The sequence below is a fragment of the Dasypus novemcinctus genome, chromosome 18 (assembly GCF_030445035.2).
Source record: "Dasypus novemcinctus isolate mDasNov1 chromosome 18, mDasNov1.1.hap2, whole genome shotgun sequence".
In the NCBI taxonomy this organism is placed as follows: domain Eukaryota; kingdom Metazoa; phylum Chordata; class Mammalia; order Cingulata; family Dasypodidae; genus Dasypus; species Dasypus novemcinctus.
In genome coordinates, this window is record NC_080690.1 from 61488576 (window position 1) to 61629417 (window position 140842).

The window sequence follows — 140842 nt, forward strand, 5'->3', positions numbered from 1 at the left end:
GCAAGGAGTGCCCTGCCACGCAGGGGTGTCCCCCGCGTAGGGGAGCCCCACGCGCAAGGAGTGCACCCCATAAGGAGAGCTGCCCAGCGCAAAAGAAAGTGCAGCCTGCCCAGGAATGGCGGCACACACAAAAGCTGACACAAAAAGATGACGCAACGAAAAGAAACACAGATTCCCAGTGCCACTGATAAAGATAGAAGCAGTCACAGAGGAACACTCAGCAAATGGACACAGAGAACAGACAACTGGGGGGGGTGGAGGGAAGAGAAATTTAAAAAATCTTAAAAAAAAAAAGCAAATAAAAACAGGCAATATAATATTACAGGGAGTGACGAGGGCATATGGGCCACCAGGAAGGGCCTCTCTGAAGAGGTGACCTTTAAGTGGATGTGTATGACAAGAAGGAAACAGCCTTCCAATACCTGGGGGAAGACAGTTCCAGGCAGAGGCAAGTGCAAAGGACCTGGGGTGGTGCAGAAGAGAGGTAATAGGCCTGGTCAGACAGGTGGACAGGGGACCAGCCGTCCAAGTCCTTGTAGGCTTTTATCCCACTCACAGTGGGAAGCAGGGGAGTCTCCTGACCCGATTTACATTTTATAGAGATCGCTTGCTGCCAGGTGGAGATAGAATGAATGGGGGTGGAAGCAGGTGACAGCGAGGAACTACTGCAATAGTCCGAGTGACAGGACCGGGGCAGTGGAGGTGGTTAGAAGTGCTCAGATTCTGGATCTGCTTTGAAGGTTGAGCCAGTAGCTCATGAAACTAAAAGGCTAGTGGTAGCTCTTATGGGGAGGAGGGAACTGGGTAAGCAGCAGGTTTGGGAGGGTGGGTGTGGTGGCTGAATAATGTTCCCCTCCCCCAAGATATCCACATCCTAAGCCCCCAGAACCTGCGAATCTGTTGCCTTATTTGATAAAAGATTGGCAGATGTGACTGCATTAAGGCTTTCTCTCCTTTTTTTTTAGATTTTATTTCTTTATTTCTATTCACCCCCTCATTGTTTGCACTTGCTGTGTCTGTTGTCTTCCTTGTTTCTTTTAGGAGGCACCGGGAACTGAACCTGGGACCTCCGATGTGGGAAGGAGGTGCCTAATCTCTTGAGCCACCTCCATTTCCTGCTTTGTTGCATCTCTCATTATGTTTTTTCTTCTTGCCTCTCTTCTTGCATCAGCTTGCCGCGCCTGCCCATCGTGCCAGCTCGCTGTCTTGCTCAGTTTCTTTAGGAGGCACTGGGAATCTCTGCTCCCTGCTTTGTTGTAGCTCATTATGTTTTTCTTCTTGTGTCTCTTGTTGTGTCATCTTGTGTCAGCTAACCCCACCCACCTGTCACACCAACTCACTGTCTTCTTTAAGAGGCACCAGGAACAAAACCACAGACCTCCCACGTGGTAGGCAGGAGCTCAGTCACCTGAGCCACACCCACTTTCCAATTAAGGCTCTTGAGATGGGGGATTATCAAGGATTATCCAGATGGGCCCAGTGAAATCACAACATCCTTATAAGAGAGAAGCAAAGAAGCCAACACAGGAGGAGAAGATGGAATGACAGAAGCAGAAGTTGGAGCAGTGCACTTTGAAGATGGAAGAAGAAGCCTGAGCTGAGGCATGCAGGCAGTTTCAAGGAGCTGGAAAAGGCCAGGAAATGGATTCAGCCCAGAAGCCTCCAGAAGGAGCAAGTCCTGCAGTCATTTTTTTTTTTTAAGATTTATTTTTTATTCATTTCTCTCCCCTTCCCTGCCCCCCCCCAGTTGTTTGCTCTGTGTCCATTAGCTGTGTGTTCTTCTGTGTCTGCTTGTATTCTTGTCAGTGGCACCCGCTTTGTCTCTTTTTGTTGGGTCATCTTGCTGTGTCATCTCTCCATGTGTGCAGCACCATTCCTGGACAGGCTGCACTTTTTTCACATGGAGTGGCTCTCCTTATGGGGCGCACTCCTTGAGCGTGGGGCTCCCCTTTGCGGGGGACACCTCTGCATGGCACAGCACTCCTTGTGCACATCAGCACTGCTCATGGGCCAGCTCATCACACGGGTCAGAAGGCCCTGGGTTGGACCTCCATGTGGTAGGCAGATGCCCTATCCATTGGGCCAAATCCACTTTCCCCTGCAGTCATTTCACACTTCTGACCTCCATAACTGTAAGATAATAATAGGTTTCTGTTGCTTGAAGCTGCTAAGTGTGTAGTACTTTGTTACAGCAGCAAGAGGAAACTCCTACAGTGGGCTAGGTCCCAGATGAGCTTTCAGTTTTGACATATTCACTTTGAGATGCTGTTATGGGTTGAATCATGTCCCCCCCAAAAATATGTTGACATCCTAACCCCTGGTACCTTTCAGTGTGATCTTATTTGGAAAGAGGGTCTTGGTAGATGTAGTCACGGTGAGAATGAGGGTGGGCCCTAATCCAGTGCGGCTGTTGTCCTAACCAGACAGGGAGGACAGACAGACACAGAGAGAAGAAGGCCATGTGTAGGCGGAGGCAGAGTTTGGAGTGATGCTTTCACAAGCCAGGGGACACCTAGGATTGCCAGCAGGAAGAAGTAAGGGAGGATTTTCCCCTAGAGCCTCCAGAGGGAGCACGGGCCTGCTGACACCTGAGTTTGGACGTCTGGCCTCTGGAACTGTGAGATGACCAGTTTCTGCTGTCTTAAGTCGCCTAGTTTGTGGTTCTTTGTAACAGCGGCCCAAGGATACTAAGACGGCTGCCTGTTAGGTGTGCAGGTACCGAGGCTGAGCCGGGGTCAGGGGCTCTGGAGGGAGGTCAGGGTTGGAGTCAGAGACTTGGGAGCCATTGACATATAGACGGAATCTCAAAACCCTGGGCCTAAAGAGAGAGTCTCCCAGAGGGAGGCCCTCGGCGCCTCCCAACCTTTTCCACAGCAGTGACCGTTGTCTGCGGGGCCGGCTGGGGTCAGCAGAAGAGGCTGCCCAGCACCCGGGCCTCCGCTGCAGGACTCTTCTCTTCGCTTCTCAGGCACGTGAGTTGGGAGCTCTGGGACGGCCAGAGCAGAGCAGATGGGCGAGGACGAGCGTGGATGAAGCAGAAGTGGTTAGGGATTGAGTCCTGTCTCCCACAAAGCCATTTCAAGTTCTAAGCCCTGGTCCTGTAGGACGGGAACTCATGTGGAACAGGATCTTTGTAGATCCTAGTAAGGTGAGGCCAAGCTGAATCAGGGTGGGCCTTAAGCCAGTATAGCTGGAGTCTTTTTTTTTTTTTAAGATTTATTTATTAATTTCTCCCCGTCCCTTTGTTGTGTTTCACTTGCTATGTCTGTTTGTCTTTCTTGTTTCTTTAGGAGGCACCCAGGACCCCTGATGGAGGGAGGTGTCCAATCACTTGAGCCAACTCCACTCCCTGCTTTGTTGTGTCCCTCATGCTTTTTGCTACCCTGCATCTTTTGTTGTGTCAGCTCGCTGCACCTGCCCGTTGCACCAGCTCGCTGTCTTCTTTGGAGGCCCTGGGATCCAAACCAGTGACCTCCCATGTGGTAGGCGGGTGCCCAGTCATCTGAGTCACTTCCGCTTCCCAAACTGAAGTCTTCAGAAGTGAGGAAATTTGGAGAGGAGGAGACAGACGGGGACAGGCGGCCTTGTGACAGAGGCAGAGAGGGACCTGTGGCCACCCAGCACCAGCACGTCCCGGGCCTTAGGGAGAGCATGATCCTGCTGACAGCTTGGGCTTGGATGTCTGGTCTCCAAAACTCAGACAATAAATTCCTCGTTTAAGCCGACCAGTCTCGGTCTTTGTGTGAGCAGCCCTGGCAGACGAAGACAGAGGTCAAGTGGTGAAAATGACAGCCAGCGAGGTCGAGGAGGAGAAGCTGGAGAGGGGAGAGGGGCCCAGGAGAGGGTGTGGCGAGGCCAGGCCAGGCGTCCACAGACGCGAGCCTGGCAGGACTGGGTGGGTGCTGAGAAGAGGCAGGGAGGGGTGAAGTTTGACCTTGGTGCCGCGAGCTGTGGTTGGAAGATCCGAGCTTCGGAAGGAGAAAAGCCCACGAGAATGGACTTTGGGATGCCTGCCTCTGCCAGGCCCCCTGGGCCCCGCCCAACTGCCCTTTACCCCCCACCCCCACCCCCCAGCTCCCCGGGGGCCTGGGTCACCCCGGACCTTGCTACTTCCTGCACCTGGTGGCGCTGCTCAGACGCTATGGAGCTCTGGAGGCAGCTGGGGGAGGCCGGGCTGGGGCTGGGGCTGGGCCCACCCCCCTGGGCCCTGAGGGGTGATCCCCCAGCTGGGAGGCCTGGCCAGACCCACGTGTCCCCAGGGGCAGACCCCAGGGGTGCAAGGGAGAATCTGCTGTGGATCTGGGAGGAGCTGGTGAGTGAGGGGCTTGGAGGAGTGGAAGATGGAGAGGAGAAGGGAGAGAGCGAGGGCCAGCGGCAGAGAGGGCAAGACAGAAAGAGAAAGACTCAGAAGGAAACAGAGGCAAAGAGAGACCCAAAGAGCGAGAAAAAGGAGTAGAGAAAGGCAGAGAACGGGAGCAGGAACAGAGGCTCAGAGACACTGCATCAGAAAGAAAGTGAAAGACGAGACAGCCAAGGGCTGGGGCAGAGAAAATGCACCAAGAGAGACAGACGGGGACAGCGGCGGTCACGTGGAGATGGAGAGCCAGAGCCATGAAACAAGAGAGGAAGACGCAAGGTGGAGACTCCCGAGCAGTGACGTGGGGGGCTAAGACAGAGGCGCCGCGGAAGGCGGGCTGGCAGGTCAGGGTCCCAGATCCAGAGCCCCGGCGGACCCGTCCCGGGAGCGGCCCCCTCACCCCGGGGCAGCCGCCGGCGCCCTGGGCTCTGGCGCGCTGCCCGTGACCCCACTTCGCACCGCAGGGCCATCTCCGCCGTCTGGATGACCAGCTGCTGAGCCAGCTGTGCAGCCTGGGGCTGGCGCTCAGGGCGCTGCGGGAGGACCTGGCCGCCTTCCAGGAGGAGGAGGAGGAGGAGGAGGAGAGCAGCGAGGAGGCGGAGGAGGAAGCGCCCCCGGGGAACCAGGAGCGCGGAGCCTCCCGGGCCTCCTGCCCCGCCCCACCCTCGCGGCCCCCCGACTTTGAGATGACCATCTGAGCGAGAGGCGAATTTATGCCAACGAGAGGGGAGATGCGCGGGCCAGCTCAGGTTTGGAATAAACACGTGTTCCTGGAGCCGGGGCTTTCTCTGAAGGTGTCTGGGAGGGGACTCAGGTGCTGGCCTGTTTGGCAGGTGACATGGGGTGGGGGGAGCCGGCAACCCCCACGGCCCTTGGCTTGGAGCTGCGCCACTTCGGTCTCTGCCTCTTTCGTTGCATGGCCTCCCGGGGTCTCTGTGTCCAAATCGCCCTCTCCTTTCCTTTATAAAGGCACCGGCCGTTGGACTGAGAGCACGCGGGACGGGTCATTCTGGAAAACACCAACTGTCCTGGCATCACCCGGAAGCTGGTGTCACATGCTGACTCGCAGGTCCCTCTCCAGACCCAAGGAATGAGAATTTGCCTTTAATAAGATTCCCAGGTCCTTCCTCTGCATTTAATGTTTGAGACACTGTCTCCTAAATGGCACATGCACACACACATATATATGACTTCGCTTTGAATTGCGGGGGGCTGGCACCAGCGCCTTTAGAAAGCTGCCATGGTGAATTAGAGGGGTCACGAGCGGTGGGGGGGGGGGGGCTGGACCAGGGCAGGGCTGGGGGGGTCCCGGTGTGGGGCTCAGGAGGCGAGTGCTGTGGGCAGTGATGGGGTGGACAGGGAGATGTCGGCTTGGGGCCTGGAGGATGGGAACCAGACGGGGTGTGGGTTCGGGGTCAGCTGACGGTCCTGATGCGGGAGGGGGGTGGGGGCGGGCCTCCTGGATGCGCATGCGTGGGCATGTGGGTGGGGGCAGCTGATGCTCGGGATGCGGGAGCGGGGTGGGGGCGGGCCTCCTGGAGGCGCATGCGTGGGCATGTCCGGGGGAACAGCGTCTGTGAGGGGATGGGGTGGGGTGAGCCGGGCCTGTCTGCTGCAGCCACTGCTGGTCCTCCAAGCCCGGTACCCCAAGTCCCTGGTCCCTTAACTCTCCCAGCGCCTCAGCCTGAGAACTTATGGACGCCCCTGGCCAGACTGTGTCAGATGTTTGAGGTTATTTAGGCTCATGGCCAGGGTTTGAGGGCCTGGGTCCCCGTGGATCTGAGGTTGGAGGGCTGAGCACCTGGGTGCCCATGGGTCAGAGGCCGGGGGCTGGACACCTTGATGCCCACAGGTCAGAGGTCAGGGGCTGGGCACCTGATCTAGGTGATTAGCTCTTGGCACAGGGCCTGGCACAGAGACAGAGCTTAAAAATGACGGCCAGGAGGTAAGGTGGGCTGGGAGGCTGGGGCCTGAGCCGGGGCCCCTGCCCAGGGCTACGCTTCTCATTTATGCCCTTCCCAGGCGCATGTCCTGACCCAGCTCTGCACGGCCAGCCCCGCCCTGACACCAGCCCCTGCTTCCCCTACTGCCCCTCCCGGGCTCCACTCAATCTGAGCCCCCCGCAGCCTCCCCTCTCCTGGTCCCTCCATCTCCTCTAGAGCTGCAGTGCCCCATACTGTAGCCACCGCCACATGTGGCTTTCGAGCCCTTGAAATGTGGCTGCCCTGAACTGAGATGTGTTGTAAGTGTAGAATACACACCAACTTCAAGGACTTCGGATGAAAAAAATTCAAATTATTTTTGGGGATTACACGTTGAAATGATATTTTGGCTACATTGGATTCAATTAAATACATTACTGAAATTGTTTTCACCCATCTCTGTTGACCTTTTTTTCAATGTGGCTACTAGAAAATTTGAAAGTTACGCTTGTGGTGCTGATTCATTACTGGACACACACCTGCTGTGGAGCCGTGTGTCCACCAGGTGGCGCCAACACCGCCTGCTGCAGCCCCACCACCGTGAGAGGGGACCCAGTGGGGGTGGGACCGAGTTTGAGGCCCTTGGAGGAAGCAGGACCTTACAGAGGACACTGGGACTTGCTGTTCCCACACAGGGGGCTACCATGGGGGAGAGACTCCAAATTCGGATGAGCAAGTTTTGGAGCTCGGTCTGAAAAATGGCCCCCAAAATTGTCTTGGTCCCCAAACCTCACCTTATATGACAAAAGGCCATATATGTTACTTTATATGGTGATGGGTGAAAGGTAGGAGAGAAGGTCAGGTTGGTAAGAGTATTCAACTTTATTCAAAGTTGGACATAAATTAAAAAAAAAATTCACTGCTCTTTTACTCATTCCAATCAAGTGTTTTCACGCCTAGTCTGGAGACACGAGGATGTGTACCCCTAAAGCCCCCTCTCACCCTTCCCTTCCTGCACCCTTCGGTTCTAAAGGCTTTGGGGGAAGGGGTGAAAGCCCAATGGAAGGCCAGAGCCCCAGCGGGTGAAGACGGGGACTATGTGGTGGGGGGACTGCACATGGCCCTGAACGTACAATGGACAATGTCCAGGAAAGCCTGGCCCACCACGTGCCACCCTCGGCCCAGGACGCTGGCCATCTGTCCACAGCAAACATCCAGGCAGTCAAACTGCCATCTCAACCCCTGAATGGCCAGGACTTGATCCCTAACTGGCACCTGCCCTAATTTCAGCCCTCACTTCTGAATTAGGACCGATGGTAGATGACCAAATGTGCTCCCCTAACCTGTCACCGAGGACGTCACTCCGCTGGTCAACCTGCCTCCAGCCTCCTGTGCCAACAGCCTCCCATCAGGGCGCGTCCGGAGTCTTCCCCTTTTCCGCTATAAAACTTCCTCATTCCTCTGCCTGCCTTTGAGGCTTTGCCAGGCACAAGCTCCGAAATCTTAGCCCTGGTTCCCATTTGGCTGGTGACAGCCAAAGAACACCGGGGCTGCTGGTAACCGCCAGGTGCTGGAAGAGGCCGGGAGCATGTTCTCCTAGGCCCTTCTGAGGTCGCATGGCCCTCTGCTGAGGACTTGTTTCTGTTTTGTTGTTGTAGTGGTTTGATATAAATTCTGTTTTATTATTTTATTTTATATTTTATTTTTATTTTTTTAAAAGATTTATTTTTTTATTTGTTTCTCTCCCCTTCCCCTCCTCCCCCCCCCCACCCTAGTTGTCTGTTCTCTGTGTCTATTTGCTGAGTCTTCTTTGTCCGCTTCTGTTGTCAGCGGCACGGGAATCTGTGTCTCTTTTTGTTGCGTCATCTTGTGTCAGCTCTCCATGTGTGCGGTGCCATTCCTGGGCAGGCTGCACTTTATTTTGCTCTGGACAGCTCTCCTTACAGGGCGCGCTCCTTGTGCGTGGGGCTCCCCTACGCGGGGGACACCCCTGCGTGGCATGGCACTCCTTGCGCGCATCAGCACTGCTCATGGGCCAGCTCCACACGGGTCAAGGAGGCCTGGGGTTTGAACCGCTGAACTTCCATGTGGTAGGTGGATGCCCTAACCACTGGGCCAAGTCCGGTTCCCTTATATTTTATTTTTGAGGTACCGGGGCTGGAGATTGAACCCAAGACTTCATGTGTAGGAAGCCGGTGCTCAACCACTGAGCCACATCGAGCCCCGGCAACTTGGTTTGGGACTCCTGGCCTCTAGGACTGTGAGGGAATGCATTTCTGTTGCTTTCAGAAACTCCATTTGTGGTGCTCTGTTGGTTCGGCCCTGAGAAAGCCTCCCATTGGCTGTGTCTCCCTTCTGCATCATCCTGAGACCCCTTGGGATCCCGGCCTTTCCCTGCGTGTAAGGCCCATCCTGGAGTTCCTCTGGGGTACAGCTGTTCTCCTTCCTTTAGCAGACCCAGCAGCTTCATCTTCCAGATATGCTGAGATCTGACCCTACCTGTGGGTCTGGGGGCCAGGAGGCAGGCGGAGATGGGCAAGCAGGGCCTGCAGGCATTTCTGCTTCGTCTTTCAGCAAGAGGGCTGCATCAGTTTCCTCTTGCTGCTGGAATGAAGTACCACACACTGAGTGGCTTACACTAACCCAGATTTTCCCTACAGTTCTGCGGTCAGATGTCTGAAAAGAGGCTTATGGGCCTAAAATCAAGGTGTCGGCAGGGCTGTGCTCCATCTGGAGACTCTAGGGAACACTCCGTTTCCTCACCCTTTCCAGCCCAGAAGCCATCTGCGTTCTTTGGCCCATCATAGCCCCTTTCTTCCTCTTCAAAGCCAGCAGTGAAACAACTTTGGATCTTTCTCTCTCTGACTCGGCTTCCATTGTCCAGTCTCCTCCTCCGGCACTGCTGCTCCTGCCTCCCTCTTCTAAGGACACTTGGGGTTACCTTCAGGGCCCACCTGGGTCACCTGAGATAATCTCCCATCTCAAGGTCTTTGACTTGATCACATCTGCAAAGTCCCTTTTGCCAGGTGAAGGGGCATACCCACAGGTTCCGGATGAGGACAAGGGAATCTTCTGGGCACCATGACTGCCTGCCTCGGGGGCCTCCGCCTCCAACAAGGGGGCTGGGCCACTTCTGCAAGCCCAGAGGATGCAGGGGACTCTGCTTCCAGGTTCTCATGAGCTTCTAGTCAGGACGAGGCCCCCATGGCCAGGCCCAGGGCCCCTCCTTCCTCGATGCAGGCGGCGAGGCCGGCGAGGCCGAGAAGGTCTCCTTCCAGTTAAGTCCTGTGCCTGCTTTTCAGCTCTGCCTGCCCTTCGCCCGGAGGACACGAGGAGCCTTCGGACCGTGCTTTGCTTAGAGGCCTGAGGAGCAGACCGCAGCCTGCCAGTTCCTCCCTTCCCTGCACCCTTGTTCGGGATCATCCAGTTCCACGGTCCTGGTGTCGCCATTTCCCCACGTTTGTCAAACACCAGGGCAAGGTCCCAGCCGAGCACACCGTGTCCCTCCCAGTCTCCCACAGGGGAAATACAGCGATCTCCACGGGTGGTGAGGAGCTCCCTGCCATCCCGGGGGGAGGCCCCAAACCCCGGGTTCTGCCGGCTTCTCGGGCCCACTCCTGAGGTACCAAGTGTCTCAGCTCAGGCTCCAGGAGGCAGGCTGCGACGGGGACTCCAAGGCCTCCTCGAGTGGGGGCTCGCGGGAACTGGGGCAGGGAGCACCGAGCAAGGCGGCCACGTGGCCTTGGTGGGACCCGCTTAAGCCTGACCCCCAGGGCTCCGGAGCACACCCCACAGCTGGGGAGGGGACTCCGGCTCAGCCGAGGGCAACGCAAGAGGCATCGAGGCATGAACGAGCAGCTCGGGGTGGGGACGGGAGCGGGACACCAGAGCACCCACACAACGGAAGCCTCATGTGGAGAAAAACTATTATTTTAGTAGTTTTTAGAAACTTTCAAATGTACATATCCTACGTCATAGTGACATCTTCATTTGGTCATATTTTCCATCCAGCTAGCTAGCTCCATTTTCACTAGGGTTTCCTTCTGGAACATTTCAAAGTAAATTACAGATATCATAACCCTCTTCCCTAAATTCTTCAGTCTGCCTCCCTTCAGAAGATGTGCAGTTCTCTGCACAACCACAGTTCCATCAGCACGGACCTGACAGAATTAACTGTAGAGCTAGGAGAAGTCCAAAATTGAGAACTGAGCACGGTGAGGATTTCTCCCAGAAGTCTGTGGTGTTCTGGGGCTGTCTGCAGGAGGTCCTTGGTCACGTGGTGATGGACTTTGCGGCGTCTTCTCCTCTCTCTTCCATGTTCCGTTGACTTTCAGTTTTGATAGCTGGAAAACGTGCTTACTAAAAATGTCTTCAGAGAGGCATCTCTGAAAATTCTAATATGCTAATTGAACTGGTTTCTTATTAATCTAATTTTAGAAGTTACTCTTTGTAGTTAGTTTTCTGCAGGATAGTAACCAGACCTTCTCAGTTTTGCTTACAGCAATAAGATAGTGTCTTTGGAAGCAGATGTGGCTCCAGCAATTGAGCTCCCACCTACAAACATGGGAGGACCCGGGTTCGGTTCCTGGTGCCTCCTAAAGAAGACAAGCAAGACAGTGAGCTAATGTGACAGGAAGGCATGACAAGCTGGCACAACAAAATAAAGCAACAAGAGACATAAGGAGGAAAACATAATGAGAGATACAACAAAGCAGGGAATGGAGGTGGCTTGATTGATTAGGTGCCCCTCCTCCCACATGGGAGGTCCTGGGTTTGGTTCCTGGTGCCTCCTAAAAAGAAGACCAGCACAGAACAAACAGACACAGCAAATGCAAACAACAAGGGGGTGGGGAGAAATAAATCAATAAAATAAATCTTAAAAAATATGTATAATGTCTCAAAGCAAAACCAGATAGAATTGTATAAATCTAATTTTTCTCAGAGACAAAATCTTGATATCCTTGAGTGGTCACCTGAGAAAGGAGTCATGAAGACTTTGCTAAGCTGTGGGTAATTACCTTCTGAAACACAGGACAAATATGATGTGCTTGAGACAACACAGGACTGAGAAATTGCACATATTTTCTCATAAGATCCCTCAAGATCTAGCATTATCTCGTTTTGTCACTTGTTTTTCTTTCCCCCTACCCCTCTCTTTTGCCTTTAAAAACCCCATTCTCACTTTGCACTGGTTTCAGAAAGTTTCCCCCAGTTCCTTGCTTGTGCGCTCACAATAAATCACTTTCTTCCTGAGAGATGTGTTTCTCCTTTGTGGTGCCTGATCAAGCAGGCCCTGCTAGTGGAAACAGCTTTGCTCATGATGACAATTGCTGCCAGCTCCCTGTGGCTTCTCTCTCCAACTTTCATTCTTTTTATAAAGATCTCCAGTAACCCAGATTAAGGCTTATCTTGCATCTGTCGGGCCACACCTTAAGCAAAGTAACATCCTGAAGAGATCTTGTTTCCATGAATCCATACACATCGGAATGTGGACCCAGGTCTGCTGTGTCTCTTATTGCCTCTCCTCTGTGTCTCTTTTTGTTGCATCATCTTCCTGTGCCAGCACTCAGCATGGGCCAGCAGTCCACATGGGCCAGCTTGCCATGTGCATCAGCTTGCCTTCACCAGGAGGCCCCGGGAATCAAACCCTGGACCTCCTCTATGGCAGACAGGAGCCCAATTGCTTGAGACACATCCACTTCCTTGCTTGTTGTTTTGCTTTTTTTTTAATTTTAGGAGGCACCGGGCATTGAACCAGGGATGTCCCATGTGGGAAGCAGGGGCCCACTGCTTGAGCCACATCCTCTCCCCTCATTTACTTTTTATTGGTTACTAACTAGATTGCACTCTTCACAAAATTGATGATTCAACAAAAATGACTCACTACCATCTGTTGACTTGTCATTAATGGTCAGTTCTCATACATGCTCCCTGTGTCACTACAGAGAATATCTATCATACAATACTTTTTGGTTGCTGTGTTTTGTTATTGTCTACCAGTTGTAGCCTGTTGATTGTATGGTTCCGATCTTTACCCTTATGGAGGTTTGTCTATTTGCTAGGGTACTGAAAAGGTTTTAAAGATTTATGTTGTTGTGGACACATGGGCATCCAAATGGACCCATGGGTAACTATTAGCCATCTTCAACAACAACAAAACATATTCGGACATGTTCTAAATGAATAAAAAATTAAATATAGGGAAGCAGATGTGGCTCAACTGATAGAGCTTTCTACTACCATATGGGAGGACCTGGGTTCAATCCCTGGGGCTCTCCTTATGGGGCCCACTCCTTGTGTGTGGGGCTCCCCTATGCGGGGGACACCCCTGCGTGGCACAGCACTCCTTGTGCGCATCAGCACTGCGCATGAGCAAGCTGCACGCGGGTCAAGGAGGCCTGGGGTTTGAACCGCGGACCTCCCATGTGGTAGACGGACGCCCTAACCACTGGGCCAAGTCTGCTGCCCCTGCAGTGACCTTTTAATGAAATATTGAGAGAAACCTAAAAACATCATCAGTACAATACCACTTGAACAGGTTAATATGATATCTATACAAGGAACTATGATGCTTGTATGAAAAACTGAGGAATTCCTTAATCTATCTGTATGGAAACAAGCCCATGTTATGTTAAATTTTATTCTGGAAACAACATAGACATGGACTGTGCTTTTGTATCACTCATCTTTTTTGTACTTTAGAGTTGAGTTTATGGATATTTTCTTAGATTATTGGTATGTTGGATTCAAACCTTCTGTGTTATATTGTCATTTCTATGTTTTTTCTCCATTTCTCCAGATTTTTTCTTAGTTCTTTTTCTTGTCCAATTTTTTCTTAATGTGATTTTCTTCTCTCTTTTTCTAAATACTATTCACTCCATCTAGTCTTATGCAGATTTCTGTAGGCTTCTATAATTACCTTTTCCCCCCTCTTCCTCTCCGCTTGTCCCCCTGCTATTTTTGCTGTCTGTGTCCATTCACTGTGAGATCTTCTGTATCTATTTCTCTCCCTTTTTGTCTTCTCTTCTCATTTTTTTCCCTTGTATGATTCACTGGGATTTGATCCTGGGGACCTCTGATGGGGAGAGAGTTTCCCTGTCAGCTGCACCACCTCAGTTCCTGGTCTCTCCTTCACCTTGACTCTCCTCTTTGTCTCTCCTTTGTTGTGTTATCATCTTGCTGCATGACTCACTTGCACGGTGTACTAGTCAGCCAAAGGGTGCTGATGCAAATTATCAGAAATTGGTTGGTTTGTATAAAGGGTGTTTATTTGAGGTAGGAGCCTACAGATACCAGGCCATAAAGCATAAGTTACTTCCCTCACCAAAGCTCATTTTCACGTGTTGGAGCAAAAAGGCTGTCGACGGCTGTGAGGGTTCAGGCTTCCTGGGTTCCTCCCTTCCAGGGTCTTCTTCTCTCTGGGTTCAAGTTTCCTTTCTTCCTGGGCCTGGCTTTCCTTACTCTGTGAGCTTTCTTCCCAGGGCTCTAGCTTAAGACTTCAGCATCAAACTCCAACATCAGAAACCCTTAACTCTGTTCTTTGCAATGCCTTTTAATCATAACTCAATCATGCCCAGGGACAGATCAGATTACAAACGTAATCCAGTATCTATTTTTGGAATTCATAACCATATCACACTGCTGCATGCAGGCACTGGTTTGCCGCACAGGCTCTTAGCTCACCATGTGGGCACTGGCTGGCAGCACAGGCACGCTTTTCCTTCTTCTTTTTCACCAGGAGGCCCCAGGGATTGAACCCTGGTCCTCCCATATGGTAGGTGGAAGCCCTATCACTTGAGCCACATCCATTTCCCTATAACTACTTTATTTATTTATTTTATTTATTTCACCGCCCCCCCCCCCAATCCATTCCCCCTTTTGTCTGCTCCATTTGCTGTGTGTTCTTCTGTATTTGCTTGTATTCTCATCAGGCATCTTCGGGAACCGATCCTGGGACCTTCTGGAGTGGGAGAGAGGCCATTACTGTCTTGTGTCACCTCAGCTCCCTGTTCTGCTACGTCTTCTTATTTTCTCTCCTCTGTGTCTCTTGTTGGGTCATCTTGCTGCACCAGCTCTCCACATCAGCCGGCACTCATGTGCGGGGCAGCCTTCCCATGTGGGCCGGCACTCCATGGGGGCCAGCTTGCCCTCACCAGGAGGCCCTGGGCATGGAACCCTGGACCTCCAAAATGGCAGACGGGAGCCCAATTGATTGAGCCACATCCGTTTCCCCTATAAGTACTTTTCAACACTTACTTGTGACACTTATCCAGGGGCACCCCTTCCTCCCTTAGAGTCACCTGTGTCCTCAGTAACCCCTGGAATATTTTCAAAATTTTATTGCTTTGAGACCCCGGACCAAGCTTTGATCCCGAGTTCCCCGCATCCCCCCCTCCTCCCCCCGCCCTCCCGCCCCGGCTCCTCCTCTCTTGCGGCCCCCGAAGCCCTCGCCACAGCCTGCAGTCCCCAAGGGCTCCTGGCCCTTCAGTCAGGAGCGCCCGAGGCCCAGCCCCGCCTCTGGACTGGAGCTGCCTCTGCCCCGGGCCCGCCCCGGCCTCGGCACCGGGTCCTCTGGCGCCCCCTCTGCCCGCCTGCGTCCCTGCAGCTTTCCCCCGGGCGCCCCTGCACCTCCCTCCACACAGGCGCGCGGCCCCCAGGCTCTGGAGGAGTCCTCTTTGTCCTAAGAACACCCCACGCCAACGGGGTCCCAACATCCATGATCTCCCCCGTTTCAAAGCTGCCAGGACCTCCCCTGCTCCTCCAGCCCTCCTCCCTGCCTGGCGCGCCACCCCCGGTATCCTCCCCACATCTTACTCCCAGATATTCTGAAAAGTGTTAAGTTCTGCTGAGGGAACCCTATGGAAATACTGGAACTGACAGGAAACCTGCTTGCTTCTTTGATGCGGGGGACACTGCAAGATCCAAGCAGTCAACCTAGGAGGTAACGTGACACAGGAGACGGATTTTTAAGTCATCCCAATCAGCCCCCAGGTCTGTTTCTGCGGCGCCTTCCTTCTCGGGTAGGGCTGAGGCTCTGCTTCTCCCCCTGGGCAGGGGAGGGGGCGGCAGAGACCCTCTGAGCTGCGGGGGGATCTCCGGGGAGGGTCGATGCGAGGGAGGTTAGTCTGGAGGGTGTTTAGGGCAGGCTGCTTTCAAACGCTGGAATCGTGGGCTGGGGCCTGGGGGCTTGGAGAGCCTCCTGCCTGCGTAGCAGAAACTGCCCGGGAGAGAAGTACACACTCCGGATTCTTGGGGCGCCCCTCCTGAGTAGAGAGGTGTGCCCAGGGAACCAGGTGCAGCTGGCAGCCCCCAGGACTGAGGAGGGCATGAATGCCTTGGGCTCCGGGGAAGGTGGAAAGGGGACAGAAACCTTCCCCAGGGTCACAGGAGGGCGGGGGCGGGGCGATGAATAAACATTTGGGGTGGGGCGAGAGGGGAGGAGCCCCTGGAAGGGAAGAGAGCGGCCTGGGGCTCGGCCCCCGGGGGCACCTCTGCAGGCGGGTCAGCACTGACAGGAGAGCGCTGAAGTAGAGACCTCCAGGGCGAAGGGAAGGAAACTGAGTGAGTCGGGATAGAGTCCAGAGAGCAGCGCGGCTCGAGCACCTTTTGCTCCCTGCGGGCTGAGCTGCAGGCACGGGCGGGGTCTAGTTCAGATCCTGCAGCCCCTTGTCAGAGGGGTGCGGGGGCAGTGGGCAGGGCCCAGGCTCGGACACGCATCTCGCTCTTCCAGAACCTCTCATTCTCCACCCTCCTGCCTGCTTCTCCCCGCTCGCCACCTCGGCCCCCACAGGAAGATTCTAGAGTAGATAGCTGCAGGTTGAGGAGGCTGGGCCCATCCCTCAGGGCGGATGTGAGGGGGGTGGACGGGCTGAGGGAGCCACTCCTGGCTTGGAATTGGAGCCTGAATTCCCCAAAGGCAGAGGAGGAGAGGACCTGGGGAGGGACCACGACTTTGAATAGCAAAGTCGACCAGCTGGTTTCCACGTCTAAGTCCAGCTAAAGTTTGAACCTGTTCGAGGTAGAAAGGAACTGGCCGTCTCCACTTTAACTCAGCTCCCCATAGGAGCACGAGCGGGCGAAGGAAAACCAGCGCCTTCCTGGAGGGCAGGGCGGGGCTTCCTGCCCCTAGATCAGAGGGGCCCAGCCTGCGCCAGCCCTCCCCCCCACCCCCGCCAGGGGTGGAAGCTGAGCAGAGGCTCTTGGCTTCCACTTCAGCTGTACTAGGAATTGTCCTGTCATGTAGGAGGCTTGGCACCGTCCCTGGCTCCCCCTACCAGGTGCTAGCAGCACTTCCCACCCTGCAGTGGTGAAACCCACTGGGTTATACTGCAAAGTAGCACGTGAGAAATGCTGTAGACATTGGAAAGAACACAGCACCTGCTAACAACCGCACCCCAGGGCGTTAGGCTGAAGGTTTTGATGGTGTTACCAGCTGTTTTAGTTCCCTAACTGTCAAATCAAACACCAAACAAGGGCTTGGCTTAAATGAAAGGAACTTATTGGCTCACGAATTAGAAGCCAGGAAAAGTCCAAAATTGAGGGATCATCAAGGCGGCACTTCTTACCAGAAGACTGCGGTGTTCTTGGGCTGGGAGTGGGTGATCCTTGGTCCTCGGCTTCTCTGTCATGGGGCAATGCCCATGGTGGCCTCTCCTGGCTTCTCCCTTGTCTTTGGATTCTGGTGATGCTCAGCTTCTGGCTGCTCTCTGGCTTTCTCTGTGTGTCTGAATTTCCTTCTGCTTATAAGGGACTTCAGTAAAAGGATTAAAATCCATGCTCATTCCCTCGGCCTCACCTTAACTGAAGTCACGTCATCAAAAGGTCCTACTTACAATGGGATCACTCCCACAGGAATGAATTAACTTTAAGAACATTTTGGGAAGCGGATGTGCCTCAAGTGATAGGGCTTCCACTTACCATATGGGAGGACCCGGGTTTGATCCCTGGGGCCTCCTGGTGAAAAAGAGGAAGAGAAAGCATGCCCGTGCTGTGAGTCAGTGCCCGCGTGGTAAGCCAGCCCCTACACAGCAAGCTGAGTGCCTGCGGGTGAGCCAGTGCCTGCGCAAGTGAGTCACGCAGTGAGATGATGACACATACAACACAGACAGCGAAAACCGCAGGGTGGAAGGAAGGGAAGGGGGGAAATAAATAAATAAATAAATCTTAAGGGAAAAAAAAAACATGTTCTTCTGGGGTATAGAAGTCCAAGCCACAATACCATCCTAACAGTTGTCTTAGGTTTCAATGAAAAACCATTCATATCATTTCTGTCATTATTGTCCTATTAAAAAGAAAATTATAGCACAGGAGTATCTCTTTATTCCCACAATCACACACCTTGGGATCGTCCTTAAATAAGAATTTGCCCTAAAAATGGAAGTCGTCAGTTACTGGGGGTGCTGGGAACTTGTTCTCAGCAGGTGGGCTGAAGTGGCCCTGCCTCCCCAACACACTGTCCTTTCCTGAACCTCAGGTGCCTTGGATGCTTCTTCATTCAACAGTGATGGGACATCTTTTTTTTTTTTAACTGCTTGTTTTGAAACACTGTCAAATGTGCAGGGCAGTTACAAAATAATACAAACCCTGGGGGGTGGGGAGTACATGGGAACCTCTTATATTTTTTGAATGTAATATTAAAAAAAAATAAAGAGATTGTAGGAAAAACAAATAATACAAACCCCATAGAGAGAACTCCAAGAAACCCTTATCCACCCCCCAGATATCAAGACCCACCGATTTAACATTGGGCACATTTTCCATATCATTCTATCTATTCATCTTCCTATCAATCAAACCATTTATCTACGTACCTATCAATGCATATTCTGAACCCTTGAGTGTAGGCTGCATACGTCATGCTCCTTGAACACTTCTTCCCTGTACATTTCCTAAGAACAGGGACGTTCACTTATGTAACCACCTTAAGTGCATAAGGAATACACCTCACATTTACTGGTAAAACTGACTAGTTCTTTGTCTTTAAAAAGGTATTAATGAAAATAAATAAAAAATATACTAAAAAAAGGACATCGAGAGAAGGGATGTGGCTCAGGTGACTCGGCTTCTGCCTACCACATGGGAGGTCTTCTGGTTTGGATCCTGATGCCTCCTAAAGAAACAAGACGAACACACACAGCAAGTGAAAAACACCAAGGGGGGTGGTATAAATAAAACAAATCTTAAAAAAAAAAAGGCATTAAAGTGCCTTTTGTTCCCTTATCTATTTGTTTGTTTATTCCTCTCTCCTTCCCCCCGGCTGTCCATTCGCTGTGTGTTCTGTGTCGCTTGATCTGTCTTATTTTTTGCGGCGCCATCTCGCTGCGCAGCTCTCGGGTGCGGGGCTGTGGGAGCTCCCCCCACTGGGAAGTCCCTGGGAAGGTGGCGCCTGGAGCTACCAAAATGGCGCCTGGGGCAGCCAAAGGGCGGGAAAGTAACAAAAGAGCGCCTGGGGCAATGACTCAGCAGATACTGGAACCAGCCGGTTTCCAGGAAAAGGAAACTGAAACCGAGTGAGCACAGACCCAAGAAGGGCGCGGCCAGCAGCACTAGAGCTCTGAGTGCGTCTCACCTCACTCGCTATCATCCAACCAACCTTTCACACGATCCTTCAGAAAAGGGTATAAAATAGCCTCCCCCTTTACAATAAAGGGACTTGCTTCCTCCCATCAAGCTGTCTCCAGAGTCTCATTCTGTGCGCACGTGTGTCTGTGACTGCTTGCGAGTGTCTGTGTGACTGTTTGTGTCTGTGACTTAACCTCTGCCTGCCTTACCCCCAGCCTCCGTCCTGAGGCGCGGGCATCCTCCCTCAGACAGGCCGAGGCACCCCTCTACGCCGCCGAGGCACCTTTGCGGGACGAAGGGCTCCGGCACCAAAGAAAGGACGACAGCACGGTGCCACTTTTGGGCAGGCTGCACTTCTTTTTTTCGCTGGGCGGCTCTCCTTACGGGGCGCACTCCTTGTGCGTGGGGCTCCCCTACGCGGGGACACCCCTGCGTGGCAGGCACTCCGTGCGCATCAGCACTGCGCGTGGCCAGCTCTGCGTGTGGGTCAAGGAGGCCCGGGATTTGAACCCTGGACCTCCCATGTGGTAGGCGGATGCCCTCCCTATCAATTGGGCCAAATCCGCTTCCCTTGTTCCGTTTTGACAATGAAAAAGAATGGCTTGCTGCCCATAGGCTGCCTACAATTTTCATGACAGGGTAGAAATTATTGGCCTTTCTTCCTCTAAATCTCAAGAACAAAACCAGAGGCAGGTCTGGGACCCCTCCCCAGCCCCAAAGTCACCAGAAGCGGGAAGACCAGAGGCCTCCCTGGTCCTAGAGGTGTGTGTGTGTGTGTGTGTGTGTGTGTGTGTGTGGTGATGAATAGGGTGCTCCTGTGTGTGTCTGTGGTGATGAATAGGGTGCTCCTGTGCATGCGCCCCTTGGTCGTGCCGGTGTCCTTGGGAGCGGGCCTGGCTATCGATCCCGCGGCTAGAGGGTCCCCGGTGGCGTTTTCCTGGCGCTGGACCTTGGCGGTCACCTGAACCGCGCTGGAGCCGCCTCCACCTCGCGCACAGAATTGGGAACTTCTGGAAGCTGATGTCCGCCCTGAGGGCAGCCACCCCGCCCGCCCCGCCTCAAAGGCCGCTCCCTGTGCGCACAGGAGCCCACCTGCCCTTCCAGACCCAAGGACCCGGGCTCTGCGCAGCCTCAGGCATCTGCCCCTCCTGACCCCCCTGCTTCTGCTGCCCCTCCCTCTTCCACTCAGCCCCTCCCCCACCCCCACCTGCACCCCTGCCCCCCGCTGGGGCGGATCCTCGACCCGAGGTCGCTCTCGGTGTAAAGTCTTAGGGTGGAAATCACACTGATCTAAATTCCTACGCATCTGCGTCCTGGAAGAAAACTGCTCTTGCCACTCGCCAAAAACAGGGCAAGCGGTTGTGATGAGAGAGTAGAAAGCAGAAGCTGTTGTAGGCCTCACTGGCAAGGAAGACATGACATATGGTGGTTGAGTGGCTCATCTGTGCTGCCCTGGGCTGTTTCATGGTGGAAATCCCTTTAGTAAGATGCCCATTTTGCTTGCTGACTTGAAGTACCAGAAAAAAATCAGTAGAGTGTGAATATTATTGATGTCTGTTAAATATTGATTTTTTAAAAATTCTTATTTTATTCATTGCAAGTCCAGAGAGAGAGAGAGAGAGAGAGAACAAGAACAGGAATGCAATCCAGCCCTCCTACATGATTAACACTAGGGCACTGGCTGAGGGCATGGGGTGGGGGAGAGGAAAGATTTTGTTATTTGTTTTTGTTTTGTTTCTTAAACTTTGTTTTTGAAATTATTTATTTATTTATTTTTTAAAGATGTATTTATTTATTTAATTTCCCCCCACCCCCGGTTGTCTGTTCTCTGTGTCTATTTGCTGCGGCTTGATTCTTTGTCCACTTCTGTTGTCATCAGCAGCACCGGAAGGGTGGGCGGCGCCATTCCTGGGCAGGCTGCATTTTCTTTTCACGCTGGGCGGCTCTCCTTATGGGTGCACTCCTTGCGCGTGGGGCTCCCCTACGCGGGGGACACCCTTGCGTGGCACAGCACTCCTTGCGCGCATCAGCACTGCGCATGGGCCAGCTCCACACGGGTCAAGGAGGCCCGGGGTTTGAACTGCGGACCTCCCATGTGGTAGATGGACGCCCTAACCACTGGGCCAAGTCCGTTTTCCCTTGAAATACTTTAAAACTGATGGGACAGGTACAAATATAATAAAACCCTATACAAAGAACTCTATCAATTTTATCATTTTGCCACAATTGCTGTATCTTTCTAGTTATTTATCCATCAAACTATCAATCCATCTATTCATGTGTCTATTTACCAGCCCATTTCCTGAACACTTTGAGTGGAAGCTGTATACATCATGCTCCTCAAATTCTTAAAACTGACGTGTATTTCCTAAGAAGGAGGATATTCACTTTTCTGATCACCTTAAGTGTAGTTATCAAGTTCAGGGTACTTAACATGGATATAAACCTTTCACTCTATGTTCCAAATTATTCAAATATCCCCACAATGTCCTTTTGAGCCTTCTTTCCTCCCTTATTATTGTATGCCATTCGGCATCATGCCTTGCCTTTAACTGTCTTTGACTCTTTAATTGCTTTACCTGTCTTTTTTAACAAATCAATTTTATTGACACATATTAAAGCATACAGTTCATCCAAAGTGTACAATCTATTTGGTATAATCACATAATTGTTATTATATCTCAATAAAATTTCTTAATAAACAAATAAGTAATTGTGCAGGAATAGCCAGAAATAAGCAGCTATGTACAACAGGGGAAGCATAGAGATGGAGGGATGAATAACTTCCTTGGTAGTTTGTTTGTTTTCTGTTTATTATTATTATGAAAATACTCTAATGGTGACTGAGGTGGTAAGCTATTGATTATTCGTCTCTGATAATGACTGTAGGTTTGTAACTCACCCTGGTTTGGTGCCCACTCCACCTTGTTCAGCCCCTTCATGTTTATTAGTGAAGGAAGGCGCGTCCAGCTCCACCCCAAGTATTCACCAGCACCCCTTGAATATTTGTATAAAATATTAGAATTTCCGCAGGCGGCACAGGCAGGTTCAGAGGCGCGATTCTGTGCCAGCCCCTCGTTGCCCTGTGCCGCGGTTCCCCAGCGTAGCCAAAAGGGCTGCCGCTACTTGGGGAGGCTCATGGGGGCTGACGGGTAGGGCTGCCGAGCCTCAGTTTCCCCCTCTGCATGGCTGCCATGCGGGGGAGCGGCGCTGGCCTCTCGGTGTGACTGGGCTGGGGCTGGGGTGGGGGGCTCAGTGCTGTGCTGAGTGCCTGCGGCAGAGATGCGCCCTGGGGAGATACCACAGCGCCCAAGGGCCACGGCCGCCCTCCAGCCTCCCTTCCCTCCACGGATAGGGGGGAACAGTGGTGTCCCCTGGCTGAGCTGGGCCCGAGGCCATCGGGTGAGGTTCAGGCCTGGAAGGAGGCGCTGGGCGGTAGCAGGTCGTATTAAGTCAAGTCCTTCAGGAGGGGGCTCTCCCCAGCCCACACGTGGCCGATGCCTTCCCCTTTGTCCCTGGGTGAGGGAGGCTGTTACAAGTTCAAGCCCCTCCGGTGGCAGCAGGGGACACAGAGGCAGCTGCAGGTCATCAGGCGCCGCGGCAGAGGGCCAGGGCTTGTGGCGAGGACTGGGTTCTCATCCTGGCTCCGCCTGCGTGGGCCGTGCACTCCTTGTGGTCACTGCTCGTCTCTGGGTCTCTGCATGGAAGGACGAAGGGGCCCAGTGTTCAGTGTCCCCAGCAAGGCAGCAAAGGGTCTGGCAGGGTGTGCAGGACTGGGCCCCAGGAGAGGGAAGAGCAGGGCGCAGGGCTGAGCTCTCTGCACAAGTTGCCTCTTGTTGGAGTTGGTGACCCGAGGGTATTGGGAATGAAAGACAAAGAAAGATTGGGTTCAGGGGATCTGAGAGCATTGATTTCTCAAGCTCATCAGACAACTTTATTGAGTCGAGGGCCTAGTATATATACCCCTAACATACGTGACATTCAGCATAAAATCAAATTACCTATTACCCTTACCTCATTCTATATTAACTAGTGATTGATGAACACCAACAAACTCTACTGGAACTATTATTATAAAAAAATCAGTAACTAAACTCATAAATCTTGTTACTCAGGTCGTTCTGTTCTATACGTTATTGTTCCGCCTGTAGGTGTACTTTCCCAGCCATGACTGCGATCCGCACCGATAATCATAAGGGACAGCTTGACTCAGCGGTCAAGGAAGTAACTTGCTTCCATGGAAACAATATGCCTTTGTTTCCCACATTTCCCCCTTTTTGTTTTAGTCAGGGTGACTGTGCCTGTCTTAGGTTGCCCCCCAGGGGGTCTTACCCGTCATTGACTACCAGCCAAGCTCGCTGACTATGGGGTACTATTGTAGTGTTTTAGCAAGTACTAAGTTATTAGCTTGTCCCATTGTGTCCACACGGTGCAATCTCTGGCAAACACCTTTACCCAGGCAAACGACAACCACGAGCAACAGGATTAATACACATATCCCTATTCCTAAGGTAGATAAGTAATACTGAGACTTCCACCAATCAACAGGATTAAACTTACTTAAATGTGAAATCAATTCATTAAAGATGCCCTTATCATTATCTACGTATATCTGATTATGAGACATTTCTAAAATCTTTTTCTGCAATTCCTTAATTTCTAATGACATATTTACTTTGTGTCCTAACAAATGATTTCTGATCTTATCCCATTGAAACATAGAAATGTTATAATCCAAAGGAGTAATACAAAAATTACTTTCATTCCAATCACATTTCAATCCTCTTAACAAATTCAAATTATAAACTTGATCTCCTAAGTGTAAAACAGCAGATTCCAAATCACTAACTCTGTTATTAAGTCCTTCATCAATGTGCTCCTGACTATGCCATAAGTCACTTGCATTCTTGTGCCAATCATGTACGTATTGCTGTGTTTGCACCGTCTCATGTAATGCAACAGCAGCAGTGGCAGCAGCAGTGATGACACCAATGAGGCCAAGAATGCCAGCTATGAGAAGTCCCAAAAATCTCTTAGATTGTTTCAACAGTCTGTGAGCCAGATGGAAAAGAAGATGACTCTCAGGAGATGACTGCCACATCCAATTAATTTTCACTGGGATCCACACTCCTCGTCTTTGGCGAGCCATGGTGGTAATATCGTCATTCTGTAAAATATTCTCAGATAAGCAAGTATACAAAGCGCCATCCTTATAGAACAAAGCATTTTCAGTTATGGTAGCCTTCCCTACCGCAAACACATATGGATCTCTGACACATGATTGAAAACGATGAACTTGATCCAAATGTAAATATTGTCCATCCATACTTTTATTACCTTTCCATTCACAAGTAGATGCTACTCCTAAGAAGACTTTCCATATTTGTTTTTGATCATGGACTCCAGTGCTATTGCACCATGGAAAAGGAACCCATTTCCCTATATTTTTCCAATTACTATTATTTTTAGTAAAAATTATTTTTTCATCAAGAAACAAAGATTCATGGAAAGGATATTGTACATTACTAACTTGTTGTCCTTTGCTATTTAAACCATACTAAATAAATCTGCCCTTATATTTGTTGGGATTCCCCATAGGGGCACTTTCCCAAACTATTCCATAGGAATCATTAAAAATGACAGATCCTCTTCCCATATGGCATTCATACCATCTTTGCATATCACCAACATTCTTCTGAGGACAACTATAACTTGGATACTTATATCCTTGGTATTGATAGGATGGGAATAAAGTTGCCAAAGATTTAGTATTATTATGGCTAAAATTGATCATAGTTCTATTTTTCACAGCCATACATGGTGGGCGATTGCAAATGCAAAGAGTCAGAAATCAAATGGAAGAAGGAGGTTATAAATCCTTTGTCCTTCTTCTTGTGACTTAAGTGGTAGTCTATCATCCACGGGTCCAGGAAATATATAAGTTTTATTCAAATAAACAGGAAAAGAAGGATCTTTCCAGGTTAACACTCAAAGTAATGGGGGATTAGGGATATAAGGCCAATATGTGTAATTACCATTGCCGGTTTCACTCACTATCAGTAGGATCCATATGTGTAGAAGACTCCACTTCTTCAGTCCTAGGTTTAATCCTTTTTGCCAGAAGCCAGATTTCTTCTCCATTTTCTGAAATGATAAGAGCATAACCTCATCCCCATACTTTAACCCTGCCTTTTTTCCATTCATTACTTAAAACATCTTTCCAAAATACTGGTTGATTCTCAGATTCTGCAATTTCTGTGGATGTTTGAGAATGTCCAAAATGACATTCAGCCGGTGTCATAGAATCATAAACGTTAAGAAAATTGAAGGTAAATAAAGCTTTAGCCAATTGATCTTTAGGTGATATCATACAATCATCTCCCCCTTTTTGTTTTAAAAGCATAGTCTTGAGAGTATGATGGCATCTTTCAACAATAGCTTGACCTGTAGGATTATGGGGAATGCCGGTTACATGTTCAATAGCATATTTCCTACAAAAGGAAGCAAACGATTTACTAACGTAAGTGGGTCCATTATCAGTTTTAATTTTCGGAGGGCATCCCATTACAGCAAAAGCAGACCAGAGATGTGAGCGAACATGATGAAACCATTCCCCACTTTGAGCAGTAGCCCACATGAAATGAGAATAAATGTCAATACAACATGAACATATTGTAGTTTACCAAAAGATGGAATGTGAGTAACATCCATCTGCCATAATTGATTAGGAGTCAGGCCTCTGGGATTAGTTCCAGCCTGAAAAGGCACTGCTGTTAGTGGTCCACAGGTAGGACAAGTACAAATAATTTCCTGCGCTTGTAGTCTTGTTAACTTTTGATATTTATTTCACAGGCCTTTAGCATTAATGTGAGTTAAAGCATGGTAATCACGAGCACTTTGTAAACACCCCACTAATAAATCAGCTCGAGCATTACTTGCTGTCATAGGACCAGGCAAAGATGTATGAGAATGTATAGTGTAATGTAAATAGGATGCTGTCTTAATCTAATGAGATGTTGCAAATCAGCAAAAAGTCAAGATAATTTCATAGGAACAAAGATATGAGCCGTTTCAATATGCTTAACAGTAAGGCATACATATTCAGAATCAGAGACAATATTCAAAGGTTCCTTAAATATTGTTAACACCTTAATGATGGTAGCAAGTTCAGTACACTGAGCAGACGTGAATGGAGTCTGCCAAGCCTGTTCTTTTCGAGAAGTAACGTATGCTGCTTTTTTATTACTATTACTATCAGTAAATACTGTACAAGGTAGTTTTGCTATGCAAATAGCCCTGAAAAGCACTGCAGAAGTTTATTGTTGGGTTTTTTACAGATAGAGGAATGCAGCTGGCTTGATTTGTCTAAGAAGACACTAAAGAAAGTCTTAGCAAGTTTTAAAACAAAGTGATAGCAACACAGCTGGACATTAACTTTTTGCAACAAACTAGCAGTGTTTGAGATTGCTGCATACTACAGTGATGTTACTTTAATCTATGATAAGAGGTTGTTTCTGTGACACACATTCTTTTATAATAATTAAAACCATAATTAACCACATTGTACTTTTATTTTTAATATGCTGAAATATTGGTAATTTTATACACTTTTAAGCATTCATAGAAACCTTTTACTCATACAACTTTAATTAACAGAGCGTTAAAGGAAAGAAAAAATTTGTTAATTTTATAACACTTTAAAACACCTTTTATTCAACTTATAATTTTTCTTTCAAGGTAAAAGAACAAATCTTTTATAATTAGTTTGGAATAAAAGGCTACTTTTCAGGATTTGATTTTGAGAAAGCAGTTTTCAACATTATGTTCCTTTAAAAGAGATAAAAACTTTTCCTTCTTGGAACACCGAGGAAATGATGAGGTTAAAGCACAAGAAGCTATTTTGATAAAACAGACTTTCTTTGTATACTGATTATTGAGGATAAAAACTTTTACCAAAACAGATTAATGATTTGAGAGGCTTTGAGAAAGAATAAAATTTTAACTTTGCATTAGTATACTACTTGATATTAAAGCTTTTACAATTTTATAGATAGGCCCATCAAATTTTATTTAACTTTAATTATAAAAATTTCTTTCCTATGAACCTTCTGCACTTTTAGTATTCACTCAGGTTTTGTTCCATATTTTACTCTTTCTTAATAACCAATCATTTTATCTTAGGACAAAATCATTTCCTGTTTACATAATAATAAAAACACATTTCATATAGCTCATATACGAAGTTATCAAGCAAACTTCTTATAATACCATCAACACTTAACAAGCTTGTTAAAATAACAATAAACTTTTCTTTACTTTAAATACTTAGTAGCATGCAATATCAGAAACAGTTTCCTAGAAGCAAGTTGTCAAAGGAGGCTGGCTGCAGCCAAGTTTTTCTGTTATAAAATTACCTTTTATTATTATTATTATTATTAATTCAGGTTTGTTTAATAATGACATTTTGGAATTAGCCACTTAAACACTTTAACTTAAACAATGCTTCATAAGACTTTTTATAATTATTTATAACCATATAGACTATAATTATATTATTTAAGACAAATTTTACTTTCACAGAACACATTTTTTTTACTTAAAGTTGCCACAATACTTTCTATAACTTGCCACATGCATTTAAGTTCCAAGAATTTATGAAAATTAGCCTTCCTACTTTAGGGCAAAACACACTTTTTTGCAAAAACTTATTAAATTTCAGTTAGTGTTCTCACAAACTTTTAACCTTTTTAATATTCATTTAAGTTTTACATCCTTCATATTATCCTGTGAAGAAAAATAAGCTATTCATTTCAATCTAGGCAAGAACTACTTTTTATAAAAACACTTATAGTAATTTTGTTAATCAAGACTCACAATTTTTATCATTGTAGAGATCTTATTAACATTTAAACTTATGTATTAATATAAGCGCTTATTTAATTTTTGGCCATTTGAATAGAGCTCTTCTATAAATTTTTATTAATTTATATTACCATCTGGAGGTATCAAAATATACACTGACATTGAACAAACAAACACAGAACAATCACAACACAGTAACAGAAACATACAGTTTACAATTAACTCATAATTCTTACTTTCTTGGTATAGCTGCTTTTAAGCTCTCCATTATATCACATTTTAAATATCCCTTCTTAAGATTTCTTCTGGAATCCATGTTGCCTGTAACATGCAAGCTTGTGCTTGGAAACATTTTTATTAGTTATCAGCAATCAGTTAAGATAACTTGAGCAGCATAAATGTAGTTAAAACTCTAATTTAGCAGTTTAGACAGACCGTTAACACACATTTTTGGATGATTACTCTGTAAGACTATACTGAGACTTGAAGTTCAGGAGTAAACTATTGATTTAAAACTGAAAATTCCTTTTTAAGCCTTGATAGAAATTTTGTACTAATTTTATTATCTTGGTTAAATAAGCCCAATTAGAACTAGCATGGAAACAAAACAGAACACCAATGTTGCCATGTTTTTCTCTTTTTCCAGTGGCTTAACTCTATTAACCCCCACTAGGCCACAGCTACATTGTCCTGTAGACAGCAGGGGGGTTGCAGAGTTGCTGCCAGAATAGTTTCCTTATCTTAGTTAACGCTTTAACAGAGTTTTCTTACAAGCCTGATTTCACTAACAAGGACATTATTCAGTATCTTTGCCTGTTTTAAATCTTTCAATAGTTTAAAAGTTTGTGGCTCAGGATGACACTTGACACCCCCTTGCAGATTCTTTGTATCTGAGGGGAAAGCAGATAATAATTGTTTAACGTAAGGCAAAGCATCAGCAACATCTGAAAACATTTCTAATTTAAGTTTAGTAACAGAAGGCAATCAGTAGGTGCAGAGGGTTGTACTGGATACACAGAAGATATTTCATTAGGACACTTCACTGAGCTTTTATTGATGAAAGGGTTAATATCAGGATGAGGGGATAAACAACGTGATGGTTCCCCATTTGCCTCAACCTCCTGTTCTTGTTCCAATTTACTTTCTTTCATTTCAAATTTACTTATGGGCTTAGAAAATATACTAATTTCATCTTTCTCTCCTTCTTCAGACAGTAAAGGATCTAAGGCGGCAGCAATTTGCTGGCACAAAGCCCACACAGATAAAGGAATGGATTCCCCTCTTTGGTATACTCTTCGTAAAGCTTTGATTATACATTTCCACTGTTTCAAATTTAAAACATTACACCCCTGAGGCTGAAACCAGTAACAACATTTCTGAATTAAGGCAAAAAGCTCAAGTAAATCTGCTGTTTTTATTGTGATGCCAATTGTATGTAAAAGCATTTTTAAAACTTGTGAATATTCTTCCAAGCGTCCTGGCTGATTACCCATACCCTGATGCTAGCGGAAAGCAAAACTTAGTAATATGAAGCAGCAATCTACCCGGGTTAACTAATTTCGATGCTACTTACCTTAAAAAAGGCTTTTCAGCTTTCCACATTCCTGATCCAGAGGTGGAAGATTCTACGCTGCCATGTCTTGATGAATCCTCTGCCTCGGGCCCCACGTTTGGGCGCCACCTGTCAGAGTCGGTGACCTGAGGGTATCGGGAATGAAAGACAAAGAAAGATTGGGTTCAGGGGATCTGAGAGCATTGATTTCTCAAGCTCATCAGACAACTTTATTGAGTCGAGGGGCTAGTATATATACCCCTAACATACGTGACATTCAGCATAAAATCAAATTACCTATTACCCTTACCTCATTCTGTATTAAGTAGTGATTGATGAACACCAACAAACTCTACTGGAACTATTATTATAAAAATCAGTAACTATACTCATAAATCTTGTTACTCAGGTTGTTCTGTTCTATACGTTATTGTTCCACCTGTAGGTGTACTTTCCCAGCCATGACTGTGATCTGCACCGATAATCATAAGGGACAGCTTGACTCAGTGTTCAAGGACATAACTTGCTTCCATGGAAACAATATGCCTTTGTTTCCCACAGTCGCTGAGCCCACCAAGGACAGGTGGCACTTCCCCTACCTGCTCACGTGGGGCTGGGGGTAGGGGTGCTGCAACAGGGGCTCCCAAACCCCTGAATCTGGGCCTCACAGGCCTGGGGGGTAGCAGTGGAGTGTCTGCAGCTGTCACCGAGGGCTCGGCCCCCGCCCCCTTCTTCCTGCTGGCTGTGAGAGTCCAAGGTGTCGGGTGCTACCTGCACACCCCGAGGGCCGGATGCCATTGCGGATCTCAGCTCCCAACTTTGTTGCCAAGTGCAGCTATCGGTCTCTCCCCATCTCGGCCAAGGAAGATGCAAAACTCTTCCCAGGAATTTATGTCCTGTGGGCAGGTGTTGAGAGGTCACTGCTGTGGGTGAAGAGCTTTGGCATCTGGTTGGGCTTAGATGCCCACAGTGTGACCCACATGTACTGGGAGGACCCAGTGTTACACCGACATCACTGTAAAGGTGTTTTTTTTGTTTAGTTTAGTTTTTAAATCTCCTCCCCCCTGGGAAGCATATGTGGCTCAACTGATAGATCATCCACCAACCATATAGGAGGTCCGGGGTTCAAACCCAGAGCCTCCTGACCTGTATGGTGAGTTGGCCCATGTGCAGTGCTGCTGTACGCAAGGAGTGCCATGCCATTCAGTGGTGTCCCCCGCATAGAGGAGCCCCTTGAACAAGGAGCGTGCCTTGGAAGGAGAGCCGCCCCACGGAAAAAAAGCGCAGCCTGCCCAGGAGTGGCACCACACACACGGAAAGCTGCAGCAAGATGATGCAACAAAAAGAGACACAGATTCCTGGTGCCACAGAGAATGCAAGCAGACACGGGGAATGGACACAAGAGAGCACACAACGAGGGGGGCAGAAGAGGAGAGAAATATTTTTAACAATTTCTCCTTCCCCTGTTGTCTGCTTTCTGGGTCCATTCCCTGTGTGTTCTTCTGTGTCTGCTTGTATTCTCATCAGGTGGCTCCCGGGACCTTTTGGAGTGGGAGACAGGTGATCATTCTCTTGTACCACCTCAGCTCCCTGATCTGCTTGTCACTTATTATCTCTCTTCTGTGTCCCTTTTTGTTGCGTCATCTTGCTGCGCCAGCTCTCCCCGTGGGCCAGCACTCCTGCACAGGGCAGCACTCCTCTGCGGGGCAGTACTCTGCACAGGCCAGCACTAGGTGTGGGCCAGCTTGTCACATGGGCCAGTTTGCCTTCACCAGGAGGCTCTGAGCAATGAACCCTGGACCCCCTATAGAGTAGAGCCCAGTTGCTTGAGCCACATCAGCTTCCCTGGAAAGGCATTTTTTATGTCACCAGTTTATTCACCATGCTCTGATAATTATATATCAGTTTACATAATTGTGTCCAGTCACACAATAAATTCCTCTTTCCTTTCCCTTATCTGCACCCATCAAGTTCCTGTTTTCCACTTGAAATTTTTGCTTATTTATTTATTTAGATACGGGACCTGAGATTGAACTTTGAACCACAGACCTCGTATGGGGGAAGCTGGTGCTCAGCCACTGTGCTACATAGACTCTCCTTAGTTTTTTCATTTGCTTGTCTTTTGGATTTAGCAGGTGGCGTTGATGGAACCTGGGACCTCGCATGTGGGAAGCAGGCACTCAACCTCTTGAGAGGTCCATTCCCCCATATATTAACTTTTAAAAGTAACTAGAGATAAATATCTGGAACTTATTTTCTTTGATTCTAAATGCTATGTTTTATTTTATTTTTTTGAGCGAATCAATTTTATTGATACATATTATTAAAGCATACAATTCATCCAAATTGTACAATCAATGGCATTTTGTATAATCACGTAGTTGTGCATTCATCACTTCAATCATTATTAGAGAAATTTCTTTATTTCAATAATAATATTAATAAACAAACAGACAAAATTCTTCACTTCTCAATCTCTCTATGCTTCCGCTGCTGTACATAGCTGCTATTTCTGGCTATCCTTGCACATTTATTAATGTTTTAAGCAGTTTTTGATTGAGATATACTCACATAATATATGATCTATCCAAAGTGTATAATCAATGGCTTTGCCTTAGGCTTCTTGACCATGGACATCTTTTCAAAGGTGTCTATTTGTAGTGGCACAATTGACAGGGAACCTCTGTCCACATCAGAGGTCCCCAGGATTGAATCCCGGTGAATCCTAGAGGAGAAAGATGAGAAGACAAAAAGGGAACTACAGAAGGTCTACACAGCAAAAATAGCAGGGTAGAAGGAGGGGGAGGGGAATAAATAAATAAATAATTAAAAAAGAGTTTCAAGTTTAGTAACTTTAAAAATGAATAATTACATGAAGCAGATTTGCCTCAATGGATAGGGTGTCTGCCTACCACATGGGAGCTCCAAGGTTCAAACCCAGGGCCTCCTGACTGGTGTGATGAGTTGGCCCACACACAGTGCTTACACTCTCAAGGAGTGCCGTGCCACTCAGGGGTGTCCCCCGTGTAGTGGAGCCCCACGCGCAAGGAGTGCGCTCCGTAAGGCCAGCGGCCTAGCATGAAAAAAGTGCAGCCTGCCCAGCAGTGGCACTGCACACACGGAGAGCTGACACAGCAAGATGATGCAACAAAAGGAGACACAGATTGGGGAGCGAGGCGCTGACAAGAATACAAGCAGAAACAAAAGAACACACAGTGAATGGATACAGAGAACAGACAACTAGGGCGGGGAAGGGGCAAGAAATTAAATAAATAAATAAATAAATAAATAATCTTTAAAAAAAAATGAATAATTAAAAAAAAAAAGGATAAAAGTTTTTCTTAGGCTCCTTAACCTACCCAGCCCCTCTCCCCAGGGCTTTCTCATCGAGAGCTATGGCAGAAGGGTTAAGTGAAATATAATAGGGAAATATAAGTTTACCTTAGAACTGTCTACTAGGCCGGGAAATTAAGAATGATAGGGACAAGGCAGCGAACGTGCCACAATGATGAAAGAGGCTGTTGATGTGGGAGAAGTAGGGGTAGGGTGGGGTATGTGGTAAATGGTAACCTCTTATATTTTTAATGTAACTTTTTTGTGATCTAAGTATCTTTAAAAAAAAGAATAATAATGGTATTGTTTTATAAAAAATAAATTAGACTGGAAGAGTTAAAATGAAGAATGATAGGGACAGAGGAAACATTTACAGAATAAACCTTATTTTGAACAGTTTGTGCTGTAATTCACTGACTTACATTTTTATCAGCCTATGGATAAGAATAATTCTAATCTAATGGCCAAATTTCAGTAAGTAAAAGGGAAAAAAAACAGGTCTTTAAAAGCTATAGAAAGCTTTGTCTAAGTTACGATTAAAACAAATTAACGAATGATATTCTATTCCAGAGTCTGGTAGGCAGTGTGCTTTTGAGATTGCTCACAATTTTAAGAATATCATAGTGTATTAATTAGAAATCTCTTGGGAAACAGAATCAACAAGGGATATCTGTCAAAAGTAAGAGATTTATCAGAGTCTCTCACGCAGTCATGGGGATGCACAGGTCCAGGTTCCACAGGCAGGCTGCAACCAGGAGCTCCGATGCAAGTCCAAACAAAGGTTCTTGAGGAGTTCTGGGAGACGTTGGCTGTCCGAAGATGAGCTGGGAAATTCTCAATGCTGGAATCACTTCCCCTTTGAAGGCACTCAACTGATGGGTTAAGCGTCCCTCATTGCTGATGGCAACCTCCCTGACTGATACGATTATACCCAGCTATGATTTACCACTGCAAGAAAGTCAGTGGTGTACAGTCCATAAATGCCCTTGTTAGCCCAGTGCTTCCTTGACCCAACAACAGGGCACAATTCCCTGGCCAAGGTGACACAATAGCCTAACCATTACACATGGTAAGAGAGGTCTTAGTCTTCTGAGGAGTAAAAGAAAAAGTATTTTTAGCATAAAGTATAATTGTTTCACTTTTATTTGATTTAAGTGTCTCTGAGGTGGGAGTTGAGGCAGGTTCTATAAGGAACTAGCAAAGGCAGCAGGTGAGAAAAAAACCTTAAGAGCAGGGAACAAAGACAGGCGACCCGGCCCTGGAAACCCCCCGGGGAAAGGCGCTGCTGGAGAACAGCTCTAACCATTAGTGCCAAAAAGCCCACCAAAGGGCCTGGTCGTGGCCTGAGTCCATCTGAAAATTCCAGGCTTAAAGAAGCCCAGGAAACTCCAAATAGAAAGGCCTCCCCATTGGTTCCCTGGAGCTGACAGGTGAAGGTAGAAAGGCAAGGAGTCAGGACAGCGGAAAGCTGAGGTCCCGCCTAAATGTGGCGAATGGGAGAGGAAAGGCCTGCAAGAGGCCTCCCCGGGGCCCAGGGCCATCTGACCCGGAGGCACGTCAGCGCCCCTGTCTTGGGTGTGCGATGCCTCTTTTCTTACTTCATAGTAAACTCTCCTCCCTAGCCTACCCTATGGAGTGTCTTTAAATTCCTTTAGGAGACAGAGCAGTAACCTAGACCCAGAGCATTCCCCTAACAAGAGTCTGTTTTTTGAAAATATCTTGAAAATGTAACATATGGGAAGGGATGTGAGGGGGGTGGGGCGCCAGGCAGGCGGGAGGGCTGAGGGGCCCGTGGGGTTCCGGCAGGGTCAGAGCAGAGCCCTGAACGGGGAGAGGAGGCCATGGGTGGGGGGACCCCGTTGGCTTGGGGTGTTCTTAGTTCAAAGAGGACTCCTCCAGAGCCTGGGGGCCGCGGCCCTGTGTGGAGGGAGGTGCAGGGGCGCCCGGGGGAAAGCTGCAGGGGCGCCCGGGGGAAAGCTGCAGGGACGCAGGCGGGCAGAGGGGGCGCCAGAGGACCCGGTGCCGAGGCCGGGGCGGGCCCGGGGCAGAGGCAGCTGCAGGCCAGAGGCGGGGCTGCGCCTCTGCCGCTCCTGACTGAAGGGCCGGGAGCCCGTGGGGGCTGAAGGCTGTGGTGAGGGCTTCCGGGCCGCAAGAGAGGAGGGGCCGGGGCTGGAGGGCGGGGGGAGGGATTGCAGACTCCGTCACGGAGGGCGAGCGGTTCCCGCAGCTCCCGTCGGGGCCACGCTGTGTGCAGCTCCCACTGGGTGGGTGGGGGGCTGCAGTGTCCGGGGAACTCACGATCCCGTGTTGGTCAGGGGCCTCCCAGGTTGAGCGCCACCTGGGAGCTGCGTCCTGATCCCCCAAGCCCTCCTTCAGCTGAGCGGGCAGGATCACAGGAGGCGCAGGGAGACCTCCCTCAGCTAAAGGCCCAGAGGCGCCCGGTGGGGGCCAATTGGAACCCGGGGGCAAGGGAGGGGCGGGGCGGATCGAGCGCGCAAACAGACTAGATGTGCCAAGGCTGAGTTCGAGACTGGGGGAGCTCGGGAGGCGGTGGGGTGGGGAAGGGCTAGCAGCACGCTGGTGGAGGTCGGGGAACATCGCCCAGCTGGGGTGGGGGATGGGGTGGGGGGTCACTCTCCTGGCCTGGGAGCCATTTGATTCCCTCACTGCTAGAGGCCTGCCCTCCAAGGAGCTCCCTGGTGAAAGTGGACAGCAAGCCGGGCCTACTGCCTTTTCCTTCCTCGGACAGTTGGTTGAATATTCAACCAAGTAGGATCAAAACTGACCTATGCATTCAAGGCCCGTGCACACTTGGTCCACACCGAAGACCTTGAAAGCACTGGGATCCTGGAGCACAGAGCTGAGGCACCCCCATGACGAGGCGCTGGGGAGATGGGATCCAGCAGGGAGCCCAGGGAGAAGCCCTTCGATTTTTCTCAGATGCACCAGGCTTCCCTGGATTCTCCCTGGAGATGGAACTTTCCGTGATGGAGGTGCTATAGGTACCACTTAAGCCGAGAATTCCCCAAGCCCCTCCCCTCCCGTCCAGGCGGGGCTCCCCTCTCCCCTTGCCCGCAGCCGTTCTTCAGCGCCCCTCCACCCAGCCACGCTGCGTCTCCCTGGGAAGGATCCCGCCGCCTTTCCTTCTGGTCCCCTTTGAAATACCTCCCTCCAGTAAGGTCCTGCTTCCCCAAGAACCCGCCCTTTGTACTTCTCTCCTGGGGGGTTTCCCCTACCGAGGCAGGAGGCTCTCCAAGCCCCCCAGGCCCCAGCCCACGATTCCAGAGTTTGAAAGCAGCCTGCCCTAAACACCATCCAGACTAACCTCCCTTGCATCAACCCTCCCCGGAGATCTCCTTCCCAGCTCAGAGGGTCTCTGCCGCCCCCTCCCCTGCCCAGGGGGAGAAGCAGAGCCTCAGCCCAACCCGAGAGGGAAGGCGACGCAGAAACAGACCAGGAGGCCCGGTCGGGAGAGGAATCCCTTTATTTGGTGACTTGAAAGCCTGACTCCTGGGCCTGGCAGGGTGGGGGACACCAGATCTGGTAAGAGAAACGTCCATCTCAGCGAGTGCATCTTTCCGTATATTAAATGTTTGATGATAGATTCAAACTGTGCTGGATTTATCACCACTTGGACTACAATCTCATCATTCTGTATAGAAAATGTTTGGTAATAAGACTGCTGGATTCGTTACTACTTAGACTATATTCTCAATATCTGCTGTCTGGTTAGTCTTCTTTTTAAAAATATGTTTCAAATTCTTTAAATGTTTAAGCACAAAATCTGTAGTGGGCACTTTGGCCATCCGATCCAGCACAAAAAGGCAAGTTTTCCTGATCATGAATGTGCACACGCGTTTAATAAACGTCATCGCCCATGTATCGGAATGGGGTAGATATTTCTTACATAAAATATCTATGATCATATCGGTGAGAAGCATAGCGATAATTCTTACAAATTCCATCGATTTCTCTTTGGCAAGAGAAATAATAAAAACCATAGAAAACATACCGAATGTGGCTGTTTCTTTCAATCTGGACTGCTTAGTTGCGAAACCTAGAAAAAGGCTTTTTTTGGGGGGAGGGAGGGTAATATCCTGCGACAATTTTAAATAGTTTTAAGTTGTATTTTAAAGAACTTCAAACAAATCAGGTGTAGTTCAATGGTTGTACTGCCTGCTCCGCCTGGGTTCAATCTCGCAAATCTCCAAAACAATCAAATAAAAGTTTCAAGTTATAGTAAGGTCGTTCTTTTTTAGATCGTTTCACGTTTTCAGTTTAAAGTTAACAATTGTTTCGAGTTATATATATATGTAAGATAGCTTTTTTACAGTTTCAAGTTTAACGTCTTCAATAAGTTGTATGTATGCATATATATATATATATATATAAAAAACAGGATTTCAATGTAAATGAGTATATTCTCAGTCTCACCGTCTCGTGGAGAAGCGTCACAGGAACTGGAACTGCGCAGGAGAGACCGGAGCAGGGGTTTTTAAGGGGCCCCTGCCACGCGTCAGCATATGATTGGGCGGGGGCGCGCATGTCTTTTTTGGTTTCCCTACGTGTTTTCCGGTGGTGGAAACCCCCTCTTTTTTTTTTTTTTTTGAAGGGAATGTTATATTTGCTACAGCTGATTGACAGATATTGAAACATAGCTACCAAACATGGTTCCATTAGGACTTACATTATGGTTTCTATTTTAGACTGTACAGTTTTCTAAATTTTTGATTCCATTATGGTTTACATTATAGTTTACAGTTTAGACTATACACATCCGTTTTGGGAAATCCCCTAAGGCAGAGGAAATGGTGTCAAACTCAACCTCGCGGGGTGCAGGGAGCAAACAAATTCTGAAGCGGCTGCCAGGGGTACACAGTGTGCTGCCCTCTTGGGTGGGAGGAGGAACCCGTGATCCAAGCTTGGTCTGGTGCTAGAGGTTCCCTCTTACAAGGCTCACAATATATGAGTAACAGGCTGGGACATAAAGAAAAGCAGACTACGTGGGAATATCCACCAGGTATCTCCTCACAAACAAAGGAACCACATGGCGATGGAGCAGAACGAGGTAAGGACCTCCACTCCCTCCTGACCAGGGTTTCCTCAGCCCCTCTTGCATGCCAAGACTGCCCTACCTCCTAGGCCCCCAGTCACAAGCCATACAAGGGAGGAATTTGCTTTTACAGCCCCTTATTGGCCCCTAGGCTCTACTCAGACTCTAACAACCCCCCTCCGCCCCTGCCCTGGCCCCCCAGGAACTAAGGATTCTCTGCCTATGGATGTGCTGTATAAATTCACTTCTGCCCTTTCCATGGTGGGGCTGAAGTCAGTTCTTGAGACCCCCTCCATTGGAGAGCTTCGCAGTAAACTTCCTGCCTGCAATCGTCAGTCTCCACATCCCAGTGAGTGCCTTATCTCTCACATCTGGGGTCTTCCAGTTTGAGCCCCTCTTGCATGTGCTGGGGAATGAAGTAGTCTCTGGCTGGATCTCCCAACCCCCCTTCAGGGGCCCTTGTAGGTTAACAAGTGCCCCAGGGAGACCTTTCAGCTCAAGACCAGAGGGGCTGGGTAGGGTGGATTGGAGCCTGGGGGCTGGAAGGGGGATAGGGGAAGGGGATGGAATGGGGCCCCTGGGGCTGGATGTCTGCCCTGGGTACAGAGCCTGAGGGTAAGGAGGGGGAAGGATTAGCTGCACCCAGAGCTTTTGGGGGACCAATTTACAGGTGAGGTGTCACTCCCCAGGTTTCAGAGCACTGTGCACATGAAGGTTGTGAATTTATTTGAGGAATTTCACTCATAGAGTGTCCACATTCGAGTAAAAAGGAGGTTTTCAGGGAGTTACTTTTAGGCTTTACTTATAAATATGCATAACCTCAGGATAAATTTTCCCTCTGAGATGAAGGTCTGGAGCACTAGTTGAATGCTGGGTAGTAGCTACAGCCATTTTCTAGAGATCAGACAATGAATAGAAGATACCGACACTTATAATTAGAAAAAAGATTAGCAATGTTTGAAAGATGACAGTCAATTTAGTCACCCTAAGATGTAAGATATGCAACATTATTTTTCCAAAAATTGTATTGTTTTATTTTTTCTTTTTGGAACAATAGATTCTGAGTTAGTGATTTCATGAGCCACTTCTCATTAGGTTTTTGGAAATCTTGAGTTACTCCCATGGTACTGAAGCAGTCTAGTAAGATAGGGAATAGATGGATCTGGAACCTGACATAGTCCATGTGGACATCAGATACCCCCAACATGGCTTTTGGGGGCACCTCACCCCTGGGATTCTGCTACCCAGAACAAAGAGCCCTTCCTGAGAACATGGAAAGCCTGGGTGTACCCTAGAAACTTGATCATGGGTCCTCACTAAGGAATTGACGTGTGGGGTAATCAATTAAAACAGCAAATGCCTGGAACCCCCTCCCCTTCCATTAGCAAAGGGGTGGAATGATCAACAGTTTAAAAGCCAGGCATAAGCCGGAGCCCAGGCTTTCACCTGCTCTCTCATCTCTGGACCTGTCCTGCCCGTGGTGCCACGCTGTCACCATTTTTCCTCCACCACGTGGTCACACAAGTAAACCTGGGGACTTATAATCTGTAACGGGGAACTGCAGCTTGTAAATGAGCCCTCTTCATCCCTTTCACCCCTTTTCTCTCTCCCTGGGACCTCTGTTCTGTTATTTTCTGTTATTTTCTCCCATTTCTCTTCCCTCCCTACCTGAATAAATCACTGGCCTAACTCGCCCGGTGTGCTTTTGAAATTCATTTCTGCAGCATAGCCAAGAACCTAGATGGAATCTGGTAACAGTGTTGTCTCAGGTATTTAAAGCAAAGTCTTTAGGAGCTCATACCCCACAGTACCAGGTGCCATCCTTTATGCAGGTTTCTGAGACAGAATTTTTGTTGTAGTGGTTGAAGGTGAAGCACTTTGGCCTGTCACTGATTGCATGTGTTTTGAAGAAAAGATTAGTAGTTTCCAAGGTGCGGGGGAGGGAAGAATAGAATAGATGGAACATAGGCTGTTTTTTAGGCCATTAGAATGGCTCTGCAGGATCCTGCAGTAATGGATACAGGCCATTTTAAATTTTGTCAAAACCTGTAAGTGTACCATCCGAATGTAAACCATAAAGTAAACTGTAGACTATGCTTAGTAGCAATGCTTCAGTATTTGTACAATTGTAATAAATGTACCATTGATTACTTGTTAATGGGGAGAGCGGGAAAGGAGGAGGGTGTGACCTATATGGGAATCCCCTATATTTTCTCTGTGACTTTTCTGTTACCTAAAGCTCCTTTGAAGATAAAAGGGAAAAATAAGATCATGGGAGAAAAGCGGAAGAAAATGTCATTATACATACAAGACATCAGATATGACAGCGATGAAAGACAATGTGTCTAAACAATTTTTCTGTTATCGCAGTTTTCTAAAAGTTTTGTCTTTTATTTGTTATCATAAAACTATTATAACTTCATTTGCTTGTGAATTTTATTTGGTTAGTTTTTGGCTTCATCTTTGGAGAGGTTTTGGATCACAAAAGGGTCACAGGGCAGGGCAGGATGACGGGCCGGGTGTTGGTGATGGGGATGTGCGGGGAGGGGTGCACGGGGCGTGCTCTAAGGCTTTGAATGTGTTCCAGTGTTCATGGGGCTTTGTCTCGGTGGATGGAGATCCACACGATAACCCCAGGAATACTGAATTCCTGTCCTGGGGAGTCCTGCTACATTCTCTAACGGAATTGGAAGAATGCCCCAAGGACACAGGCAGTACCTATTTTGGTCAGGGACTCGTATCAGAAAAATCATTTTTCAAAGTATCATGGAAAAAGTGAGGTTGCGGTAAGAGGCAGGAAGCAGGGCTGGAGGAGAAGATGAGGTTTTAAAACTGCCACTTACACACTTTTCAAAGCAGTCCCTCCCCTCAGGTAGTGGAAGTTTCTATTTCCCTTTGTCTCCAAATGCCCATGTCTTTATGTTTGTTCAAGACAGTTGCTGTCTTGCAGGAAAACCTACTATTTCTGAAGCAGACTCTCCTGGGGCGTTTTCATGCCCAGGCTAGGCCTCCATTTCAGGACCAAGCGTAGGTGCAACAGAGCATGCTCTGCTTAATTCCGCCTTTCTCAAAATGGGTGGGCCCACATGGTCTCACCAGTCGTTTAACCATGCCCCTCACCCACCTTTCCAAACCCGATTGCCCACAGCACTCACCCCATCCTTGTCGCTGCCTTAAGCCCACCTTGCCTGCATGGTGGGCAACCCCAGCGCCTGGTTGTTCCGGGAGACTGACTCCAGGCTTGTCTCTAGTCTCCTGGCTGGCCAACCAAGCAATAGAAGCTTTCTTTTTTCGAAATCCTGGTGGCTCAGTATTGGCTTCTGTGCCCATGAGGCAAACAAGCCCTTGATGGTATCATTCTGAAGAGTCCAATGAAAGCTGTGAAATTGAGAAGAAACACTCATCTCAGGGACCTTACCTGGAGTTGGGTGTCACTAAGATAAAGAGGAATTCTTCAGAGACCTGTCCGGGCAGGGGCCTTGTCTGATGGGGCTTAGAGGGGTGTCCAGATTCAGATCTCGAGGGAGGTAAGGCTAGATAGAGTGGGTGTCAGATGAACAGAGCCCAGGGCAGGCCAAGGGCAGAGGCAGTTTGGAGTCCAGAGGTGGGGTGGGCTGGGGTCTCAGGTGCTAAGACTGAATGAAGCGCCTCAGGATATCTTGGATAAGGAAGGCTACTGTTGAGGGCTTTAGGGGCTCAAGGGAGGATGTGGGGTGAGGTGTGGGGGCGCGGAATGCTGGAGCAAGGGGTGTCAGACTCAAACATGGTGTGGGAGCTCACCGGGGGCAGATAGCAACATGTGGGCAGCAACTGCCAGGGCTACTCAGGGTGCAGCTCCCACTCGGATGGGGGTGGGGGAACGCACCATCCAAGCTTGGTCTGGGGTCTGCCAGTCTGAGCCCCTCTTGCATGTGCTGGTGTAAAGGAAGCTCTGGCTGGATCTCCCAAACCCTCCTTCAGGGGAGTGCTCAGGATAACAAGGGCCCCAGGGGAGCCTTCCTTGCAGCTAAGGGCCCAGAGGGGCTGGGTAGGGGTGGATTGGAGCCTGGGGGCAGGACGGTGGGTAGGGGAAGGGGATGGAATGTGGCCCCTGAGGCTGGATGCCTGTCCTGGGTGCAGAGCCTGAGGGCGGGGTGAGGGGGAAGGATTAGCTGCACCCAGAGCTTCTGGGGACTAACTCCCAGCTGAGGCATCACGCTCCAGGCTTCAGAGCACTTTGTGATAAAGGTTGTGACTTTATTTGAGGAGTTTGGGTGAGAGAGGGCACATTTGAGTAAAAAGGAAGTTTTCAGAGTTATTTTCAGGCATTTTTATAATTAAGCATAGCTCCAGGATAAATTATCTAAGTAACATTCATGTCTGGCTAAAGCATGACTGGTGGTAGAAGCTACTGTCATTATTCAGACAATGCATAAGAGACTCTGTGATGTTTATGAAAAGAAAAAAGATTAGCAATGTTTGAATAATGCTAACAATTCAGTTGCCCTAAGATTGTTGATTTAGCCAGAATTATGGAATAAAAATCTTGGTTTTTTGTTTTTAATGGAAGAAAAGAATTCGACTAGCAATTTCATGAACCCATTCTCATTAGGTTTTTGGAAAACTTCAATCTCTCCCAGGTATTGTTTTAAATGTTTTAAAGCAATGTTTTAGGAGCTGGTGACCCAGAGTACCTGGCACCATCCTTTTTACAGTTTTCTAGGAGAGAATTTTTGTTGTGGTTGAAGGCGAGGGACTTTTTCCTGTCATTGGTTGCATGTTTTCAAGAAAACATTAAAAAGCTCCCAGGGTATGGGGAGGCAAGAATAAAATAGATGGAACATAGGGAATTTTTAGGGCATTGAAATTGTTCTGCATGATCTTGTAATAAGTGATACAGACTATTTTAAATTTTGTGAAACCTTATAGAAGTATACATTCAAAACGTAAAGCACAATGACCATGGTTAGCAGCAATGCTTCAATATTTGTCCATCAATTGTAACAAATGTACCAACCACCCACATATAAAACGTTATTAAAAGGGGAGCGTGGAAAATGGGGAGGGCTTGGTGTAGTATCCAAAGGGGTGTTTATATAAAGTACCAGAAATCTTTCAGGCCTTATAAAGGGCATTTATTTGAACCCCAAGTGTCATGGAGTAGAAGGTTGCATTCACAAGGACTAAAGAGTTCAACTTAAGGTTACTTATTTATTTTTTTTAAGATTTATTTTTTATTTATTTCTCCCTCTTCCCCCCATTTTCGGTGCATGTTCTTCTTTGTCCGCTTCTGTTGTTGTAAACAGCACGGGAATCTGTGTTTCTTTTTGTTGCGTCATCTTGTTGTGTCAGCTCTCTGTGTGTGGCACCATTCCTGGGCAGGTTGCACTTTCTTTCGCACTGGGTGGCTCTCCTTACGGGGTGCACTCCTTGCACGTGGGGCTCCCCTACGCGGGGGGCACCTCCACGTGGCACAACACTTCTTGCGCGCATCAGCACTGCTTGTGGGCCAGCTCCACAGGGGTCAAGGAGGCCTGGGGTTTGAACTGTGGACCTCCCATGTGGTAGACGGACACCCTAACCAGTGGGCCAAGTCTGCTTCCCCTTTTGTAATTTTAAAAAGGATTATAATTGCATTTTCTTATAAATTTTATTTCATCAATTTTTTGGATTCTTTGAGGAGAGGTTTTAGATCACAGGAGGGTCACAGCTGTAGCAAGGGAGGATTCCTATATGGGGTGTTGGTGATGGGGGATGTGTGGGGAGAGGTTCACGGGGGCATGCTGCTAGGTGTATGAATATGTTCAAGTGTTCATGGAGACGCACACAATAACTAAAGGAATATTAAATTCCCGTGTCTGAAAATACTGCTACATTCTCTAATAGCATGGTAAGAATACCCCAGGGACACAGGCAGTGCCTAATGAAGGAAAAGAGAGCATTACACCAGGACTTTGAATTTGATGATTGTAGTTATGAACCTTTTCTTATGAAATTGAAACTCAGCTTAGTATTGTATATTGCTTAAGAGTTACCTCCTAAAAGCTTCCTAGTTTTCAAATGGGGCCTCTCTCTAAGCCAAACTCAGCATAGGAACACAATACCTCCCTCACTCCCTGCCCCAGCATGGGAAATGACTCCCGGGGAGGAGCCTCTCTGGCACTGAGGGATTATTACCACACTCCAACTAGCAATGCATTTGCATTTCCAAAAGGGTTAATATTAAATACAAGTGAGTTTTTATGGCTAAGAGACTTCAAACATGAGGTGGGAGGTTATTCCAGAGGTTCCGCTTATGCACATCTCAGCAGGATCTCATTACTGCCACAGTAAACATTGTCTCAAACAGCAGGGCACCTGAGGGCTCTAGAGACATCCAGACATTGTGAGGAGGCAGACAAGCTCAGGATTCAGCACCCCAAAAGGGACCTTACTCTGGAATTTATGCTCCCAAGTGTAATGGAGTTAGACTCATTTATCGTTTCCCTACACATGGCTTTTCTGGCCCTTTATTTGAACCAATAATTACCACTATACTTGTTAAATATATGTGCCAGAGACTTAACTCTTTGGTCCGTCCATGTGCCAGTTGAGCCCAGACTCTCAGCTGATTTACAACACCTACTCTCCAGTTCACTGGACTCACTCAGGACAACTAACAAGGAACAGAATGTGTCTGTAACTGCAGGCAAGATAGTTCCATCCATCTGCATAAAGGACCTAAGGCCCTCTCAATTAGAAACCGAGTGGACATCACCAACCCAAAATTGTTCAAATTGGGTAATAAGCAAGAGACTACAGTAGACTTATTAACATTTGTTATAGACTTTTTATTATTCTAACAATGGAAGAACTTTTATCATTGATATAAAGGCAGTGGCCACCAGAGGTTCTGAGAGGATGGAGTGGAAGAATAGGTGTAACTTGGGGGCATTTTTGGGACATTGGAATTATCCTGCATGGCATTGCAAAACAGATACAGGCCATTACGCATTTTGTCATAACCTACAAAATTGTGTGGGATAGAGTGTAAAGTGTCATCCAAACTATAGACCATCATTAGCAGCAATGCTTCAATATGTGTTCATCAGTTGTAACAAATGCACAACACTAACAAAGGGCAATTGCTAATGTGGGAAAGTGTGGGAAAGGGACAGTGTGAAGTATATGGGAATCCCTCACATTTTCTGGGTAACATTTGGTAACAAAGCTTCTTTAAAAATTAAAATAAAAAAATAGATATATTAAAGTAATCTAAAAATTTTGTGTGAATTATAAAAAACTGAAAACAAAAGACATAATGGCTATGATTAACTTATTTCTGTTTTATAAAAATGAAATATTTAATGAGAGATTATTAAACTCAATGTAGGCTTGTGGTATATAATGTATATTTAAGAATAACTGAAATTATGTCTGGTACCATAATGCTGATTACTAGGAGGCACATTAGTACTAACATATCTTCTGGATATTGACAAGTCTTTAGGAACTTACCTAATTTTTGGAATGCATATTGAGAAATTGGAATGATAAAGGATTTTGTTACCATCTTGATTTGCTTGAGCTTCCATTTTATGCAGGAAAATAGAAAGAAGAAACAGAGGTTACTGAAGCAGCCTGACATACCAATAATCCTTTGCAGTGCTGGTGAAAGCCCCTACCCCAGCCTGGAAGGAAGAACTGTGACCAAGATTTCAAGCTGTCACCAGCAAGGTCTGCTGAACTTCACCAATTGGCCACAATCTTCCATCAACATTATCCTTGCTAATTAAAGACGTGAGCCTCCAGGACACCCTGCCCAAACAGCTCCCCTAGCTCCTGTAGTAACCAGGTAATATGTCCCCATTTTCTCTCCCCATCCCCCCACACCTTGCCCTTGTTTCAAGCAGGCATATCAGCTGTTTCCCCAGCTCATCCCTTTGAGCAGAAACTTCTTTTGGTGCTGCTCCTGCATTATGCCATCTTAGCTCAATAGACTTGCTCTGCACTCCTTTTTAAAAGTCTGATTATTTTATTTTCAGCACAACTTCCTAAGGTTGAGTTTTTAGATCTTGCAGTGTTTGGCCTGTTAAAGAGGCTACCAGATTTCTTTGTCAGCTGCAGTATTTTGGTCAGGGACTCTCATCAGAACAAGCATTCTTCAAAATATCATGAAAAAAGTAATGTGTGGCTGGGGGACAAGGCAGGAAGGAGGGCTGGAGGAGAAGATGAGGTTCTTCAACTGCCCAGTCTTCAAAGAAGCCCCTCCCTTACTGTTTTATACAAGTTTCTAGAAGTTTCCACATCCCTTTTTCTCCAAATGCCCATCTGTTTTTGCTTATTCATAGGAGACTTGCTGCATTGCAGGAGCAATTCCTCTTCCTGAACCAGGCTGCAGTGCAGGGCTTCTTACCAGGAGGTCTGTGAGCTTGAACTGAAATTCAGAAAAAACATTATTCTAGTGTGGATGTGTTGGTGCAGGGGTGATATATTTATGAAATAGTGTACAATACAGTGTGGAGTTAGTAAGGGGTCCGTGGTTTTCACCTGCCTGGCAATAAAGGTTAAGAACCCCTGCTCTGAAGAGGGTTTTGTGCTGCCATTGAAGTGGGATCACTTCATAAGTCAGACACTTAACCCCGGAGGTATAAATTTAGAGAACCTTTATTTACGGCCGGGCATCCTCCACCATAAGTAGGTGAGGGGGCCCCAAACTCAGGGGAAGTTGGGTTTTATAGGGGTCTATACAGAGGGGAGGGGTAGTTTTCATGCTCTTAGAAGGAATTTTATTGGTTAATTTTTGCTTTCTAATGCTGAAGGAGCAAGCAAGTCAAGCAAGATACAGAAATGAAACACTAGCAGTTAGCCGAGCTATAGGGACTTAGGGTGTTTACAATCAAGCAAGTTACAAACGCAGTCAAGTTACAAAAGTGGAACATTGGCAGTTAGCGGAGCTATAGGGGGTTAGGGTGTTTACCCCAAGGTGGGGGGTGGGGCGGGGGTCCGTATGTGTGTCCCACTTTCAGATTGCAAGAATAGGCCTAGTTTTCTGTATACTCTACTTTTTCTGCTTCACCATTTAGGTTATTTATTCGTGGGTTAGCTTGATCCTTTCAAGCTTTTTAGTGTGTTTTTGGTTTGTTTATTTTGAGCTTGTGTCTGGTCCAGCCTTATACTAGGTCTACAGCAGCTCTGTTCCTGAGGTGTGCAGCACCCGAGTTGACCAGTGGTGTTGACTACACTGGCTGGCTGGGTTACATGGTCTCTCAGCTTGGACCAGGGCCTGACTCCCCCTCCCCTTAGAGCCCAACCCCCAGCAATCTCTTCCTCTTCTTGCCCTTGTTAGTGCTGCATTTGGCAAATGACTGGCAGAGATCACACCTCAATTGAATAAAACTGAAACAATTACAGGTTATGCAAGAAATATTTTCTATTCTTCCATTGAAGAGAAAAACTTTGTTTTTTGTTCCATAATATTCTTAAAATTGAGAACACCCTCAAAAGCATGCTGACTACCAGTCTCTGGAATAGATTATAATTGTTTAATTTGTTTTAATCATAATTTGAAGAAATCTTCCTATAGTTTTTAAGGAACTTTTTTATGTACTGAAATTTGGCAATTGGATTATGAATTACTTTCATCCCATGGTTGTTAAAAATTTAAATCAGTGAATTGCCAATCAACTATGCAAATTAGGTTTGTTCTGCAAATATTTCATCTGTCCCTATCATCCTTAATTTCCAGACCTAGTAGTCAGAGTTCTAAGCTGATCTCATGGCACCCAGCCCTTCCCCCACTGCACTCTCAAAGGGAAAGTCCTGGGGACATAGGGAGGTGAAGCAGCCCAGAAAAAAAAATTTTTTTTTTAAGTATCCAGTTTAAAATAACTGAATGTGGGAAGCGGACTTGGCCCAGTGGTTAGGGCATCTGTCTACCACATGGGAGGTCCGCGGTTCAAACCTCGGGCCTCCTTGACCCATGTGGAGCTGGCCCACAAGCAGTGCTGATGTGTGCAAGGAGTGCCCTGCCACGCAGGAGTGTCCCAGCGTAGGGGAGCCCCATGCACAAGGAGTGCGTGGGTAAGGAGAGCTGCCCAGGGCGAAATAAAGTGCAGCCTGCCCAGGAACGGCACCACATGCATGGAGAGCTGACCCAGCAAGATAATGCAACAAAAAGAGATGTATTTACCTGGTGCTGCCTCACAATGCAAGCAGATACAGAGGAACACACAGCAAATGGACAAGGAGCACACAACAGGGAGAAAGGGAGAGAAAAAAATCTAAAAAAAAAAAAAAAGAGTACCAGAAGCTCAGCCCCTCCAATTTCTGGGACTCTAGGAGTATTAGTTTATCTTTAGGCAATTTGAATAGAGCTCTCTTGAGAATTTTTGTACTTTTAGTATCACCATCCAGAGGTAGGAAAATATACATTAAACAAACTGACAGACACAAACCACAGAAAGACAGTACAGATTAGAAAACTTGCCATTTCCCACGACTAGAGAAACAGTAAAGAAACAAACAGAAGAGAATTTTCTTACCTGATGGCTGAAAACGGAGGCTGTGCCAGAGGGCCCACCCAGACCTGAGCTCAAGAAAGAGCTTTTGACCTCAACCGCCACATGGAAGGAGTTCAAAGATCCCAGAGGGGAGATGACCCCCAGAGAGAACCCTCGAGTGGATGGACCACACGGGATTCCCGAGGCCCATGGCTCCTCTCGGATGTGGGGAAGGCGTCTTCCCGGCATCCACCTTGGGGTCCCACTTCTAGTCACCCAGTAGTGTGGTGCTGTAAATAAAATAAACTGACTTAAAAAGAGGGTGTGAGAGGAAAAAAGGGGTTACGGGTCAAGTCTATAGAGCTGAAGTGGCATTAATGCAGGAGCAGCACCAAAAGAGGTTTCTGCTCAAAGAGATGAGCAGGGGAACAGCTTCCATGCCTGCTTGAAACAAAGGGAAGGTGTGGGGAGTGGGGAGGGATAAAGTGGACAGAATTCATGGTTACTACTGGCCTAGGGGCTGTCTGGGCAGGGTGTGCTGAGGCCCAGATCCTTACTTAGCAAGCATAACTGTGACGTAAGATTGTGGCCACTGGGTGAAGATGAGCCGGCCTTGCTGGTGTCACGTTGAACTCTTGGTTACAGTTCTTGCTCCCAGGCTGGGGTAGGGGCTTTTGTCAGCACCACGAAGGATTGTTGATATGTCAGGTTGCTTCAGTTAGCCTCCATTTCCTCTCTATATTTCCCTGGATAAAATGGAAGCTCTAGTTATTCAAGACGGTTAGTAAAATCATTATCATTCCAGTGTCACCATCGCGATTTAATTCCACCCCACCTTGGTTTCTGCGAATATCAGGTTCTCGACTCTCGCAGGGTATCCTCCATAAACTAATGTTAGAATAGTTTAGTCACTTAGCTGATCATCAAAATTGCCCAGTTTGAAGTGAAAATGAAGTTTGAATCTAACTGAACATTAAGAATTGACGAATAATTGTGATTACCGAAACAGTACATGAATGCTTTCTCTTACTTTTCCAGTATATTAAGAATAGCCAAAAGTTAATACCTGAAATTACTAAAACTCCCTAACCTGCCCTTACCTTTGCTTATGGTTATTTCAGAACTAGGCTCACCCTCGTGTACCCTCCCCTTGTGATGGTGGCCCCACCGCCCTCCCTGTTTGATTCCCTGTAAAATCTGTCCTCCTGTTTCAGTGAAGGCGGATTTGAAACTGAAACCCCACTGTCTCTAGTCCTTCCACCCGCATTTACAGACCTGCCTTCTCTCAGGACCATCGAGGTGTGGACTCCAGTTCATCTGCTCCAGGCAAGACCCAGAGGGACCCCAGCGGGATTACCCCATTTCATCCAATCACGTGTTTTGCATAGATCACAATCAAGTTAGTAAGCAATAAAAAGTCATCAAGGAAACAAAGGGTTGGGTATTTAAAATATAAAGGCCAAACGAAACACCATGGTGAATATTTGTAAAGATCTAATACGAAATTAAAAATAAATACACACACACACACATATGGCTTAAACAGGAATTTATGTTCTCATACTTTTGGAGCCTGTAAGTCCAATCATGATTTGGGGTTGGCCACTTTTAAAATTTCAATTAATTTTGTTGACACATATTAATAAAGCATACAAACCATCCAGAGTATACAATCAATGGTAATTGGTATAATTACATGTTGTGCATTCACCACTTCAGCCATTATTAGAGCATTTTCACTATTCCAATAAAAATAACAAATAAAAACCAGCCAAACAAAAAATGTTCTACCTCTTAATAATGACCTCTGAATTTCTCTATGCTTCCCCTGCCGTATATGGCTGCTCTCATTTCTGTCTTTTTAAATTATTTGTATTTATATGTTAAAATAAATAAATAAATACACTTATACAAAAACTGTGGCATGAAGCTAAAGTAGTACTTCCTGGGAATTCGTAACTCTAAATGCTTATATCATTGAAGATCGATTAAATGGGCTCATAGTGCTGTGGGAAAAATCGTTTAGATTGTAGCTGAACTTTGCCGATGCTGCAGTTCCCTATTGTAGATGTTGCAGTTCCCTATTATTGTAGATGATGTTGCAGTTCTGAGAGCCAACACCTGCTCGGTAGTTTCCAATAAGTACAATGTGGAAACTAGGGTGGAGCCTCTCAGTTTCAGAAGCTGTGAGTCCCCTGGTCCTGTCTTTATCTCCTCTCTTGTGTCTCTCTTTCTGTGCTTTATTTTGTAGAGTTCTGAGTTGCCTTCCTTCCCTTGGAGTGCACCTATCACAGAGCTGATCTCAGCACTTGGCGCCCAATGTGGGGCCCGAAGGGAGGCTCATCATTGTGCAACTTCAGAAAATGGAGGAAAAAAGAACAGAATAAACATAAACAGAGTAGAAGACAGTAGGTAATACTCTTAAAGCAGAAAAATAATAAACTGGAAGGTAAATATAGAATCCAGAAGATCAACAAAGCCTGAGGCCTGATCCTGGGGCGATGGGAGGTGCTGAGTCCCCTGCTCCTGCAGACCCTGTGCACAAACCTGTGCCCTGGTGACTGCCAATCAAGAGTATTTGAGGGTTGTGGGTTGTGGCAGTAAAGCGCCCTCAAGCATTTGTCCAGGACACTGAAGAGCCAAAAGGAGCTCAAGAGGGGCACGAGTGCCCCCTAGTGGCTGCTTCCTGTTAAAAGAGGGGCGAAATGGGGCCAAGATTTTTGAGATCATTGAGTCTGACCTTGGACGGAGGGCGAGTTCAGAGGGACTGAAACTCAGGCATGGAAGGGGAGGAAGACTGGGGATACAGAGAGTGATCTGGGAAGATAGGAAAGAGCAGGGATGGGGGCACTCTGGTGGAAGCTGGAGCAGGGCCAACAGCAGGCTTCTTGACCTCACATGATGCGCTGGGCTGGTATTTCTTACTTACCTGGAGAAGCCTGTTTTAGTTTGCTAAAGGCAGCCGAGGCAATACACCAGGAACAGTTCTGCCTTTTTTATTTTATTTTATTTTTTAATGGTTCTTTTCAGTTTATTGCAAGAAGGAGTTACACTAGTCCGAGTTAAAAGGGGTCCCCAAATGGTTACATGATATAAGCTGTGAGGTTTTTAAACTTGTGACAAGGGACAGAAGGGAAATTTTCTTCTCATTGCAAGGAAATCCTCTCTTCAGCTTCAGGGAGCCACAAGCACTTAAAACGCATGAACCTTCAGCTGGTGCCCTTAGCCAGTCCAGTCTCCACAAGGGACTGGCATATGTTCTTGCACTGGTCACCCTGCAGCTGAATCACTTCTCCATATTCTGGATGCTCAATTACAGCACCACTGCAGGCAAACGTCTTCTTAAACGCCTTCACTAGTTTCTTTTTGTGGTCATCACCAGCGATCCCTTGGATGGTGTAAGGGTCTCCCTGCCGTTTCTCTGTTGAATTCTTACAGGGATATGATCCTCAGTGCCTGCAGGAGGCAGGTCATCGCCCTTATGTGCATCAGCAAAGGGGTCGAAAGATTTTACTAACCATCTTGAATAACTAGAGCTTGCATTTTAGCCAGGGATAGCGGACATACCACACAATTCCTTTTCCTCGGTGGGAACGGCCTGTGGAAGGCGGCAGAGGGAGAAGGCGGGCAGGGGGCTCGGAGCATCAGGAGGTGAGGGGGCTCAAGGGGGAGGCTGCTGGTCCTCGGTGACGGCTCAGTGACTGGGCCTGCTTTTTTAAAAAAGAAGCTTTATTGAGATATATTCACATACCATATGCATTAGCCAGCCACAGGGTGCTGATGCAAAATACCAGAAATCGGTTGGATTTATAAAGGGTATTTCTTTAGGGTAGGAGCTTACAGATACCAGGCCATAAAGCATGAGTTACTTCCCTCACCAAAGTCTATTTCCATGTGGTGGAGCGAGATGGCTGGCAACACCTGCCTGTGTTCAGGCTTCCTGGTTTCCTCTCTTCCTGGGCTTGCTTCTCTTTCCTCTGTGTGCTTCCTTCCCGGGGCTCCAGGTTAAGACTTCAGCATCAAACTCCAACATCAAAACTCCAATATCAGAAACCCTTAACTCTGTCCTTTGCCAAGCCTTTTATTTGTGAGTCCCCACCCACTAAATGTTGGGGACTCAATGCCCTACTGGCGAAGAGTATGAATCCAATATGATCTTTTTTAAAAATTAAAAAAAATTTTTTTAAGATTTTATTTTTTATTTATGTCTCTCCTCCCCCCCATTGTCTATTCTCTGTGTCCATTCTCTGTGTGTTCATCTCTGTCCCCTTGTGTTCTTGTCATGTGACACTGGGAAACTGGATCACTTTTCTTGTTGCGTCATCTTGCTGTGTCAGCTCTCCATGTGTGTGGTGCCACTCCTGGGTGGGCTGTGCTTTTTTTTTTTTTCATGTGTGGTGGCTCTCCTTGTAGGGCACACTCCTTGTGCATTGGGCACCCCCATATATGGTGGACCCTCCTGTGTGGCACAGTTCTCCTTGCATGCGGCAGCACTGCAGATGGGCGAGCTCATCACACAGGTCAGGAGGCCCTGGGTATCAAACCCTGGACCCTCCATATGGTAGGTGGATGCTCTACCACTTGAGCCACAACCACTTCCCTCAATGTAATCTAATATGCCCAGAAGAAAAGACCAGTTTACAAACATAACCCAGTATTTCTTTTTGGAATTCATCAATAATATCAAACTCCTATACCATACAATCCATCCTAAGTGTACAATCAATGGCTTGCAGTATAATCACAGCATTGTGTATTTATCACACACACACACAATTTATAACAATTTCAGTACTCCAAGGAGAAAACTTCCACACACCTTAGCAGTCACTGCTCAATCCTTTTATCCTGTCCCAACTCTAAATAACCACTAATCTAATTACACCATGATACGGTGATTTATATTTACATTTTATATAAAAGGAAGCATACAGTATGTAGTACCTTGTGACTAGTCTCTTTCACTTAACATATTGATTTCTTTTGCCTGATATTAACATCTTGCAATATTAACACATAACATTTGTTCAGTTTCATAAAAAACAGTCTTAAATATACAATACTACTCATTCACATTTCACTTGAGGTTTCACTATACTATACAACTCCATGTTACATTTCTTTAACTTTCCTTTTAGAAAAAAAAAATACATGACTTTAGTCTTTCCTTTTCAACCACTGACATACCCATAAAATAGCCCTGCTAGTTACAAACTGGTATGCTGAGCTTTCACCTTTTCTATTCATTTCCAAAGATTAATAAACAACATTTTTTACCAGTTCTGTACAAGTTAACCCTCAGTTTTCCATTCTCTAACCTCATTTTATTTTCTGATGATCCATAATCTAGTTATTGACTCCATGAGTTTACACATTATGTTCTGTTCATTAAGCACAATCATACAGTATTTGTCCTTATGTGTCTGGCTTGTTTCACTCAACATAATTACTCCAGGCTCATCCATATTGTCATGTGCTTCATGACTTCATTTCTTCTTACAGCTGCATGATATTCCATAGTATGTACACACCACAGCTTGTTTACTGATTCATCGGTCGTTGGACACCTGGGTTGTTCCATCTTTTGGCAATCATGAATAATGCTGCTATGAACATCAGTGTGCAGATGTCTGTTCATGTCAGTGCTCTTGCTTCTTCTGGTTATATGCCCAGTAGTGGTATTGCCAGGTCACATGACAAATCTATGTTCCGCTTTTAGGAAGTGCCAAACAGTCCTCCACAGTAGTGATACTATACTTCATTCCCACAACAGTGAATAGGTGTTCTTATCTTTCCACATCCTCTCTAACACTTATAGTTTTCTGACTTTTTAATAGTGGCCATTTTAATAGGTGTGAACTGATATCTCATGGTAGTTTTGATTTGCTTTTCCCTAATTGCTAATGATGTTGAACATTTTTTCATGAGTTTTTTTTTACCACTTGTATTTCTTCTTTGGACAAATGTCTATTCATGTTTTTTGTCCATTTTAAAATCAGGTCATTTGTCTTTTATTGTTGAGTTGTTGTATGTCTTTATATATCATAGATGTTAAACCCTTATCAGATATGTATTTTCCAAATATTTTCTCCCAGTAAGTCAGTTGCCTTTTCACATTTTTGACAGAGTCCTTTGAGGTGCAAAAGTGTTTAATTTTGAGAAGGTCCCAATTATTTGTTTTTTCTTTTGTTGCTTGTGCTCTGTGCATAAAACCACCACCTACCACAAGATCTTGAAGATGTTTCTCTACATTTTCTTCTAATAGTTTTATGGTCCTGGTTTTTATATTTAAGTCTTTTACCCATTTTGAGTTGATTCTTGTCTAGAGAATGAGATAGGGTTCCTCTTTTACTCTTTCAGTTACAGATATCCTGTTCTCCAAGCACCATTTCTTGAAAAGACTGTTTTGGCCTGTTAACATGGACTCAGTAGGTTTGTCCAAAACCAGTTGGCCACAGAGGTCAGGGTTTATTTCTCGACTCTCAATTCTATTCCACTGTTTGATGTGCTTATCTTTATGCTAGTGCCATGCTGTTTTGAAAACTGTAGCTTTGTAATATGTTTCAAGTTCAGGCAGTGAAAGCCTTCCCACATCACTGTTCTTTTTTAGAATTCTTTTCACTATATGTGTGCACTTTCCCTTCAGAATAAATTTGGTAATTGCCTTTTCTATTTCTGTAAAGTAGGCTGTTGGAATTTTGATTGGTATTGCATTGAATCTGTAAATCAGTTTGGGTAGGATTGATATCATCACAATATTTTATCTTCCAAACCATGAACATGGAATGTCTTTCTTTTTGTTTAGGCCTTCTTTGATTTCTTTCAGCATTGTTTTGTAGTTTTCTGCATATATGTCCTGTATTTCTTTGGTTAAATTGATTCCTAGGTATTTGAATATTTTGTTATTATAAATGTAATCCCCCCCACAACTTTATCCTCAGATTGTTCAATAGTACCATACAGAAACTTACTGATTTTTGATATTTATCTTGTATCCTGCCACTTTGCTGAACTTGATTATTAGCTCAAGTAGTTTTGTCATAGACATTTCAGAAATTTGAAAAGATAGGATCATGTTATCTGTGAAGTAAGAATTTAACTTTCTCTTTTCTCATTTGGATGCCTTTTTTTCCTTGTCTAATTGCTGTAGCTAGATCTTCTAGCACAATATTGAATAACAGTGGTGACAGTGGGCATTCTCGTCTTGTTCCTGATCTTAGAGGGAAAGCTTTCAACCTTTCCCCACTGTGTATGCGGAAGGACCCAGAGCACAGGAGAGGAACCGACAGCCAGAGTGACCTGAGTGAAGGTTGGGCCTCAGGGAGCCCGTAGTGCCTGGTGCAGGACACCAGGGACCTCAGTGTGTCCTGGACCCTCAGGGACTGTGGCGCCCCTGCGGCTGCAGACCCTCCCTCAGCCAGGGCAGTGGAAATGCGCCAACAGGCCCATCCCTGCATCTCCATACCCCATGACGAGAGGTGCGAGGACAGCCCAGGACACAGCTCCCATGGCCAGGACCCCTGTCTGCACCGTCCGGGCCTGGAGCTGCACATCAGGGGTGTGACCTTGGCCATTGATCTCAGATCCTGAGGCTTCAGCAGACCTAAGGTGCCAGGACTCTGGGTCCTCCACGAATACCTCCCGCCCTCCCCACTCCCCTGTTCCCTCTTCTCAACCGTCTCCCCTGTGACCTCCTTCCCCAGGAGCTCTCTTCCCTCTGAGCCCTGATGGGGAGTGAGACCCACAGCCTGGGAGCTCAGGGCTGAGGAGGAAGGAGCTGGGGAAGAGTGGGCGGCCTCCAGGGGGCCAGGGCTCAGGAGGGGGTGGGCAGGGCCCCTCACACAGAGGGGCTACCTTCGCCACTCCACACAGCGTTGCCACCCCAGGAGATTCAGGCCCTGGGAAGCCCACCTTACCCTGCAGAGTCCCTGCGCAGCAGGAACCAGCCCAGGACTTCAGTCAGCGCCAGCCCAGCCAGGACCCCCGTCACGATGCCTGCGACGGCCCCAGCAGAAGCACTATCTGCAGGGACAGAGGGGGAGACTGAGGCCTGACTTCCTCCCTGGGGGCTTGGACCCCCCTCTCAGGACTCAGCCTGGACCTGCCCTCCCGCAGCAGGAGCCCCTGGGAGCATCTCCCTAAAGGGGGTGGGGTCCAGCCTTGTGGGCAGCAGTCCCTTCCTGGTCAATGCCAGCCTTGGGTGGGTCTAGCCCAGGGGTCCTCTCCCTGCAGGAATCCCTGAGGCCCTGATTCCCAAACAGCCCTGCACAGGAAAACCGAGGTGCGCTGAGTGCGTGGTGTCTGTGTTAGGGACGGGAACCCCATTCTAGGTCGTCCCTGACCTTCAGCGGATCTTCCTCATCCAGGATCTAGGCTTGAACTTCGTCTCTCCAAACTTGACAACAGCCCTCTTGGGGCAGGAGCCCGGGGAGGGGCACAAATGAGCAGCTGTGCCTCCTTCACCACACCGTGTCCTCCTGTCTAATCTGGAGTCACTGTCCCCTACACCCACCCACTGAGATCTGTGGTTCCCGGGGGTGGATCGTGCTCCAGGTGCAGAGCACAGTGCTCCCACTTCCTGCACAGGACACAGCCACCCTTGGGGGAAGAAGATGTTGGTTCCATGGCAGAGATAATTCTGCTGGGACCCACGGGGTGGGATCTGGAGCTGAAGGCGGCTGTGGCCCTACAGTAATGACAATAACAGTGAAGGTTTTTAGCACCTGTGGACTCAACACAAGACTTCCCAGGCCTTCCCACATGAAATCCATTGGCCATTCACAAGCAAACTACAAAGCCAGTGCATCATAACAACTGTTGTAGATAAGACAAGTACGATTTCAAGATTAATAATAGCTCAGGGGATGGGAGGAGAGGACTCTCACTGTCCTCCCTCAGCCTGAGGGGGCGACTCTCAGTGGCAGCTGCACCCTGACAATCACCGAACCCTCGGTCCTCACCCGGTCTATGCAGAGGGTGCCGCGAGGGCTTCACCCTCTCTGTGAGCTGCATGCTCTGCCCATTGATGAGCCTCGGGGTAGAGACTGTGAGGGAGGCCAGGGCCGCAGAGCCCCTGCCTTCTGTGACAGTCTTGCTGGTTGATGAAAGTCCTTGCCCTGGAGGCTGAGACTGACTGAGGGAAAGGGCCTGGGGGCTCTCTCCTCCTCAGAGCCCTCGGCCAGCTTCCAGGTCCCCAGTGAGCTCTTGAGGTGACCAGAGCACAGCTCTGGCCTGCAGATGGTCATGTGTCTCTGTTCACCTGACCTGGGTAAGCGAGGGCTGCCCCCCAAGACAAGGAAGAGAGGCTGCTCCTCTGACAGGTCACGCGGCATCTCTGGGGAATCAGCCCTGGGAACTTCTTCTCAGCCATGGGGGCACCAATCCCTTCTGCAGGTAGAATAAGCCTCCCATGGAGTTGGATCTTCCTGGAGTTGTGTGATTTATAAAGAGCAGGAGCCTGTACTTGCCTATGCTTCTGTGCACATTGATGTAGGCATCTCTCCAGCCCTGCCCAGCTCTGGGGCCAGGAGCACTTTACACGTGCAGGGAAGGCACTTTCTAATGTGCCAAGAGTCATTAGGGAATGAGGATGGCCCAGACCAGCCTTCAGGTCTCTAGAGGTTCCACCTAAAGTTTCTCTCCATGTAAAGAAGACAATCTGACTGTGGATTGAACAACACGTTGAAGGAAACCTCTAGAGAGAAGTGGTTTTCATGTTAATGAAAGGCTGGTCCTCGTACCAGTGTCTGTGCACTATGTCATTGGGGTGCTGCCCTTTCCCCCCAAGAGGTCTGTCATGGGTGCATCCACCTATGTGTATGTACATCCTGATCATTGTTCTCTTCTGAACCATATGTGGCCAGTGTCCACAGCGTTACACAGCTGTGACATTGTGCAGATGGTTCTGCCCTGGAGCTCACTTCTTCCTATTTCTCCACTGCTTGACCCAAGGGAGGCTCCGGTGTCCACTGACTGCACTCGTGAGAGACTGCAGGACAAAGGCACATGTGTCCTTCCCCCGCCTTCCAGTCCAAGCATAGATTGTGTCAGACAGTCAGGGCATGGAGGGCTGGGGGCAGAGCAGCGAGGCAGAGTTCTGTCCTGCTCATCTCCTCAGTGAGCTTGGTCAAGCCCTCACCTGGGGAACAAGATTGTGAGCTTGTTTCAAAGGCTTGAGTGTTACTGTGGGACATGAAGTTAAGAAAAATCAGAGACAAAAGAAAGGGACGTGGTAGTGGCATTAGGAAGCAAACTGACCTTGAGGGAGCTTTCCCTTCCCGTCTATGGAGCCTCTTCCACTACATGGGGGTCTCTGGGTCAATAAAACCCCCTCCCCACATTCCAGATGGAACCAGGATCTACCTTGAGAAACAAGAGAAGCCAGGGTAGGGAGAGTTTGGTATTTGCAGGTTTCTATTGAACACAGGCTGGGAAAGAACGTTGTCCAGGATTTTCTGGAAAACCAGGCTCAGGGCTGCTGGTCCAGGGGCCACTTACCAGAGACCGTGATATTCCTGACTGTGGTCCTATTGAGGCCAGTGACGCTGTTGTGGACATGGCAGGTGTAGGATCCGCTGTCATGCACAGACACGTTGAGGATAAGCAGCTCTTGTGTGTATTGCTGGGGCCTCCCCTTGATAAGCCAAGAATACTGTGCGGGTGGGTTAGAGGCCGCGAGGCAGGAGAGGCTGAGGTTTGCCCCTGGAGGGTAACTGGAGCCAGGGGTGGAGATGGAGGGGGTGTCGGGGCCATCTGGAGCAAAGAGAATAAGTCCACAGAGTGACGTCATCAGGTGAAGGGGAAGCTCCTGATCTGTGTCAGGGCCTCAGTGTCCTTCCGACCATGTCCCACACCACCCTCATCCTTAAAAGGTCCACACACCACAAGCCCCTGTGCTCACTGAGTCTGCTCTGAGATCATTGCCCTGGTTCTGCCAGCACAGGGGCTGACCCCAAGGGTCTCTAGACAGGAGAAATCCCCCTCCTCATCTTGGCTGCAAGGCTGTGTCTGCCTGCGAAGGAAGTCATGGGCAGCCTGGGTGTCCAGGGCTTGAGGGTCTATGCACTTGGGCCTGAGAGGACCAGTGTGGCCTGGCCCCTGGCAGCATGGATTTGGGCAGTGGCCTGTGCCACTGAGGAACAGAAGTTACTCACAGAAAACCTTCAGGGTGAAGGGGTCACTGCGACAGGCACTCACTGGGTTCTGGGTCTCACACTCATAAGGTCCTGTGTCCTTCCTTGTGACACTGTGTACAGTGAGAGTCCTGTTGTCCTGGGACAGCTGCAGCCTGGCACTGTCTGGAAGGCTCTGATTGTTCATCGACCACCGGTAGATTGTGTTCTGAGTCTCAGGTTCACAAGTTATGGCCATGGAGCCCTGGCCCTCCACGAGGTCAGAGGTGTTGCTCCTGATGAAGGGTGTGGGTAACGCCGCTGTGGACAGCAGAGAGAAGGTGACCCTCTTCAGTACATGGATCCTCCAAAGGCATCTTCCTATCAGTGTTGGCGTCTCTGGCCTCTCAGCCAACACTGAGTCTCTAAAAGATTAAAGCAGGACTTTGTATTACTAGACAAATGCTTATCAGCCTGGGTGCTCAGAGAACATGAGGACCCCCTGCTCTCTGTCCAGGAGGGCACAGACCCTCTCCAGTGCTAAACAAGGGGCAGCGTTGGGTCAGGGAAGGTGCAGGATGGGATCAGGGTCCCTGGAACCTCTCCTGGGCTCTGCAGTGACCAGATGGTGCCAGCCCCACCTTGGCCTCTTCACCTTAACATACGCTTGCTGAGGTCCCCCCCAGCTGCACAATGTACAGTCCTGCCTACTGTGTCCTGGAGGCCTCATTCTTCAAAAGTGTCTGTGAGATGGGCAGTGTGGGTCCTCTCATTGTCCAAAAGCCATGGACACTGGGCAGCCTGGTCAGGAGTTGGGTGTTGGAAACAGAAATAACCCACAGGAGACCCAGAACAAGCCTGGTGGGTAGTTTTGTGGTCAGGCTGAGAGGCCGCATGGGAGGCAGTTCTTCCCAGGCAGTTGATGGTGACTAACAAGAGGCCGTAACCCTGTACAAGGCACAGCAGAGTGTGAGGAATGAGCCATAATAGAATGTGGGAACAGGCAGGAGCTGGCTGCCTTTGACAGCAGAATCCTGCTCTCTGCCCTTGGTCTTTAAATTCCATTCTTCGCCTGATGAGGTCCAGTAGGGCTCATGTTTATCTTTCCTGAAATCATAGGTTTTCAAGTACAGAAAGGGTGACTGGTGGAGAGAGAGGGGAGCATAAACTTACTGAGATCTGACTCTCACAGACCATTTGCATTGGGCAGATCTGTGGTATAAATTTTGGGAGAATTAAATTTCTTTCAGTGAAGCAGTTGTGGCTCAACTGATACAGTGTCCACCTACCATATGGTGGGTCCAGGTTTCAATACCCAGGGCCTCCTGACCTGTGTGGTGAGCTGGCCCATGTGCAGTGATGCATGCACAAGGAGTGCCCTAACACACAGGGGTGTCCTCAGAATAGAGGTGCCCCCCACACAAGGAGTGTGCCCCTGCAAGGAGGACCACCCCATGTGAAAAAAAAAACACAGGCCACCCAGGAGTGGTGCCACACACATGGAGAGCTTACACAGCAACATGATGCAAAAAGAACAAGAAAAAGTGATGCAGTTTCCTGGTGCTGCATGACAAGAATGCAAGCAAACAGAGAAGGACATACAATGAATGGACACAGAGAGCAGATATTTGGGGGGAAAGAGAGAGAAATAAAATAAATCTTAAAAGAAAATTTCTATCATATGTGAAAATGGTTCAAAGTTCTAAGACCACTTACTGGAAGGAATACTTCTCTAGAGAGTGCTCTGAGGCCTTAGGCCAAGCTCTGAGTCCAGCAAGGTACCTGTTATGACCAAAGGGAAGACGCTGAAACCTGTTCTTCAATTACCCCTGGGAAGAGACAGAATTGATCAGAGGGCAGTTCTGAGGAGTCTCAATTATATAAAAGGAGGAAAGAAGCCAAACTAGTTGAAACATTTTGTATCATGGTAGTAAATTAGCAAATGTGTCCATGTATTAATTCCTAAGGAGAAGCAGGAAAAGGGGAGGAGACTGGCAGGGGCACAAGGAATGGTTTCTTTCACTTCTTCTGACCTCAAGAATGACATGGATGGGTCTAAGCTGAGCAGTGATCATGTGAGATGCCAGTGGCTCAGGCAGCTCCCCTCTGAGAAGACCCACCTCACGACGATGGTGTTATGTTGTGGAAATAAGTGTGTGAAGTGGACAGTGAGACATCAGACAGCACCTGGCCTGACCTGCTTCTCAAGGGGAAGGGTCTTGGGAGCCCTGGGGAGAGTTGTGAGCCTCACTCCAGTGCAGGATGTGAGTTACAAGAAAAATGGGTGAGCTGGGCCCCTGTGCTTTGGGGGTGGCAGACCTCTCCCCTCTGCCACTGAGTCTCTGGTGAGTCAGATAAGGAGTCACATGACCACAGCACATGGCCTGTTCCACATTCTGGCATCACTAAGGAGAAGGGACCTGGAAGGGACACAGGAAGCACCTTCTGCTGACTTGAGGCAATTGGCTCATGATGGAGCTTCACGGGGAGGGTGGGCCTGGCTACAGGTGGTGGTGGGGAGGGAACAGGACGGTCAGCCATCAGCAGGACTACGTGGGAAAGCGTAAGGGAAGGAGGAAGCGGCGCAGAGCTGGGCAGTTCCCAGCTGGAATGAAAGGGGAGGAAGATGAGGAACAGGGAAGGAGCATAGAGAGCCAGAAACGCCCATGGCATGAGCAGGTGGGTTACAAGTGACTCAAATACCCCAAAGACCAAGAGCCCCACGTGGCCCCAGAAACAGGACAGCTGAGCCCTGAACACCCCACCTGGCCAAGCAGCCCAGGTCATCCTGGCATCAGCCCCAGGGAGTCAGAGGTGTGGGACAGAGGTCTCAGCCCTGAGGGACAGGGCTCCTGTGTGGCCAGAACCTCCTGGGAATCTGCATCAAGGCTCCAGCTCTGAAGAAAGGGTGGCTCATTCATTCAGTCACTATTCCTTCCTTCCTTCCTTCATCTAAGAGCAATGGAGAGCTTGTTTCTTGTTGGGCCCTGAGCTGGCTGAAGGGCGTGCAGTGGGGAGAGAGAAAGCAAAGTCCTTTTATCCAGTGGGGGTGACACCAACACATCAGCAAACAAACCCATGATTTCCTGTCTATGTAGTGAGCACGTGGAGAGGCCACTGGGGAGGGGCCTGGACATTCTAGGCATGGACTCTGTTGACGCAGTAACTAGTTAGTCTACCGCTGACTAGTTCTCCACTTGCTCTCACTTCCCAGATGGAAATCTCTCCCTCCACATTAGGAATGTTCATGAGGAAAGGATCTGGAGTAAAGGCTGCTCTCTGGACCTGCAGGTGCCTAATGAGGCCATGTGGGGAAGAAAGGTCAAGGCTGTGGCTGCAGACAGACCAAGATTTTCATCTGCCCATCATGGCCTGTGGGACCCAATTCAGTGACTATGGCATCCCCCAGTGCCTCGGTTTCCCCTCTATAAAACACGAAATATGACAACTCTTACGTGGCTTGCCACATTGTCTGTGATCTAACTTTAAAATCCTCACAATCACCTTATCCAAAGCTTGGTTGGAGGAGCTGCCCCAAAAAGCAGCAATTGTTATAATTTTCCTCCGTGGAGGGCTCCCTGGGCTGAGCCCTGGTGGACAAGGAGCATCTTCTCTCCCTGCTCCTCCTCTGGGGACGCTGACCTACGTGGGGCCTCTCCCACCCTCCCCAGGACAGTCAGCTCACAGCTTGTGACCGTGTGTGCCTGGGCTCTCCCTGCTGGGTCTCAGGGAAGGCCTCAGCTCTGCCAGGCCCTGCTGGAGCCCTTGGGGCTGAGCCCTGGTGCTGACCAGCTCAGGGGCCACGGGGCTCGGGCAGCTGGGAAATCCTTGCTCCAGTCAGCCCTGCCCTTGGCCACACCCAGGCCTGGCCACAGGCTCCCCAGGTCACCTGGAGTCAGAAGCCCTGCACAGGGGTCTGGGAAGGGGCTTCCTGGGGCTGAGCTCCTCCGTGGGATTCCAGGGGCCCCTCAGGCCAGCGCCCAGCTGAGTCCCACAGGGTCTCTCAGGCTAAGTTCATGGGGAGGGACTCGGGGTGGCCCTGAGACCAACTCCATCTGCTAAGTGACTCCCAAATAGGGTCATTTTCTCTGCGGCAAAATCTTTGAGTTTAGCTCTTTTTTCTTTTTTTCTTATAATACAGGCGTTTGGGCAATAAATTGCTCTCTCAAGGCTGCTTTTGCTGTATCCCATAAGTATTTATAAGTTGTGTTCTTGTTTTCATTTGTCTCAATAATTTTATTGACTTCACTTGCAATTTCTTCTTTCACGCCCTGATTATTTACAAGTGTGTTGTTCAGCCTCCACAGATTTGCGAATTTACTTTTTTTTTGCCTATCATTGGTTTCCAGTTTCATTTCATTATGATCTGAGAAGGTGCTTGGTATAATTTCAATCTTTTTATATTTATTGAGAGCTGCATTGTGCTCTACCATGTGGTCTATCCTGGAGAAAGATCCATGGGCACTTAAGAAGACTGTATAACCCACTGAGTTTGAATGCAGCATTCTGTGTATGTCTGTTAGGTCTAACTCGTTTGTCATATGTTCAAGTTCTCTGTTTCCTTGTTGATCTTCCATCTAGTTGTTCTATCTAATGATGTGGGTGGGGTGTTGAAGTCTCCGATGATTATTGTAGAGATGTGTATTTCTCCTTTCAGTTTTTCCCGAGTTTGTCTCATGTATTTTGGGGCACCCTGGTTAGGTGAAAATATAGTTATAACTGTTATTTCTTCCTGGTGGATTGTCCCTTTTTTTTTTTTTTTAAAGATTTACTTTTTATTTATTTTTCTCCCCTTCCTCCCCTCCCCCCATTGTCTGCTCTCTGTGTCCATTTGCTCTGTGTTCTTCTGTGTCCACTTGCATTCTTGTTAGTGGCATGGGAATCTGTGTCTCTTTTTGGTGCATCATCTTGCTGCATTAGCTCTCTGTGTGTATGGTGCCACTTCTGGTCAAGCTGTGCTTTTTTCATGCAGGGTGGCTCTCCTTATGGGGTGCACTCCTTGTGCATGGGGCTCCCCTACACGGGGGACACCCCTGTGTGGCACGGCACTCCTTGTGCACATCAGTACTGTGCATGGGCCAGCTCACCACATGGGTCAGGAGGCCTGGGGTTTGAACCCTGGACCTCCCATGTGGTAGGTGGATGCTCTATTAGTTGAGCCAAATCCACTTCCCAGATTGTCCCTTTTATTAATATATAATGGCCTTCTATATATCTTAAAACTTTTTTGCATTTGAAGTCTGTTTTGTCTGATATTAGTATAGCTACCCTGGTTCTTTTTTGGTTATTATTTGCATGGAGAATCTTTTTCCAACCTCTCACTTCCAGCCGTTTTGTATCCCTGTGTCTAAGGTGAGTTTCTCTAAACAGCTTATGGATGGCTCATGTTGTTTTTATCCATTCTGTCAGCCTGTGTCATTTGATTGGGGCATCATTCAATGATATTACTGTAAATGCATTAGTTACTTTCCACCATTTTATTCTTTGGTTTTCTTATGTCAAATCATATTTTTGTCTTTTTACTCTTTTTTTATCCTTACTCTATTCTTTCTTCTATACGCTCCTCCAGACCTCTCTCTCCTGTCTTTTTATTTCAGATTCTAAGGCTTCCTTTACTGTTTCCTGCAAAGTTGGATTCTACTTTGCAAACTCTCAGTTTCTGTTTGTTTGTGAATATTTTATACTCACTTTCATATTTGAAGGACAGTTTTGCTGGATAAAGAATTCTTGGCTGGTGGTTTTTCTCTTTCAGTGTCCTAATTGTATCATACCACTGTCTTCTTGCCTTCATGGTTTCTTAAGAGAAATCTGTGCTAAGTCTTACTGGACATCCCTTGTACATGATGGGTTTCTTCTCCCTAGCTGTTCTGAGAATTTTTTCTTTATCTTTGACATTTGACATTCTGTGTAGTATGTGTCTTGAAGTATGTCTCTTTGGATTTATTCTGATTGGGGTACTGTGTGCTTCTTGGACATGTAAATTGATTTCTTTCATGAGAGTTGGGAAATTTTCAGCTACTATTTCCTCAAGTACTGTATCTGCCTCTTTTCCCTTCTCTTCTCCTTCTGGAACTCCCATGACATGGGTGTTGTTGCATGGGTGTTGTCATTAAACTCTGTTGCCCTACTCAAATTTTCCCATTCTTTTCTCTCTTCAATTTTAGTTCTTCTGTCTTTGGTATCAGCTATTCTTTCTTCTCTCATTTTGAGCCTGCCTTTGTATGCCTCTAATGTGTCTCTCCTTTTTTTTTTTTTAAAGATTTATTTATTTATTTATCTCCCCTTCCCCCCACCCCCCAGTTGTCTGTTCTCTATGTCCATTTGCTGTGTGTTCTTCCGTGACTGCTCCCATCCTTATCAGCAGCACCGGGAATTTGTTTTTCTTTTTGTTGCTTTAATGTGTCTTTCATTCTCATAAGCTCTGTTACTTTTCTGTTCAAGGTTTCAAATTCTTCTTTTCTCTTGCTCAATGTCTTCTTGATGTCATTTATCTTTTTAGTTATATTGTCTTTCAACTCATTAATTTGATTTTGGAAATAAGTGTGCATCTTGTTAATTAATTCTCTCAAATCCTATATCTCTTCTGGGTCTTTGATATATTCCTTTTCTTGGGCCATGTCTTCTATTTTCTTAGCATGGCTTAGAATTTTTTACTGATGTCTAGGCATCTGATTAGGATGTAGTTTCCTCAGATGCTCAATTTCTTTCTTTTTTTGTAGGGATTTAGTGGTGGGAGGCTGTGTGTTAACACCGCTTTTGATTCTTGTCTTGGCCTTGGTTGTTAGGATTGCCCCTGCTAGTTGCTCAAAACTGGGCTCCAGACCCAGTAATTGGTTCCAGACCAGCTTCCCAGGGCCTTGGGGGGAGGCGGTGGGGGGAGTTATAAAGCTGGAAAAAAGCTCTCCTACTTATTTTTAATTTTCTCATTGCGTTTCACTGGTCTGCCAGTAGATGGCGCTCTTTGGCAGCTCTCGTTTCAGTGCCTGGTCAGAGTGTGTGTGTTGCAACACAGAAGGGATCAATGTGACAGAGCTTCCTGTCTGGAGGTGAGAGCTTAGTAATTAATCTTTCTCTGAGATAGTTCTCCAGCCTTCTCTGGCAGCCCCCTCCCTTTTCTTGGCTAGGAAATATTTCCACTCTCCTCTGAGTCCTCAACAGTCAGTCCCTGTTAGTAGAGGAGGAGGTTGGGAGGGTCATGTATCTTTAGCACTTGCTGGCTCCAAGGCAAGCAATGGTGCAGCCCACCCAGCCTGGAAGGGCTCCTGGGACACAGCAAACCAAATATGTGAGTCAAAAGCTCAGTGGACCTTAGGCTGTGTCCCTCTCTCCCCTTTCCTGGGGTGGTAGATCCCAGGAACCCCCTTTGTCTGTAGCCCCAGGCCCAGAAGCCTGAGAATTCAAGTATCTTTAGTGTGGGGAGGGTGCTGGCAGTGGCAGCCATGAGTTTCAACTAACTGTTTGGTCTTCACGATTCCCCTGCTTTGTCCCTTTCTCCCCTGGGCAGTGTCCAGCCTTTGCCTGGTGTTCTAAACCCTAGAAGATCTTTTCCAGGCTGTTCCAGCCTGTCCTCTAGCTCTTTTTCTGAAGGAGACAGGAGTCCCATATCTTTCTAGTCTGCCATCTTCTGGGAACTCGCTGCTTTCACTTTGTGACTTGTTTCTTTCACTTAGCTTAATTTTTCAAGGTTCATCTGTGTTGTGGCATATATCTATACTTCATTTCTCTTTATGCCAAATAATAGTGCAGTATATGGATAATAATATTCATTCATCAGCTGGTGAACATTTGGTTGTTTCCAGTTTTTGGCTATTATGAATAACGCTGCTATGAACAAGTTTTTGAGTTGACATATGTTGGAGAAAAACAGCGCTCACTGGGACACGGAGACTGATTGACCACAGGCAGAAAAAGAATTTATTGAGAAGCTCTCCCAATGGAGGGGGTCTGAAGAACAGACTTCAGCCCACTCCTGGAAGGGGGGATTTGAATTTATACAAAACTTTCCTAGGCAGGGAAATGATAGTTAGTGGGAGGGGATTGAGGGTCTGAGTGAGGTGCAGGGGCCAATAGGAAGTTCTAGAGGTGGAAATTTTCCCTGATAATGGGTCAGGGAGTTTATGGTTTCTTGGAATGCCACAGGAGCAAATGTTTCTTTTGACTTGTAGGGTTTTAAAGGGCTTCTTTTTTTCTTTCTGATATGTAAACAGTGACGGTTTCTGTCTCCCTCTGACATGCAGGTAGAGGTAGTAAAGAGCTCCATCTCCCTCTGATGTGCAGATGGTGAAGATCTCTATCTCCTTTTACTCCTGTCTCTATGAGGTTTCTTTATTTAACCCATGAGGAAGTGCAGAGCCCTCAGATACATGGGAGGGGGTTTGCCTTTTCCCCAGTGCATATCAGGGGAAACAGAGCTACAGCTTGTTAATTATTGGGAACCTTAATGTTTCTAACTCTTTGCTGATACATATATAGGGGTCCTGGGTATTGGGGTATATGGTACTGGGCAAGATGGGAGGGTGAGGGGATTTGGGGTGTTGGCTCGATTCTGGCTACTTTCTGTTGTCAAGGGGTGGCGAAAAGAACTTCCCTTCCAGCCTGTGTCGTGGGCTGTGGTTTCAGGTCCCACTAGGGTTGGTATCATTGTTCACGCAGCAGAAAGATGCCGTTCATATATTTCTGGGTTGTTGACTGTACGATTCTGTGTATGAATCAGACAAGAAGCTATAAGAGATGAGGGCTGAAAAGAAGAAGCAATACTGTTAATAATGGTGTTATAATGGGTAGAAGGATTGCTTTTAAGGGTGAAGAAAAATAAGAAAGGAATGAGGAGAGCCATGATTGATTTTTATAGTTATTATCTTGGGCTCTCTGAATGATTTCTATGTTTTTTTTCAGGACTTTAAGAATTTTTTTTTTACCTGACCAGTTCTGTTAATGTAAAAACAAGTTTCATTTGTGATTGCACAGGTGCCTAGTACATCCTGTTGGATTAGGGACATGGGTGGGGTTTGGGGTTATCTGTTATTGGAGCAGAGGACAACTAAAATTTTCAACTCTCTTTGATATGGTTTGGGTGGAGAGGAGAGCAGGAAGGCATTGTGGGATTCAGACGTTGAGATATTTTGGCTTCTGGCTTGGTGGCAGGCCCTGTATTTTTGCAGCAGGAGAAGATCATGTAGTGGATTATGGGTGACATCTTGGGTGGCTGTCTGGATAAACTGAGCTATTGCATGGACGATGTGTGGACCTGCTGATAGGAAGAGAATGAGAATTATGATCGTGGTAAAGATAGGAATTAGTCAGGAAATTGAGGGTGGACTATGAGGTTAGCACTTTCAGGAGTGTGTGGAAAAGGAACAATAAGATTATACATTCATCATTAAACAATGGCATTAATGGTTGACAGTGAAATTATATGATTTGATGGGCTTATACATATAGAGTTTTAGCTGGAATAGGAGACTTTAGATTATTAACTGTGGTTTTATAACAGTGTTTTTGAGTGTTTTTTTTTTATGGATTTACGATTCCCAACCAGCAGATCTGCTTAGATCAGTAGTGATCAAAATGACCACATTTTTCTCAGTTTATATTGTTTGAAGCATAGGCATCAACAAATTATTATTACTTCCCTTTTGGGGCTTGGAGCATCTGGTAATTTATATTAACTTGTGATTTAGACTTAGTCCATTGTTGTAAAGATTCAGTTACAAGGTTACAAGAGTCCCACTGCAGTGTCTGCAGCACTGAAAGCACACCTCGCCCCTTCAGAGAGAGGGAGGGGACCGATGTAATCCACTTGCCATGGTGCTGCTGGAGTCTGTGCTCGGCCACTTTGTCTCTTCCAGTGAGGTAATTGTCACAGTCATTGGAGTGAGCATGATGGACACTCATGGGTGATGTTCATGAGCTGCTGGTGACTGAGAGGCAATTGGAACTGCTGGACTAGACAGCACAAGAGCTGGTATCCATCATGCTGGCTTTTTTGGTGGAGCCACTAGGCTGCTTTTTGGGTTTCAATGGTATGGCTCTGGATCTTCGTGAGGGCATCTGCCTTAACAGTCTCAAGACAGGTGTTAGAGGAGGGGGCAGGGACACGATAGACAATTACCTGTCACTGCTGGCAGGCATTCCAGATGTTTTTCCACAGGTCTCTCTTCTCCACAGAGGGCAGCTTACAACAGTTCATTGTTCTTGTTTTGCACTTTGTTTTTTTCTTGCAATTTTCATCACTCATACCTATTTATTAATATAAGCACTTGCTTAATTTTTGGTCATTTGAATAGAGCCTTTTAGGAATTAATATTACCATCTGGAGGTATTAAACTATATATACTGCCAGTGAACAAACAGACAAACACAGAAAGAGTTGCAGCACACAGGCAGAAACAGAAAGTTCATTAATTTGACTCATAATTCTCACTCCTTTGGTATGGCAATTTTACTGCTTTCAAGATTTCTTGGAATCAGTGTTGCTTGTAATATGCAACTTTGTTTTTGGAAACATGTTTACTAGTACTCAGCAACAGTTAGGAATATTCGAGCATGATAAATGCAGTTAAACTTTAACAGTTTAGATAGACAGATATTTAGCACATATATTTTGGATTATTGCCTTTTAGGAATATACTTAGACTTAGGAATCAGCTGAAAGCTTACTTGTACGAGGCAGGCAATTGTAGGTTAAGGAAGGTTAGAAGGGACAGCTGGGTATTGGTAATTTGAGAGGGATCAGAGGAATAGGATCTGAGAAGGTGTTTGATCTGGGAGAGATCAGATTGAGAAGGGTAGGGATTTTTGCCTCAGCCACTTCCTGGAGAATGGAGGACAGGAGCTGGGGAAGGAGCCTGGAGAGTGGGGAGTTGGGCTTGAGAATGGATGGCGGGTGGGAAGAGGGAGCACAGGGAGATGTGAGGGAACAGGAGGAGGATGCAATAAGTCAGGGGTGCTGATGAGGCATACAGCAGTGGAGGAGGGGCGTGACTGGAGAGATACGAGTTGGAAGAAGGGTTTTCTGTGTATGGAAGGTAAGGAAGGTGGGGAGGGGAGGCAAGCTCCAGCTCTGGGGTCTTATGAGGCAGGGAGAAAGTTGGGGTGGAAGGCGGTGAGGACAAGAGGGGGAAGAAGGGGGTTTAGAGAATGAGGAGGATGGGGGCTTGATGTGATGTCTTCGGAATATATGGAGGAAGTGCAGGTGGAGTCTGACCAGCTGGATCAAAGTTGAGTTTCTGGGGGATTTGGGGGACAGAAGGAGGAAGAAGAAAGCTTTTGAAGCATTTTTTTTGTGTAAAAGAACAGGATTGATGGGGGAGGGGCAGATAGAAAGATGAGAGAAGACCTGAGCATAAGGAATCTTGCATGACTGCCACTGGTCTGGATAAAATTCTTTAAGTTTTGGAGAACTAGGGAATTAAGTGTGTTGATTTTCATTGTCCAACTGGTATTGCAGCCACACAGAGGTCAAATAGAAAATGAGTTATTTGAGTCTTTTGTCTCCTTTTGGGCACAGTGTTTAAGGTTCTGAAGGAGATAGCCCAGAGGCATGGTTTTGGGGGGAGGGGGGCATAATTGCATTCCCCATTTTAGGTGGCTGGGGTGAGACTAAGGATCTCTAGAACAGGGTAGATTCTGAGTGAGGCAGGTGTCCCCAGATCAGATATCTCTAAGGAAACGGGAAACCACTCTTGGAGCCAGATGTCTCCAGAGCCAAGGGGGTTTCTTCCCACAGGGATGCAGGCATACCACTGCCATGGCCCTTGGGGAATGATGAGGATCCTGACCTAGTGCTAGGTTCTCCCAGTGGGTTGTCCTGGACAACAGAAAAGGAAAGAGAGAGAGACAGCAGGATCCTCTGGAGGAGAAAATCTTAACTCACCCCACCGAGATTCGATGTCGGTGTTGGATGGGCCTTCAGCCATGGCAGAGGGAAGATTCCTCACTAGTCAGTCTCAACATGACCCCAGTCCCGGGTTTTGGCACCATGATGTTGGAGAAAAATGGCACTTACTGGGACAGGGAGACTGACTGACCACAGGCAGAGAAAGAATTTATTGAGAAGCTCTCCCAACAGAGGGGGTCTAAAGAACAGACTTCAGCCCACTCCTGGAAGGGGGGATTTGAATTTATACAGAACTTTCCAAGGTGGGGAAATGATAGTTGGTGGGAGGGGGTCAAGGGTGGGAGTGAGGTGCAGGGGCCAATAGGAAGCCCTGGAGGTGAAAATTTTCCCTGATAATGGGTCAGGGAGTTTATGGTTTCTTGGAATGCCACAGGAGCATATGTTTCTTTTGATTTGTAGGTTTTAAAGGGTTTCTTTATTTCCCTCTGATATGTAAATAGTGAAGGTTTGGGTCTCCCTCTGCTATGCAGGTAGAGGTAGTAAAGAGTTCCCTCTCCCTCTGGTGTGCAGATGGTGAAGATCTCTATCTTCCTTTATTCCTGTCTCTGTGAGGTTTCTTTGTTTAACCTGTGGGAAAGTGCCCAGCCCTCAGACATGGAGAGGGGCTTTGCCTTTTTCCCAGTGCGTATCAGGGGAAACTGAGCTACAGCTTGTTAATTATTGCAAACCTTTAACAACATGTATTTTCATTTCTCCTGGGTATGTACTGAGGAATGGAATTACTGTGTCATATGGTAACTATATGTTTAACCACTTGAGGGATGGCCAGGCTGTTTCCACAATGGCTGCACCTTTGTACATTCCCACCAGCAGTGAAAGAGAGTTTCAATTCTTCCATATTCTCAACAGCACATGTTTTACCCATCATTTCAATTAGAGCCCTCTAATGTATTTATGTGAATTGGCATCTCATGGCTTTGATTTGCATTTCCCTGATGACTAATAATGTGCATTTCTTCAAGGACTTCAATAGTTTTTGGATATCTTCTTTGGAGAACTGTCAGTTCAGGTCATTTCCTCATTTTAAAAAAATCAATTTTATTGAAACGTATTCACAAACCATGCAGTCCATCTAAAGTGTACGATCAGTGGGTTTTGGAATAATCACAGAATTGTGCATTCATCACTGCAATCAATATTATGGCATTTTCATCACTCAAAAGGAAACCCTTTACCCCATAGCAGTCACCTCTGAATCCCTCCATCCACCCCAGCAGCAGCAGTTTTCAGCCTGGTCTCCCGGGAGGATGTCATCTGTTGGCCCCCTTGACTCTGCAGGGCCAGGGTCTTCCAGGCCCCTCTGTAGTCTCAAGCACCAGGTGCTCACATCCTGCTGAGCCCAGGTGCTCACATCCTGCTGAGCCAGGGTTCTCCCCAACAATGTCACTGACCCCATGGGCCATCTACCTCTGTTCCAGATGACAGGTCTACCCAGACCCCAGGCTCCCCGCCTTTCCCTCCACCCTGTTCTTCCTCTGTGGAGTCCCCAAGCAAAGGATATTGTTTGGAATGCTGAGTCCTCCACTCCCCACCTTCCTGCTCCCACACCCCCTAAGGACTCTCCTCTCCTCATATTGAGTTCCTGCTAATAGGGAGGTGGCAGGCCCTTTGGAGGCCACTGAGCACCTCCAGGGCACACACTGGATGTGCTGACACTGAGCAGACCCCAGGCTGGGCTCGAACATGGAGTGGGGGCCCCTGGGCAATAGGGTGGTGGGAGGGCTGTGGCATGGACAGGGAGCTAGAAGCATATGGGGAGTGGAGTTGTGGGGTCGGTGCCCTCAGTAGGACACTGACCTCCAGAAATTTCTGATGTGTGGGGGCACTGCCTGAAGGTAAGTGCTCAGGATTCAGTGATCATTGTGATCCAGCACAAGGAAAACACACCAGAGACCTTCCAGCCGTGGGCCCTCTACCCACGGGTCTTCCACCCACCAAGCTGGCACCTGCAGACGTGGAACATTCCTGAGCACAGCAGCAGCTCCAGGTCCCCAGCGCACACCTGTACAACACCCCCCCCACACACACACCTTGAGGTCAGGGATTCTTACGCTTCAGTGTTTTCACTGCTGGATGCGTACATTTGGCTCAGAGAGCAGGGCCTAGGAGCTGCCGCTACATTTGTCCTTGGGATTAAAGAAAGTAGAATAATTTCTACCAAGGCATGATGATTTTAGGTACAATTGACCAAAGACTGCTTTTTTTCCCTACTGTAATAATAAATGTAATACATTCAAACACGCTTCTAAGGAAAAAAAGCAAATAACTACCTTTATCAGTAAATGTGGTGCATATTTTCTTCTTCTAGAATTGTTGTTAAAGTCATCTTTTCAGTTTAGTTCTAAAGAAAATGGTGAAATCCATCCATGGTTTATGTTTAAACAAGAGCCAATTTTTATTTTATGTGAAACTTACAGTAGTATTAAGCTTTCACACATTCATATATTGGCAGTCTTTTTTCTGAACACTAAGGCAGTTTCTCTTTTTCCACATCTGCTAATCCCTGTAAATAAAGAAAAGTCATATTTTCCACCCATAGTTGAAGAGCATCTCATTCCAAAAATTTTTTTACACCACACAACTGTCCAAAGGCTGCTGAATAACTGATCAGTGGCGCAAATGTGGAAGTCTGGTCAACGTAATGGGGAAAACCTGTTCTAGAGAACTTTGCCCTCAAAATCAAGTGCTTGTGGAAACTCTGGGACCTGTCACAGGTTTGGATGGGTCAAGGACAGAAACACCCATTCATGGATGGTGAACAGAACCTGCCAGAGTGAAGGAAGGGTGGATGGGAAGGGCCCTGAGAAGGAGGCCCCAGAACTGCTTCAGGTAATGTGGAAGCTTCAAGGATTCTGCCATTCAGAGAGGTGCCACGTGTCGGGGAGCAGGGCTGCCACCAGCCACCGCTGCTGCGAATGAGATCCCGCCACTGTCCAGTCACTGATGAATCCCGTTTTTTAGGGTAGATTTTTAGTTAAGGAATGAACTTGAGGTGTATGATTTTGAGAATAAAAAGAAATTCCTGTGCTATAGTTTTCTTCTTAATAAGACATTTGTTCCTTGTGTTAGAAACGACTGTTCATTCATAACTAAAATACCTCTTAAGATGGTAAGAGCAGCAGAGTGCACCATCTAATTGCATGAGGTATGATTTTCTTATATAACCTTTCCCAATGTCTTCAGAATTTCTCATGTCCAGTGGGTGACATCCTGGATTCTAGAGAGACTGTTTGAAAAACCACTCATATCCTGATAATTAACTAGAAGTGGCCAAAAGCCAATCACCTCTAAATATGACTTCTAGGGTTAAATCAGATTGTTAGTTTAAAGCTACTTTATAGATATTGAAGATGTCTGTTTTTTCTCCTATTCCCATGGCAGTTATATCCTGCCATGGGATATATATAAAGGAAATAAAGGATTTCCTTTAGTTTGCTAAGATTAGAATTTAGTGTAGATTACTGGTACTATCTGGTCACATTTTTGGTTGTCACAGTTGGTAAGGGCAGAGTTCATGCTACCGGCATCTAGTCAAGGCCAGAGACGGTGCTAATCATCTTACGTGACAGAGGACAGCTCCGCATGACCAAGAATCACCAGCCCAAAGTGTGACTGTGAGGAGAAACCTACTGTCCACCCTCCAGCTTCTCCCAGAGCTCCCCAGTCCCTGCTTTCCTCCATATCCGCGAGCACTTTCCCAATCCCCAGTCCTCCTCCCCTTGCATTCCTCAGTTCCAGTCCATCTGAACCTGCTCTTTGTCCAAGGTCAGACTTAATCTTTCAATAATCCTGGCCCCCTTTTGTTTTTCCTTTAGCAGGAAAGAGCCACTAGGGGGCACTCGTGCTCCCACTTGAGCTCCTGTTGGTTCTTCATCTCCTGATGCAAATGCTTGAGGGTGCTTTACTGCCACAACCCACAGCCCTCAAACACTCTTGACAGGCACAGGGTGAAGCTCCTGGGACAGACATCAGGGGCCCCAGAGAACCTCACCTGGGAGGACTGTGGTGCTGTGGACTGGTGACCAGAGCCAACCCCGGGGACCGAGGCATTTGGGGAGGAGGGTGAGTTGATTTAGGTAACAGTGGGCAGCACGGACTGGACACTCAGGGCCCAGCTGCCCTGCCCACGGGTGGACACTGGGGAAGGGGCTGAGACCTGAGGCCCTGAAGAGCCTGCCTTAGGATGTGTGCAGGGAGCCTGGGCAGGGCTGTCCTGGAACATTCCTGACTGGGCCTTCCCCAGTGGGAGACATGGCCTCCTGGGTCCTTCAAGTAGCTTCCTCCTCTGGAAGAATCAGAGAGACCTGTCAGTACCAGGGCACAGGCTTGTGTGCAGGGTCTACAGAAGAAGAGGGTGAAGTTTTCTAGTAGCCAAAAAAAGGAAAAATTGATAATTGAATTTTTAAGAAAAGATTTACTTATCTCTCCCCACCCGCTCATTGTCTGCACTTGTTGTGTCTGTTCATCTTCTTTTGTTTCTTTTTTAGGAGGCACCAAGAACCAAACCTGGGAACCTGTGATGTGGGAGATAGGTGCCTAATTGCTTAAGCCACTCCATTCCCTGCTTTGTTGTGTCTCTCGTTATGTTTTTCCCTTCTGTCTCTTGTTGCATCATCTTGTTTCATCAGCTCACTGAACCTGCCCATTGCTCCAGTTTGCTGTCCCACTTGTCATCTTTAGGAGGCACCGTGAATCTCTGCTCCTTGCTTTATGGTATCTCTTATGTTTTTCTTCTTGTGTCTCTTGTTACACTTCTTGCACCATCTCGTTGTGTCAACTTGCCACACCTGTCCATTGTGCCAACTTGCTGTCTTCTTTAGGAGGAACCATGAACCAAACCATGGACCTCCCATGTGGTACGCAGGAGCCTAATCACTTGAGCCACATCTGCTTCCCAGATAATTGAATACTGTAAAAATCGCCATGGAACAAAGCCTCTATAAGTAAAGCTAATTATATCTGAAATTGCCTGCAGCTACCATAAACAAAAGCTAAATTGCTCATGTCTAAAAAGCACATAAAATTAATAAGACCAACAATCTGGTAGAAAAGTGGGCAACTGTTCACAGCAAAAAAAAAAAAAAATCTAAAAATGACTCTTAGGCATACAAAAGTCAACCATGAGCATATGGGAGAAAAGTGCATTTATGTCATCCTGAGATAGTGAGTGTATCACACTATTTGGTGGCTCCAAATGAGCAAAAATCCCCGTGTTTGATAACACAGTGTGTGTGTGCACTGTGGTGATGAGGACCCAGTGTAACCAGGAGGGTCCTCACGAGGTAAGAGGGAGAGTCAGAGAAGGAGACGTGACAGAGAAATTTGCAGATGCTGTGCTGAGGATTTTGAAGAAGAACATAGGGGCTGATTGCCAAGGAGTGCAGGAGGCCTTCATACAGTGGAAAAGACAAACGGATTTTCCTCCTGAGTCTGCAGAGACAATGCAGCCCTGATCATGCCATGAGTTGTGTTTCATTCCACTAAATTTCTGGTCTTTTGTTACAGCAGCAACAAGAAACTAATACAAGGTACATCACCTCCTCGATTCCAACTTCCAGTGCCTGTCAGACAATGACTCAGTCAGGGCCAAATCAAAGAAATCTTTGCTGCTCTCTCTTCTCCTGAAACTCTTGGTAAAGCCTGAACAGTCCCATGATCTGGGAGCTTGTGCACTTTAGGAAGGAGCAGCCTTGTGTGTGGGAATGTGGGCACATGCCTGGAGTGAACCCCACCTGAGAACATCACCTCCCACAGAGCCCTAAGGGAGGGACTGAGTCCCGCGGTCCTGGGACTTGGATGGGGCTGGAGGTGAAGGGGTAAGAGGAGAGCTAGCTGCCAGGTCAGGAGGGGACTTTTGCCCTAAGGTCAGAGGGAGCCATGGTGAGTTCTGGATAGGGAGAGCCCTGGAGCCTCTGAGCTGGAAGTTTACGTGTTGAAAGGAGGCTTGTCCCAGTGAAATCTACCTTGGAAGGTTACTGGATGTGCGAGACTGGAGTTCACCTGGCTGAGTCCTGAATGCTGGTCCTTCCTCAAGTGGGCCACTCGGAAAGCCCCTCGCTGAACCCCCCACCCACCCAGGGTTGAAGATGGCCCCAGGGCTGGCCTTTGGAATGAGGAGAAACCCCATGGTGGGGCTGGACAGCCTGGATCCAGGACCTGAAGACAGGCAAGTCCATTTGAGAAGGTCAGCATGACAGGCGGGCCACCAGGGTCTGGGTGGAACAGTGCTGGGGGCTCAGGATGTTTGGGCAGAGAAGGGGCCACACCCATGATGTGCCCAATGCCCGTGGCTGCTCCTTCAGTGTCCATCTCTGCGTGGACATCAGTCGGCCCCATTTTCCTTTTTCCTGAGCCCTGAGCTGTGAGCTTAGAGGGGCAAGTGCTGCAAGCTGTGCAGGGTCCCCTGGTTCTGTGGCAGCTGAGCATTCTCCTGGGTGGTCCAGGCTCTGGGAACATGTTAACACGGCCCCACCCCTTTGCCTTCCCAACTCCTTCCTGCCAGGGTGTAGGGGTGGGGGTGGGCCAAACTAGAGATAACACTTCACAGTGTGAGCTAGAGGAAAACTGAGAGTTTCAGGTGAATTAATTTCATTCCCATGAGTAGAAATGAACCAAACATAGTGTCCTCTTTATTCAGATCCTTTCCAAGTAATCCATGCTGGGCCACAGGCTCCTTCACTTTCCTGCACGCCCCCCACACCAATAGAGGGGTGGGAAGGGAGGATTTTGTCCTGGGTGAGCCTGAGCTCAGGGCAGCCTCTCTGGGTCTCCAGGAGTCCAGGAGGGACCTGTCCCCACCCTGAGCACCCAGCGGCTCCCCAGGCTCAGAGCTGAACCTCGGGCACAGGCTCAGCTCCTTCCCAGGCTCTGTGGTCTCACGTGGCCCCTCCCCTCGGCTGCCCAAGTTCCTTGGGGAAAGTATGGAGCAACTTCTGCTTTGGGGTTGATTCGACAATAAATGTTTGTGTCACGGTTCAGAAGTTCCTGAAAAAGGAAAGATGAGGCCTCTGAGCACCTTGTAACCTTCTCAGAACCAGGTGCTGCTTCTCCCAGGCTCTGGCCCCAGCTGGGGCTTCTCTGAGGATTCCGCTCTCAGGCCCCTCCCTCCTGGGTCCCCATCCCTGTTCCCCCATTGCTGCTGTTTCCTGAATTGCTCACCACAGCCGGGTGGGGGTGGGGAGGTCCTGGGCATCACCCAGCTCACCTCGTAGATGGGAACGGCTGCCCTGGAGTCGTGCAGGGGGACCTGGGAGGGGGGAGCAGACGTCAGGGACAGGCAGGGGCCCAAGTGAGCAGGTGTGAGGCCTGAGCCCCGAAAGTTCTTGCCTCTGACAGGCCACAGCACATTCCCTGGATCTGCTTTCAACACTTCTCATCAGGACTGACACCTCTGTCCCTAAGGGCCAGTCTCCAAGCCTGAAACACAGCACCCCATCCCTTCCTGCTGCGTCTCACCCTCGTGCTTGTGGACCCAGGGCCCCTGGTGATGCTCCCAGGCCCACTCTGTGCCCCGTGCTGGACTCCAGGTTTCTCCCACAGGGTGGGCTCAGGGCGTGGTGGTCCCTGCCCAGCTCCTGCACAGACAGGGCTAACCTTAACCTGTCTAGGAGGGTGAAAGTCTCAGCTGTGAGTCAGTCCCCCTGCCCAGAGTCTGCACAGCTGGGCCCCCAGCTTAGAGGACAGGCTTACCTGAGAGGCAGGATTGTGGAGACATCTGTGGCCTGGGGAGCAAAGACCAGAGTGAGCACCAGGTGTGAGAGCAGAGCAGGGCCCCTCCTCCAGGTGTGGGGGGTCGTCAGCTACAGGAGACACAGACCTGGGAGAGCATCTCCTGGGAGACTCACAGCCGTCTTAGGGTCAAAGGAGCAGGTGAGCCCAGGAGGTGACCCTGAACCAGGCCCCACAGTCTGGGCTGACACAGCAGCCTGGGGTGCCCCGTGGAAGGACTTTATGCTGCTGAGACTCCCCTGAAACCCCCGCAGGCGCGAGGCCCCGAGGAGCGACTGAGGGAATGGACACTGGGGGCAGCCTGGGTGCCCAGTCACTCCCAGCTGGACCTGCACTCACCTGGGGGACACGCTGGGGGCCGGGGCTCCCTGAGGTCCTGCTGGCTTCTGGCCCTAGGGAAGGTCAGGCTCAGTTTTGCAGCATGTGGGCAAGGTGACAGCTCTGGCATCAGAGCAGAGGGCAAAGGGGACCCCATTCAGAGCAGCGCTGGAGACCTCCTTTCTCCATCTCTGCCCCAGGGAGGGGGCCAGGATATAGAGAGGGGAGCTGAGGAAAGACCTAAAAGCCACGTCTGCATGTCTGCCTGGGGCAGAGAGGGATCCTCAGGCAGTTGTCGCCCAGGAGGATGTTGATGCGGAGGGACCCAGAGCACAGGAGAGGAACCGACAGCCAGAGTGACCTGAGTGAAGGTCGGGCCTCAGGGAGCCCGTAGCACCTGGTGCAGGACACCAGGGACCTCAGTGTGTCCTGGACCCTCGGGGACCGTGGCGCCCCTGCGGCTGCAGACCCTCCCTCAGCCAGGGCAGTGGAAATGCGCCAACGGGCCCATCCCCACATCTCCATCTCCCTTGATGAGAGGTGCGAGGACAGCCCAGGACGCAGCTCCCCGCGGCCAGGACCCCCTTCTGCACCGTCCAGGCCTGGAGCTGCCCATCAGGGGTGTGACCTTGTTCGTCGACCTCAGATCCTGAGGCTTCAGCAGATCTAAGGTGCTGGGACCCTGGGCCCTCCACGCACACCTCCCGCCCTCACCACTCCCACGTTCCCTCTTCTCAACCGTCTCCCCTGTGGCCTCCTTCCCCAGGAGCTCTCTTCCCTCTGAGCCCTGATGGGGAGTGAGACCCTTGGCCTGGGAGCTCAGGGCTGAGGAGGAAGGAGCCAGGGAAGAGGGGGCGGCCTCCAGGGGCCAGGGCTCAGGAGGGGCAGGGGACAGGGCCCTTCACGCATAGGGGTGGCCCTCCCGGCTCCACAATTCGCCCCCCCGGGAGATTTAGGCCCTGGCACGCCCACCATACCCTGCAGAGTCCATGCACAGCAGGAACCAGCCCAGGACTGCAGTCAGTGCCAGCCCAGCCAGGACCCCCGTCACGATGCCTGCGATGGCCCCAGCAGAGAGGTAAGGGCTGGGGACTCCTCCAGACGTGCCATCTGCAGGGACAGAGAGGGAGACTGAGGCCTGACTTCCTCCCTGGGGGCTTGGACCCCCCTCTCAGGACTCAGTCTCGGCCTCCCCCTCCCCAGCGGGTTCCCCTGGGAGCATCTCTCTGAGAGGAGGGTGCAGCCTTATGGGCAGCAGTCCTTCCTGGTCAATGCCAGCCTTGGGTGGGTCTCTCCCTGCAGGAAACCCAGAGGCCCTGATTCCTAAATGGCCCTGCACAGGAAACCTGAGGTGCACTGAGTGGGTGGCATCGGTGGTAGGGACGGGAACCCCCTTCCAGGTCATCCCTGACCCCCAGCGGATCTCCCTCATCCAGGGTCTAGGCTTGAACCTCATCTCTCCAAACTCGCCAACAGCCCTCTTGGGGCAGGAGCCCGGGGAGGGGTACAGTATGAGCAGTTGTGCCTCCATCACCACACGGTGTCCTCCATCTAATCTGGTACCACTGCCCCCCATGCCCACCCACTGGGGGAGAGATATGTGATTCCTGGGGGTGGACCGTGCTCCAGGTGCAGAGCGCAGTGCTCCCACTTCCTGCACAGGACACAGCAACTCTTGATGGGGAGAAGGTGTTGGTTCCATGGCAGAGATAATGCAGCTGGGACTCATGGGGTGGGATCTGGAGCTGAAGGTGGCTGTGGCCCTTCAGTAATGACAATGGCAGTGAAGGTTTTTAGCACCTGTGGACTCAACACAAGACTTCCCAGGCCTTCCCAACTGAAATCCATTGGCCATTCACAAGGAAACTATAAAGCCAGTGCATCCTAACAACTGTTGCAGATAAGACAAGTGTGATTTCAAGATTAATAATAGCTCAGGGGACAGGAGGAGAGGACACTCACTGTCCTCCCTCAGCCTCAGGACGTAACTCTCAGTGGCACCTGCATGCTGACAATCGCCAAATCCTCCATCCTCACACGGTCTAGACTGAGGATGTGGTTTCCCAGGAGGGCTTCACCCTCTCCGTGAGCTGCAGGCTCTGCCCATTGACGAGCCTCGGGGTGGAGGCTGTGAGGGAGGCCAGGACCGTGGAGCCCCTGCCTTCTGTGACGGTCTTGCTGGTTGATGGAAGGCCCTGCCCTGGAGGCTGAGACTGACTGAGGGAATGGGCCTGGGAGCTCTCTCCTCCTCAGAGCCCTCAGCCAGATTCTAGGTCCCCAGTGAGCTCTTGAGGTGACCAGAGCACAGCTCTGACCTGCAGATGGTCACGTGTCTCTGTTCAGGTGACCTGGGTAGGTGAGGGCTGCCCCTCCCAAGACAAGGAAGAGAGGCAACTCCCCTGACATGTCACCCGGCATCTCTGGGGAATCAGCCCTGGGAACTTCTTCTCAGCCACAGGGGCACCAACCTCATTTGCAGGTAGAATTAGCCTCCCATGGAGTCTGATCTCTCTAGAGTTCTGTGATTTATAAAGAGCAGGCCCCTGTCCTTGCCTACAGTTCTGTGCATGTTGGGGTAGGCATCTTTCCAGCCCTGCTCAGGTCTGGGGCCAGGAGAGATTTACATGTGCAGGGAAGGCACTTTCTAATGTGCCAAGAGTCATTAGGAAATGAGGATGGCCCAGACCAGCTTTGGGTCTCTAAAGGTTCCACCTAAAGTTTCTCTCCATGCAAAGAAGGCAATCTGGCTGTGGATTGAACATCATGGTGAAGGAAACCTCTAGAGAGAAGTGGTTTCCATGTTCATGAAAAGCTGGTACTCTTACCAGTGTCTATGTACTATGTCATTGGGGTGCTGCCCTTTCCCCCCAAGAGGTCTGTCATGGGTGCATCCACCTATGTGCCTATACATCCTAATCTGTGTCCTTTTCTGAACCATATGTGGCCAGTGTCCACAGCGTTACACAGCTGTGACATTGTGCAGATGGTTCTGCTCTGGAGCTACTTCTTCCTATTTCCCCTGTGCTTTACTCAAGTGAGGCTCAGGTGTCCACTGACTGCACTCATGAGAGACTCCAGGACAAAGGCACATGTGTCCTTCCCCCACCTCCCAGTCCAAGCGTAGCCTGTGTCAGACAGTCAGGGCACGGAGGTCTGGGGGCAGAGCAGCGAGGCAGAGCTCTGTCCTGCTCATCTCCTCAGTGAGCTTGGTCAACCCCTCACCTGGGGAACAAGATATTGAGCTTGTTTCAAAGGCTTGAGTGTTCCTGTGGGACATGAAGTTTGGAAAAATCAGAGACAACAGAAAGGGACGTGGTAGTGGCATTAGGAAGCATCCTGACCTGGTGGAAGCTTTCCCTTCCCATCTATGGATCTTTTTCCACTATGTGGGAGTCTCTGGGTTGAGAGAACCCCCTCTCCACATTCCAGATGGAACCAAGATCTGCCTTGGCAAACAAGAGAAGCCAGGGTAGGGAGAATTTGGGATTTGCAGGTTTTTATTGAACACAGTCTGGGAAAGAACTTCATCCAGGATTTTCTGGAAAACCAGGGCTCAGGGCTGCTTGTCCAGGGGGCCACTTACCAGAGACCGTGATATTCCTGACTGTGGTCCTACTGAGGCCAGTGACATTGTTGTGGACATGGCAGGTGTAGAATCCGCTGTCATTCACAGACACGTTGAGGATAAACAGCTCTTGTGTGTATTGCTGGGGCCTCCCGTTGACAAGCCAAGAATACTGTGCGGGTGGGTTAGAGTCTGCGAGGCAGGAGAGGCTGAGGTTTGCCCCTGGAGGGTAACTGGAGCCAGGGGGGTAGATGGAGGGGGCGCCGGGACCATCTGGAGCAAAGAGAATAAGTCCACAGAGTGACGTCGTCAGGTGAAGGGGAAGCTCCTGGTCTCTCAGGGCCTCAGTGTCCTTCCGACCATGTCCCACACCACCCTCATCCTTAAAAGGTCCACACACCACAAGCCTCTGTGCTCACTGAGTCTGATCTGAGATCATTGACCTGGTTCTGCCAGCACAGGTGCTGACCCCAAGGGTCTCTAGACAGGAGCAAACCCCCCTCCTCATCTTGGCTCCAAGGCTAGGCCTGCCTGGATATGCCTGGGAAGGAAGTCATGGGTGGCCTGGGTGGCCAGGGCTTGAGGGTCTTTGCACTTGGACCTGAGAGGACCAGTGTGGCCTGGCCCCTGGCAGCATGGATTTGGGCAGCAGCCTGTGCCACCAAGGAACAGAAGTTACTCACAGAAAACCTTCAGGGTGAAGGGGTCGCTGTGACGGGCACTCACTGGGTTCCTTGTCCAACACTCATAAGGTCCTGTGTCCTTCCTTGTGACACTGTGTACAGTGAGAGTCCTATAGTCCAGGGACAGCTGCAGCCCAGCACTGTCTGGGAGGCTCTGATTGTTCATCGACCACCAGTAGGTTGTGTTCTGAGTCTTGGGTTCACAAGTTAAGCCCACGGAGCCCTGGCCCTCCACGAGGTCAGAGGTGTTGCTCCTGATGAAGGGTGTGGGTAACGCCGCTGTGGACAGCAGAGAGAAGGTGACCCTCTTCAGTACATGGATCCTCCAAAGGCATCTTCCTATCAGTGTTGGCGTCTCTCGCCTCTCAGCCAACACTGAGTCTCTAAAAGATTAAGGCAGGTCTTTGTATTACTAGACAAATGCTTAACAGCCTGGGTGCTCAGAGAACATGAGGACCCCCTGCTCTTTGTCCAGGAGGTCACAGACCTTCTCCAGTGCTAAACAAGGGGCAGCATTGGGTCAGGGAAGGTGCAGGATGGGATCAGGGTCCCTGGCACCTCTCCTGGGCTCTGCAGTGACCAGATGGTGCCAGCCCCACCTCGGCCTCCTCACCTTAACATACACTTGCTGAGGTCCCTCCCAGCTGCACAATGCACAGTCCTGCCTACTGTGTCCTGGAGGCCTCATTCTTCAAAGGTGTCTGAGAGATGGGCAACGTGGGTCCTCTCATTGTCCAAGAGCCCATGGACACTGGGCAGCCTGGCCAGGAGTTGGGTGTTGGGAGCAGAAATAACCCACAGCAGACCCAGAACAAGCCTGGGGGGTAGTTTTGAGGTCAGGCTGGGGGCCACATGGGAGGCAGTTCTTCCCAGGGAGTTGATGGTGACTAACAAGAGGCTGTAACCCTGTACAAGGCACAGCAGAGTGTGAGGAATGAGCCAGAACAGAATGTGGGAACAGGCAGGAGCTGGCTGCCTTTGACAGCAGAATCCTGCTCTCTGCCCTTGGTCTTTAAATTCCCTTCTTCCCCTGATGAGGTCCAGTAGGGATCATGTTTATCTTTCCTGAAATCATAGGAATGTTTTCAAGTGCAGAAGGGGTGATTGGTGTAGAGAGAGGGAAGCATAAACTTACTGAGATCTGGCTCTTGTAGGCCTTTTGTTTGGGCAGATCTGTGATACAAATTTGGGGAGAAATAAATTTCTTCCATATGTGAAAATGGTTATTTATGGCTCAAAGTTCTAAGACTACTTACTGGAAGGAATATTTCTAGAGAGTGCTATGAGGTCTTAGACCAAGCTCTGAGTCCAGCAAGGTACCTATTATGACCAAAGGAAAGATGCTGAAACCTGTTCTTCAGTGGCCCCTGGAAATAGACAGAATTGATCAGCGGGCAGTTCTGAGGAGTCTCAATTATATAAAGGGAAGAAAGAAGCCAAATTAGTTGAAACATTTTGTGTCATGGTAGTAAATTAGCAAATGCGTCCATGTACTAATTCCTATGGAGAGACAGGAAAAGGGGAGGAGACTGGCAGAGGCATGAGGAATGGTTCCTTTCACTTCTTCTGACCTCAGGAATGACATGGATGGGTCCGAAATGGGCAGTGACCATCTGAGATGCCAGTGGCTCAGGCAGCTCCCCTCTGAGAAGACCCACCTCACGACGATGGTGTTATGATGTGGAAATGGGTGTGTGAAGTGGACAGTGAGACATCAGACAGCACCTGGTCTGACCTGCTTCTCAAAGGGAAGGGTCTTGGGAGCCCTGGGGAGAGTTGTGAGCCTCACTCCAGTGCAGGATGTGAGTTACAAGAAAAATGGGTGAGCTGGGCCCTTGTGCTTTGGCATGGGAGGCCTCTCCCCTCTGCTGCTGAGTCTCTGGTGAGTCAGATAGAGTCACATGACCACAGCACACGGCCTGTTCCATTTGCTGGCATCACTAAGGGGAAGGGCCCTGCAAGGGACACAGGAAGCGCCTTCTGCTGACTTGAGGCAATTGGCTCATGATGGAGCTTCACGGGGAGGGTGGGCCTGGCTACAGGTGGTGGTGGGGAGGGAACAGGATGGTCAGCCATCAGCAGGACTACGTGGGAAAGCATAAGGGGAGGAGGAAGCAGTGCAGACCTGGGCAGTTCCCAGCTGGAATGAAAGCGGAGGAAGATGAGGAACAGGGAAGGAGCAGAGAAAGCCAGAAATGCCCATGGCATGAGCAGGTGGGTTACAAGTGACTCAAATAGCCCAAAGACCAAGAGCCCCACGTGGCCCCAGAAACTGGACAGCTGAGCCCTGAACACCCCACCTGGCCAAGCAGCCCAGGTCATCCTGGACTCAGCCCCAGGGGGTCAGAGGTGTAGGACAGAGGTCTCACCCTGAGGGACAGGGCTCCAGTGTGGCAAGAACCTCCTGGGAATCTGCACCAAGGCTCCAGCTCTGAAGAAAGTGTGGCTCATTCATTCATTCAGTCACTATTCCTTCCTTCCTTCATGAAAAGAGCAATGGAGAGCTTGTTTCTTGTTGGGCCCTGAGCTGGTTGAAGGGTGTGCAGTGGGGAGAGAGAAAGCAAAGTCCTTTTATCCAGTGGGGGTGACACCAACACGTCAGCAAACAAACAAACCCATGAATTCCTGTCTACGTAGTGAGCACATGGAGAGGCCACTGGGGAGGGGCCTGGACATTCCAGGCATGGACTCTGTTGATGCACTAACTAGTTAGTCTAACACTGACTAGTTCTCCACTTGCTCTCACTTCCCAGATGGAAATCTCTCCCTCCACATTAGGAATGTTCATGAGGAAAGGATCTGAAGTAAAGGCTGCTCTCTGGACCTGCAGATGCCTAATGAGGCCACGTGGGGAAGAAAGGTCAAGGCTGTGGCTACAGACAGATCAAGACTGTGATCTGCCCATCACGGCCTGTGGGACCCCAATTCAGTGACTATGGCATCCCCCAGCACCTCTGTTTCCCCTCTGTAAAATAGGAAATATGACAACTGTTACGTGGCTTGCCACATTGTCTGTGATCTAACTTTAAAATCCTCACAATCACTGGATTCAAAGCTTGGTTGGAGGAGCTGCATGAAAAAACAGCACTTGTAATTTTCCTCCATGGAGGGCTCCCTGGGCTGACTCCTGGTGGACAAGGAGCGTCTTCTCCCCCCTGTTCCTCCTCTGGGGACGCTGACCTTCCTGGGGTCTCTCCCACGCTCCCCAGGACAGTCAGCTCTCAGCTTGTGACCGTGTGTGTCTGGGCTCTCCCTGCTGGGTCTCAGGGAAGGCCTCAGCTCTGCCAGGGCCTGATGGAGCCCTTGGGGCTGAGCCCTGGCTGCTGACCAGCTCCAGGGGCCATGGGGCTCGGGCAGCTGGGAAATCCTTGCTCCAGTCAGCCCTGCCCTCAGCCACACCCAGGCCTGGCCACAGGCTCCCCAGGTCCCCTGGAGTCAGAAGCCCTGCACAGGGGTCTGGGAAGGGGCTTCCTGGGGCTGAGCTCCTCCATGGGGATTCCAGGGGCCCCTCAGGGCAGTGCCCAGCTGAGTCCTACAGGGTCTCTCAGGGCCAAATTCATGGGGAGGGACTCAGGGTGGGCCTTTTCTCTGCAGCAAATGCCTACAGGGTCTGGATTCGCAGAGGCAATTCTGATATAATACAGTTTGTCTCCCCTGTGTGGATCCTGCCCTCCACACTCAAACACCACCATGGGGAGGGAATGCAGAGGGGGTGTGGGCCCAGCAAAGCATCGACCCATCCACCTCTCCCCCAACACACAGAGGTCACAGAAGGTCACTCACGGTACACGCGGATCTGTCCAGAGGCTCTATGAACCTTTAAGTTTCTGTCTGTGACTTGTAGGGTGTAGATTCCTGAGTCACTCTGGGTGACCTTCTGGAGCTGCAGGGATCCATTGGGGCATATGGTCTCTCGACCACTGTGGGCAGGTCCTGCGCTTGTTTGTTGAGTGTCTATTATATATGCTAAAATATTATGACTGGGGTTCACCTTGTCCCCTTTGCACCAGTTGTAGCCATAAGAATTCTCTGGCTGATTGTGGACACGCAGAAGAACATCGCTGCCTTCAGCAGCATCTGCTGGCACAGATTCAATCGTGAGCTGGGCTGTGATGGGCCGGCTCCAGAAGATCAAAAGTGAGACTAGGTGGGAAGAGAGAAAGTAAGTCAATCCTCGGGCATGTTCTGGGGTGGAGCGATGGCTCCTGTGGACTGAGCAGGTCTCTCCCCTCCTCAGGCACCTGCTCACACCAGGGCTTGTCCTGGGGCCCTTCCCTGCAGCCTCCTCTCCAGCCCCTCTCTCTTCTCCTCTCTGACCCCCTCTGCCCTTTCTCCTCGAGGCGCCATCAGCACCTGACATCACATTCTCCTCAATTTGCTTGTCCTTCTTCATGCCCCATAAACGTGAGCTCCATGAGGGCTGGGGCTTGTCATGTTCCCTGTTGACTCCCCAAAGCCTGAACACACTGCTGTGAGGGAAGGAGATAATGCGTGTTCCCAGGGCCCTGCACATACTGGTGTTTATTTAGCAGTAAATATAAAGATCAATTCCGAGGTTCCTGGATAGGGGCATTGGTTGGTGTCCCTTGTCATTTTATCCTGGAGTGTCCATGTGACATATTGTCATTTTGTTCAAAATTTATGACTCACTGATGACTAATTTAGAAAACTTGGAACAATTCTGTTTTTCCTCATGTCAATTGCTTTCAAGGGATTTGGCTATTGCTGAGAGCCCCCTTTTCTCTTGTCCCCTCCCTTAAGGCTCTCAACGGCAGCCCTCTCTCCCTCTCCCTCTCGCCCCCCCAGGACACCCGGCCAGTCTCTGCTCTCCTCGCCCCCCACACCAGGGCCCAGTCCCCTCTCACCTGTGAGCAGAAGCCCCTGCCAGGGGGTGCACTTTTTGTGGGGAGAGCCTGAGGGGGGCTCCATGGGTCTCTGCTGCCTGAGCTGTGCCTCCCTGTGTGCAGAAGATTCTGGCCCAGACAAGCTGGTGACACAGCTGCTCCAGCACCACAGCCTCTGGGTCCTTCCTCCCTCTGCCCTGAGCCTCCTGGGGGCAGGATTGCTTCCCCGGTCAGGTGGGCAGGGCGGGGTCTGCTCTGCCCTTGTCTCCTCCCCTCCCCTTGCAGCCTCCTTTGTGTCTCCCCTTCCTTCCCTTTCCTTCTGTGCAATTTCCTTTCCCTGGGAACTACCAGGGACTCCTCTCTCTCCATCCATGATTCTCCACCCCAAACACACACGCACTCACATTTGCACACAGTCACACTCACACTCACTTGTCCTTGTTTGGGGCGAGCTCAACCCCAGGCCTCAGTGTTCTGGTGTTTCCTATGATCTGGCTCTCCCCTCCTCTGCTGCCAAGTTCAATCTCCTGAGCAGGAGCCCACAGGGTTTTATCAGGAACTGTCCTCACAGGGTTTTCACCTTGACTCTGCATCAGATTCTCCTGTGGACTTTATAACAGGGAGTGAGATGCCCAGGGGTCGCCCCAGAAATGCTGCTTCAGCAGTGACCAGAGAGTGTGGACCCCCATCCAGGATGAGAACCAGTGGTCTGGGGGAGGAGGGGTGGCTCTTCACCAGCCCCCTGCACCCCCTGATCTGAAGATCCTGTAAATTGCAGATTCCGCCTCAGAGGTGATGGCCTCACCTGAGCCTCTGCATCTAACAGGTTCTGAGCTGAAGTGGAAAACACTGGCTGGTTGATCAAACTTTGAAGCAGGGCTGTGGGGACCCTGGACCCTGAGAGGACCCCACCCCCACCTGCACTGGCCCCCTGCTCCTTTGTGGACTCTCCTGGGCCCTCAGCACTAGGGGTCTTTTCACTGTGTGACACAGAAGCCCAGCTGGGCTCCCCGGGCTCCCAGTTTCCTCACACGTGCTGGAAGGTTGAATTTCCACCCAGTGAGAAGCTCACAGATGTGGCTCTGGGGGCTGTGAGGGACAGGCTGAGGATGAGGGTGAGGGGTTCCCTCCTTCCATCTCCGGGGTCTCCAGCCTGGCCTCTGCTTCCAGGGACTGAGACTCAGAGTCCAGGTGTCTCAGAGGGACTAGCAGGACCTGGGTAGGTGGGGGCAGGTTCATCCTTGTCCTGGAGGAGGGGTCTGCATGGTGGGGGCTGGTGGGCTTTGGGCCCCATGTCCTCAGGGAAGGTGACAGTGAGACCCTCCCTGTCTGTCTGGCTCAGCCCTGGCAGAGCCTGTCCGTGTCCTCTCTGACTGTCCAGGGGCCTCTGGCCTCTGCCCTGCTGACTCCTGTGGCCACCCCGCTCTTCCTATGGGTGACGCCCAGCAGGGAGGGGGCACCAGCACACAGGGCTCTCAGGGGCCCCAGGAAGGAGCAGGCAGGACAGAGAGGGTCCCAGGGGGCTCCCAGAAGCATCTGTGGGGGCTCAGGATGGAAATCAGGCTCCTTCTCACCTCCTCACCCAAGGCCAGGTTCAGGCCTCAGGGGAATCCTTTCCTGTGCTGCTCAGTGTGTCCTGCTGGCGCCCCCTGGAGTCCATGACGAGACCTGCAGCCAACGTCCCTGGCTGCCCCAGGCTCCACATGGTGGGCCCTGTCCTGACCCCTGAGTCCTGATGGGCTCCGACCTCCAGGCGGCAGAGTCAGCCCTGGGTCATGTTCGCTGCGGGTCCCCGGCCACCCCGACTCCACCGAAGTGCAGGGTGAGCCCCGGAGTGGACGTGTGTTGTCAGAGGGTCAGGAGGAGCATTGCCTCAGGAGGAGCTCCCTGTGCCTGAGGATAAGGCAGGGCCCTGGGGTGTCCCTGGAGGCTGTGGGTGGGGCTGGCCTGCAGCGGGTGCCCTGAAGGCCCGTGTTTCCCTCCGTCCCAGCCCTGGGCCGTGGCATCAAAGCCACCCCTGCCCCTTCTGTCATCTCCTCTAGTCCCTCCTCAGCCTCCGGAACCAGAGCAGCTCCCTGGAGACTCACTGGGTCCTGGGGCTCCTCTGTCAGGGAGGGGAAGCCCGTGGGGCCCCTCAGCCCCTCTGCGATGGAGACAAAGGCAGGTGCTGTGTGAGCCTGTTCCCAGCCTGCACGTGAAGCTCCCGCCTCCCCACGCCTCCTGGGGCCGATGGGATGGACTCAGGGACCAGCCAGGGCTCTCCACAGCCCAGGGCCCTGGGCTGAGCGACCCTCCCTGACTGCTCTGTGCTCACGGGGCTCCTCCCCTGGTGGCAGCTCTTAGACCTGGGGTCTCGGCTTGTGTGTCAGGTCAGGTTCTTGGTGAGAAGAGGAAGGACTCGGGCTGTGGGCTCAGCTCCTCCTGGAGAAGGGAAGTGACCACAAGTTAGAGATGGGCTGGGTGTGTCAGTTTCCTGGGAACAAAGAGATTTCTAACTTCTCACTGAAGGGAAAGTGCCAAGTGTCCTTGTGGCATGACTAGAGCTGCTCTGGGGTGGTGACCTTTTAGGTGAGGTCAGGAGCACGAGTGGACGTTGTCGGGGAAGGATGGCGGGTGTGGAGGGCAGAGGCTGCAGAGCAGACAGCCTTCAGCTGGAGGAACTGATAGGGTCCAGTGTGGGGGCAGATTCGAGAGCGGGGACGACCCTGGGCTGAGGTGACCTGGTGGGGGTGGGACCCTGCGGGCTGTGGGCGCCGCTGAGGGAGGCTCCGCGCTGCGGGGCGCTCGGCCGCCCCCTGGTGGACAAAGAGGACAGTGCGGAGTAGAGACCCCTGCCGGCGCTGCTGGGTATTTATAGTCAAGGTCAACCTGTAGACGTGTCAGGGGCCACATGCCATGTCAACGCCCCGCCGTCCGTGCCTCACCCCTCCCCAGTGAGATGAGCTCAACTCACATTTCTAGGACCTCGGGCCAGTGCGTTTCCGTCTCTGGCGCGTTATGCTGTGATGTCCTCGGGCGCCGTGATGTCTGAGGCCCGAGCGTGGGGCGGGGGAGGGTCTGGAGCAGAAGGGGAGGAGCAGGAGCCAGGCCTGTCAGGAGGGCGGGTCTGTGCCAGGGAACGAGGGGAACAAGGAGAAGCCGCCTTAGCTGTCATTCCAGGGCCTGGGGCAGGAGCAGGGGTCCTGACTCTGGGCAGACAGCGCCCTCACCTGTCCGTTGGCGGCGTCAGGTAGGCGGGAGCTCCTCCCCTCCTGCTCCTCAGCACCTGGGCTCAGGCGCACCCTGGGCCCTGCCGAGTCCTCACCTGCCAAGTCCCCGTGGGCAGGGCTGTGGCTGCGGCTCTGTCCCTATCGGTGTCCCCGATGCTGAGATGGCTTCACACGCCAGGCTGGACGCCCACAGGGCCTGGGTTTCCTCCTCGCACCCCTTCTCCCTGGGCCTCTGCTGAGGGCCTCGCCTATCCACCCCGCCCCCCCGTCCCCGCCCATCACCCTCTGCTCGGCTCCACTAGACCCTCCCCTGTTCTCTGAGCCCCTGTATCCCCGTAGGGAAGCAGGGGGAGGGCGCGGAGGTGCTCTCTAAGGCGCTGCCCTTTCTGGATTCATTACTGGTGAGCAGCCCTGGGGGGTCACCAGGACGGAGGTCCCTGGACAGAGTTCTCTTTCGGGGGTGCGTGGCTCACAGAGCTCTGCTCCTGGAGTGGAAGGGGTATCTTCAAACTGCAGGGACCTAGCTGCACCCTGTCCACCAGCTCTTCCTGATCTGTGTGTCTCTCTGTAACTTTCCCTCCTGCTATCCCTGAGCCTGGCAAAGTCCTTATTGCCCAGGCTGGTCAGAGCGCGTGGTGTGGAGACCTTCGAGCCCCGTCCTCTCCCCCAGCACAGAGTCTGCATCACAGGACGGGTCAGGTAAAGCCAGAGCCATGGGAAGGGGTGTCCTGGGGGTGGTGCTGATGCTGAGGCCCCTCAGCCCCTCTCCCCCTCCTGCAGAGTTCTCCATCCTCTGCCCTCAGTGGATCCTATCCTCATTGTTTTGAGGTGGAAATCACAGAACGTCCACTTAACCAATGCACAGACCAGGCCTTCAGTGTGTTCACGATGCTGTGCAACCACCACCTCTCTCCAGTTTCTAGATGTTTCCATTACTCCAGAAGAACACCCTATACCCGTTATGTACTCCATCCCCCATGATCTCTCTATCCTTTTGCAGCAATCACCAACATGCTTTCTGCTTCTATTATTTTGCATATTCTGGGCATTTCATATGAGAATACAAGATGTGCTCCCAAGGGACCCTCACACTTGGGACCCTGAACACCGTGCTGTGAAAAGCCCAGCCACACAGTGACCCGTGTCATTTCCTGACTCACAGTCTCAGATGATTCCAGCCCCCAGTCCTCAAGCCATCTCACCTTAAAAGAAAGATATTATTGAGATACAAATCACAAACCTTGTACTCCACCTACTCAAATTGTATAATCCAGTGACTTTTAGTACATTCACAGAGTTGTGTAACTATACCGACAATCACTTCCTTTTTTTTTAGTGGGACAAGCCAGCTTTGTATTGAACCTTGTCTTGGGTAGACTACAGTCACTTTTAGAACCTTTTCATGACCCTGAAAAGAGACCCTGCACCCTTAGCCTTCAACCCCATTCTCCCTATTCCCCCCAAACCTAGGAAACCACTAATCTACTTTCTGTCTCTGTGGATTCTCCAATTCTGGACATTTCATTTAAATGGAATCATACTATGTGACATGCTTCTTTTAGTTTTTTTTTAAAAAATTATACTTTATTTTGTGCACTTAGTAATTGTAAATATAAACAAAAATTAAAAAATAAAAAGACACTGTTGAAAAAAGATACATTTTTCAATTAAGTGTACTGGATGCATATAAAATTTAAAAAAATCTTACCGTATGTTACACAACCTATTTGGTTCATAGTAATGCAATCATATAGTATTTGTCCCTTTGTGTCTGGCTTGCTTCACTCAACATAATGTCCTCCAGGTTCATCCATTTGTCATATGCTTTATGACTTAATTTCTTCTTGCAGCTGCATAATATTCCATCATGTGAATACACCCCAGTTTGTTCATCCATTCATTGGTTGTTGGACACCTGGGTATTTCCAACTCTTGGCAATCGTGAAAAATGCCGCTGTGAACATTGGTGTGGAGATGTCTGTTCATGTCACTGCTCTCAGCTCTTCTGGGTATATACCCAGCAGTGGTGTTGCAGGGTCACGTGGCAATTGTGTATTAAGCTTCTTTAGGAACTGCTGACCAGTCCTCCACAATGTCTGTACCATTCTTCATTCCCACCAACAGTGAATAAATGTTCCTTTCTCTTCACATCCTCGCCAACACTTGTAGTTCTGTCTTTTTAATAGTGGCCATTCTGATAGGTGTGAAGGAATATCTCATTACAGTTTTGATTTGCATTTCTCTAATCATTAGTGATGTTGAGCATTTTTTCTTTCTTTTTTTTTTTTTGCCATTTGTATTTCTTCTTCGGACTACTGTCTATTCAAGTCTTTTGCCCAATTTTAAATTGGGTCATTTGTCTTTTTATTGTTGATGTTGTAACATCTCTTTTTAGATCATGGATATTAAACTCTTATTTGACATGTGATTTCCAAATTTTTTCTCCCATTGAGTTGGCTGCCTTCTTATCCTTTTGACAAAGTCCTGGGAGGTGCAAAAGGGTTTAATTCTGAGGAGGTCTCATTTATCTATTTTTTCTTTTGTTGCATGTGCTTTGAGTATAAGGACCAAGAAACCAGCCTGCGGCCTGATCCTGGGGCGATGGGAGGTGCTGAGTCCCCTGCTCCTGCAGACCCTGTGCACAAACCTGTGCCCTGGTGACTGCCAGTCAAGAGTATTTGAGGGTTGTGGGTTGTGGTTGTAAAGCACCCGCAAGCATTTGTCCAGGACACTGAAGAGCCAACAGGAGCTCAAGAGGGGCACGAGTGCCCCCTAGTGGCAGGTTCCTGTTAAAAGAGGGGCAAAAGGGGGCCAGGATTATTGAGATCATTAAGTCTGACCTGGAACAAAGGGCAAGGTCAGAGGGACTGAAACTCAGGAATACAAGGGGAGGAGGATGGGGATGCGGTGAGCGATCTGGGAAGATAGGAAAGAGCAGGGATAGGGGAGCTCTGGTGGAAGCTGGAGCAGGGCCAACAGCAGATTCTGTGACCTCCTCACATGATGCACTGGACTGGTATTTCTTACTTACCTGGAGAAGCCTGTTTTAGTTTGCTAAAGCCTGCCAAGGCAATACACCAGAAACAGGTTCTCTTTTTTAAAAAAGAAGATTTATTGAGATATATTTGCATACCATATGTATTAGTCAGCCAAAGGTGTGCTGATGCAAAATACCAGAAATTGCTTTGTTTTTACAAAGGGTATTTATTTAGGGTAGGAACTTACAGATACCAGGTCATAAAGCATAAGTTACTTCCCTCACCAAAGTCTATTTCCATGTGGTGGAGCGAGATGGCTGCCGACGTCTGCCTGTATTCAGGCTTCCTGGTTTCCTCTCTTCCCAGGGCTTGCTTCTTTCCAGGTTTAGGGTTCCTCTCTTCCTGGAGCTTGCTTCTCTTTCCTCTGTGTGCTTACTTCCCAGGGATCTAGCTTAAGACTTCAGCATCAAATTCCAACATCAAAACTCCAACATTAGAAACCCTCAACTCTGTCCTTTGCCAAAACTTTTATTTGTGAGTCCCCACCCACTAAAGGGTGGGTACTCAATGCCCTACTGGCACAAGAGGTTTACTTCTTTACTGAATCAAGTATGAATCCAGTGTAATCTAATATGCCCAGAGGAAAAGATCAGTTTACAAACATAACCCAATTTTTTTTAAGATTTATTTTTATTTATTTATCTTCCCTTCCCCCACTGCCCCTTCCCCAGCTGTCTGCTCTCTGTGTCCATCTGCTGCGTGTTCCTCTCTTTGTCCACCTCTGTTGCTGTCAGCTGCACGGGAACCTGTGCCTCCTTTTTGTTGCATCATCTTGCTGTGTCAGCTCTCCTTATGTGCAGCGCCATTCCTGGGCAGGCTGCACTCTCTTTTGCACTGGGCAGCCCTCCCCACAGGGGGCACTCCCCATGGGCGGGGCTCCCCCACATGGGGGACACCCCTGCATGGCACAGCACTCCCCATGTGCATCAGCACTGCTCATGGGCCAGTCCCACCATGGGTCAAGGAGGCCTGGGGTCTGAACCGCGGATCTCCCATGAGGTAGATGTACGCCCCATCCACTCGGCCAAGTCCGCCTCCCCCAATATTTCTTTTTGGAAGTCATCAATAATATCAAACTACTACACCATACAATCTATCCTGTGTGTACAATCAATGGCTTGTAGTATAATCACAGCATTGTGTATTTATCACACACACACAAAATTATAACAATTTCAGTACTCCAAAGAGGAAAAACTCCCACCCCTTAGCAGTCACCGCTCAATCCTTTTATCCTTTCCAACCTCTAAATAACCACTAATCCAATTCCATTATCATACATTGATTTATATTTACATTTTATATAAGTGGGAACCTACAGTATGTAGTACATTGTGTCTAGTTTCTTTCACTTAATATAACGATTTCTTTTGCCTGATTTGAACATCTCGTAACATTAACATATAACATTTGTTCAGTTCCAGAAGACACAGTCTTAAACATACAATACTACGCATATTCATATTTCACTTGAGGTTTCACTGTGCTATACAACTCCATGTTACATTTTTTTAACTTTCCTTTTAGAAAAATCCATGACTTTAGTCTTTCCCTTTCACCACTGTCATACCCATAAAGTAGCCCTGCTAGTTACAAACATTATGTTGTGCTGTCACATTTCTATTCATTTCCAAAGATTAACACGCAACCTTTTTACCAGTTCTGCACAAGTTAACCCCTCAGTTTTCCATTCTCTAACCTCGTTTTATTTTCGGGTGACCCATAATCTAGTTATTGACTCCATGAGTTTACATTATGTTCTGTTCATTAAGCACAATCATACAGTATTTGTCCTTATATGTCTGGCTTGTTTCACTCAACATAATTACTCCAGGCTCATCCTTATTGTCATGTGCTTCACGACTTCATTTCTTCTTATAGCTGCAAGATATTCCATAGTATGTATACACCACAGTTTGTTTGCCCATTCATTGGTTGACAGACACCTGGGTTTTTCCATGTTTTGGCAATCATGAATAATGCTGCTATGAACATTGGTGTGCAGATGTTTGCTCGTGTCACTGCTCTCGGTTCTTCTGGTTATATACCCAGTAGTGGTATTGCCAGGTCACATGACAAATCTATGTTTAACTTCTTTAGGAAGTGCCAAACCATCCTCCACAGTAGCGATACCATACTTCATTCCCACCAACAGTGAATAGGTGTTCTTATCTTTCCACATCCTCTCCAACACTTATAGTTTTCTGACTTTTTAATAGTGACCATTCTAATAGGTGTGAAATGATATCTCATTGTAGTTTTGATTTGCTTTTCTCTAATTGCTAGTTATTTTTTCATGTATTTTTTCACTATTTGTATTTCTTCTTTGGACAAATGTCTATTCATGTTTTTTGGTCCATTTTAAATCAGGTTGTTTGTCTTTTATTGTTGAGTTGTTGTATCTCTTTATATATCATAGATGATAAACCCTTATCAGATATGTATTTTCCAAATATTTTCTCCCATTAAGTCAGCCAGATTTTCACCTTTTTGACAAAGTCCTTTGAGGTACAAAAGTGTTTAATTTTGAGGAGGTCCCATTTATCTACTTTTTCTTTTGCTGCTTGTGCTCTGGACATAAAACCACCACCTACCACAAGATCTTGAAGATGTTTCCCTACATTTTCTTCTAATAGTTTTCTGGTCCTGCCTTTTATATTTAGGTGTTTTATCCATTTTGAGTTGATTCTTGTCTAGAGAATGAGATAGGGGTCCTCTTTCATTCTTTTGGTTACGGATATCCAGTTCTTCCAGCACCATTTCTTGAAAAGACTGTTTTGTCCTGTTAACATGGAGTCAGTAGATTTGTCTGAAACCAGTTGGCCATAGAGGTGAGGGTTTATTTCTGGACTCTCCATTCTATTCCACTGATCAATATGTCTATCTTTATGCCAATACCATGCTGTTTTGATAACTGTAGCTTTGTAATGTGTTTCAAATTCAGTCAGTGAAAGTCTTCCCACAACACTCTTCTTTTTAGAATGCTTTTCACTACATGGGTGCACTTTCCCTTCAAAATAAATTTCTGTAATGTAGGCTTTTGGAATTTTGATTGATATTGCATGGAATCTATAAATCAGTTTGGGTAGGATTGATATCATCATGATATGTAGTCTTTCAAACCATGAACATGGAAAGTCTTTCCTTTTGTTTAGGTCTTCTTTGATTTCTTTTAGCACTGTTTTCTAGTTTTCTGCATATATGTCCTGTACTTCTTGGTTAAATTGATTCCTAGGTATTTGAGTCTTTTGTTGCTATTATAAATGTAATTTTCCCCCCTGACTTTATCTTCAGAATGTGCAATAGCAGTGTACAGAAACATTACTGATTTTTGATGTTCAGTTCGTGTCCTGACACTTTGCTGAACTCGGTTATTAGTTCAAGGGGTTTTGTCGTAGACATTTCAGTATTTTCAAAATATAGGATCATGTCTTCTGTGAAGTGAGAGTTTAACTTCCTCTTTTCTCATTTGGATGCCTTTTTTTCCTTGTCTAATTCTGTAGCTAGAACTTTTACCACAATATTGAATAACAGTGGTGACAGTGGGTATTCTTGTCTTGTTCCTGATCTTAGAGGGAAAGCTTTCCACCTTTTCCCACTGAGTATGATGTTAGCTGCTGATTTTTCATATATGCCCTTTATCATATTGAGGAATTTTCCTCCTATTCCTATCTTTTTCAGTGTTTTTATCAAGAAGGGATGCTGGATTTTGCTAAATGCCTTTTCTGCATGGATTCAGATGGTCATATGGTTTTTTCGTTCAACTCATTAATGTTGTTTACTATGTCAATTGATTCTTATGTTGAACCAGCCTTGCATACCAGGAATAAATCTCACTTTCTTCGTGGTGTATAATTCTTTTGATATTCTGTTGGATTTTATTTGCAAGTATTTTGTTGAGAATTTTTGCATCTATATTTGTTAGAGAGTTTGGTCTGTAATTTTTCTTTTCTTGTAGTATCTTATCTGGTTTTGGTGATGTTGGCTTCATAAGATGTGTTGGGTAATTGTCCCCCCTCTTCAGTTATTATTGGGAGAGTTTAAACTGGTTGGTATTAATTCCTATTGAAATGCGTGGTAGAATCCACCTGTGAAGATGTCTGCCCCTAGAATTTTCTTGGTTGGGAGATTTTTGATGATGGATTCAATCTCTTTAAATTTGATTCATTTGTTGAGTTCCTGTATTCCTTGTAGAGTCAAAGTAAGTTGCTTGTGTGTTTCTCGGAATTTGTCCATTTCATCTAGGTTTTCTAGTTTGTTGACATACAGTTTCTCATAATATCCTCTTATGGTCTTTTTAATCTCTGTGTGGTCAGTCATAACTTCCCTTCTTTCATTTCAGATTGTATTTATTTTGATCTTCTCTCTTTTCTTTGTTGGTCTAGCTGAGCATTTGTCAATTTTATCGATCTTCTCATAGAAAGAACTTTCAGTTTTGTTGATTTTCTGTATTGTTGTTTGTTCTCAATTTCATTTATGTCTGCTGTAAACTTTACTATTTCTTTCCTGCTTGCTTGGGATTGGTTTGCTCTTCTTTTTTCTAGTTTCTCCAGTTTTTCAGTTAGATCTTTGATTTTAGCTCTTTTTTCTTTTTTAATATAGGAGTTTTAGGCTATAAATTTTCTTCTCAGCACTGTTTTTGCGGTTTTGATAAGTTGTATTCTGCATCTGTTTGCACTTTTATGAACTAAATATAATGTGTGTGTGTGTGTGTGTGTATATATATATACATACATATCTTATGTATTGTTGGTTACACTGGGGAAGGATTTTAGAGAAGAAATTAAAAGTATGATGTGACAGCCTGAGCATGTAGGAGTAGGCACGTAAAGGAGTTAGATGTGGATGTGCTTGGAGACCTCTCCTGCCTCAGGACTGTAACCTTATCTTAGTCTGTGTAAGGAAGATGTGCTTGGGGATCTTTATGCCAAGCACATAACTGTCTTTCCTGGTTTCTCATATTAGCTACACTTTAACTATATGTCCCTGCTTAATGTTCCATGAATAGCAATGCCCTTTGGATCAGATGTTTTGCCGACTGCATATCTCTCCTTGGGGGAGCTAGCCATGTCCCTTTGGACAGGCACTGTTGCCTCAGATTGCTTTAATCACTCGCAAGTTGCAAAGATGGCAGGAAGTCAGAAGTTTCAGAGTTCTTTAAAAGGGCCAGCCCCTAGATTGCTGGTTGATGTCTCACGCAGGAGAGGACACTCTGCCTGGGACCATGATTCCAATTGGGTCTCTGGCCAGCTGTTGATTGGGACTTCCCAGTCTCATGAAAGTCCTGATGTTGAGTTTTCCCCGAGTTCGTTGAATGATTGTAAATATATTCTCTGTCTCTCCTTTTCTCCCTTTGTGGTATCTAATTGGTTTATTGCATTATTTTGTGAACATCAATAACCTTGATCATTTAACTGTTTATTAGTATTGAATTGTTTATTAGTATTGGATCATCTACATAACAATTATCAAATAAATTGCTAGTTTTGATTCTTGTCCTGACTCTCAGCCCTTTCTTCAGCAAAATGTTTTTGGCATTGTTGGCAGGATTCGATTACAATTACATGATCAAGATGCCTCTTTTTTGGGAAGTGGACTTGGCCCAATGGATAGGGTGTCCACCTACCACATAGGAGGTACGTGGTTCAAACCCGGTGCCTCCTTGACCCGTGTAGAGCTGGCCCATGCTGATGCACGCAAGGAGTGCCCTGCCACGCGGGGGTGTCCCCCGTGTAGGGGAGCCCCACGCACAAGGAGTGCACCCCATAAGGAGAGCCACCCAGCACGAAAGAAAGTGCAGCCTGCCCAGGAATGGCACCGCACACACGGAGAGCTGACACAACACGATGATGCAACAAAAAGAAACACAGATTCCCGGTGCCGCTGATAAGAATAGAAGTGGTCACAGAGGACCACACAGAGGGTGCGCACAGAGAACAGACAATGGCGGGGGGTGAGAGGGGAGAGAAATAAATAAAAAATAAATCTTAAAAAAAAAAGATGCCTCTTTTCTTGTGTCCTCAGATAATGAAGGAATATCATGTCAAACCGCTTGTGTGAGGAGTGACTAAATTACAGATACAACATCTGGCACAGGCAGAAATGCTAAATAAGGCCCTTGTTAGTGAAATCATGCTTGTAAGGAAACATTGCTAAGGGGCTGGCTGGGATGGGGAAAACATTCAGGCAACAACTCTGCAAACCCCCTGCCGCCTACATGAGGATGTGGCTGTGGGCTGGCACGGGCTGATAGTATTAAACTGCTGGAAGCTTAGGAAAATTAGCAACATTGGTGTTCTCTGTTATGTTTTCATGCTGTTCTGGTTGGGCCGCTATTGCCAAATTGATAAAAATTAGTGCTGTTAAAGTTTAGTCATTTTTGAATTGAGCAACTCTTTGAAAGTAAGAAAAAGAGAAATGCTAGCAGTTTTTGTAGGTCTACAGTTAAAAATACATGACAAAACTGAAAGCCTGTAATGCTTGTGAAAACTGCAGGAAAGTTTTAGTGGGATGTTAGTTTGCCAATGTTTTAAGTTTTAGTCATATTTGATTCTGATCAGAGTTTTTATCAAGGTGTTAAAAGGAACTTTCAGCTCTGCATCAATAGCTTACTCCTGACCTTTGAGTCTAAGTGTACTCCTAAAGAGTAGTAATCCAAAATACACGTGTTAAATGTCTGTCCAAACTGCTAACTTAGAACTCAACTGCATTTATGCTGCTCAAGTAACCCTAACTGGTTGCTGATTTCTACTAAAAGTGTTTCCAAGAATAAGCTTGCATATTACAGGCAGCACAGATTACAGGAAGGATCTTAAATGCAGTAAAATCAGAGATGTGAAATAATGGAGAGCTTGAAGACAGCCATACCAAAGGAGTAAGAATTATGAGTCAAATTATGAGCTTTATGTTCCGTTGGTGTGTCTTAACTCTTGTTTTGTCTGTTCAGTATCAGTGTGTATTTTGATACAGGCAGACAGTAATATTAAGTTGATAAATGAAAATTCCTAAAAGAATTCTATTCAAATGGCCAGAAAATTAAATAAGCTCCTATATTAATAAATAAGTATATAGATGCCAATAAGATAAATTAGCATTATATGTGTTAATCTTTGAAATGATGAAAATTTTAAGTTTTGACTAATGAAAGTAGTATAAAGTTCTTCATAAAAATATTGTTTTTGCCTAAATTGAAATAGTTTATTTTTCTTCACAGAATAGGATGAGAAATGTGAAACTTAAAAGGATATTAAAAGAAGTAAAAGGTTTATGGAAGTGCTGACTAAATTTCATATGTTTGTCTAAAGGAATGTGTTTTGTCCTAAGATAAGATGGCTAGATTTTCATAAAAGCAGAATGGAAGCATGTAGGAAAAACCTTGAGCGCATATGGCAAGTTGAAGTAGGTGTTGCAGAAGGTAGCATTACGTAAGGGAATGTGTTCTGTGAGGGTGAAATTTGCCTTAAGATGAAGTAACTATAGTCCATGTGATTATGACTAGTTATAAGTTTGTAGAAGCATTGCCTAAATGGAATATTTAAATGGTTAAGTCATTATTAAACAGAAACTGAATGGATAATAATAATAAAAAGTAGCTTCATAACAAGACAACCTTTCAGAGGCCATGTCAATCTGCATATTAAAGTGATGATAAGGAGAAGGTAATCTTGAGTCCATTGGGAATCTTAGGTTTTCTTAAAATAACAGAGAAAATAGTTTTTCCTGTACTGCTAAAATAAAATTAATTAATGTAAACATGGTAATTGTCTGATGTAAGAGTGAAGACAGAGAAGCATTGAATCCCTCTTGATTCTTGGCTATGATGCATAAAGGAATGTATGAACATGCCAGTTTAGTTAGGCCAGTGAAAAGAATTTATTTGGGAAATGTGGAAAAGAACAGAGCTTGTTGAGAAATGGAGAAGAAAACCAGAAATACACACCCAGAGTTGGTGTGGGCTCCTTAGGCAGAGAGAGCAGGCTCTGCCTCATGAGATCACCTTCTAAACTGTTAGTTCTTCCACCCCTTGCTAGTGATAAGGGGATGGGCCCAGCAGTTATTGGTTACCTGAATTGTGGTAGGGGCCAGTGGTGAGGACTTTTTGGAATATCTGGGGCCAAGGGGAAGCCTTGGAAAGAGAAACTGGGTCCTCAAGGTTAAACTCAAGGTCCCAGTGAGGTCTTGCAGCCATGAGCTCTTGCACCCATGTTGTCTGTCCTCCATGTTGTGGATCATCTTCTCAGTTTCCCTGTCCTAACCTGTCTCAAGAGGTTTGTTTTGAAACAGTTTCTGAAATCATTTTGGTAACTTATGTATGTAGGGTGTATACCATGTGTTTTTTTTTTTAATAAGGAAAAAGAAACTAATTTTGTCCTAAGATAAAATGGTTGGTTATTTAAAAAGAGTAAAATTTGGAAAAGAACCTGAATGAATACAGAAAATGCAGAAGGTTTGTGGAAAAGGAATTTTTATGGTTAAAGTTGAGTAAGATTTGATGGGTCTATCTATTAAGATTTAAAAGGTTTAATATTAAGGAATATAATGATGCAAAGATAAAATTTTGTTCTTTCTCTGTTAATGTGACAAAGTTTCTTAAGCTAAGAAAAACAAGTCCTATCACTATTTTATTTTTTTTATTGCGTAGTCTTCTTTATATGAACTAAATACCAAGAATAAACACATGGAGTTAAAACATAGACTATAGATCATTAGGAAATAAAAGGAGGCCTGAGAAGGACTACTGATGCTTAATGTATGTCGATTTTTTAAATTCCCCCCTTGCAACTTTTTGCATGCTGTCTGCTTTCTGTGTCCACTTGCTGTGCATTCTTATGTGTCTGTATTTATTTTTATTTATTTCCCCTTCCCCCTAGCAGCTTGCTTGCTGTCTGCTCTCTGTGTCCATTCACTGCATGTTCTTCTGCATTTTTGCTTGTCTCCCTTTTTGTTGCATCACCTTGCTGAGTCGGCTCTTCACGGCGATTGCGGGCTGGGCGGCAGTCCCTGGGGCTTGTGGGCCAGTGGTATTCTGCAGCATGCAGGCGAGCCTGCTTTCACCAGGAGGGATGCGAACCCAGGGCCTCCCAAATGGTAGGTGGGAGCCTAACTGATTGAGCCACAGCCACTTCCCTGTATGTAGATGTTTTTATTAACATGACTGTAAATGCGTGGAAATGGATAGAGTTGATGGCAATGCATTATAGAGAATAGCAGCTGGTCTACAAATGGAATTGTGGGTGAAAAGGGTAGTCTAGGGATGTTAATGGCATTTGAAAGAAAGCTAGAGAAAAATCTTGGAGCAGAACAACACAGAGAACTCAGAGATGGATAAGAAATGTGGTTAATGGTATAGATGCAAGGCTGTCCTTTTGTGACCAAAAATGGATGTACATCAATATTGCGGGGCAGTGGGAACCTGGAGAAGCATGGGGAAAACACAACTGGTGCAACCCATGGACTGTGGTCAACAGCAACACTGCAATATTCCTGCATCAATGCCAAAGGTATACTATGCTGACAATGTGGGTGTGTGTGTGGAAAAAGTGTGCTAAATGTATGCTACAAACCATGGTCGGTGGCAATAGTATGATGATATTATCTCAGAGTCTGCAACAAATATTCCACCACAGCATGGTGTGTTGGTGAAGGGGCACTAGTGTGGGGGTACAGACATGCATGACTGCTCTGTAAGTTCACAACCTGTGTGATAAAAAATATTATAAAAAACAATAGGGTGGGTTGCAGGATAATAGTAGTAATGTTTTGTTGGCACTCTTGCACAGCTGCAACAAATGTCTCACAACAATGCAAGGTGTTGGTGGTGGGGTGATGCATGGGACCCCCGTATGACGCCATGCATGTTTACTTTGCAAGCCCACAACCCCAACAATACACCCATCATTTATGTAAGTTCATGTATGAATGATACATTCTAATAAAAAATATATATATATATAAATTATCCCCAAGTTAGCAGTTTAAAACCATAAATAACTTATCTCTCACATCGTTTCTGTGGGCCAGAAGTCCAGAAGTGGCCTTGCTGGCTGACTGGGGCTCAGGGTCTCTCGTGAAGCTGCAGTCGAGACCTCGGTTAGGCAGCCTCCACCTGAAGGCTTGACTGAAGCTGGAGAATCTCTGGGCAAGATCACTCATTGTCAGGGCTGTGGGCAGAAAGTTCCAGGTCCCTACTGCCTGTGGCAAGAGGCCTCAGCTCTTTGCTACATGGGTCTCCTCATAGGGCTGCTTAAGTGTCCTCATGCCATGGCAGCTGGATTCCCCAGAGTGAGTGACTATATGTCTCAAATCCTGCAAAGTTCTGGGGACATGACCTCTGTCATTGAGAAGCTCACAGTCTATCTTATCTCATTTCATCATGGAGATACTATGGGAAGGTTTTGTAAAATCTGAGTCTCAGCAGAAAAATAAGGTTGTTCCTGAAGATAATTTGAGTCTTCTCTGCAGATGGGCAGTCTCCTCCTTCCATTCCAATGCCCCAAGAAGAGCATTCCATTGCAGGATGCTCTTCTGGCCTCCTGGAGCCCCCAAACAGGTGCTTCAGCTAGCTCCATAGAGCTCTGGGGATTTGCTAATGGCCCTGTAGCAGGAGCTGACTCTAGGAGGTCCTTACTCCACCGCCATCTTGCTGGTTCTTCACCAAGGCTTGTCACTTTTTTTTAAAGATTTATTATTTATTTATTTCTCTCCCTTTCCCTGTGCCCCCTCTCCCCCAGTTGTCTGCTCTCTGTGTCCATTCACTGTGTATTCTTCTGTATCCGCTTGTATTCTTGTCAGCAGCACCTGGAATCTGTGTCGTGTTTTGTTGTGTCACCTTGCTGCGTCAGCTCTCCAGGTGTGCGGTGCCATTACTGGGGAGGCTGCACTTTTTTTGCCCTGGGCAGCTCTCTTTATGGGGCACGTTCCTTGTGCATGGGGCTCCCCTACACAAGGGACACCCCTGCATGGCATGGCACTCCTTGCGCACATCAGCACTGTGTGTGGGCCAGCTCCTCACATGGGTCAGGAGGCCCTGGGTTTGAACCTTGGACCTCCCATGTGGTAGGTGGACACCCTATCCGTTAGGCTAAATGCACTTCCCAAGTCTTATCACTTTTAAAAGAACACAATGTTGAAACCTGCTTTCTCAATCAAATTCTGAAAAGTATCTTTTTATTTAAAATTATTGCAAAAGATTTGTTCTTTCACCATGAAAAAAGTGAAATAATAAAATAGTTGAATTCATTTAATATGTTATAAGTTAAATGGAAAGTGCTTGAAACAATTATAAAATGAAAGGGAATTCTTTAACCGTCTGTTAATTAAAGTTGTGTGAGTTAAAGTTTCATATGAATATTTAAGAGGTATAAAATTCCTGGAAATTTAATGATGTTTCAGTATAATATTAGATAAAAGTGTAATGGTCTTAATCATGGTTATAATTATTTTCAAAATATGGTAGTTGTCACAGAAACAACCTCTCCAACTGGAAATCAGGAGGTGGATTCTTTAGCTCTTGTTCATCTGATTCACCCACCTCCACTAAAGAAGCAGCTCTACTGTTGCAAAAAGAGAATGGCCACTGGGGACTGCTAGGAGTAGTGCATAGCAGTAGATTATCATAAATTATAGTACCACCACTGCTGTATGCAGCAGTCCCAAATATTGCTAACTTGTTGTAATAAATTAATATCCAGTTATGTCACATCACTGAGTTAGAACTTGCTAAGGCTTCCTTTAGTTATCTCCTTAGGCAGGTCAAGGCAGCCCGCATTCACCTTCATGTGAAAAAAACCAACAATCAATTTTGCAGTGCTTCCCCAAGGCTGTGAGCATAACCCAACCATCTGTCCTGGCCTGATGGCAAAGGATCTGGCTACATAAAAGAAAGCTGTGGCTGTACCCCTATTTTGTTACATTGATGATATTATGTTAACCAGTCATTCTTTTCTCAGAATTAAAAGAAGCATCAGAGACATTGGTATCCTATCTTAAGATCCTGGGACAGGCAAACAATTGGGACAAGGTATAATGTCCCTGCTGCACTGTCACTCTTAAGTGCTGTTTAAAAATGTTTTAATGGCCTTTCTGGGGTTGTTGGGGTACTGAAAACCCTTCATCCCTCATTTAGCTCAGATATTAAAACCATTGTATATGTTAATCAGGAAAGGTCATGCATGGGAGTAGGAGGAACTCCAGCAGGCTGCTTTTGGGGAAACAAAGAGGGCATTGGCACAAGCTTAAGCAGTAAGGGGGGGCGGACCCTGACTCACCCTGTGAAGTGATGCAGCCAGCAGCAATGTTGGCTTTGGGTGGGGTTTGTGGCAGAGGCAACATTCTAAACAAATACCCCTTGGGTTTTAGTCACAGTTGTGGGAAGGGGCCCAAAGTACAATATAGCCCCTTAGAAAAGTAACTATGCAGCATCCCAAGCCCTGTTGCGAGTGAAGGGCTTAACCCAATAGTGTTGAGTCACAGTGAAGGCTGCCATCCCTATCCAGGGGTGGATTGCTAATACTAAGAAGGAGACAGGAGCAATGGACTGTTGTGAGCCACACTTTGTGGAGGTGAGATCTATGGAAAGACATCTGGGACCTCTGCCAGCAATGGCGAGTAAATGTCTGTCATGTCACTGCCCACTCCTCTAACACCCCTCTCAGGACTGTTGGGGCATATGCTCTCATGAAGATCCAGGGCCATACCACTGAGACTCGAGAAGCAGCAGAGTGGCTCCACTGGAAAGGTGAACATCATGGGTGCCAGACCTTGTGGTGCCTAGCCCAGCAGTTCCAGCTGCTGCTACTTGCCAAAAGCTCATGGATGTCACCCATGGGTGTCCTTCATGCTCACCCCAATGACTTCAACATTGGTCCCCTCCTGCTCTCAGAAGGGCCAAGGTATGCTCTCACTGCTGCAGACCCTGCATCGGGACTCTTGTAACCAGCTTAGAAAACATAACTGCCCTATAGGAGTGCCAGCCCATACTGAGGGTGACCAAGAAACTCTTAGACTGTGGACTAGGGTATTGTTTGGACTTTTTATTAAAAAAATAGAGATGAAATGAATGACCTTTTATTGAAACAGATAAAGGGTGGTAATGAATCCTTACAACAATGAACTACATTTAAATTCAGTGCTGAGGGCTGTGGCTGCAGCTCCAGTTAAGATGCTAAACCAGGACCAACGCAGGCATTGAAATTGTGAGTTAAAGTGCCCCACAGTCCAAATGCAGAAGTAATAATAATTTGTTGTTGCCTATGACTCAAACTATACAAAATGGGGGAAAATGAGGTCATTTTGATCACTTACTGGCCTATGTAGCCTTGCTCTTTGGGAATCTTAAGCCCATGGGGAATAAGAGTCATCGAAAACTGTTATAATTTCACTCAAGCTGTTTGATACATGACAACAAATCCAACACATACATAATTTACTTACTGACCCAACTGTCTTGGCCTTGGAAGAGTTAGTTCATATGATCTCTGCTAGTTGAAAGTCTTATTATTCTTTGTTTTTGTATAATCTACTGTAGTTATGGATTATGTATAAAACTACTAATCAGAGCTCTTATAACACATTGTGTACTTAAATGATTTGATGACTTGAAAGTCACACATAAATGTATATATAATCTATTGTTACTTAAATTGGGGGAAGGATTATGAACAGGAAATTAAAAGTACAGTGTAGACACATTGTACTTGAACATGTAGGAGTAGATACATAAAGGAGTTACGTGTGGATGTGCTTGGAGACTCTCCTGCCTCAGGAATGTAACCTTAGCTGTGTAAGGAGGAATTGCTTAGGGGCCTTTACCCCAAGCACATACCTCTGTCTTTGCTGATTTCTTATATGAGCTATACATTAACTATGGGTCCCTGCTTAACGTTCCATGAACAGCAATGCCCTTTAGATCAGGATGTTTCGCTGACTACATGTCTCTCCTTGGGGGAACTAGCCACTTCCCTGTGGGCAGGCACTGTTGCATCAGAGTGCTTTAATCACTCACAAGGTTATAATTGGCAGGAGACCTGGTTTCAGAGCTCTTTAAAAGGGGCAGCCCTTAGATGACCTGTCCAAGTCTCACCCAGGGGAGGATGCTCTGCCTGGGACCAAGATTCTGATCAGGGACTCTGGCCAGCTTTTGAATGAGACTTTCCAGCCTGTGAAAGACCAGATGTTGAGTTTTCCCCTGGTTCAGTGAGTGATTGTAAATATAGTCTCTCTCCTCTTCCTCTGCACTAATGGGATTTATTGCAGTATATTGTGAGCAATCGACACTGTGATCATTAAACTGTTTGTTAGTATTAGTACATCTACATATCAATTATCAAAGAAATTGCAGTTTTCATTCATATCTTGAGTCTCTGCCCTTTCTTAAGCAAAACAAGCATGGAGTTAATAACAAGAATATTCATCACCAGAAAGTAGAATGAGGTTAGAGAATGGAAAGCTGAGGATGAGCTTGTGCAGAATTGGTAAAAAGTTGTGTGTTAATCTTTGGAAATGATTAGAGAAGGGGAAAGCACATCATAATGTTTGTAATTGCAGTGCTATTTTATGGGTATATCAGTGGTTGAAAGGTAAAGACTAAAGTCATGGATTTTTCTAGAAGGAAAGCTATGAAGTATAACATGGAGCTGTGCAGTGTAGTGAAAACTCAAGTGAAACAGGAATAGGGGTAATATTGCATATTTAAGACTTTTTTTCTGAAACTGAACAAATGTTATGTGTGTTAATGTTACAAGATGTTAATATCAAGCAAGAGAAACTATTATGTTAAGTGAAAGAAACCAGACGGAAAATACTACATACTGAATGTTTCCATACATATAACATGTAAATATAAATCAATATGTAAAGATGGAATTAGATTAGTGGTTCCTTAGAGCTGGGGAAGGATAAAGGGATTGAGAGGTGGGTTTTTCTCTCTGTAGTAATGAAATTGTTCTAAATTGTGTGTGTGTGTGCGGTGATGAATACCTAACACTGTGGTTATACTAGAAGCCATTGATTGTACACTTTGGATAGATTGTGTGGTATGTGAATATATCTTAATAAAGCTTCTTAGAAAAAGTGAACCATTTCTGGTATATTGCCTTGGCAGCCTTTAGCAAACTAAAACAGGCTTCTCCAGGTAAATGAGAAATACCAGCCTAGCGTGTCATGTGAGTGGGTTAAGGAACCTGCTGTCTGTGCCCTCCTCCAGCTTCCCCCAGAGCGTCCCATCCCTGCTCTTTCCCATCTTCCCGGACGACTCTCCCCACCTCCAGTCCTCCTCCCCTTGCATTCCTCAGTTCCAGTCCATCTGAACCTGCCCTTTGTCTAAGGTGAGACTTAATCTTTCAATAATCCCGGTCCACTTTTGTCCTTCTTTTAGCAGGAAAGAGCCACTAGGGGGCACTTGTGCTCCCCCTTGAGCTCCTGTTGGTTCTTCATCTCCTGATGCAAATATTTGCAGGCGCTTTACTGCCTCAACCCACAGCCCTCAAATACCCTTGATTGGCACAGGGTGAAGCTCCTGGGACAGACATCAGGGGCCCCAGAGGAGAACCTCACCTGGGAGGACTGTGGTGCTGTGGACTGGTGACCAGAGCCAGCCCCGGGGCCAAGGCATTTGGGGAGGAGGGTGGAGTTGGTTTAGGTAAGAGTGGGCAGCACGGACTGGACACTCAGGGCCCAGCTGCCCTGCCCACGTGTGGACACTGGGGAAGGGGCTGAGACCGAGGCCCTGAAGAACCTGCCTTAGGATGTGTGCAGGGAGCCTGGGCAGGGCTGTCCTGGAACATTCCAGACTGGGCCTTCCCCAGTGGGAGACAGGCCTCCCGGGTCCTTCAAGGAGCTTCCTCCTCTGGGAGAATCAGAGAGACCTGTCAGCACCAGGGCACAGGCTTGTGGGCAGGGTCTAGGGGAGCAGAGGGCTCGGGGCCTCCCCTCACCAGGCCCAGGCCCCAGGCTTTGTGGATCTGCTGGATTGTGTGTTCATTTTCTGGTTATTATTTTTCTGCTTTGAGATTATTACCTACTGTCTTCTACTCTGTTTACATTTATTCTGTTCTTTTTTTTCCCCCTCTAACTTCTTTAATTAGATGATAAACTCATTTTACTCAACCTTTTTAATTCCCTGGGAGTACCCCTTTAGCTGCAGCACATAATTTTATTGTAAGTATATTTATGCCTAACCAAGTTCTAAGTCTCTAAATGTATTCACCATGGTATTTTTTTTTTACTTCTGTATTTTAAATTCCCATAGTTAGCTCTTTTCATTTACTACTTTTTGATTAGTACCTGGATCACATTGTGTCCAAAATGGGTGATTTGATGAAAATGATTCACTGTAATTTGTTGGCTTCTAAGTCCAATTTCATAGCTGTTCTCTCTGTTTCTAAAATATTTCTATCATGCAGTATTTTGGGCTGCCATGTTCTACTGTCTATTAACTGGAGCCTGTTGATTGTGTGGTTTAAATTTCCTTTAACCTTATGGAGGTCTTGTGTGTTTGCTAGAGTTCTGAAACATTATTAAGAATTCATTATTGTGGGCAAAAAGTTAAAAAATACATTATTGTGGACATTAAGAATAGTCTGTGGGTAACTAGTTACCATCTTGAACAAAAGAACATATATCTAGGCATGTTGTAAATGAATAAAAAATTGAAGGTATAATGAAAACCACAAAAGAGATTCAAAGTTGGAAATGTTTTCTAGTTGTAGACAAAGAAGGAAAAATTGAAATTTGAGTATTTTTAAAATCTCCATGGAATGAAGCCTCTTTAATGAAGGCAAATAATATCTGCAGGTACAATAAATCAAAGCTAACTTGCTCATGGCTAAAGAGCATATAAGACAGGCAATCTGTTAGAAAAATGGGCAACATTTCACAGTGAAAAAGATCTAAAAATTGTTCTTAAGCATATAAAACTCAGCCTTGAGCATATGGGAGTGCGGCGGCTTGCTCGGTCGGTAGAGGTGGGGTCTGGCTGCGGACGAGGGGTCGGTCCAGCTTTGGACGAGGGGTCGGTCCCGCTTGGGACGAGGGGTCGGTCCCACTTGGGACGAGGGGTCGGTCCGGCAGCAGACGAGGGGTCGGTCTCACAGGGGTTGCGCGGTTTGGCTGACGGGGTCGCCCGGAGAAGCAGGCGATGAACTGGGGACAAGGGAGGCCAGGCCCTTGTCGGGGGCTCTCAGGACTGGAGGGCGCATGGCAGAAAAACTACCGCGGAGACAAGGTAAACATGCAAGTCCACTTTATTGAGGGAGAGGCAACAGTTTTATAGGGGCTGGGGAAGGCTGATTGGTCGAAGCCACGCCCTGTTCTGATTGGTTGCTGGTGAAAGGTCAGTAGGCGGTACTGGACGGGGGAGGGGTGGTGGTTAGGGATTGGCTGTCACTGTTGCTGGGGGAATGGGCAGGATTTAGTGATTGGTGGCTGCTGTTGCTGGGGTAGAGGGCAGACTTGAGTTTCCCGCCCACGCCTGGCTGTTGCTGCTGTCGGGGGGAGGGAAAAGGGCAGACTGGATTTTTCCACCCTGCGCCTGTGCAGGGAGAAAGAAGAAGAAGGGTGCCGCCCCACAGGCATTGTGTGGCACCATCTGGGAGGAGTGGTGGCCGCGGAAGCATGGCTGCCGAGAAGGGGAGACCCGAGGGCACTCTGCGCCCATGCCGAGCTCCCTTCAGGGGTGGCGGTGAGTCCGACCAGCCACCCTATTATGGGGGCAGCGGCTTGGCCTGCTGCAGCTGCTCCCCCGCCAGGCCAGCAAACCACACTTCAGCCCGAGGGGTGACCGCATTTCCCCCTTCTTTTCAAATAAGGGCCAGGATGGCAGCAGCAACAAGTAGCCGAGGCCCAAGAGGCAGTAAGCAATGAGGGAAGCGGGGCTGAAGAGGGAGGTGAGTATGATGGGGATATAAATGTACAATTTAGGGGGCGGTATCTTGCCGTTGCAAGCAAGGGTGGCCAATGTCCAATTCTTGTTGATCTTGGCGGCTATAAGATCCATCTGTTGTTAAAAGTCCAGGGTGACAGCGCGTTACAGGTAGTTGAGCTCTTCTTGGCGGCGAAGAGCGGCAGAGGCAGACTGTGTGATGGTCTAGAGGATCGCAGCTGTGAGGACAAGTCGCGTCAGGGCACCAGCAACGGTGGTGGCGGCAGCGTCGGGAGTGGTGGAGACGTAGGCGAGGGCAACAAGAAGGCCAAAGTCTCTACGGGCGCGAGTGAGGCTGATGTTAACGGGGTGGGCCAACATGGGGCGGCCCAATCTGCAACGCAATGGGGGTTCAAGCAAAAAAAAGGAGGGGGGCAGGGGACGAGAAAGGACGCTTTGGATAGCTGAGAAGAGGAGTGAGGTCGAGACAGGAGGAAGCTCCGCAGAAGTATGGGGAGGCAAAGGCAGAAACATTATTAGATGCTAGAAAGCAAGCCGCGGGCCGGGGGAAGTGGGTTGCGGGCCGTTTCGCGGGGCTGGAGCTGCTTGAGAGTGATGGCGGCATGGGGGGCTGCGGTTACAGAAGACTTGGGGCTGTTTCAAAGAGATCTTACACCGGTGAGTGTCTAGGAGACCGGCGAGGGCCCGAACTTGCGGGGCTTGCTTAGCAGATAGGATGTTACCCATTGCTAATGGCCTTTTGGAGCCGATAAGAAAAGGGGCCCTTACCTTGAGAGCGCGGCGATGGGAGCCGAGGTGCGCAGTGAGACGAGGGGTCGGAGCCGATGGGACTTCGACGGTGGTTGCGGGCCAAAAGAAGGCCCCGACGAGGGGAGGGTGGAATGATGAGCAGTGGAGCAAGGCAAAGGGGAGCAAGCACGGAGGGGAGGAGGCAGAGGTGAAGGCAGGGGTGGAGGTGCTCAGGCATGCGCTCCTGAGAGTTTTATTGGCGCCTCTTAATCATAGCGGGTCGGTATAAGCCCCCGACATGGAAGGAGAAAGCCATCCAGCGATTCTCCCAGACCGCCGTGGATCATATGAGGTCACCAAGGTTCAGGAGCAGCAATGCAGAGCGAAAAGATAAGGGTGAGAAGAGAGGAGGGCATAGGGCTGTGGTAGGGTTACTTCAGACGTGCAAGCGCACGCTCCCGAGAAATCCAAGGCTCCTCTTAATCATAGCGGGTCGGTATAAGCCCCCGACATGGAAGGAGAAAGCCATCCAGCGATTCTCCCAGACCGCCATGGATCATATGAGGTAGCCAAGGCTCAGGTAGCAGCAATGTTGCACGAGAGAAGCCCCACGGTGAGAAGAGAGGAGGGTGGGGGGCGCCAGGTTATGGAGTGAGGCTGTGGTGGAGTTGCCTTGCCCCACGTTGGGCGCCAACTGCGGCGGCTTGCTCGGTCGGTAGAGGTGGGGTCTGGCTGCGGACGAGGGGTCAGTCCAGCTTTGGACGAGGGGTCGGTCCCACTTGGGACGAGGGGTTGGTCCCACTTGGGACGAGGGGTCGGTCCGGCAGCAGACGAGGGGTTGGTCTCACAGGGGTTGCACGGTTCGGCTGACGGGGTCGCCCGGCAAAGCCGGCGACAAAGGGGTCGCCCGGAGAAGCAGGCGACGAACTGGGGACAAGGGAGGCCAGGCCCTTGTCGGGGGCTCTCAGGACTGGAGGGCGCACAGCAGAAAAACTACCGCGGAGACAAGGTAAACACTCAAGTCCACTTTATTGAGGGAGAGGCAACAGTTTTATAGGGGCTGGGGAAGGCTGATTGGTCGAAGCCACGCCCTGTTCTGATTGGTTGCTGGCGAAAGGTCAGTGGGCGGTACTGGATGGGGGAGGGGTGGTGATTAGGGATTGGCTGTTGCTGTTGCTGGGGGAAGTGGCAAGGCTTAGTGATTGGTGGCTGCTGTTGCTGGGGTAGAGGGCAGACTTGAGTTTCCCGCCCACGCCTGGCTGTTGCTGCTGTCGGGGGGAGGGAAAAGGGCAGACTGGATTTTTCCGCCCACGCCTGGCTGTTGCTGCTGTCGGGGAAGGGGAAAAGGGCAGACTGGAATTTTCCGCCCTGCACCTGCGCAGGGAGAAAGAAGAAGAAGGGTGCCGCCCCACAGGCATCGTGTGGCGCCATCCGGGAGGAGGGGCGGCCGCGGAAGCATGGCTGCCAAGAAGGGGAGACCCGAGGGCACTCTGTGCCCATGCCGAGCTCCCTTCGGGGGTGGCGGTGAGTCCAACTGCCACCCTATTATGGGGGCAGCGGCTTGGCCTGCTGCGGCTGCTCCCCCGCCAGGCCAGCAAACCACACTTCAGCCCGAGGGGTGACCGCATGGGAGAAAAGTTCATTTATGTCACTCTGAGATAGCACGCACATCACAGTGTGTTGTTTCCAAATGAGCGAAAATCCCGGGTTTGATAACAGTGTGTGCGTGCACTACAGTGATGAGGACCCAGTGCAACCAGGAGGGTCCTCGCAGGGGAAGGGGGAGAGTCAGAGAAGGAGACATGACAGAGATTTGAAGATGCTGTGCCTCTGAAGAAGAATATAGGGGCTGAGAGCCAAGGCATGCAGGATGCCCTTAGACCCTAGAAAGACAAAGAAATGGATTCTCCTCCTGTAGCCATGCCAAGAGGTGCAGTGTTTCATTCCACTAAATTTCTGGTCTTTTGTTACAGCAGCAAAAAGAAACTAATAAAGATGCATCACCTTCTCCAGTCCAACTACCAGTACCTAGCAGATTAAGACTCATTAAGGGCCAAATCATGTGAATCTTTGCTGCTTTGTCATCTCCTGCCACTCTTGGCAAAGGCAGAGCAGTGACTTGGGAGCTGTGCACCTTAGGAAGGAGCAGCCTTGTTTGGCGGGAACCTGGGAACATGATCGGAGTGAACCCTGCCTGAGAACTTCTCCTCCCACAGAGCCCTCAAGAAGGGACTGAGTCCCGTGGCTGGGGCTTGGAGGGGACTGGAGGTGAAGGGGTAAGAGGAGGGCTACCTGCCAGGTCAGGAGGGGACGTTTGCCCTATGGCCAGAGGGAGCCATGGTGAGCTCTGGTTAGGGAGAGCCCTGGAGCCTCTGAGCTGGACGTTCATGTGTCGAAAGGAGGCTTGTCTCAGTGAAGTCAACCTTGGAAGGTTACTGGAAATACGGGGTGAGTTCACCTGCTGGGTCCTGAATTCCTGGTCCTTCCTCATGTGGGCCACTCTAACAGCCCCTCGCTGAAACCCCCACCTACCCAGGGTTGAAGATGGCCCAGGGCTGGCCTTTGGAATGAGGAGAAACCCCGTGGTGGGGCTGGACAGCCTGGATCCAGGACTTGAAGACAGGAAGTCCATTTAAGAAGATCAGCATGACAGGCGGGCCCCCAGGGACTGGGTGGAACAGTGCTGGGGGCTCAGGACACGGAGGCTGAGAAGGGGCCACACCCATGATGTGCCCAACACCCGTGGCTGCTCCTTCAGTGTCCATCTTTGTGTGGACATCAGTCGGCCCCCATTTTCCTTGATCCTGAGCCCTCAGCTGTGAGCTCAGAGGGGCAAGTGCCGGGAGCTGTGCAGGGTCCCCTGGTCCTGGGGCGGCCGAGCGCTCTCATGGGTGGGCCAGACTCTGGGAGCATGTTAACACGGCCCCACCTCTTTCCTCCCTGCCCCCCAACTCCTTCCTGCCAGGAGTAGGGGTGGAGAGTGGGGCAAATTAGAGATAATATTTCACAGTGTGAGCTAGAGGAAAACAGGTAAATTTTCAGGTGAATTGATTTCATTCCCATGAGTAGAAATGAACCAAATGAGAGGAAGGGTCCTCTTTATCCAGATCCTTTCCAAGTAACCCATGGTGGGCCACAGGCTTCTTCATTTTCCTGGAAGCCCCCAAATCCCAGAGAGGGATGGGTTGGGAGGATTTTGTCCTGGCTGAGCCTGATCTCAGGAGCCCAGGAGGAACATACTCACCCACCCAAACCCCCGAGCACCCAGTGGCTCCCCGGGCTCAGAGCTGAACCTCGGGCACAGGCTCAGCTCCTTCCCAGGCTCTGTGGTCTCACGTGGCCCCTCCCCTCGGCTGCCCAAGTTCCTTGGGGAAAGTATGGAGCAACTTCTGCTTTGGGGTTGATCTGACAGTAGATGTTTGTGTCAAGGTTTAGAAGTTCCTGAAAAAGGACAGAAGAGGCCTCTGAGCACCTTGTAACCTTCTCAGAACCAGGTGCTGCTTCTCCCAGGCTCTGGCCCCAGCTGGGGCTTCTCTGCGGCTTCTGCTCTCATGCCCCTCCCTCTTGGGTCCCCACCCCTGTCCCCCCATTGCTGCTGTTTCCTGAATTGCTAAGCACAGCCGGGTGGGGGTGGGGAGGTCCTCGCTATCCTTGGGCATGTGGACCCAAACAGGCATTGCCCACACTCACCTCATAGATGGGAATGGCTGCCCTGGAGTCATGCAGGGGGACCTGGGAGCGGGGAGCAGACGTCAGGTGACAAGCAGGGGCCCAAGTGAGCAGGTGTCGGGCCAGAGCCCTGAAGGATCTTGCCTCTGCCCGGCCACAACTCATTCCCTGGATCTGCTTTCAACAATTCTCATCAGGACTGACAACCTCTGTCCCTAAGGGTCAGTCTCCAAACCTGGAACACAGCATCCCGTCCCTTCCTGCTACATCTCAGCCTCATGCTTGTTGACCCAGGGCCCCTGGCTGATGCTCCCAGGCCCACTCTGTGCCCCATGTTGGACTCCAGGTTTCTCCCACAGGGTGGGCTCAGGGCGTGGTGCCCCCTGCCCAGCTCGTGGACACACAGGACTAACCTTGACCTGTCTGGGAGGGCAGGGGTGTGGGCTGGGAGTCAGTCCCCCTGCCCTGAGTCTGCACAGCTAGACCCCCAGCTTAGAGGATGGGGAGGGGACAGGCTTACCAGAGAGAATGAGTTGTGGGGTTAGCCATGACCTGGGGAGCAGAGACCAGAGTGAGCACCAGGTGTGTGAGCAGAGCAGGGCCCCTCCTCCAGGAGTGGGGGGTCCTCAGCTCCAGGAGACACAGTCCTGGGAGAGCATCTCCTGGGACACTCACAGCTGTCTCAGGGTCAAAGGAGCAGGTGAGCAGGAGGTGACCCTGAACCAGGCCCCACAGTCTGGGCTGACTCAGCAGCCTGGGGAGCCCTGTGGAAGGACTTCATGCTGCTGAGACTCCCCTGAAGCCCCCGCAGGCCCGAGGCCCTGAGGAGCGACTGAGGGAATGGACACTGGGGGCAGCCTGGGTGCCCAGCCACTCCCAGCCGCACCTGCAAACACCTGGGGGCCACGCCGGGGCCAGGGCTCCCTGAGGTCCTCCTGGCTCCTGGCCCTAGGGAAGGTCAGGCTCAGGTATGCAGCATGTGGGGAAGGTGACAGCTCTGGTGTCAGAGCAGAGGGCAAAGGTGACCCTGTTCAGAGCAGCGCCGGAGACCTCCTTTCTCCATCTCTGCCCCAGGGAGGGGGCCAGGGTCTAGAGAGGGGAGCTGAGGAAAGACCTAGAAGCCACGTCTGCATGTCTGCCTGGGTGCAGAGAGGGACACTCAGGCAGTTATTGCCCAGGAGGACGTTGACGTGGAGGGACCCAGAGTACAGGAGAGGAACCGACAGCCAGAGTGACCTGAGCGAAGGTCGGGCCTCAGGGATCCCGTAGTGCCGGGTGCAGGACACCAGGGACCTCAGAGTGTCCTGGACCTTTGGGGACCATGGCACCCCTGCAGCTGCAGACCCTCCCTCAGCCAGGGCTGTGGAAATGCGCCAATGGCCTGTCCCTGGATCTCCATCCCTCTTGAAGAGAGGTGTGAGGACAGCCCAGGACGCAGCTCCCCGTGGCCAGGGAGCTGCCCTGTTGGGGCCTGGAGCTGCACATCAGCACTGTGTCCTTGGCCGTCGACCTCAGATCCTGAGGCTTCAGCAGATCTAAGGCCAGGACCCTGGGCCCTCCAAGCTCACCTCCCGCTCTCACTACTCGCCGATTCCCTCTTCTCACCCGTCTCGCCTGTGACCTCCTTCCCCAGGAGCTCTCTTCCCTCGGAGCCCTGATGGGGAGTGAGACCCGTGGCCTGGGAGCTCTGGGCTGAGGAGGAAGGAGCTGGGGAGGAGTGGGTGGCCTCCAGGGGGCCAGGGCTCAGGAGGGGTGGGGGCAGGGCCCCTCATGCAGAGGGGTGGCCCTCCCTGCTCCACACAGCATTGCCACCCCGGAGATTCAGGCCCTGGGCCGCCCACTGTACCCTGCAGAGTCCCTGGGCAGCAGGAACCACCCGAGGACTGCAGTCAGCGCCAGCCCAGCCAGGACCCCTGTCACGATGCCTGTGACAGCCCCGGCAGAGAGGAAAGGGCCGGGGACTCCTCCAGATGTGCCATCTGCAGGGACAGAGAGGGAGACTTAGGCCTGACTTCCTCCCTGGGGGCTTGGACCCCCCTCTCAGGACTCACCCTGGGCCTCCTCTCCCCCAGTGGGTGCCCCTGAGCATTTCTCTGAGGGGAGGGTGCAGCCTTGTGGGCAGGAGTCCCTTCCTGGTCAATGCCAGCCTTGGGTGGGTCTCAGCCCAGGGGTCTTCTCCCTGCAGGAATCCGAGAGACCCAGATTCCCAAAAGGCCCTGCACAGGAAACCCGAGGTGTGCTGAGTGGGTGGCATCTGTGGTAGGGACGGGAACCCCCTTCCAGGTTGTCCCTGACCCTCAGCGTATCTCCCTCATCCAGGGTCTAGGTTTGACCTCATCTCCCCAAACTCGCCAACAGCCCTCTTGGGGCAGGAGCCCGGGGAGTGGTACACTGAGCAGCTGTGCCTCCATCACCACATGGGTGTCCTCTGTCTAATCTGGAGCCACTGCCCATGCCCGCCCACTGGGGGAGAGTTCTGGGGTTCCCAGGAGTGGATCGTGCTCCAGGTGCAGAGAGCAGTGCTCCCACTTCCTGCACAGGACACAGCCACCCTTGTGGGAGAGAAGGTGCTGGTTCCATGGCACAGATAATGCTGCTGGGACCCAAGGGTGGGAACTAGAACTGAAGGCGGCTGTGGCTCTACAGTAATGACAATGGCAGTGAAGGTTTTTGGCACCTGTAGACTCAACACAAGACTTCCCAGGCCTTCCCACCTGGAATCCACTGACCATTCTCAAGCGAACTACAAAGCCAGTGCATCATAACAACTGCTGCAGATAAGACAAGTGTGATTTCAAGATTAATAATAGCTCAGGGGATGGGAGGAGAGGACACTCACTCTCCTCCCTCAGCCTGAGGGCGTGCCTCTCAGTGGCACCTGCACGCTGACAATCACCGAACCCTCCACCCTCATGGAGTCTAGACTTAGGATGCAGTTTCCTAAGAGGGCTCCACCCTCTCCGTGAGCTGCAGGCTCTGCCCATTGATGAGCCACAGGGTGGAGGCTGTGAGGGAGGCCAGGACCACGGAGCCCCTGCCTTCTGTGATGGTCTTGCTCATTGATGGAGGGCCCTGCCCTGGAGGCTGAGACTGACCGAGGGAATGGGCCTGGGGGCTCTCTCCTCCTCAGAGTCCTCAGCCAGCTTCCAGGTCCCCAGTGAGCTCTTGAGGTAACCAGAGCACAGCTCTGACCTGCAGACAGTCACGTGTCTGTGTTCCCATGACCTGGGTAGGCAAGGGCTGCCCTTCCCAAGACAAGGAAGAGAGGCAGCTCCCCTGACAAGTCACCTAGCATCTCTGGGGAATCAGCCCTGGGAACTTCTTCTCAGCCACGGGGGCACCAACCTCCTCTGCAGGTAGAATTAGCCTCCCGAGGAGTCTGATCTCTCTAGAGTTGTGTGATTTATAAAGAGCAGGCCCCTGTCTTTGCCTATGCTTCTGTGCACATTGAGGTAGGCATCTCTCCAGCCTTGCCCAGCTCTGGGGCCAGGAGAGCTTTACACGTGCAGAGAAGGCACTTTCTAAGGTGTCATGAGTCATTACGGAATGAGGATGGCCCAGACCAGCCTCCGGGTCTCTAGAGGTGCCAACTAAAGTTTTTCTCCATGCAAAGAAGACAATCTGGCTGTGGATTGAACATCACAGTGAAGAGAACCTCTAGAGAGAAGTGGTTTCCATATTAATGAAAGGCTGGTCCTCGTACCAGTGTCTGTGAACTATATCATTTGGGTGCTGTCCTTTCCCCTAAGAGGTCCGTTATGGGTGCATCCATCTATGTGTCTGGACATCCTGATCTGTGTTCTCTTCTGAACCATATGTGGCCAGTGTCCACAGTGTTACAAAGCTGTGACATTTTTATGTGCAGATGGTGATGCACTGCAGCTGACTTCTTCCTATATCCCCAAAGCTTGCCCCAAGTGAGGCTCAGGTGTCCACTGACTGCACTCGTGAGGGACTCCAGGACAAAGGCACATGTGTCCTTCCCCCACCTGCTGGTCCAAGCATAGATAGTGTCAGACAGTCAGGGCACAGAGGGCTAGGGGCAGAGCAGTGAGGCAGAGCTCTGTCCTGCTCATCTCCTCAGTGAGCTTGGTCAAGCCCTCACCTGGGGAACAAGATTGTGAGCTTGTTTCAAAGACTTGAGTGTTCCTGTGGGACATGAAGTTTGGAAAAATCAGAGACAACAGAAAGGGACGTGGTAGTGGCATTAGGAAGTAACTTGACCTTGAGGAAGCTTTCTCTTCCCATCTATGGAGTCTCTTCCTCTACATGGGGGTCTTTGGGTTGAGAGATCCCCCTCCCCACATTCCAGATGGAACCAAGATCTCTCCTGACAGACAAGAGAAGCCAGGGTAGGGAGAATTTGGGATTTGCAGGTTTCTATTGAACACAGTCTGGGAAAGAACTTCATCCAGGATTTTCTGGAAAACCAGGGCCCAGGGCTGCGTGTCAGGGGCCACTTACCGGAGACTGTGATATCCTGACTGTGGTCCTATTGAGGCCAGTGACATTGTTGTGGACATGGCAGGTGTAGGATCCACTGTCATTCACAGACACGTTGAGGATAAACAGCTCTTGTGTGTATTGCTGGGGCCTCCCCTTGATAAGCCAAGAATACTGTGTGGGTGGGTTAGAGGCCGCAAGGCAGGAGAGGCTGAGGTTTGTCCCTGGAGGGTAACTGGAGCCAGGGGGGGGAGATGGTGGGGGCGTCGGGACCATCTGGAGCAAAGAGAATATGACCACAGACTGATGTCATCAGGTGAAGGGGAAGCTCCTGGTCTGTGTCAGGGCCTCAGTGTCCTTCCAACCATGTCCCACACCACCCTCATCCTTAAAAGGTCCACACACCACAAGCCTCTGTGCTCACTGAGTCTGATCTGAGATCATTGACCTGGTTCTCCCAGCACAGGTTCTGACCCCAAGGGTCTCTAGACAGGAGCAACCCCCCTCCTCATCTTGGTTGCAAGGCTGGGCCTGCCTGGATATGCCTGGGAAGGAAGTCATGGGTGGCCTGGGTGGCCAGGGCTTGAGGGTCTTTGCGCTTGGTCCTGAGAGGACCAGTGTGGCCTGGCCCCTGGCAGCATGGATTTGGGCAGCAGCCTGTGCCACCAAGGAACAGAAGTTACTCACAGAAAACCTTCAGCGTGAAGGGGTCACTGCGACAGGCACTCACTGGGTTCCGGGTCTCACACTCATAAGGTCCTGTGTCCTTCCTTGTGACACTGTGTACAGGGAGAGTCCTGTTGTCCAGGGACGGCTGCAGCCCAGCACTGTCTGGGAGGCTCTGATTGTTCATCGACCACTGGTAGGTTGAGTTGTGATTCTCAGGTTCACAAGTTAAGCCCACGGAGCCCTGGCCCTCCACGAGGTCAGAGGTGCTGCTCCTGATGAAGGGTGTGGGTAACGCCGCTGTGGACAGCAGAGAGAAGGTGACCCTCTTCAGTACATGGATCCTCCAAAGGCATCTTCCTATCAGAGTTGGTGTCTCTCACCTCTCAGTCAACACTGAGTCTATAAAGATGATTAAGGCAGGTCTTAGTATTACTAGACAAATGCTTAACAGCCTGGGCACTCAGAAAACATGAGGACCCCCTGCTCTCCGTCCAGGAGGGCACAGACCCTCTCCAGTGCTAAACAAGGGGCAATGTTGGGTCAAGGAAGGTGCAGGATGGGATCAGGGTCCTTGGCACTTCTCCTGGGATCTGCAGTGACCAGATGGCACCAGACCCACCTCGGCCCCCTCACCTTAACATACACTTGCTGAGGTCCCTCCCAGCTGCACAATGTACAGTCCTGCCTACTGTGTCCTGGAGGCCTCATTGTTCAAAGGTGTCTGAGAGATGGGCAATGTGAAACCTCTCATTGTCCAAAAGCCCATGGACACTGGGCAGCCTGGCCAGGAGTTGGGTATTGGGAGCAGAAATAACTCACAGCAGACCCAGAACAAGCCTCGTAGGTAGTTTTGTGATCAGGCTGGGGGGCCACATGGGAGACCGTTCTTCCCAGGGAGTTGATGGTGACCAACAAGAGGCTGTAACCCTGTACAAGGCACAGCAGAGTGTGAGGAATGAGCCAGAACAGAATGGGGGAACAGGCAGGAGCTGGCTGCCTTTGACAGCAGAATCCTGTTCTCTGCCCTTGGTCTTTAAATTCCCTTCTTCCCCTGATGAGGTCCAGTAGGGATCATGTTTATCTTTCCTGAAATCATAGGAATGTTTTCAAGTGCAGAAGGGCTAATTGGTGAATAGAGAGGGGAGCGTAAACATATTGAGTTCTGGCTCTCGCAGGCCATTTGTTTGGACAGATCTGTGATACAAATTGGGGGAGAATTAAATTTCTTCCATATGAGAAAATGGTTATTAATGACTCAAAGATCTAAGACCACTTACTGGAAGGAACATTTTTCTAGAGAGTGCTATGAGGTCTTAGCAAGGTACCTATTATGACCAAATGGAAGATGCTGAAATCTGTTCTTCAGTGAGCCCTGGGAAGAGACAGAATTGATCAGAGGGCAGTTCTGAGGAGTTTCAATTATGCAAAAGGAGGAAAGAAGCCAAATTAGTTGAAACATTTTGTGTCATGGTGGTAAATTAGCAAATGCGTCCCCATACTCATTCCTATGGAGAGGCAGGAAAAGGAGAGGAGACAGGCAGAGGCACAAGGAATGCTTTCTTTTCCTTCTTCTGACCTCAGGAATGACATGGAAGGGTCCAAGCTGAGCAGTGACCATGTGAGATGCCAGTGGCTCAGGCAGCTCCCCTCTGAGAAGACCCACCTCACGATGATGGTGTTATGATGCGGAAATGGGTGTGTGAAGTGGACAGTGAGACATCAGACAGCACCTGGTCTGACATGCTTCTCAAGGGGAAGGGTCTTGGGAGCCCTGGGGAGAGCTGTGAGCCTCACTCCAGTGAAGGATGTGAGTTACAAGAAAAATGGGTGAGCTGGGCCCTTGTGCTTTGGGGGTGGCAGACCTCTCCCCTCTGCTGCTGAGTCTCTGGTGAGTCAGATAGAGGAGTCACATCACCACAGCACACGGCTGTTCCATTTGCTGGCATCACTAAGGGGAAGGGCCTGGAAGGGACACAGGAAGCTCCTTCTGCTGACTTGAGTCAATTGGCCCATGATGGAGCTTCACAGGGAGGGAGGGCCTGGCGTCAGGTGGTGGTGGGGAGGGAACAGGACGGTCAGCCATCAGCAGGACTACGTGGGAAAGCATAAGGGGAGGAGGAAGCGCTGCAGAGCTGGGGCAGTTCCCAGCTGGAATGAAAGGGGAAGATGAGGAACAGGGAAGGAGCAGAGAGAGCCAGAAATGCCCATGGCATGAGCAGGTGGGTTACAAGTGACTCAAATACCCCAAAGACCAAGAGCCCCATGTGGCCCCAGAAACAGGACAGCCCAGCCCTGAACACCCCACCTTGGCAAGCAGCCCAGGTCATCGTGGACTCAGCCCCAGGGGGTCAGAGGTGTGGGACAGAGGTCTCAGCCCTGAGGGACAGGGCTCCAGTGTGGCAAGAACCTCCTGGGAATCTGCACCAAGGCTCCAGCTCTGAAGAAATTGTGGCTCATTCATTCATTCAGTCACTATTCCTTCCTTCCTTCCTTCATCAAAGAGCAATTAAGAGCTTGTATCTTTTGGGCCCTGAGCTAGTCGAAGGACATGCAGTGGGGAGAGAGAAAGCAAAGTCCTTTTATCCAGTAGGGGTGACACCAACACATCAGCAAACAAACCCATGATTTCCTGTCTATGTCTATGTAGTGAGCACATGGAGAGGCCACCGGGGAGGGGCCTGGACATTCCAGGACCGACTCTGTTGATGCAGTAACTAGTAGTTTAACACTGACTAGTTCTCCACTTGCTCTCACTTCCCAGATGGAAATCTCTCCCTCCACACTAGGAATGTTCATGAGGAAAGGATCTGGAGTAAAGGCTGCTCTCTGGACCTCCAGATGCCTAATGAGGCCATGTGGGGAAGAAAGGTCAAGGCTGTGCCTGCAGACAGACCAAGACTGTGATCTGCCCATCACAGCCTGCGTGACCCCAATTCAGTGACTATGGCATCCCCAGTACCTCGGTTTCCCCTCCATAAAATAGGAAATATAACAACTGGTACATGGCTTGTCACATTGTCTGTGATCTAACTTTAAAATCCTCCCAATCACCTGTCAAAGCTTAGTTGGAGGAGCCACATGAAAAAACATCACTTGTAATTTTCAACCGTGGAGGAGTCCCTGGGCTGAACCCTGGTGGACGAGGAGTGTTCCCTCTCTCCTGCTCCTCCTCTAGGGATGCTGACCTTCCTGGGGACTCTCCCACACTGCTCAGGACAGTCAGCTCACAGCTTGTGACCGTGTGTGCCTGGGCTCTCCCTGCTGGGTCTCAGGGAAGGCCTCAGCTCTGCCAGGCCCTGCTGGAGCCCTTGGGGCTGAGCCCTGGCTGCTGACCATCTCCAGGGGCCATGGGGCTCGGGCAGCTGGGAAATCCTTGCTCCAGTCAGCCCTGCCCTCAGCCACACCCAGGCCTGGCCACAGGCTCCCCAGGTCACCTGGAGTCAGAAGCCCTGCACAGGGGTCTGGGAAGGAGCTTCCTGGGCTGAGCTCCTCCGTGGGATTCCAAGGGCCCCCCAGGGCAGTGCCCAGCTGAGTCCTACAGGGTCTCTCAGGGCCAAGTTCACCAGGGGGGCCTGAGACCAAGCTCCCTCTGCTGAGTGACTCCCCAGCAGGCTGGGCCTTTTCTCTGCAGCAAACGTCTGCAGAGTCTGGATTCGGGGAGGGAATTCTGTTCTAATGCAGCTTGTCTCCCCTGTGTGGATCCTGCCCTCCACGCTCAAACCCCACCGCGGGGAGGGAATGCAGAGGGGGTGTGGGCCCAGCAAAGCATCGACCTGCCCACCTCTCCCCTAACACACAGAGGTCACAGAAGGTCACTCACGGTACACGCGGATCTGTCCAGAGGCTCTATGAACCTTAAAGTTTCTGTCTGTGACTTGTAGGGTGTAGATTCCTGAGTCCCTCTGGGTGACCTTCTGGAGCTGCAGGGATCCATTGGGGTACATGGTCTCTCGACCACTGTGGGCAGGTCCTGGGATTGCTTGTTGAGTGTCTGTGTCATATGTTAAAATTTTATGGATCTTTTCCACCGTGTCCCCTTTGTGCCAGTTGTAGGCTCGAGGATCCTCTGGCTGATTGTGGACACACAGACGAACATCGCTGCCTTCAGCAGCCTCTGCTGGCACAGATTCAATCGTGAGCTGGGCTGTGATGGGCCGGCTCCAGAAGATCAAAAGTGAGACTAGGTGGGAAGAGAGAAAATAAGTCAATCCTCGGGCATGTTCTGGGGTGGAGCGATGGCTACTGTGGACTGAGCAGGTCTCTCCCCCCTCAGGCACCTGCTCACACCAGGGCTTGTCCTGGGGGCCTTCTCTGCAGCCTCTTCTCCAGCCCCTCTCTCTTCCCCTCTCTGACCCCTCCCCGCCCTGTCTCTTGAGGCGCCATCAGCACCTGACATCACATTCTCCTCAGTTTGCTTCTCCTTCTTCATGCCCCATAAACATGAGCTCCTTGAGGGCTGGGGCTTGTCGTGTTCCCTGTTGACTCCCCAAAGCCTGAACACGCTGTGCTGTGCGGGAAGGAGATAATGCGTGTTCCCAGGGCCCTGCACGTCCTGGTCTTTATTTAGCAGTAAATATAAAGGTCAATTCTGAGGTTCCTGGATAGGGGCATTGGTTGGTGCTCCTTGTCATTTTATTCTGGAGTGTCCCTGTGACATAAATTGTCATTTTGTTCACAATTTATGAGTCAGTGTTGACTAATTTGGAAAACCTAGAGCAATTGTGGTTTTCCTCCTTTGTGCCAATTGCTTTCATGTGATTTTTTGTTGCCGAGAGCCCCCTCTTCTCTCATCCCCTCCCTTAAGGCTCTAAACCAGAGCCCTCTCTCCCTCTCAGACTTCACCCCCCCAGGACACTCAGCCAGTCTCTGCTCTCCTCACCCCCCACGTATCAGGGCCCAGTCCCCTCTCACCTGTGAGCAGGGGCCGCTGCCAGGGGGTGCGCTCTCTGTGGGGAGAGCCTGAGAGTGGCTCCATGGGTCTCTGCTGCATGCGCTGTGCCTCCCTGTGTCGAGAAGATTTTGGCCCAGACAAGCTGCAGACACAGCTGCCGCTGCACCGGGGGCTCTGGGCCCTTCCTCCCTCTGCCCTGAGCCTCCTGGGGGGCAGGATTGCTTCCCTGGTCAAGTGGGTGGGGCGAGGTCTGCTCTGCCCTTGTCTCCTCCCCTCCCCTTGCAGCCTCCTCCCTGTCTCCCCTTCTTTCCCTTTCCTTCTGTGCAATTTCCTTTCCCTGGGAACTACCAGGGACTCCGCTCTCTCCATCCATGATTCTGCACGCCAAACACACAGTCACTCACATTTGCGCACAGTCACACTCACACTCACTTGTCCTTGTTTGGGGCGAGCACAACCCCAGGCCTCAGTGTCCTGGGAATTTCCTATGATCTGGCTCTCCCCTCCTCTGCTGCCAAGTTCAATCTCCTGAGCTGGAGCCCACAGGGTTTTATCAGGAACTGTCCTCACAGGGTTTTCACCTTGACTCTGCATCAGATTCTCCTGTGGAACTTTATAACAGGGAGTGAGATGCCCAGGGGATGCCCCAGAAATGCTGCTTTGGCAGTGACCAGAGAATGTGGATGCCCATTCGGGATGAGAACCAGTGGTCTGGGGAAGAAGGGGTAGCTCTTCACCAGCCCCTCTGCACCCTGTTATCTGAAGATCCTGTAAAATGCAGATTCTGCTTCAGAGGTGCTGGCCTCACCTGAGCCTCTGCATCTTACAGGGTCTGAGCTGAAGTGGAAAACACTGGCTGGTTGACCACACTTTGAAGCAGGGCTGTGGGGACCCTGGACCCTGAGTGGGCCCACCCCCTCCTGCACTGACCCCCTGCTCCTTTGTGGACCTTCCTGGGATCTCACACTAGCAGGTCATTTCACTGTGTGACACAGAAGCCCAGCTGGGCTCCCCGGGCTCCCACTTTTCTCACACATGCTGGAAGGTTGAATTTCCACCCAGTGAGAAGCTCACAGACGTGCCTTTGGGGGCCGTGAGGGTCAGGTGATGATGAGGGTGAGGGGGTTCCTCCTTGCATCTCTGGGGTCACCAGCCTGGCCTCTGCTTCGAGGGACTGAGACTCAGAGGCACTAACAGGACCTGGGGAGGTGGGGGCAGGTTCGTCCTTGTCCTGGAGGAGGGGTCTGCATGGTGGGGGCTGGTGGGCTTTGGGCCCCATGTCCTCAGGGAAGGCAACAGTGACACCCTCCCTGTCTGTCTGGCTCAGCCCTGGGCAGAGCCTGTCCGTGTCCTCTCTGACTGTCCAGGGGCCTCTGGCCTCTGCCCTGCTGACTCCTGTGGCCACCCTGCTCTTCCCATGGGTGAGGCCCAGCAGGGAGGGGGCACCCAGGCACCAGCACACAGGGCTCTCAGGGGCCCTAGGATGGAGCAAGCAGGACAGAGGGGTCCCAGGAGGCTCCCAGAAGTGGCTGTGGGAGCTCAGGATGGAAATCAGGCTCCTTCTCACCTCCTCACCCAAGGCCAGGTTCAGGCCTCAGGGGAATCCTTTCCCGTGCTGCTCAGTGTGTCCTGCTGGCGCCCCCTGGAGTCCATGAGAAGACCTGCAGCCAACGTCCCTGGCTGCCCCAGGCTCCACATGGTGGGCCCTGTCCTGACCCCTGAGTCCTGATGGGCTCCGACCTCCGGCGGCAGAGTCAGCCCTGGGTCATGTTCGCTGTGGGTCCCCGGCCGCCCCGACTCCACCCAAGTGCAGGGTGAGCCCCGGAGTGGACTTGCGTTGTCAGAGGGTCAGGAGGACCATTGCCTCAGGAGGAGCTCCCTGTGCCTGAGGATAAGGCAGGGCCCTGGGGTGTCCCTGGAGGCTGTGGGTGGGGCTGGCCTGGAGCTGGTGCCCTGAAGGCCCGTGATTCCCTCCGACCCAGCCCTGGGCCGTGGCATCAAAGCCGGCCCTGCCCCTTCTGTCATCTCCTCCAGTCCCTCCTTAGCCCCCGGAACCAGAGCAGCTCCTCTGGAGACTCGCTGGATCCTGGGGCTCCTCTGTCAGGGAGGGGAGGCCCGTGGGGCCCCTCAGCCCCTCTGCGATGGAGACAAAGGCAGGTGCTGTGTGAGCCTGTTCCCGGCCTGCACGTGAAGCTCCTGCATCCCCACGCCTCCTGGGGCCGATGGGATGGACTCAGGGACCAGCCAGGGCTCTCCACAGCCCAGGGTCCCGGGCTGGGCGACCCTCCCTGACCGCTCTGTGCTCACGGGGCTCCTCCCCTGGTGGCAGCTCTTAGACCTGGGATCTCGAGTTGTGTGTCAGGTCAGGTTCTTGGTGAGAAGAGGAAGGACTTGGGCTGTGGGCTCAGTTCCTCCTGGAGAAGCGAAGTGACCACAAGTTAGAGATGGGCTGGGTGTGTCAGTTTCCTGGGAACAAAGCGATTCCTGACTTCTCACTGAAGGGAAAGTGCCAAGTGTCCTTGTGGCATGACTAGAGCTGCTCTCTGGGGTGGTGACCTTTTAGGTGAGGTCAGGAGCACGAGTGGACGTTGTCAGGGAAGGTTGGTGGGTGTGGAGGTCAGAGGCTGCAAAGCAAACAGCCTTCAGCTGGAGGAGCTGACAGGGTCCAGTGTGGGGGGAGCTTCTAGTGCCGGGACGACCGTGGACTGAGGTGACTTGGTGGGGGTGGGACCTGCGGGCTGTGGGCGCCGCTGAGGGAGGCTCCGCGCTGCGGGGCGCTCGGCCGCCCCCTGGTGGACAAAGAGGACAGTGCGGAGCAGAGGCCCCTGCCTGGCGCTGTTGGGTATTTTTAGTCAAGGTCAACCTGTAGACGTGTCAGGGGCCACATGCCACGTCAATGACCCACCGTCCGTGCCTCACCCCTCCCCAGTGAGATGATGAGATGACTCCAACTCACATTTCTAGGACCTCGGGCCAGTGCGTTTCCGTCTCTGGCGCGTCCTCGGGCGCCGTGATGTCTGAGGCCCGAGCGCGGGGCGGGGGAGGGTCTGGAGCAGAAGGGGAGGAGCAGGAGCCAGGCCTGTCAGGAGGGCGGGTGTGCGCCAGGGAGCGAGGGCGAGAAGGAGAAGCCGCCTTCGCTGTCATGCCAGGGCCTGGGCAGGAGCAGGAGTCCTGACTCTGGGCAGACAGCGCCCTCACCTGTCCGTTGCTCCTCCCCTCCTGCTCATCAGCACCTGGGCTCAGGCGCACCATGGGCCGTGCCTGAGTCCTCACCTGCTAAGTCCCCGTGGGCAGGGTTGTGGCTGCTGCTCTGTCCCTATCGGTGTCCCCGGTGCTGAGATGGCTTCTCACGCCAGTGTGGACGCCCACAGGGCCTGGGTTTCCTCCTCGCCTCCCTCCTCCTTCCCATGTCTCTGGGTTCTGTCCTGCACCCCTTCTCCTTGGACCTCTGCTGAGGGCCTCCCCTATCCACCACGACCCCCTGTCGCCACCCATCACCATCTGCTCGGCTTCACTAGACCCTCCCCTGTTCTCTGAGCCCCTGGATCCCTGTAAGGAAGCAGGGAGAGGGCGCGGTGCGCTCTCCAAGGTGCTGCCCTTTTTCACCTACCCTAGACAGCAGCCCTGGGGGTCACCAGGAAGGAGGTTCTTGGAAGGAGTTCTCTTTTGGGGGTGTCTGGCTCACAGGAGAGAGCCCTGCTCCTGGAATGGGAAGGGGTACCTCAAAACTGCAGGGACCCAGCTCCACCCTGTCCTCCAGCTCTTCCGTCTCCGGGAATCTCTCTCTGTTACTCTTTCCCTTGTGACGTCCTGAGACGGCCAAGTCCTTACTGCAAGGCTCAGCCTGGTCAGAGTGTGGTGTGGAGATCTTTGAGCCCTGTCCTAGCCCCACCACAGAGTCTGCCTCACAGGACGGGTCAGGTAAAGTCAGAGCCATGGGAAGGCATGTCCTGGGGGTGGTGCTGAGTTTGAGGCCCCCTTTCACCCCCTACCCCTGGGGGTTTTCCCCATTTTCTGCACACTCAGTGGGCCCAGGCCTCATTTTCTTATGGAAGAGGGTGGGGTCAATATGAATCCCCACCTCTGGGGACCCTTGCAGGAAGCACTGTGGGAGGCACCAGCCCAGGCCCCTTGCTCCATAATGTCATTATTGTAGATTTTGAGAGAAGGCAAAGGAATCTGAAAATAAATGTGAAAGATTTAGAAGTCTTTCCTCCCTGGGGGTGGCCTTACCCCCACCCAGGAGCACTTGGAAATGCGCATGCAGAGGTGTTTCGGATTCTGTCAATGCCAAGAAAAAGTTTCCAGCGTTTAGAGGTAGGAGAAGTTAAAAGATTTGTGGGTGATTGATGGGAGAGATAATAAATGTTTAAGACTCATCCCACATGGCGAGGAATTTCCCCTCCAAATGCCACCAGCACCTTCACTGAGACCATCAGAGCCCAGCCCCTCCTTACACCTCATGACAGTGAAGTGACTTGTTTCAGGTTCAGTGATTGCCAAGCAGAAAACATCAATGTGAAAGCTAGAGTTTCAGATTCCCCTGCAGGACTGTGTATCTGCAATAATTGTCTCCCTTGAACATGGAAGTAAAGGTTAATATTTTAACCATAGTTTTGATGTTTTAGAAATATTTATTTCTCAGAAGATAATAGATTTTCATTTATTTATTTATTTTTTTCAAGATTTATTTTGTTTATTTCTCTCCCCTTCCCCCCTGTTGTCTGTTCTTTGTGTCCATTTGCAGCATATTTTTCTGTGTCCACTTGCATTCTTGTCGAGCAGCACTGGGAAATTGTCACTTTTTTTGTTGCGTCATCTTGCTGCCTCAGCTCTCTGTGTGTGCAGCTACACACCTGGGTGGGCTGCCCTTTTTTCATGCAGGGTGGCTATCCTTGCAGAGCGCACTCCTTGCACATGGGGCTCCCCTACATGGGGGACACTCCTACGTGGCACAGCCCTCCTTGCGTGCGGCAGCTCTGAGCATGGGCCAGCTCACCACACAGGTCAGGAGGCCCTGGGTACCGAGCCCTGGACCCTCCATGTGGTAGGCGGATGCTCTACCAGTTGAGCTACAACCCTTTCCACCATTTATTTATTGATTTGCTATATTAACACATAACTTGTACCCAGTGGAAAAATGGAAAAACACTTGAAGAACATGCACACCTAGAAGAGGGTAGTGCAGATCTGTGACGATGGGTGGGCTTGTGTGCCCCCCTTATCCAGCTTTATCTTCCCCAGCTCATGTCATCACATGATATGTATACATGGTCTCCATCTTCTGTCTCCACACCATGAGAGAAGCTCTAATTTTATTATAGCTTGATCCTCTGACTTGACAAGTTGAGAATATCATGGGATTCATGTTCAAAGAGTATTTAAGGATGCTTTTAATGGAAAGAGTAAAGTATGTGAAGTGTCCAAATGACCTCTAACCTAGGATCTTGCCTCCTGAACTATGTCAGTGTTGTTATTTTCTATTTTTACCTTACACAAATGACATTGTGCTATGCAAGTGTTCTACATGTAATTTTTAAATTTAACATGGGTTTTTCGTGATTTACTCTTCATTTTCATTTATAGCTCTAATTGATAGTTCTCAAATAGGTTGATTTTTCCCAAAGAAGGTCATTCGCTGAAGTCTAGAGTTATTCTGAGTTGTCAACACTGGAGGTGGGGCGTCCACTACTGGGCTCCAGTGGTTAGAGGCCAGGATGTTGCTAACACCCTACGGTGCACCCTACACCCTTGACAACAAGTCACCTGGCCCAACATGGAGGTGATGTCTAGGTTAGAAACCCTGCTCTGGACCAGACCTCATTCTGCATCTCTGAAGGAATGTGGGGTCTGTGATAAGAAAGCTGCCTCCTGTTATCATTGTAATTACAGCTTTTCATGAGAACAGCTCTTCATAGTTACACGTGGGGAAACAGGTGAGGTGGAGGGAAAGGCTGCCTTCCTGGCACGTCTGCTCCCAGGGCAGGGAGGACGGAGTGGGCAGGCAGGGGGCAGACACGGCCCCTGATGGGCACCAGCCTCCCCGGTGTGGAGAGGGGACAGCTCAGGAGGAAGGGCCCTCCAGCCTCCTCCTGCATCTGCCACAGCGACCTCGGGCCTTCAGCTCCTTTGAAGAAGGGCGCAGGAGCCCCGTGGTGACTGCCACCTCCTTGAAGTGTGGGCGGGAAACCTGGGGGTGCTGATTCAGCGTGGAGAGGCCGAGGCAGGCTGAGGGCCTACCTGGGGGGAGGTGCGGGGAACGCAGGGCATTTCTGGGGCGCTGATGCTCTTGGAGCTGGCGAAGGTGGGGGCCGAGGTGGTGAGAGGTGCGGGGAGGGCAGGGCACCCCTCCGCCGTGATGAAGGGGGACTGGGACCCGATACCACCGTCGTGGTGGTCATCGAGGCTGGAGGCACTTTCCACTAAGAAGCTCCGCGGTTGCTTCCTGGGACGCGGTCTCGCCAACCCAGGGAGAGTCACATGAAGTGGCCTGTCAGGTGTGCACCGCACCAGGAGTCGCGAGGGCTGGGGGCGCTTGAAGATCGCGCATCCTGGGCGCGGAGGGGCCGCTCGGCATCCCGGGGCAGGTCCCAGCTCTGCGGGGCTGCACCTCGGGGAGCGCGCAGACGCTCTTCTCTGAGAGCAGGGATGAGAGGAGACGAGCCGGGAGCGCGGCCCTCGGGCTTAGAGGGTCCCTTCCTCTGTGCCCAGGCTGGGACCCGGGAACAGAAGCCTCTGCTCCTGGAGGACAGCGTCTGGGAGGAGGAGACACCCACCTGCAGACCTCTTGGCTCCTAAGATTGGGACCCCCAGACACCTCTGGAGACTCAAGTCCCAGCTGCTTTCTCCCTGCACAGCCAGAGTTCTCTCCAAGGCCACTTGTTCCACAGGCCACCTACCCCTGGTCTAGATGACAGATCTGCCCATCTCAGGCTTCTCCTTTCCTTCCACCCCGTTCTTCCTCTGTGGAGCACCCGAGCAAATAAAATATACACTAGTTTTTATTATCAATTCATTGCTTGATGGACATTCGGATTTCTACTATTTGGGAATTTTAAGTAATGCTGCTATGGGCATTCATGCACAAGATTTTCTTTCAATATAGGTTTTTCACCCCTTTTTAATTACTTTTTTCTTAAAGCAGTTGTAGGTTTACAGAAAGAAACATGCAAATAGTACATGGAACCAATATAACCCCTCACATACTCACTTCCCTATTGTTATTATTTTTAATTTATTGAAGTACATCACCCAGAGATAAACATACATAAACAATAAGTAGATAGCAATAGTTGTGAACTTACAAAACAAAAATGCACAACATCATACAGAGCTCTCATACCTCACCCCAATACCAATACCTTGCATTGTTGTGAAACATTTTTAACTAATGATTAAAGAGCATCCTCAAAACACTACTACTAATTATTTTCCCCCCAACACACCCTATTATTATTATTATTTTTATATCATTTATACATGAACATACATAATAAGTGTATAGTAATAGTTGTGAACTTACAAAACAAACATGCATAACATCACACAGGGGCCCCATAGGTCAAGCCACCAGCAGCACCTTGCATTGTTGTGAGACATTTGTTACAAATTAGAAAGAATATTGTCAAAATTACTATTAACTATAGTCCTTATTTTATATTTGGTGTATTTTCCCCACAACCCACCCTATCATTATTATTTTTTTAAATATTTTTATGACAGAAGTTGTAAACTTCCAAAACAATCATGCACATGTGCAGAATTCACAAGCAACACCCCTCTATCGACATACCATACCATGATGGAACATTCGTTACAGATTATGAGATAATATTATCAAATTATTACCAGGTCCATAGCGTACATTTGGCATACTTTTTCCATACTCCCCCATTATCAACACAATACATCTTTGGCATAGGTGCATGAATATTTCATTAGTATATGTATTTTAAAGACTTATTTATTTCTGTCCTCTTCCGCAGCCCCCCCCATTGTCTGCTCTTTGTGTCCATTTGCTGTATGTTCTTCTATGTCCGCTTACATTCTTGCCGTGCAGCACTGAGAAACTGTGTCACTTTATTTGTTGCATCATCTTGATGAGTCAGCTCTCTGTGTGTATGGTGCCATTCCTGGGCAGTCTGTGCTTTTTTTGCATGGAGTGGCTCTCCTTGCAGGGTGCACTTCTTTCATGTGGGGCATCCCTATGCAGCGGATGCCCCTGTGGGGCACAGAATTTCTTGTGCAGGGCAGCACTGCACATGGGCCAGCTCACCATGTGGGTCAGGAGGCCCTGGGTATCGAACCCTGGACCCTCCATATGGTAGGTGGACACTCTATCATTTGAGCCACAATCGCTTCCAATACATTAGTACTATCAACCACTGTCCATAGGTCACTCCAGCTGTATTTTTCCCATGCTTCTCCACATTCCCACCATCCTGCAATAGTGATGTACATCTGCTCTAGCTCAAAAGGACACTATTGCGTCTGTACCATTAACCACAATTCTCATCCAATTCTGGGTTAACTGTGCAATTCAGTCCCTGGATTATTCTCCAGTGTTCTGTCATTTGGCATTTACATCCCTAGACTACCCTTTTCAGTCACATTCCTGTTGATAAACTAGCTGTTACTCACTATAATGTGTTCCCATCAACTCTATACATTTCCATACTTTTACAGTAAAGCTCATTAAAACTTCTACGTACATTAAACACCAGTAGTCCATCTCAGTCCTTCCCATATTTCCTTTAAGAATCCACCACCTACCACCAGGTCTTGAAGATAGTTTCCTACATTTTCTTCTAGAAGCTTTATACTTCTTGTTTTTATATTTAGGTTTTAGATCCATTTTTAAAAAAAAGATTATTTATTTATTTATTTATTTCTCTCCCCTTCCCCCCCCCCCCCCGGTTGTCTGTTCTCTGTGTCTATTTGCTGCATCTTCTTTGTCCGCGTCATCCTGTGTCATTTCTCCATGTGGGCTGTGCGATTCCTGGGCAGGCTGCACTTTCTTTCACACTGGGCAGCTCTCCTTACGGGGCGCACTCCTTGCACGTGGGGCTCCCCTACGCGGGGGACAACCCTGCGTGGCAGGGCACTCCTTGCGCGCATCAGCACTGCACATGGGCCAGCTCCACATGGGTCAAGGAGGCCCGGGGTTTGAACTGCGGACCTCCCATGTGGTAGACGGACACCCTAACCACTGGGCCAAGTCCACCGCCTAGATCTATTTTGTGTTCATTTTTGTATGAGGTGTGAGATAAGGATCCTCTTTCCTTCTTTTGGCTATGGATTACTGGTTCTCTTAGCACCATTTGTTGAATGACTGTTCTGCCCAAGCGGGAGGGGTATGACAGGCTTGTCAAAATTCACTTCACCGTAGATGTGAGGGTCTGTTTCTGAACCATCAATTTAGTTTCATTGGTCAATGTGTCTGTCTTTATGCCAGCACCATGCTGTTTTTACCACTGTTGCTAGGTAATATGATTTAAAGTCCAGAAATGAGAAGCCTCCAACTCTCCTTTTCCTTTTTAAGATGTATCTGTCTATTCAGGATTCCTTACCTTTCCAAATAAATTTGATAATCATGTTTTCCATTTACTTTAAAAATGCTGGTGGAATTTTTATCAGGATTGCATTGAATCTGTATATCAATTTGAGGAGAATTGACATCTTAATGATATTTAGTCTTCCAGTCTGTGGGCCTGTAATGTTCTTCCAATTATTTAGATCTTTTTGATTTCTTTGAACAATGAGTTGTACTCTTCTGAATACAAATGCTTTACATCATTGGTTAAATTTATTCATGACTATTTGGGTTTTATCTGTCATATTTTATTTTCACCACTTTTAACACTTTTAGTGACTTTTATTAATATAATCTTCATTTCTAGACACTCTTCCAGGTCTTTCCCTCCTGTCTTTTATTATAGGTTGTAGGACAGCCTTTAGTATTTCCTGGAAAGCTGGTCTCTTGGTTACAGATTCTCTCAGTTTCATTTCTCTGTGACCATTCTAAACTGGCTGTCATTTTTGAAAGACAATCTTGCTGCATAGTAGACTCTTGGCTGGAAGTTTTTCTTTTTCAGTATCTTAAATATATCATACCACTGTCTTCTTGTCTCCATCGTTTCTGGTGAGAAATCAGCACTTAATCTTGTTGGGATCCCTTATATGTTATACTTTGTTTTTCTCTTGCTGTTCTCAGAATTCTCTCTTTGTCTTTGGCATTTGACATTCTGATTAGTATGTGTCACGGACTCAGTCTATTTGGATTTATTCAGAAAGGAGAACATTGTGCTTCTTGGACTTGGATATCTATGTCCTTCAATAGGGTTGGGAAATTTTCTGCCATATTTCTTCAAATACTCCTTCTGCCCCTTTTCCCTTCTCTTTTCCTTCTGAGACACCCGTGGCATGTATGTTTGCACATCTCTTGCTGTCGGTTAGTTCCCTGACACCTTGTTCAGTTTTTTCCATTCTTTTCTTCATCTGTTCTTTCTCATGTTTGCTTTCAGAGGCCATTTCTTCAAGCTCACGGATCCTTTCTTCTGCCTTCTCAAATCTGCTATTATGATTCTAGTGTATTTTTAATTTCATTTATTGTGTCTTTCATTCCTATAAGATGTGCTACTTTTCTATGTATGTTTTCAAATTCTTCTTTGCCGTCATCCATTGTCTTCTTAATATCCTTGCTCTCTTTAGCCATCTCACTGAATTCATTAAGGAGATTTGTTTGAACATCTATGATTAACTGTCTCAACTCCTTTATGTCATCTGGAGGGTTATCTTTTTCCTTTAACTGGGTCATATCTTCCTGTTCCTTGGTGTCGGTTGTAATTTTTTGTTGGTCTTTTGGTATCTGGCTTACTGGAGTATTCATTCTGGGTGCAGTTACTCTCTTTAGGTTAGCTCTTTCTTGCCCTTTCTCCCTTGCTGGTTGTACAGTAGGAGCCAAGGATGTAGTTAGTGCTATAAGCTGTGGAGCCTCAAGCTGCCCTCATTGCCCAAGGCACTGATGAAGCTTCTCCCAACTTTCTCCTTTGCCAGGAGTAGGGACAGAGGCATGGCTGTGTGGAATAATCCAAGTGCAGGCCTAGACTGTAGTTGTCCAGAGAGACTGATGAAACTTCATGTCCCTTTTCCCCCTTCCTGGGGTAGGGATGAGCTGCAGGTGTGGGCTGCAATCTATGCTGTGGGGTCCAAAATGACTGCAGTTGTCCTGGTAGACTTCCGACTCTTCAGTCTGTGCTGGTGGAATGTACCTGCAGTTACCTGGATAGGCTGGTACAGGGCCTGCCATCCTCCTCCCTGCTCTAGGTGGGGCTGAAGCCTAGACTAGGGCTGCAGGCCGATCTGGTGAAGGAAACCACTCTCTATCGTCACTCTGATTTTCGGTCAGCATCATGCTGAGAGTAGAGTTAAGATGGGGGCAACTGGCCTGTTCTAGCCTTGGACAAGTTCAAAGTTTAACTGTTCTTAGGGTTATACTAAGCCTGCCAAATGTACTAATCAGTAGCTGAGGCTGGTGTCCAACGGTCTCTTTTTCCCCCATTTTTGTGAAGAGGAGCTTCCAATTCCAGCCACGGAACAGCTCCCAAGATGGCTTGTGCCTCCAATGGAGGATGGGCACCGGCCTCTGCAGCAGGGAGTGCTCTACTTACTAATCTTCCCTACCGATGGGCACTCTCCTCCTTCCATTCTTTCAAGGATGTTGCAGGATGATCTTCTATTCTCCTGGAGCCCTCAAACAGGAGCTTTAGATAGTTCTGGGTGATTACTAACTGCCCTGCCCCACAAGCTGACTCTAGGAGCTCCTTACTCTGCTGAAAACTTGCCAGTTATCCGCCCCCCCCCCACATTATTTTTAAAACAATTTCCCCATATATCACCATATTCTTAACACCCTGTAGTAGAAGAGCATTCCTATATTTATATTATTATTTTGTGTATGTTCACTCCCTTTAATAAGAATACATTTGCCATGTTATCACCATGGAACGTAAAGTCAGTTAGACAAAGGAATTTCACAAGGACAACAACCATTCTGGAGTATGTCAAGTACACCGGTAATGTCTGACCAAACCAACTTGTTCATAAATCACTAATCACCTTCAATGCAGGTACTGTGTTGTTTAACTTTTGTGAAATCTTGCAGAGAAAATAAACATACTCTGCACATTGAAAGCCCTCCTTTGCTTTTGGATTAACACTTTGTAAGTACATACTTCTATTTCAAGATGACATTCAAAAATTATTAGAAGAAGAGTAAAATATATAATCCTGCAGTTATAAAAGGGCTAAACTGGAATCCATAATTAAGTTGGTCTCATGTTTATTTATAAGTATGACTCTAAAATAAACACTGCTTCTGATCAGCTCTGTCACCATGTGTTTAGGTTTGGTTTAAACACGCACGTTTTCAGTTGTGGGAGGCTTTACGATGTTGTATTCCATGCACTTTTCTTTAAAGGATCTTTAAGAGTCATCCAGTCGGTGCGGCGTTGTTGCCATTCTACAAGTTCCCGCACCTGTCCCCGCCTGGCGGGAGCCTCGCGCCTCGCTGGTGGGCGGCGGTGGCCGAGGTAGGGAGAGCAGCTGCGAGCGGGCGGCGGCCCCTGGAAGGGCGGCGGAAGCCCCGGCGGAGGCGGTGTCCCCACCCGGGCCCCGCGCTCCCGGAACCCCCGCCCTCGCCCCGCCCTCGCCCCGCCCTCGCCCCGCCCCCGCCCCGCCCTCGCCCCGCCCTCGCCCCGCCCTCGCCCCGCCCTCGCCCCGCCTCCTGGGCGGAGCAGCAGCCCCAGGAGCCCCGCCTCCAGGCTCAAGTTCAGGCGGAAGGAAAGAAGATCTGGGACCCGAGGGCTTGGAGCGGCGGGCGGCGGCCTGAGCCCCGAAGCCGGCAGGGGACCAGGGGCTGCGGGGAGCTCAGGGCTGTCCTGAGAAGCGGGTGCTCCCAGGTGGGGGAAGGAGCCGGAAGCGCTGCCCTAAGGAGGGCGAGGAAGATGAGCAGAGTCCTAGGCACATCTGAGAACCAAGAGCGAAACCCAGAATATAAGTTTATGTTCTACAGTCACTGAAAATTAGAAGATTGGGAAGATTCTGTTAATGTAGGAAGAGAGTGGTTCAAAGTAGAACAAAGTTCTTCAGTGTCATAAACCTGGACATGCAGAGTCTCTGGAGAAACTGAAGCTGGGCTGTTCCGCAACCAAAGGAAATTGCACAGCCCCTTCCCTTCCAGATAACAGTGCCTTGTTCGTAACTGCTGCTCAGACCTCTTTTTAGGAATCTCTCTAATTTGTTTTTGGTTTTCATAGCTGGTATTATGTAAGCTACCCGATAAAGCCATTTCCCCTGTGACTCAAAAGTAGTTTAACCCCAAGTGTAACTACAGAATTGGTGACTTTAGGGGGGTATTTTTAGCAAAATGCATGGAGTAAGTACATCTTCTCATGAGCTCTGTATTCATGGAATTTGATTTACTTTGCTCAGTGGCCAGCTCCCTTTATCAATCTCTTTGTACAGAATACCCAAGGAACGATATTTTTCTCAAGATAAATTGCTTTTAAAACATACTTTGTTTTTAAATATAGTAATGCCTCTTCGGTTAAACTTCGCTGTCTGCTAATGGCGACGGGATTGGAATCTAACCTTGAATGCTCAAGCAGCAATGACTGTCATAGTGAGTAAGATGACTTTCTTCTTCATCTGTTACAGACCTACATTGTTAGAGCACCTTAGAATGGGCCATCTTTTACAGACTGTCAGTAGGTACTATTTACCATATAGCTAACTTGGGGCACTGTAACATACCATGAATTAAGAATTATTTTCTTATCTTTGTCTTGTACACTCTAAAAACAAAAAACGCCACCTGAAACATGTGGGTACCTTTTCTGAAACTCCTGCATTTCCCCCACCAGGTCAGAGAGGAGATGGGAGGAAAAACCTTTAAGATGTAGGATGGGGGAAAGTAAAAGATCATTCTATATGTAGACTAAATTTAAACTTTTTTGGAAATATATTACCTGGTGAGCATAAATTAGAAAATAGAGCATTTTTCCCACAA

The 140842-nt window shown here is 49.0% G+C and overlaps 5 protein-coding genes and 1 long non-coding RNA gene across 11 annotated transcripts; 1 reads left to right on the top strand and 5 right to left on the bottom strand.

Moving 5' to 3' along the window:
• Positions 1-4094: 4094 nt before the first annotated feature.
• On the top strand, positions 4095-6727 carry ERICH4 (glutamate rich 4). Of its 3 annotated transcripts, XR_189056.5 has the most exons (3): positions 4095-4312; positions 4822-5106; positions 5327-6727. XR_189056.5 is itself a non-coding variant. In XM_004479895.5 (2 exons), exons 1-2 carry the CDS (start codon positions 4142-4144, stop codon positions 5053-5055), a joined length of 405 nt encoding a protein of 134 aa, XP_004479952.1. In that variant the 5' UTR covers positions 4095-4141; the 3' UTR covers positions 5056-5132. The 3 variants fall into 3 exon arrangements, 2 of the variants coding, with proteins under 2 accessions (XP_004479952.1, XP_004479953.1); XM_004479895.5 differs by lacking the exon at positions 5327-6727 and having other exon boundaries at positions 4822-5132; XM_004479896.4 differs by lacking the exons at positions 4095-4312; positions 5327-6727 and adding an exon at positions 4320-4701 and having other exon boundaries at positions 4822-5132.
• A 16824-nt stretch (positions 6728-23551) lies between these two features.
• On the bottom strand, positions 23552-37043 carry LOC131274358 (uncharacterized). Of its 4 annotated transcripts, none has more exons than XR_011646366.1 (4): positions 33293-37043; positions 31826-31979; positions 29276-29400; positions 23552-24984 (listed from the first exon to the last, which is right to left on the bottom strand). It is a non-coding gene; the product is annotated as an uncharacterized lncRNA (long non-coding RNA). The 4 variants fall into 4 exon arrangements; XR_011646365.1 differs by adding an exon at positions 27939-28023 and having other exon boundaries at positions 31826-37043; XR_011646363.1 differs by having other exon boundaries at positions 31826-37043.
• Positions 37044-55513: 18470 nt separating this feature from the next.
• Positions 55514-71129, bottom strand: LOC139436829 (cell adhesion molecule CEACAM1-like). Its single transcript, XM_071208997.1, has 5 exons — positions 71092-71129; positions 59254-59636; positions 58598-58852; positions 56017-56122; positions 55514-55703 (listed from the first exon to the last, which is right to left on the bottom strand). The coding sequence occupies exons 1-5, from the start codon at positions 71127-71129 to the stop codon at positions 55514-55516; spliced, it is 972 nt and encodes a 323-aa protein (XP_071065098.1).
• A 6588-nt stretch (positions 71130-77717) lies between these two features.
• On the bottom strand, positions 77718-80732 carry CEACAM4 (CEA cell adhesion molecule 4). The gene is made up of 5 exons (XM_071208998.1): positions 80627-80732; positions 80134-80266; positions 79178-79230; positions 78800-78831; positions 77718-78356 (listed from the first exon to the last, which is right to left on the bottom strand). Exons 1-5 carry the CDS (start codon positions 80730-80732, stop codon positions 78138-78140), a joined length of 543 nt encoding a protein of 180 aa, XP_071065099.1. The 3' UTR covers positions 77718-78137.
• A 1869-nt stretch (positions 80733-82601) lies between these two features.
• On the bottom strand, positions 82602-88532 carry LOC105744226 (cell adhesion molecule CEACAM6-like). Its single transcript, XM_058280312.2, has 4 exons — positions 88270-88532; positions 87188-87547; positions 83405-83683; positions 82602-82994 (listed from the first exon to the last, which is right to left on the bottom strand). The coding sequence occupies exons 1-4, from the start codon at positions 88331-88333 to the stop codon at positions 82681-82683; spliced, it is 1017 nt and encodes a 338-aa protein (XP_058136295.1). The 5' UTR covers positions 88334-88532; the 3' UTR covers positions 82602-82680.
• A 30155-nt stretch (positions 88533-118687) lies between these two features.
• LOC101436045 (cell adhesion molecule CEACAM8) lies at positions 118688-133351 on the bottom strand. The gene is given in 9 exon segments (XM_058279123.1): positions 118688-118750; positions 121236-121463; positions 121465-121490; positions 121902-122180; positions 125704-126063; positions 126795-126886; positions 129731-129821; positions 132886-133014; positions 133285-133351. Coding segments are annotated over 9 exon segments (1335 nt in total).
• Positions 133352-140842: the final 7491 nt, after the last annotated feature.

What these genes read in the sequence shown, in the direction of transcription:
- CEACAM4 (XM_071208998.1), bottom strand. Translation starts at nt 80,732, where the DNA reads ATGGGGGGCAGTGGTACCAGATTAGATGGAGGACACCGTGTGGTGATG. An exon ending in CTGTGCATGGACTCTGCAGG is followed by an intron (nt 79,231 to 80,133) that starts GTATGGTGGGCG and finishes GACCTTCCCTAG; the next exon opens with GGCCAGAAGCCAGCAGGACC. An exon ending in GCCCCCAGCGTGTCCCCCAG is followed by an intron (nt 78,832 to 79,177) that starts GTGAGTGCAGGT and finishes TTTGCTCCCCAG; the next exon opens with GCCACAGATGTCTCCACAAT.
- LOC105744226 (XM_058280312.2), bottom strand. Translation starts at nt 88,333, where the DNA reads ATGGAGCCCCCCTCAGGCTCTCCCCACAAAAAGTGCACCCCCTGGCAG. An exon ending in GCAGGGGCTTCTGCTCACAG is followed by an intron (nt 87,548 to 88,269) that starts GTGAGAGGGGAC and finishes CTTCCCACCTAG; the next exon opens with TCTCACTTTTGATCTTCTGG. An exon ending in CTTCACCCTGAAGGTTTTCT is followed by an intron (nt 82,995 to 83,404) that starts GTGAGTAACTTC and finishes TCTTTGCTCCAG; the next exon opens with ATGGTCCCGGCGCCCCCTCC.
- ERICH4 (XM_004479895.5), top strand. Translation starts at nt 4,142, where the DNA reads ATGGAGCTCTGGAGGCAGCTGGGGGAGGCCGGGCTGGGGCTGGGGCTG. An exon ending in TGTGGATCTGGGAGGAGCTG is followed by an intron (nt 4,313 to 4,821) that starts GTGAGTGAGGGG and finishes TTCGCACCGCAG; the next exon opens with GGCCATCTCCGCCGTCTGGA.
- LOC139436829 (XM_071208997.1), bottom strand. Translation starts at nt 71,129, where the DNA reads ATGGCTGAAGGCCCATCCAACACCGACATCGAATCTCG. An exon ending in CAGGAATATCACGGTCTCTG is followed by an intron (nt 56,123 to 58,597) that starts GTAAGTGGCCCC and finishes CTGTCCCTGCAG; the next exon opens with ATAGTGCTTCTGCTGGGGCC. An exon ending in CTGCGCAGGGACTCTGCAGG is followed by an intron (nt 55,704 to 56,016) that starts GTAAGGTGGGCT and finishes CTGGCACCTTAG; the next exon opens with GTCTGCTGAAGCCTCAGGAT.